The sequence below is a fragment of the Athalia rosae genome, chromosome 8, assembly GCF_917208135.1.
Source record: "Athalia rosae chromosome 8, iyAthRosa1.1, whole genome shotgun sequence".
Taxonomy (NCBI): Eukaryota; Metazoa; Arthropoda; class Insecta; order Hymenoptera; family Athaliidae; genus Athalia; species Athalia rosae.
The window spans coordinates 1529307-1649571 of NC_064033.1; the positions used below are offsets into that span (position 1 = coordinate 1529307).

The 120265-nt window shown below is 42.0% G+C and overlaps 5 protein-coding genes and 2 long non-coding RNA genes across 12 annotated transcripts; 3 read left to right on the plus strand and 4 right to left on the minus strand.

Moving 5' to 3' along the window:
* Positions 1-8429: 8429 nt before the first annotated feature.
* On the minus strand, positions 8430-41081 carry LOC105688017 (probable G-protein coupled receptor B0563.6). Its single transcript, XM_048659859.1, has 6 exons — positions 40342-41081; positions 31329-32097; positions 9919-10068; positions 9571-9821; positions 9206-9493; positions 8430-9081 (listed from the first exon to the last, which is right to left on the minus strand). Exons 2-6 carry the CDS (start codon positions 31546-31548, stop codon positions 8833-8835), a joined length of 1158 nt encoding a protein of 385 aa, XP_048515816.1. The 5' UTR covers positions 31549-32097; positions 40342-41081; the 3' UTR covers positions 8430-8832.
* An 8410-nt stretch (positions 41082-49491) lies between these two features.
* On the minus strand, positions 49492-51773 carry LOC105688159 (putative RNA polymerase II subunit B1 CTD phosphatase RPAP2). 2 transcript variants are annotated; one of them, XM_012404253.4, is made up of 6 exons: positions 51578-51773; positions 51405-51519; positions 50338-51309; positions 50100-50266; positions 49848-50024; positions 49492-49749 (listed from the first exon to the last, which is right to left on the minus strand). In XM_012404253.4, exons 1-6 carry the CDS (start codon positions 51631-51633, stop codon positions 49572-49574), a joined length of 1665 nt encoding a protein of 554 aa, XP_012259676.2. In that variant the 5' UTR covers positions 51634-51773; the 3' UTR covers positions 49492-49571. The 2 variants fall into 2 exon arrangements, with proteins under 2 accessions (XP_012259676.2, XP_048515739.1); XM_048659782.1 differs by lacking the exons at positions 49848-50024; positions 50100-50266.
* Positions 51706-54628, plus strand: LOC105688161. The gene is made up of 4 exons (XM_020853534.3): positions 51706-52218; positions 52311-52509; positions 52599-52748; positions 54303-54628. The coding sequence occupies exons 1-3, from the start codon at positions 51857-51859 to the stop codon at positions 52707-52709; spliced, it is 672 nt and encodes a 223-aa protein (XP_020709193.2). The 5' UTR covers positions 51706-51856; the 3' UTR covers positions 52710-52748; positions 54303-54628.
* On the minus strand, positions 52768-55570 carry LOC105688160 (ADP-ribosylation factor GTPase-activating protein 1). 3 transcript variants are annotated; one of them, XM_048659783.1, is made up of 9 exons: positions 55304-55569; positions 54945-55226; positions 54664-54878; positions 54453-54567; positions 54262-54351; positions 54018-54077; positions 53700-53875; positions 53353-53617; positions 52768-53261 (listed from the first exon to the last, which is right to left on the minus strand). In XM_048659783.1, the coding sequence occupies exons 1-8, from the start codon at positions 55361-55363 to the stop codon at positions 53371-53373; spliced, it is 1245 nt and encodes a 414-aa protein (XP_048515740.1). In that variant the 5' UTR covers positions 55364-55569; the 3' UTR covers positions 52768-53261; positions 53353-53370. The 3 variants fall into 3 exon arrangements, with proteins under 3 accessions (XP_048515740.1, XP_012259677.2, XP_012259679.2); XM_012404254.3 differs by having other exon boundaries at positions 52768-53617; positions 55304-55568; XM_012404256.3 differs by lacking the exon at positions 54018-54077 and having other exon boundaries at positions 52768-53617; positions 55304-55570.
* Positions 55571-56433: 863 nt separating this feature from the next.
* LOC125502092 lies at positions 56434-58087 on the plus strand. The gene is made up of 2 exons (XR_007279931.1): positions 56434-57155; positions 57233-58087. It is a non-coding gene; the product is annotated as an uncharacterized LOC125502092 (long non-coding RNA).
* LOC105687949 (titin) lies at positions 57403-118402 on the minus strand. Of its 3 annotated transcripts, XM_048659763.1 has the most exons (40): positions 112451-118402; positions 109369-110590; positions 108395-109167; positions 107863-108322; positions 107676-107776; positions 105201-105298; positions 104911-105131; positions 104567-104641; positions 103065-103169; positions 102793-102978; positions 102515-102722; positions 102369-102438; positions 101577-102308; positions 101431-101497; positions 100979-101038; positions 91181-99262; positions 75287-75312; positions 66109-75214; positions 65772-65819; positions 65593-65706; positions 65367-65519; positions 64944-65307; positions 64546-64861; positions 64182-64470; positions 63644-63776; positions 63127-63563; positions 62781-63050; positions 62313-62694; positions 62078-62232; positions 61709-62002; positions 61478-61619; positions 61126-61395; positions 60599-61044; positions 60232-60534; positions 59993-60147; positions 59752-59902; positions 59210-59314; positions 58923-59123; positions 58542-58847; positions 57403-58447 (listed from the first exon to the last, which is right to left on the minus strand). In XM_048659763.1, the coding sequence occupies exons 1-40, from the start codon at positions 118385-118387 to the stop codon at positions 58245-58247; spliced, it is 32766 nt and encodes a 10921-aa protein (XP_048515720.1). In that variant the 5' UTR covers positions 118388-118402; the 3' UTR covers positions 57403-58244. The 3 variants fall into 3 exon arrangements, with proteins under 3 accessions (XP_048515720.1, XP_048515719.1, XP_048515721.1); XM_048659762.1 differs by having other exon boundaries at positions 109369-118402; XM_048659764.1 differs by lacking the exon at positions 91181-99262 and having other exon boundaries at positions 109369-118402.
* On the plus strand, positions 77390-79756 carry LOC125502093. Its single transcript, XR_007279932.1, has 2 exons — positions 77390-77472; positions 79687-79756. It is a non-coding gene; the product is annotated as an uncharacterized LOC125502093 (long non-coding RNA).
* Positions 118403-120265: the final 1863 nt, after the last annotated feature.

Sequence of the window (120265 nt, forward strand, 5' to 3'; positions counted from 1 at the left end):
GAGCTATTCCCTCGGAGGTATGAAACTCTCTCCCATTATCGCGAATAAATCGGCGAGGGCGTTATTTATTCGGTGTTTTTTTTTTTATTTTTTCAGGAAAATTTTTCCAACGAAAAGCACGAAAAATTTTTCCCTCGCATCGACTCCGCTGCTCTGCTGGGTAATCAAAACTAGATTACCAATAATTGGCTACGAAACGGACCTCCTATACCCGGAGTGTCCGTTGAAATATTGGAGAACACGAAGCGATAAAAAAAAGCTCGACACAACGCGAGCTTTTTTTCTCCACGGAAAATTAGACGCGTGAAATTCCCTGTGGGAGACGACGTGTTTTATTCATTCGGTCGCAAATTCTCATTCTTAATTTTTATTTTTACGAATTTTACCGTCCAGCAGTTTCTGTTTTTTTTTTTTTTTTTTTTTAACGTGCGGTAGGAGCATTCCAGAGTAAGGGTTGTTGGGGTTGTAAATAAATGAACGGCAATTTTGTTGGGACCGGTTTCGCGACTTTGGGCGGATGACTTTCGAGACTCGGTAGTTTCCCGGTTTTCAGTTACCCCCCTATTTCGATTTTTCTCTTCCACTTTTCTCTCCCTCGTGAATTATGCTTCTCGAAAATGTCGGACGAGAATTCGGCTGGAGGAGGTTTGATATCGCGGCGGGCTTTTCTTCCCTGGTACACGTTATACGTTTACGTAAAGAACAAGGCGACGCTGTATAGCGCGAGGGCCAGCGATCGCGAAAACAAAATCAGCGTCGCGACGCCAATCCGGCCCATTTATTTTTAGACCTGTCTTTTATATCTTTGCGAACGTCTATCTGCAGAACTCCCCCCACATTCGACTCTCCCCCTTCGAATTTTCTTATTTCCCTTCATCTCCACGTGCCATTTTATCATATTAATCGACCCTCGTTTTTTTATCATTTTTCGTTAACCATATCCGAAAAAGTGTGTTCGAAGAGAGGGGCGAATAGTGTGTGAGTATGGATTCGAGACTTTGAGTGCTATGTGCGAGAATTTTTTTTATTTTGTTTACCCCAATCATTGAGGAATTTTTTTTCAACCGTGTGAATGAGAACGCAGAGAGGGATGAGAAAATTCAAAAAAGGGGTTCTCGAAGAGGTGAGAAAAGAAAATTGGGTGGGGTATAGAAGGAGAGCGATCGAACTTCTGTTTATTCTACTTGATAAACTTTTCTGGCGCTTTTCCAAACTTCCGTCTCGAAATTGGACCATCAAACGCTATCATATTTTCGCAGTAAAGAATTTTACCGGATTATTGCCGCCGTATATTTCTCGCCACCCATCTTGCGCATCCCCGTGGCCGATCTACCGCTCTCTCACGGATCCCACCGCGCTTCACTTCCCGCGGCAATTAATATGACAGCTATTTTATTATTCCACTCAGCCACATTTCGCAAGTTACTCAAACGATAACAACGCAAGGGCGTTTTATCATTTTGAAAAATCTGTGCTTGCAACGCGCTTACGTTTTCCTTCCCCTTATTGAAGTAACGAAAATATTTACAAGTCAGGGAAATGATGGGGGGGGTGAAATATGTATTTGTTTGTTCGTTTGGTTTTTCTTACTGGTTATTTTTTTTTTTCTCCCTTTCGTACGCGAGATATAAAAAAAGTTATGAAAAACGTGCGGTGCGGTGCAAGCGCGCCTTCCACACGGAATACAAATTCTAGTTGTATCTTTTTTTTTCGTCATACGGACCAGTTTCAACGTTTTTGCGAACCGTGTATCGATTTTGCGATTTTTTCTCCTCTCGATTTGAAAGAGAATAAAAATTACGTGGGACTTGGTATTTCAGTTAATCGGTAAACTGAATCACCGATTAGCGTGAAGGGGTTTTGACTTTTTCATGTGGTGTTTGACGTGACTCGCGATTCACGAGTGTGGAAACAGCTTTTAGGCTGTTGCCGCGCTCGATGAGGAGCGAATATCGTCCAGGAAAGGAGATTGCGGATCGTGAATGGAAAGAAAAGAGAGAAAAAAAAGGGATAGCGTGAATGGGAGAGAAGGGTTCTACGGAAACCTCTTTTGGCCACGTGAAGAACCGCAAGTGTTGAAACATAGCTTTGTGCACCCTCAATTTTAATTAAACCGGAAACAGTATGTTCGTAAAATTCACAACATCTCTTGCGGTCTTCTCAATATCCTGTGAAAATACGAAGCTTCTCCAAATTGAATTCTCAATTTTATTCCGTACATTCTTACCGAAAAAAGTCCTCGGTTAATAACCCTATCCCGATCCGTACCCCCTCAGGTTTCTTCCGGGGGGTGGTGGAACAATATCCGCGAAAGAACCACGTGCTGCGAGATCGTGAGACGCGCGGGGTTCGTCGCGTGGCATTTTTTTCCTCTTCGCAAAAAATATTTAGCCTCTCTTTGACCTTTCCGATAACCTTTTCTTCCTCTGTTCCATCCTTGTGGGGGGAAAAAAAAAGGGACCGTTTCTTTCTTTTCACCCTCTTTATCCGGGGACGACAATCTAGAGGGATTCGCGCAGCTACCGTATGCTGATTACCATCGAAAGCAGCCCACCCTCTGACACATACGGCGTTTCTTTAATTCACAGTACACAAAGGATGTGGAAAATTTCTTCGGGAACGTGTAGAATGGGGAGAGACACACGCGTCTCGTTATAATCCATGCATGAAGAAACTATTATACGAAAGCAACCCCCATCTCATCGATCTGTTTGTTGCACTCGACCGCCGCCTTGCGCTTTAATGTAATTGGGAAAAGTCCCCGAGAAGCCGCTGTCCTCTTCCGAAGCTTTGAACGTGAACGTGAACGTGAACGGCAACGCGACCCGCTTCTATCGACCCACCCTCACCCCGAATACTTCTCCACCTCCTCTCCGCCCTCCTCTTTCTCCCTTGCGGTACTCCCGCTGGTGCTTCTCGAGAGAGAGAGAGAGAGAGAGAGAGGGAGAGTAAACCGAGTGACTGACTAGTTGCGGGGGTGGAAAATAAGGCTCAACCGCAAACTTAATTTTGCTCGAACGGTATCATCGCCTCGATTGCGTGATAATAACGGCGTAGTTAGTTGCGGATCGTGAGAATTATTCGTCGATCGATTCGCAAATTTTTTTTTCCCCGTCGATTTTTTAATTTCACAAATTTTTTTTCACTCGCCAAGCTCTCGTTGCGATATCGAGCACCACAATTCATATCCCATCAGCACCCCTATTCGAGCGGCTACACCAGCTTCGTATCCTCCCCCAGCTGTTGCGCCTTTAATGATTCAGCGTTTCAACTCCCTACCCGGCTGAGTATAAAGTGGCCGCAAGTCGAATTATTATATCTTACCCAACCCCGTTTTACACCTCCTCTGTACAATGGGCAACGTACCACCGCCACTTCTTCGACGAAAATCCCTCCGGTTTTACTTTACTACGTGCTCTCTCTTTTTTTTTTTTCTTTTCTTTCAATCTGTAACAACGTACGTAATTTAATTAACGTGTAACAATCACGTGTGGGAATCGACGCAATGCGGAGAATTTAAATAATTAATTAATTATAATTATAGTATTACCGCAGGGATGAAAAATAGCAACGCGGATTGAATCGTATCGGATGTACATACCAAATCCATAGATATACCCCCCCCCCCCCCCGGTGAATCGAAGTGGAAGAATCCACGGGTAACAAAACCACATCAGGGGGTGATGGGGGATGGGGGTAGTTCGGCGGTTGACTGTAGAATATTTTTAAATAGGTTAATCGATACTCTCCGCAATCCTGCAGGAGTTTCTGTTGTATTATTACTTGCATATTACGTGCATGGGTAGTTTGTATATATTAAAATGGGTATTCCCATTTCGGGGGTTGATAATATATGTATACCGTACAAATGTACGGTATACGTACCGCGTACCTACGACTCGCCAAAGATTAAATGGTATTTATTGTTACGGTGGGAGCAAACTGGAAGCTGCAACGTCCCCCATGAGTCGTACGGAGTACGTACCAGTTGTTGTTGTTCGTTGTTCGTTGTTCGTTGTTCGTTGTTGTTGTTGCAGAGTCTGACGGTATTCGTATATTTCAACCACGACTCCGAGCCCTAAATTAAAGCCGTGTGCGACGGCGAACCGCTAACCCTCTCCGCTGCGTGGTTCACAAATTCAAAGTTTGACGGCAAACGTGATTTCACGTTACTACCTATTTTCATAAGTCCTGAAAAAATAATTTCACAAAAAATAATCAGACGTTAATAAAATAATATCATCAAAAAAATATTGCTCGAGTGTACAATTTTCATTTTTTTTTCTTTGTAATCGTAGAACTTCGATCCGCTTTAAGGGTTGATTTTCCCGGTGTTAGTCATTAACTTCGAGTGGGCATAATTACACCATGTATTCATTCATAATTCATCGACTCTGTCACACCTACGCTTTATCTAGATCAGCCACATGCTGAAGTGGTCACGAATCTGATATAAAATTTATAATTTTCAAAGTAAGTTTTACTTCTCCCTCTTCCCTTATTCCTGTCAAAAAAACAATTGGATTCGGTTCAGAGCTTCGGAACGAAGAACAAAATGGCTATCCACGTCGAACGATGTTTAAAAAAATATTTTTTCAACGCGTTCGATGGTTAAATTGTTTTTTTTCACTTCGAGACAAATTTCCATTATCGAATGAAAATCGATCTCATATTTTCTTGTTTGCTTGATTTTTTTTTTCAGGGGTTGTTTTTCTTTTCTCTCTCCGCAAGGGATACATATCGCGATCTGCAGTAATAACTTTTATACCGAAATATATATACATATATATAATCAATCTTCAAACAATGATTAAATAAAGCTCGCTGCCAAGGATCGAAGGCCCATGAATAATTTATTAAATGGGTTTTACTCAAAGAGTAATAGTAGATATACATATATATATACGTGTATATATGTATAAGTATACGTACATAATGTATATAGTTATGTAGTCTTACGGTATGTCTATAGTAAATACATCGATAAATAAAAATATCGTTACTATAAATAATTATTCGTTCACGCACTGCGCTGCAGTATTTCCCTTGATTATATACTTTTCTATATTTGTGCATAGGCAAAACGATTTCTTATCCTTCTCAGCGATCAATTTAGTATCGATACAATACTGAAAATGACTGAAATAACATTTATAAAAATTATCCAATCGAGAATCAGTGTGTAATCAAGCAGCAACCATATAATTAATTACTCGTTAGACTTATTATATGAATATCAATAACTGTATCTCGTCTAATTGTATTCCTTTTTCTGTCTAATTTTTCGTAGCGCTATCGGTATTAAAATTTACAATCCATCAAACAACGCGTAATATACATATACATATATTCATTCAATGATTAATTTATTCATAATTTTCTGTATAATAAAACTGATCAGCTCGACGACGGAGAATATGTATATTAATGATTTTCTTATTCTTTGCTGTTTAACGATCGTTAGGGGTGTTGGTAATTTTTTATAATAACCATTACTTCTTGTGTATATATATGTATATCAGTACATAAGCCTTACATATAATTTTATATGTATTAGACACGTATATAATATATGTAATACATATTCATATGTAACATATTATATTCTAGTGCAGAATTGGCGTTCGCGCAGTTACTCTGCTCAGTTACACGAGAGCGTTTGATGAAATAATAATTAGAATTCATCGCACGTGTTATTACGGGACGCAAAATTTAGTAAGCTAATTTGCTGCCACTGACCATATAATTATTCATGAACGGGTGACTTTTTTTTTGTTTCTCCTATTTTTTCTTCGTTTCAATTTGTATTTTTTCAGTTCTTCTGCCGTACGTGGTTTTCGTAGCCGTGCAATATTCATACACGATTAAATTCACAAGCCGGTTTTTACTTAACGCTTTACATAATTTTGAATAAATTTGAAATCTGCGTACACATCGATGTGATCGATATACCGTCGCAATATACGATTCATGAAATAATAATTTACATCCTATTCACAATATAATGTAATTATCAATGTACGTTCATCTCAAAAAACTTGTTACCTATAACACTAACAATTTGAAAATCATTCGAAAACTATAAACGATCGTTTATTACGAACCATTTTTCATGAATCTTTGTTTTACTTTTCTTCTCGTCTATTTTCTCGTAAGCGCAGATTCCATTCATTCCGATGAATCCCGAGCATATGATTTTCACAAACTCTGAATATACGATTACGTATGTTCGTATAATTATTCCAAAATTTTTACGACTAACAATAAATACACGACAAAAATTCATACATATATATAGTATAATAATTGGCTTATAATTGTATGTATTCAATATTTATATGTATACATTTATGTATAATTTTCGTACATGTATAATAAAAGATGAAAAAATTGTTAGTTTTCTTATTTTCCCCTTGTTAATTGTTTCGGCATTTTTTTTTCTCACGTAGCATCAATTAGTAATATATAATGTAATTTTTTTCGCTTTTTTTCGTTTTCTAATAAAAAATTTACATCGTACATATGATCACAGATACTTTTAAAATTAATGATTTTCCCTAATTTGTCCAATTTTTTTTTATCAATATATCATGCATGTTTGTTGAAAGTGGTTTGCGATTCGCCAAGGCTTCGGAATATTCGAATTTTCCAATTCACCAGCGAACTCGAGCTTTGCTGGAGTCAGAGTAGCCAGCAGCGTAGCGCTTTGTTGTGAGAAGTCACCTTCAAGGCTGAGCAGAGGTGACGCCTCAAAACAACACCCCTCGCTCGTGGCTACCTGACTCCAGCTAAGCTCGGGTTTGCTCGTAGACCAAAAAATTCGAATATTTCGACCCATGCATGGATTGCAACGAATCAAAGTGGGTCTACGACTAAAACCAACCGATATTTGTTAATTTTTCTTCTCCCAATAGCGAATAATTGATGATTACTCGATCGATTCCACAAGTAGATGATTTTAGCTTTCAGATTTGGATTCCTGAGCTGATTATACGTGAGATTACCCTTGAAAAACCGAAAAAAAATTGATTTTTGAGCGAACAAAAAATCGATTTTTGGGCCAAAAGTAAAGTAGTTGAAAAATTGATTGTATTACACTTTTCTGACGTATTTTGACCTCAGAAATCAGAATCTGAAAGAAAAATTGAGGTATCTCTGAAATTGACCAAGTTATCGCTAATTTTCAGCTTTTTGGGGCCAAAAATAAAAAATTCATTTTTTAGTCTATAATAATGTAATTTGAGCTCAGGAATCTGAATCCGGAAGAAAAATTAGTCTATCTATAAAATTGATCGAGTTATCGCCATTTTTAGGCATTTTTTTGTATAAATTTGAGGATATCTCGAAGGGAAAAAATCGTAGCTCAATTTGGACGACGGATTCGTGTTCCTGAGGTCAAAATACATAAGAAAAGTGCCATACGATCAATTTTAAAAAATAAAAATTTTTGGTCAAAATTTGAAAAAATCGTAAGGGGTACCCCTTGGAAAAATCTCAAATTTTGACCGAAAATTTTTATTTTTTAAAATTGATTGTTCGGCACTTTTCTTATGTATTTTGACCTCAGGAACACGAATCCGTCGTCCAAATTGAGCTACGATTTTTTCCCTTCGAGATATCCTCAAATTTATACAAAAAAATGCCTAAAAACGGCGATAACTCGATAAATTTTATAGATAGATCAATTTTTTTTCCAGATTCGAATTCCTGGGCTCAAATTACATTAATATAGACTAAAAAATCAATTTTTTTTTTTCGACCCCAAAAAGCTGAAAATTGGCGATAACTCGTTTAATTTCAGAGATAGGTCAATTTTTCTTGCAGATTCGGATTCGTGAGGTCAAAATACGTCAGAAAAGTGCAATACAATCAATTTTTCAACTACTTTACTTTTTGCTCAAAAATCGATTTTTTGTTTGCTCAAAAATTGATGTTTTTTCGCCCAAAAATCAATTTTTTTTTGGTTGTTCAAGAGTAACCTGACGTATGATCAGCTCAGGAATCCAAATCCGAAAGCTCAAATCATCTACTCATGCAATCGATCAAGTAATCATTAATTATTCGCTGTTGGGAGCAGAAAAATTAAGACACATCGAGTGGTTTTAGTCGTAGACCCACTTTGCTTCGTCGCATCTATGCATGGAGCGAAATATTCGAATTTCTCAATTCTCCAGCGAACCCGAGCTGAGCTGGAGACCGAGTGGGGCGGACGTCGATTACCATCGACGAATTTGTGGCTGCAGAACTTTGCCGAACATTATGATATTTACACCGAAACGAGGGTTCGCCGTGAACTCCTATTGGTCGATACACCGTACTTATCCTCGCACACGGATAATATCCCGGCTCGAACGGATAATATCCCGAGCGGTTTGTTGTGAGACGTCACCTTGGGGGCTGAGCAGAGGTGACGCCTCAAAACAAGGCCTCTCGCTCGTGGCTACGCTAAATCCAGCAGAGCTCGGGTTTGCTGGTAAATTGAGAAATTCGAATATTCCGACGCTTGCGTGGATCGCAATAATTTTCAACAAACGCTCACGGTATACGAAAATGGTTACGTATGTATATATCGGTATGGGTATAGGTAAAATGCATTTTTGTTCAGCTCATCGGTTGTCGTTCTATTTAAAATTTTTCTTTCACTTTTTTATCTCCTCAGTCACAATTGAAAAATTGACAAACTCGTACGATTAATTTACATATTACGATCAGATGAACAAAGAAAATCAACTCATAGATCGTTGTAATTAAACGAGGCAGGTCTCACATCCGGTACTCTTTCCCTTCCGGCCGGTAATAAAATGTGAAAATTTATAGAATTTTTGGTTTACGCTAGACGCTGGCCCTCGCTACGTGACCAGGGGTTGCGACCGCTGTAGTTGGAGGGGTAGTTGTGGTCGTGGGCCTCGGTAATGGTGAGTGTTTCATGGGTACGCTCCGTCCGTTTCTTCCCGCAGGACCCCAAGGCCACTGCAGAGTGCGTATCAGGGTGTTGCGGAAGTCCTCCGAGAAGAGGCAGTAGATGTAAAATGTTATAGAGTAATTTATAACTTCGAGAAGGTTCGCCAGAGCACGAAATACCTGTAAAATTCATGAGAAAGGGATGAGAGTGAAAAAAAAGTTGGTCGAGTTATCAAATAAACGAAATAAATGCGTCAACTCTCGATCACCGCGTTTTATTCGTAAATTAATTTCAATCACTCACCTGGTACGGGTAAAGGCTCAGATTCGTCTCGCTCAGGGTTACGTTCAGGATCACCATTGGACTGACGCATACGAGGAAAAGTATACTCGTACTCCCGAGGAGAAGAACGAGCCTTCTTTCTTCAGCAAATGTTCTCGGATCCTCGTCGTTGCTGACGGTTCTCGACAACGTCATTCTTCTGCGACGTTCGCACGATTTTCTGTAGACGATCATTATGCGGAGATTGAAACCGGCGAGTAAAATTGTTGGGGCAACTTTGAAGACGACCTCCAAAACGATTTTGTACACCTGGAACGCGAGCGGGGAAATTATTTCGGGAGATCGGAAAATTTATCACAAGAATTAGACGGAGGTGAAAATTTTACCTGGTAAAACAGAGAGTGTAAAAATAGGACGTTTTCTCGCTTCTGGTATATCAATGGACCCGCTGGCGGTACCTGACACTTGGTTATTTCCCCGCGAAAAACGCTCGGAAGATAGACGACGAAAGTAGCGAGGGGTATTAGGACGACTGTCAAATGTGGCGGTCCGCACAGAGGCCGGGTGTGCTGACCTGGATGACAAACGCTCACGTATCTTTCCACCGTCAGTGCCAGTAGCATCATAACTCCAACTCCTGTTCGAGTAAATGTCACGGACAGGGTCGTAAATAAGCGAGAGAAAAAAAAAACAACTCTTTCGAATGAAAATTAAATACCAAAATTCAAACTCACCCAAACACCCGTTTCCCAAAAAAAGCTCCAAATGAGCGTGATAGAATGCCTGTGCCCAGTTACTCCATCGTCCTGTCTCCTTGTGGATCAAGACTCGAAGAGCGAAGGGGATGCAGAATAAGATCGCCAGGAGGGCTGCAGCGGAGTATCCTGAAATAAGGATATAAAATCTTTGATTCGGTCAATCGTGGTTCGGCGGGAAAAAAAAATCGTTCGATAAATTCAGAGCTTTCAAGATAGGAAAAAGAAATCTATCGGCGGTAAAAGCTCGTGTGCCATCGGTGGGTGAAAAGGTCGGAGCAAGGTTTTCTGTTTTATCCTCTCGAGCTTTCGCCGACGTCGGTAACTCACTTTTTTTCGGAGGAAAAGCTCGCACCCCGATTTACCACACGAGAGGTAAAAAGTTTTTCGTTTTCCCCGAACTTTTCCGGTTCCGGTGAGTTTTTAATTTCGATTCGCGGGACGACGAAAAAGCTCAAAGGCGTCGAGAATCAACCGCGGGGGGAAGCAGGGATTAAGGACGACACGGTTTGAGGGATGAATAATGTCTCGGTACGTCGTCGACTAGACCGGCAACGAAGCTTAGGGGGTTTATTACGAACTGCCTGTATATTTTCTGCGTTACTGATCGCAAGTTTAATCTGCAGAGCCATTGATCACCGTATAAAAGCCCGGGGTTTACTCCCTGGTTGTAAAAACACAGGGATTTCATTTGTCTCTCTTTATAGAAATTCATGTTTCAATGCGACACTCGTTTTGACGTATCTCCCGAAGGGTCTCTAAGCCACTCGTAAAAATTTCAGATTCCGCTTCACCCGGCATTTCACGGTTTAAAAAACTAAAAAGAGAAAGACTCCATCGAAACAAAATCGTTAGTTCCTCGTCGAAGTTGGAGTTGCCGAATTTCGTGGGGGATGCGTATCCCGGTCCCCAAGTGGAAACGAAACCGGGGGGGGGAGATGCGTTACGGTTAATCTATTCCACGTTGGTCACACGTGTCCTCTATAACCAGCTCAATACGACGTATCATCGCATAACAGGCGGTCGGAAGCAAGGGACGAAATTTTTCGTCATATTTTCCAAGCCAGTGATCAATGAGCAGCTTGAGATTTATTAGTTTTTTGTTTTTCGCATCTTGTTCCTTTCTTTCAACGGCAGTTCTCTTTTTTTCTTCCCTGACTTTTTGTATATTTTCAGTTTCAGCAGCCGCCCATAAGAAAATTAGATTTTATTCAGAGAAATAACGAGGGCAAGCGATCTATAGATACTAGTGTGAGTAATTGCTAATTAGAAGTCTTGCTAACAAGGCTTGGATGTAATCACAATTTAAGTTGAACGGATTTTGCTTTTCATAAGTTCACGCTGGAAACTCCGTCGTCACATATACCATCGGCGTCGATATATATATTTTAGAAGATTAGTTGTTTCGGAACCAATTAAAACCAGACGACAACTCGACAGCTGTTCTAAAAGAGAACAAATAATTTAATCCATCACTCATCGATTCGTGAATATATATATACACATTCTCTTCTTCTAATTTTTTCATACCTTCCCGTTCGACACCCTGTAAAATTCATCGCCTCGAATACGCTACATGCTACGTGCTGCAGGTGGGTTTTTTGTTTGTTCGATTAAAAGACAATTAAAATTATACGATCGTACGAAGATATATATACATATATAATTATTCCTGTTTATTCAATCGCGTGTACGAAAAACCCCAATCAATGAAAGCCTGGGGTCCGAGCAAAAGAAAAAAAAAAAACAGAGAAAAATCAGTCGATTGCGAACGAACACATCTATAAATAGATCTGCGTAACAGCGAGAGTGAAATCTACACCGCCAAATTTACCAGAACGAAACGCGAACACCCATCGACCGACCGATACTGACCGATGGAAACCACCGGGAGACCTTGAAAATCGCCCCTTTTTTTTTTTACAACCCTTCGGTATCCGCCTCGCGACACGGTCCTATCGCCCTCCAGGTGACGATTGTTTCCTGGTGAAGTTCAAGCGCGCGATCCCATTTCACCACCCACGGAATGAGATGTAGCCGGGTAATTTACTTGTAAATCTCCCTTACATACAACGGAGGGGTGAAAAAACGAATCCTTTTTTCCGAATGAAATTTTCCCACTCCTTTCTCCCTCCGTTTCCCGCCCACCCTTGTCCTCCGCGAGATTGTGTGATTCGTGTGGTTTTCTTTTTCTCACCTCGTAAGTCATCACCCCTCGGTACGGTGATATTTTTCGGTACACTAGATTTGATACCTTAACACGTTATTCGTGGCGACTTTCAGTCATAGTCGTAAAGTAAGTAGTGCGTCCAGATATAGGGAGGACGAAAGCTTGTAGGTAAAGTGTCGTTATCGGATAGGGTGTGGTGGCGTCGGCGTTGGTGGCGAAACTGGTTTCAGGAGGGTCGTAAAAATATCGTGCAAAATTTTCTACCTTCCATCCATAGTACGTATATTGTATCCGTATACCCATGTGGCCGAGATACATTCGCGTTTAAGTGAACATCTCGGCGCCTTCCTCTTTTGTCCTTCGTGGAAAGAGCAAAAGCGGTGAGAGTTTTCTCTCGTTTTTTTTTTTATCTTTATTTTTACTTTTACTCTTCTTTGTATATATATATTTTTTCTTTTTTCTTCTTCACTCTTTGAACTACGGATAGTGCGGCAAATTCTGTAGACCAGAAACGTGACCGTGTCTCGTTCTTGACTCTGTAGGTTCTAAGCCCAAGAGTATCGTCTGTAAATTTGATAAAGTGAAGATTTATTTCTCAACACGTTTTCATTTTACCTTGAAGACGTTCGGTCGTGTACAGGGTGCGCGTGTGTGTGTACAGGTTATTACCTCCGAGTATCTCCCGATCGAGGAGTGGGACTGATCTTGCGGTGCAAAAAAAAAAAAATTTACAAAATAGGTACACCATCAATACAGGAACGATAATTTCGCGCGGCGGGAGGGTCGTCGCGAGTTCTTCGTAGATAATTTTTGGCAGTGATTCCGGAGCGGCTTTATACAAATACACCTGTGTAATATCAACAAATCCCGGTCTAATCCCGAAGCCGACGAGCACACATGGCATATAGTTAACATACACTCCGAATGCAACTGCAGTTGGAACGGTAACCGTATATCGTACGGTATCCCCATCCTATCGTATCGTATCTCCAGTTTGCTTTTGCATTTCCATTTGGATTTGCATTTTGAGAAAGGTGCAACCGAATGGCTTGCAAGTTATATAAATAATTCAAAAGCCTAGATCTCAAGATTTACCCAAGAGATTCCCGAGCAAAGTCCTTCGGAAATCTACAACCCCGTTTTCTACACACAAAGAAAGTACGACGGTGCTACGAGAATGTGTGTACACACACGATTTACATCGCTCGCGCTGCAATGCGTGCGGTCAATGCAAAGTCCTGCACGTCCCGATGGTAAAAATTGAAAAAAAAAATGAAAAAAAGCTCGTGGATTGTAAGAAAACAAATTGCATCGGACACATGGCCTTTGAATGGCTTGCAGTTGATATTTGTCGTATCGCTAGTTAAAGAGAAAAAAAAGGAGGAGGAAAAAAACGAATGGTCGAATTTATATACACGCGTATTCCACCCCTTTTTTTGCATTTCGGGAGATTCTCGCAGACTTCAAGGTCAGTCTGGACCGTAAAATATGAGGGGGGGTGGGTGGGTGGAACCGTTGCAGAATATAAGGGGTGAACGCGAAGTAGGAATGGTTAGCCGTACTTTATATGCAAACTCGGAGCTGATGGTTCTTAACTGGAATTACAGATCTGAGCTGCGATTAATCCCCCAAGATGTTAGTTCGCGAGGTGGTTTAGCTCAGTCCCGATCCCTTTTTTTCTGCCGTTGAAGAAGAGCGGTACTGTGGAAATTTATACGTGCAGATGTTTCGAATTGTCAGAAGTTTTTTTTTTTTGTTCAAGGAATTTTCCGAGGAATTTTCACGCCACGTTTGATGTCTTAACTCCGGAATGAATAAATATAACGTACCGACGTAAATCTCGCGATTCGATCGCGAGATGTGGAGCTAATTTTTGTTCTCTTCAGAGATCGCGAATGACGAGAGAGGAGGGGGGAATGCGGTGGGGGTTTGATCGAGAGGTAAAATAATTTTAAAACATGAGAAAAGTTCAATTCAACGATTTCTGGAATCAAAAAACATGAATTTCACCAGAAGCAGCGTTTCAACGGTGGAAACACACTTTCCTTTGATGTTTACAGCTACCTTAAAATGGAAATGAAATTTCTCTCACGGCAACATCTGGAGGCGTCACACTCCAGAGGTTTCTTGCACGGTTTATATTTTACCTGGTAATCGGCTCATTCTGTCCTATCCTCTCGATTCAAAGCTCCGAAATTATCGAATGGTTCTATGGACCGTCTGCGAGTGAAAAGATTTTTCTAAATTACATCCCGTATTTGCGAGCATTGATTATAACTGAGCGACGTAAATGCGGTCCAATTGACACGCCCGCTAATTTCGTAAATGAAAATATTAATATTCCCACGTTCCCGTATGCATAAATTCGACACAAATTAATATCATTGGTTTAACTACACACGGTCGTTCAAATATTAAACAAACCATACCGCGAACAGGTAGGTCAAAGTTCAAAGTTTATCACGTGACCTTTCGCATCCCATTCGAACGACCCGCATTCGCATCGCGCAGTTCGCGTATAATTTTCAATAAAAAATTGCTAATAATTTTTTCCTAAAAATCCGCGTAGACGAATAGACCACGGTCGCGTGTTACACCGATCTATGGACCGTCTCTGAGAAAAACCTCGGAGTTACACCTCTTTCGCAAAAAAATTCTGAGACCTTGCACCCACGCCGCGACCTCTGTTAAGATTTCATTTCGTGAGAAGATTACCACCGCGTGTTACCTGTCTCGTACGGCCCTCTTTCCACCCCCCGTAATAATATCGGAAATCTCTTCGCGTCTTTATTGCAGGTGTATAAAGACCTACCCCTAAATTCCGAGACGAAAGGTTTTCGAGCCGCACGAACGAGCGTGATTAAATTCACGAATCAATTGTAACGAGAAAATGCAGCAGTGCGATCTGGAAATTACAGATCCTCGATTTTCTGTGAACGAGAAGGATAAGAGTGGAGGACGGCGACAATTATCGCCGGTTAAATGAAGGTACAGCCGTACATTCTGTGGGCGTCGCGACGCTGCCGACAAAAGGATAGGGACATTAAGAATAAAAGTTAATAAACCGAGGATAGTAAGTGAGGGAGAGTGAAAAGAAAAAAAAAAAAACCCGCAGGATTTCCGAGAGCATTTTATTTATTTGTGCCGCTCCCGAGAAAAAAAAAAAAAAACCCCGGGCAACAACTACGCGAGCAGCGTGTAGTTTTTCTTTTTTCACCGCGATAGAAACGGGTAGTAAATTTTCATTTTCCGCAGATTCTTTTCTCACACTTCACGCGCGTGAACTATAAAAATTTCTTCTTTTCCCAGCCAGTGTATAAAAAATCGTGAGATTTTCTTCCCCGCGTCCCGCAAACCTTTCAATTTATAAGATCCGCGCGGCCGTCCTCCTGTTTTCGCGAGACGAACCAACGGGGCGTTCGAATTTATATACAATAAGATGATAATAAAATTGGAGAAGGAATAATAAAAATGTCGAGGGGGTGTACGGAAACTGTCTCCGCAGTATCACGGAAATTTCCTATTCAATTTGCATCGCCTGAATACTTTTTTATTTTTTTTCTCTTCGTTTTTTATCCACTTCCGTCCACGCGCACCGCGAAGCTATCCCGCTACGGAATTCTAGGTCACGAAATTGGTCAAGACCGCGTGTGATGGAAACGCGGTCATTTTGGTCCTTTCGTGACTGGCACATGCGAGGTATATAGCGTGACGTTACGGTTGATAATGAACCCGAACGGAAATGAGTCGAAAAATATAAAAACGAAAATTGTGGAAATATTCAAGATCGATTTCGCCGAGATACAATTGAACTTGATAAATTCCTGAACGGGCGAATTTTCACCATTATCGCGGATCGCGTGATACGAAATAATAATGTCCAGATAAATTGTGAATTACAGACGTCCGAGGGTTCGAAGTCTGCACCCTTTTCCTGCGGATTCACCGTACATACGTCATGCCGTTATCGCGTTGATTTGAATAACACACCTCGATGAACGTAAATTAATATCAAACCGGACAGTTTGGTTCAATTTAGTTCTTGTCTCCCTTGGCAACGCGACTTTACAAATTCTACAACTGCGCCTTCCGCTATCCGGGTTCACTATTCCGGAAGCAGCCTTTAGAAGCTCATCGAAAATGCTATAAAATAAAACGGGTGATAAAATACCCGAAATTATGATTCGGGGAGATTTATTTTTGCGACCTACGATCAGCGTACGAGCTGAGGGAGAGGAGAAAAAAATCCCACGGGAACTGAATTTATCCAGATGATAAGATCACCGCGGGGAATCTCCCGTGTACCTTCCGAATGTATCCGAATGTATTCCGTGTATCGGGTGTAATTTGAGAGAATTTTTTTGATAGCCCGCAGTCGACGGAGAATCTCGTAGAATGAAAATGTAGAAAGCAGAACAAAAAAAAAATATATATATCCGTGTGTTATCGACGGGGCGGATACGTGACGAGAATTTTTTAGCTACACATCGAAAACTGAAGAACACGTAGCGCGTGGAATTTATTTTATCCATTACGATATCGAATGATGAATTATTTTTTTTTTATTTCCGAATAAATTCCGCGTCCTGATCATCGACGAGAGAGAAGGACGGTGAGGATATGATACGAGGTTGAGAAAAAAATTTAAACACCGAAGGGTAACGGCGACGGTTAATTTCTTCGAGGGGTATGATGCGTCTGGTATAATTTACGATAATCACGTTATGGTACAGATAATATATATAAGCAGGTAATAAACGGAGGGCGAGACATTAGCATTTTTATTGGCCGGTATCACCGAAGGTCGGGGGTTCGGTCGTCGAACTTGCATATCCCTGGATCCCATCGAAGCGAACCAAGCGCGCCTACGAGGCGATCGTCTCGGGCCACTTACTGCACGTCATCCACCCAACCTGATCCCTTATTGCCCTACCACCCCGCCACCCTTCACCCGAACACCACCCTGCACGTGGCTCAATTATAACTTATGATTCGTCCACTAGCAGCAAATACCTGATAAAAAAAATGAAAAATAACGCAGGGGGTGGAAAACGTTGAATTTTCGCAAGAGTGATTTTACATTAGTTTTTTCCTTGGTCTTCTGGCACATCCGGAGTACGGTGTAATCCTTCGTAGGGTTGTAACGTTTCGATAAAATTTCATTACCGCGGAAACGTCAGACCATTAAGTTTCCAATCAGTGTGCTTTGCATCGTTTTATGTGCCCAGTTTATAGCGTCGCTGACGCGCAACTGCAGCATCTTCTTTTCCGGTTTCATCGGCCGAAGATGTAAACTACTCAGCGTAAGTACGGACTACGTAAATTTATATTGGGAATAATGCGACGTGATAAATTTTAATTTTATTTCAAATTTAATTCGATCGAAAAGCGTCGCGCTCCGGTGCTGGGCGGGACACGGAGAGCTCGAAATTCTTGAAGTCCTGGTGAAAAAATTTTCAATCGGAGAAAAAAGGAGAAGAAAATCGCCAGATTTATCCAGCTTTCAATTTATGCCAGCGGTGCGAAGAGACCGAAAGCTCATTTGGCTCGCATCTATTCCTTTTTCTCATCCATTTTTTTTTTTTCTTCTATCCGCTTTCGGGGGATAACCCGAGTATTTATACCTGAATCCGACGAATCTTAAGGTCGTTACAAAGTTAGAATTGGCTTTTAAGCAGTTGACCACAGTTACACGTATACACCTACTTAAATGGGTATATACACACATGAAAAAGACGTATATGGGTACACGGCTATCTCCAGGGGCGAGTTTGAACGCCACCCACTTCTTACTTGTAAAGAGGGTTGGAAAACTTTCCACACTGTTGCACCGTGGCGGTGAACTGGTAGAGAGTTAAAATAGCCAAGTTGGAAATGAAACAACCACCACAGCACAGTCTTCGTCGTAATGCGTCTTTTCCTCAAACACATCTATACAAGTACATATAATTTGCATCATAATATAAAACTTTGAATTGAACTAGCCGGTAAGAAACATGGATGAAATAAATTCTTCTTTTCAGTTTCTACGCGAACTCCGTTTCTTTGAGAATCTGTAGCAACGATAGGCCGTATTGTATAGACAGAGATCGCGGTCATCGACCTATTGAAACAAAACTTTTTTACAGTTATGTCAGCGAATTTCCTTCTAACAGATATATGGAACAGTACGTCAGAGAAAGTGTGGGGAAAAAAGTTTCGTAGGGAAAAAAACAAACTGGAAGGGTGGAGAATGGAAGACAAATAGTCGAAACGAATCGAAAGCTCGTTTTTCTACCTGGAGTTCTTTCGACTGCCGCACGTGCTGCACCAGATCTCTATAAAATCTTTAATTTATAGAAAAATCTCTGCCTCGCATTTTTCATTCGACTATTATTGTGTCCTACTTCTATTTTGACACCCTCCCGGACGGGTTTCTTATTCGCCAGAAGCGCCGATGAAACTGGTGAGATATGAAACTGGCACTAAATCAGTTGTAAAAATCCGAAGCAAAAAATGCGAACGAAAAAATTCAATACTCGTTTTTCTTTTATCTATTTCTATTTTCGGTAAATTTTTTTCTACCACGAATTCAAAAACTGAACCAGCGTTCGAATCGATCGTAAAGTTCAGCACACGGTGAATTGTAATTTATTTCAAACTCTCAACGTCTCTTTATTACAGGGTTTTTTTTTTTTTTTCTAAAAGCACCGCGACTCGTTGAAAGAATCAGCTTTTACTTTTATTTGAGAAAAAAAAAAAAAAAACGAAGGATAATAAGAGAAAATAAAAAGGTGCAAAGAAACTGAAATGGGCTAACAAAAGCAACTAAATGGAGTACCGAAACTTTCAATTCGCATCCCCCTCGAGAACGAAGAAAAATTCTCACCCTGCAACGAACATTTTTTATCTTTTCTTATTCTGGTCTTCGTGCGCGGCGGTTGAAGAAGCGAAAGAAATCCGATGTTGCGAAGGGAGGTTTATAATTCAAAAGCCGAACGGCTCTAGCGGTGCTAAAAATTAGCGAAATTGTACAACGTAAACGTCAGACTAAAAACAATACCCGAAGGAATTGTTTTCGTAATCAGCGACTGGGTATGTGGGTTTATGGTCCATGCGATGCAGGGTAATATTTGCAGTGGGGAAATAATATTCAGCCAACGATAAGCGCGTTTATATTTCTCCAGGGAACGATACCTTGCGGTTCGTTCGCGTACACCTAGCCTTCTGCTATTCAACTACCAGTACCGCTACGTACGTACTACGCTTCCACTATCTTCAGTTCTATTTCTCGTTTTTCTTATGAAATTTCTCTTCCATTTTTACATACATTCTCTCGCGAATGTCGGTCAACTTCTTTCCATCGCACGATATCGCCGGACGTATTATCTGCTCGGGTACCTAAGTACCGAGCAATTTTTTCCTCCAGGACATCTCGAAATAACGACGCCGAAGAAAAAATAGGAAAATCTTTTATCAGTCGACCACGAGTATAGGAATAAATTTATTCTATTTTCACACCGACTTCCAACGCGAAGAATTAAAGGGTTGAAAAATTTTTGTGCGCGCACAGGAGGAAGGAAGAGAGAAGTGAGCCAAGGGGATGAGATGATGATGAAAATAATAAAAAAAAAAAAAAAGAGAATTGAACGAGGAAGTATTGCACGGGGAACATCTGGAGTTCAGAAAATCTTGAAAACTTTTCGTTGAAGAATAGTTGAAACGCTAAGGTTATTCTTACATGTGTACGAGAATATTATGTAAAGTAATTTCGGAGGACCGAGAAAAGAGAGGTAGAAGCAGAAGCGGCGTCGGTTGGTGTTCGTGAGCGTTGCAGCGTACAACGATTCTCATACGAAGCTACCGTACGACAAGACGATAAAAAGCGATCGTCTTGGTTTATGGGCAATTTAAGAGAAAGGGTTGAGGGGGTGAAATAGACTCGAGCAGGGGATGAGAGCAGAGGGTTTATAAAGTGAAGGAATGACTGGAAGCTGCAACACAAGTAGTAGCAGCAGCTATGTACATAAAAGGAAGCGAACTTTGATTTTTACCGCTTAACGGGGATACACCCGGGTATTATCGTCGCCCCGCAGGACGTTTGCAGCGAAAATAGGGGGAGAAAAAAAAAAATAGAAAAGAGTACGAAGATGCGAAGATTAAAGCGCACGAGGATCCGTGTAGGCGAACCTAATCCCGTCGTCCAGAGGCAAGAGAAACGATACGAAAAAAGAAATGACATCGGGGATAAAAAAACGAGGGCAAATGAACGTAAGAAATAAAGAAAAGCTGAAGTCATCTCGCTTCCGTAGTCCCGTGGGATAACGACGAGGAACCGAACCGGTCCGAGGAATCGAACGTGTGCATGGGATCCTAAAAAAGCCCTAGTTTATACCACGAGATGTAGGGAAATTCGACTCAATTATCTCGAGCTCTACGTCTCGGTGTTCCCTGAATTTTTAGAGCAAAAAATCATCGTTTGAGATTTTTCGGTAGCCCTGTACCTGCATCGGGGGTCACGTATATCACGTGTCCTATCCAGAAAATCTCACGTGTCAATTTGCATATTTGGCCAAGTCTCGCCTAGCTTATCTAACGAGAAGAAAATTTAACGAAGCCCACCGTTGATGTTCAATTTTGTTCGCGGTTGAATCAACCGCAGATATATGTAAAATATACACAGGTATGGATATGTGCTAAATACCGCGTCGGTAACTCAATTAACTAATTTATAACAAGTGCCCCAATTTCTACGCTCTTGTTACTCCCGCTCACGTATATGCGAAATCCTAATACATATATACATGGGTACGTACCTAAGTAATTCTTGTATAGAATTTACACACGATGTATTACATACACCTAGTCCGCGTCTATGGCGAATCAAAATTCAGCGGACAGAGGGTGAAAAAATTTTTCTCCCATACGTTTCGCGCTCGGTTATGAGATGAAAAACTGGGAATATTATTATCTCGCGTACAGGTATGCGCACGTACACACGTCGAATGAAAAAATATAATCACAACAATAACAATATAGCCGTTGAATAAGAAAAATCTTTGCCAATTTCGAACACCTTGCGCTCGTGTACTGCACTCTACAGTTTTCGCAAATATTGAAAACTTGTTTGTCATACAGAGAGAACAACAAATATGTACTTCGCGAATTTTCTTACGTACTGTGTGCGTGTGTACAGGTACACATGTGCATAAATATTTTCTCCTTTTTCGCCGCGAAGAAAACCATATTTACAACCCTCCGATGCTACGGGGGTAGGTATGCGGCTGTACGTAGAAAATCGATCCGAGTTGTAGCTGTGTGAAATCACTTCGAATATATACGATGAAAATATCGGTATTTTATAACTTCCTACTGGTGATTTTCATACGAAAACAGGCGCAAGAAATATAAATCTACAACGTCGGTCATCGCTCGACGGGGTGTGCGCGTCGTACGATTTTCCTAAAATACCAATTGACGTGGACGATTTGAAATAAAGTAGAGCGATGCAGTCGGAGGCGTTTTCGTTGTCTCACTTTTTTCCAACGTCTATTCGTATTATGCAAATATATATACGCCATGTAAAGTATAACGCTGGTGCGCCCCTCCTTCTCAAGTTTCTCCTTGGTTAGAGAATGATTTTACAACTTTGACCCCCGGGCGACTTGCGAGGGGTCATCGGCCACGGGGTATCCTCCTCTTCGGCTACGTGATATAAAAATGAATGAAAAACTGGATAAATAAAATGAAATAAGAGAAGCGATACAGGAGAAACCGCGATGAACCACCAACGACACACGTTGTACGTGTATAGGATAAGTATAGCTATTTTATTGCCCGTTCATATACACGCGTATTATACTTTCCGAGTGTTATAGGCTTGCGATGTGGCTATACGGAGAGGACATATCCCTGCGGAGCTTATTCAGCGGAATCGGGCAAACAACAAAATTTTATATACATCACGGACGGCCGATTGATTCGGTCAGAGGTCGCGACGAATCTATCCTTCGAATAATGCCTCCGCCGGCTTCTGCCGTTGGAAAAAAACGAAGCGGCGTGAAAACTGACGAAGATGTATCTGAGAGAAACGTTAATGCGTCGAGCTATCAAATTTCAAAGTATACGTCCATTACACGTATACCGTATACCTTCTCCGTTAATTACACACAAGTTCTAAGAGACCCCGCGATATTATACACGTACGTAGTTACGAATAAGTGCTTCGTAACACACGCGAATATTCACCGATCACACCCCTTCGACCAACCCCCGCAAAATCCCGAGCCAACATCTGTTACCCCTTCGACTTTTTCCCAAAGCTATCCTACGGAGCCACCGGCACCAGCGGCTCCAGCATCAGCAGACTTTCGCTAAACTAACTTTTACCGCTAATTCTTTTCCATTTAGACACGTACACATCTGTGCACATAGATGTGTACACTTTGTTGTCTGGATAATAATATATCACGTGTGGGTTTGATGTATAGTCATACAGTTAATTTTTTTTTCGTATCGGGATGGAGCGCAATTTTTTTTTTTGCACTTTATTACTGGGGATTGTTTTTTTTTCTGTACATTGAAAAAGTTGCACAACGTTATACGGTGTTTAATTGATATAGTTTTTTATTTCACTTTTTTGTTGGACGAAACCACGTTGATAAATTGTAATGTATATATGGAATAATTAATTGAGCTTTTTTTCTGTTTTTCTAAAATTTTTATCTTCGGACCCGATTTTTTTTTTTTTTTCAAAGTTTCATTCAATCTACCGTCGGTTCAACACGGTGGAAGAGTGATTAGCGTCAACCTAGTCATCGCTTGTGTACAGACCAATGTGAGATAAAATGGGAGAGTTGGAAAATTCTAGACCCGTAGAGAAATATTTTTGCGATCCATTGATCATGTGTATTCAACGGTCTAGACTCCGACACGTACGGCTCATAATTGATGACGAGGAATTTTTCATCCGTACGTTTCTGCTTTGATTTTTGTCTCTTTAATTTTTCTCATCGAATGTTGGGAAAAATATCGCGACGCAACTTCCGAGGTTTTTTGATCAACCGCTTGTCGATACTCGCGCAGAACTTGTGCCCGAGTTTTCTCCAATTTCCGCCTTTTCGTCATATCCGCTATTAGCGATGGTCAATTTCTGTGTTTTTCTCTCAATCTCTGTACCGTGCACACAATACACCTATTATATTTCCGGCTTGTATAAAAATGGGGGAAACACTCAGGATCGTGTTGGCTTTGACTTTATGACCAGAACGTGGGGGTCTTAGGTATTAAAAGAAAATTAGATCGTAGGTATAACCACGGCGTAGTTGAGGCTCACGCAATTGCAATTTTCTGCACTCTCAATTCCTTTATCCGATTTTTCTTTTTCTCGTCTCGGTCACTACTCCGTTTTTTTATTTTTTTTCTCATTTTTTTTCTATCTCCCTCCGTTTTCACAGCGTCGTTACGAAGGATAAAGAAAAAGGAAAGCTCGCTACGGGTCGGAAGAAAGGTGCAACGAATTTTTGGCGCAAGCTCTGCACCGAGGAGATAAAGAGAAATGGAACGGACTAAAATATAAAGCTAGACGTGTTACCAGTTGCGCGAAATATCCCATTGATCATGCGACTCCGCTGATCCCGTGGACCTTCACGCGGACGGATCCGAGCGAGCTTTATTCGGGGTAATAACTTTCTGTTGTAAAAATTTTTTCTTCACTTCTGACGAGTATAACGAAATTAGCCAGACGATCGTATAACTACGTGTAAAAAGGCTCTTACATTAACAACGACAAAAAAAACGTGCATTTCTTGGACGAAAAGAGTTCGTTGAAAAAGTTTCACGTCGTAGAAATATTGGGGGGTATATTTGACGAATAAAAAGTCCATTATATGTTCGATACGCGACGTTACGTACGGGTATACCCGTGGCGGAAGTAACGAAAAAGATATCGTTCGATGAAAACGAAGATACACGGAGCTTTTGCATTGTATATTTTTAAAGTTCTCTCTCTCTCTACTTGCAACGATAAAGAAACATTAATTAAGGAGTCTACTAGACTCACACTTGATGCTTTTTATCCTCGAACTAACAAAGGACAATAAATAATGTCTCGGTCCTCCGCATCGGGGGATGAAAAATAAAAATAAGATAAAATAAAACTGCAACCCTCTGCGTCGGGTTTAAGTCTCGGGGTGGGAGGTGTAAGATACACATAGAAGGTATAGGATATTAAGTATCCGACGCAAACACTTGAGATGCAATAAAGCTCTTGGGGATGATTTTCTCGAGTTTTTTTTTCTCTGATACTTTTTTTTTTTCATCTCACCTCCCGACTTTTTTTTCTTAAATTTTCTCACCCTCTCAACGACTTTTTCTACCGTACTGGTTGTACACGTGTACCCGCGTATTTATACACGTCGCCCGGTATCAAGTTTCGAATCTTCGATCGATTACACATCTAAGGATTGTTTTTTCATTTTCTTTTAATCGCTCTTTTTCTTTATTTTTATCACTTGTCATCGATCGATCTTTGGTAGATTTCTTGTTTCTCCGTTGCCTTATAACGGTGACGCGATGGCGAACAAGTTTTTCCTACGGGGTGAAAGTAAAAATCACTCCGTCAAATATATTATATGTGTATATTTTTTCTTCGCAACTTCTTTTTATTTATTTTTTTTTTTTCTTCTCTCCGCTATTTCGTACTTTTTTACTTCCAAAGTTAGAATTTCTTCTTCTTTCTCGAGAATCTATTGTCAGCGAAGACAATATCTTGCACTCCGTATCGAGGAATGAATCAGGTTGTAAGAATTGTATCGTCGATTGCTCTTTAATTACAGATATTCAGGTGTAATGAATTAATTCAAAGAGACAATTCGTCCCTCCAGAAACGATTCGTCTCATCCGTGAGAAAATCATACGTTACAACACCTTTTACACGTTCCACGTATACGCCGACAACTAGCTTGTATAACTTCGAAATCCGTTTCTCGTTCTACGGATTGCTCGTTAATTAATTCCCTGATAGTTAATAGTTCAAATTGTTATCTCAAACAAGAGGGAAACGCTTTCGTTGAGATCCGCAGCAAATGAGCGACATGTGTTCGTGAAATCCGATACATATATCTGACGGGTTGAACGTCGAACGAAATTTCTCTGTCTGAGAAACACCGGAAGGAGCATCAAGTTTTTCACATATCCGTTGAAAATATATTTTCAAGGGAGAAAAAAAAAATAGGTGATTATGAAATTCGTGTGGATATTCCTAAGCCAGCCTGTGCAAGGGGGTTGAAACACATCTGTGCATGAATTAGGTATACATGCAACTTCATTCGTGCAAACAGCATGCCGAGTATCTTTAACAACCTTCGAGCTTATTTGGTTCACAATTAGTTCACCTTGAGGAGTGTAACGCGAAACCCTTACAAGGTTCGCTAAGTGGTAATGCTACTGCAATATCTATATACCCATTCTCCCGATCCCAACAGACTCCGTGAGGTAAAGGACGAGCAGAATTGAGAAACGAGGAAACCGTGTGAAGTATCTGTAATTACTTGGAACGTCGAAACACTCGCGTATAATTATCACATGGGTTAGACAACCCCCCGTTCGGGAATATGTGTGCCGTTAAGTTTTGTGGGAGAAATTTTACTCCAGCGTAAAATTACGTCGTGTAAATGAAGGGGGTGGGGATGAATTCGTGATTTGAATCACCCAAAAAAGAAACGGAAACATCCGAATCTTCACAAACTTATCCACTAGGGGTTGAATATCGAAGGGAATCGACCGGTTCTTTATATTCATACTTGCTCGTTGTAAGAACGCGCTGATTCCAGAGTTGCAACGAATTAATGAGATTATGTATGGACGTGTCTACCATGCGCGTATGCAGTCAACGAGTTAAATCGGTAATTACTGTTTAATTACTGTGATTACCGATCGGCGATCGCGGTCGTTTAATGTTTATCATCCCCTCTCGCGGTGGGGTGAGATGAAAGCTGAGGGAAGGTATATCTGTGTAGACATTGTAGGTAGCCCGGATATGCGACCGTTTCCAATTCCTCCCGGAAACGCCCGAGGCTTCGGAAATCTGAACTTTCCTCGCTCCTTTACATTTTCACCCCTTTACGCGTCCCGATGAGAGGTCCGTTCTTCCGTTTGGTGTGTGGCGGCGTAGTTTAACCTCACCTAACATCAAATAAACCCCCAAAGTAAAGGGAATACTGTAGCCATATAATACCTATACCCTGTACCGTACGGGACGAAGCCGTGGCTGGAAAATTTAGCAGTAAATTGCACCCTGTATTTTGCGTCCAATTAAATCCCAGACCCGTTCGGCCCAACCATTCCGAATTCAACGGAACTCATTCGATGAACGCAATCGCATAGTCGGAAACAATTCTTCCGACAACATAATCTCTTGCATTTATTTTTATCTTGGTCATACTTTCGGGAAGAGTTATTCAGCCTACAGGTAATCGAATTTCAGACGAACGAGAGGTGTGAATGATGATGCAGGTGACTTTGAAGTTCGGTCTACTCATATGATGAGTTTTTGATTTTAAATTGATTGAGAATTAATTGCTATCTGTGCAATTTTTGGTCGAGACTGAAGTACTTAGAAAATTGATTGTATTACACTTTTCTGACGTATTTTGACCTCGGAAATCCGAATCTGGAAGGAAAATTGACCTATCTTCGAAATTGACCAAGTTATCGCCAATTTTCAGCTTTTCGGGATCGAGAATAAAAAATTCATTTTATCGTCTATTTTAATGTAATTCGTACCCAGGAATTTGAATCTGAGAGAATAAGAATTGATCGTATGGCACTTTTCTAATGTATTTTGACCTCAGCAACACGAATCCGTCGTCCAAATTGAGCTACGATTTTTTCCCTCTGAGATATCCTCAAATTTATGCCAAAAAATGCGAAAAAATGGGGATAACTCGGTCAATTTTAGAGATGGATCAATTTGGCTTGCAGATTCGAATTCCTGAGATCGAAATACATAGAAATAGCATGCGAAACCCGAGAAAAAAAAATGTTGATTTTTGACCCAAAATTTAATAAATTTGCACGGGTTCAAATCCCGTTGGGTTTTTGGGCCAATTTTTTTTTTTCTTGCGAATTGATCGTACGACACTATTCTGATGTATTTTGACCCCAGGATTTCGATTCTGGAAGAAAAATCGATCTATCTCTGAAATTGACCGAGTGATCGCCAATTTTCAGCTTTTCGGGATCAAAAATAAAAAATTCATTTCATCGTCTTATTTGTTGTAATTTGAGCTCAGGAATCTGATTCCGGAAGAAAAATTAATCTATCTATAAAATTGATCGAGTTATCGTCATTTTTAGGCATTTTTTTGCATAAATTTGAGGATATCTCGAAGGGAAAAAATCGTAGCTCAATTTGGACGACGGATTCGTGTTCCTGAGGTCAAAATACATAAGAAAAGGGCCATACGATCAATTTTTGAAAATAAAAATTTTCGGACAAAATTTGAGATTTTTCCAAGGGGTACCCCTTACGATTTTTTCAAATTTTGACCAAAAATTTTTATTCCCAAAAATTGATTGTATGGCCCTTTTCTTATGTATTCTGACCTCAGGAACACGAATCCGTTGTCTAATATGAGCTACGATTTTTTCCCTTCGAGATATCCCCATTTTTATGCAAAAAAATGCGATAATTCGGCGATAACTCGAAAAATTTTAGAGATAGATCAATTTTTCTTCCGGATTCAGATTTCTGAGCTCGAATTACATTAATATGGACTAAAAAATGAATTTTTTATTTTTGACCCCAAAAAGCTGAAAATTGGCGATAACTCTGTCAATTTTGGAGGTAGGTTTATTTTTCTTCCAGATTCGGATTCCTGAGGTCAAAATACGTCAGAAAAGTGTAATACAATCAATTTTTAAACTACATTACTTTTGGCCCAAAAATCGATTCTTTGTTTACTAAAAAATCGATTTTTTTTTTGTTTTTCAAGGGTAATCTCACGTATAATCAGCTCAGGAATCTAAATCTGAAAGCCAAAATCATCTACTCGTGCAATCGATCGAGTAATCATCAATTATTCGCTGTTGGGATCAGGTAAATTAAGAGCATACCGATTGGTTTTAGTCGTAGACTCACTTTTATTTATCGCAATCCATGTACGGGTCGAAATATTCGAATTTCTCAATTCACCAGCGAACCCGAGTTTAGCTGGAGTCAGGTAGCTATGAGCGAGAGGCCTTGTTTTCAGGCGTCACCTCTATTCAGCCCTCAAGGTGACGTCTCACAACAAAGCGCTAGGCTGCTGGCTGCGCTGACTCCAGCAAAGCTCGGGTTTGCTCGTAGACCGATAAATTCGAATATTTCGACGCAGAAATATCCTCAAATTCATGGTAAAAAATGTAAGATAGAATAATTTTTTTTCTAGATACGGATTCCTGGGGCCAAAATACGTAAGAAAAGTGCCATACGATCAATTTTTCAGAATCTCTCTAATTTCGAGCCCAGGTACCCAAATTAAGATAATTCAAAGCTACATTCTCTTTGGATTTAACGGCTTCGGATTCCACATTTCGCATTCGCATCGTGTCATTAGCAAAAAAGAGAAAATAAGACAAGAATACTTTGGGCCACGTCGAGTGGTATATTATATTAGGCAAGTAAAAACAGAATTGAGTCAACGTTAGTAATTTCCTTCTAATGCAGAACTCGGTTTGCTGTCATCAACCCCCCGGAAGTTTCGTGCGGGGTTCCAAAGCAAGCAAAAAATTATTACAACGGAGGGGGTAGGAAGTCGAGGAATTGTTATTGACAAAACAGCGCAGGAAGTACAAAAAAGGCTGGGGGGGATCATCGCGCATATCCATGGGAACCTACGTCACCCTCATTCATTATGACAGAATTTTATTTGTTCATAGAGTTGTAATCTGCAAATGGCAATGAACCGTCGACGCACGCGTTCCATATCGCTTACTTCTCACGTTGAGATTTACGGTCCGTCGACCAAGTTACGGTCTTAATCTGTTTATTCCCAGCGAGTTTGTTTGCAATCCACTTGCTTTCGAAACCCTTGGGGAAAACTATCGAAGGACCACGGTGCGTGACCTTGAACATTCGCAAACTACAACGAACCCCCAGTCCGTGTACGAACGGCGGCCACGACCTACCCTTCCATTCGCTACCCTTGAACCCAACGGGACTGACCATCGCCCTTCCATTTATTTCGCCGCCTCTTCGCCCCTCGATCGCCGGGCAAAATCGATAGAAAAACTAAAATTAATCCACGAACGCGGTCCAGAAACAAATTAATCGAAAGCCTCTCGACATCAGAATTTAGTTGCCAGTCCTGTAAACTATAAGAACCTCATTGTGTAACGGTATTAAACATCTGGTGCTCTCTGGTCGGCGTCGGCCCATAGGAGACGCTGTGTCGGTAGGGGTGAAGAAACGGGGAAGGGTAAAGATAAATGTTATTAACCTCGGTTTACGGTAAGTCGCCCACGCCGAGAAAGCTATTTCGTTTTCGTTCCCTTTTTGCTTCTCCTTTTCGTTTTTTTTTTTCATCTCTCGCTCCGAATCGATGTTACACACTCGAACTCCCTCAGGTACACAGACGCAAAGTATTTGCATCTTGTACATCTCCGATCTACGTGCCACTCTACGTACCTACCTACATATGCATCTCTCCTTATGCACGGAGATGAAAAAGCGAGTGACATTTTTGTCGTAGCTTATATTCGATCACGTTGCTAAGTATTCGTCGATACCGATACAGCCGAAACGGTTCTCATTCGAATTTATTTCTTTCCTCCTATTGTTGAATTCCCACCGAATAATAGGGAAAGCTTTCGTCGCGGTACCCATTCGGTGTGCTTCTGGACATGAATTTTAAAGAGTGAAATTTATCGCAGAATTTACGAGTTATTTACCGCGCACACTTACGAGTTACCGCTATTCAAAACTCTCCGTCCACCTGTTGGCCGGAAATCTATACCACATTTTTATACCCTTGTGTGCGGACACTCGATGGGCCGACAATGAATCTCGGAGAAGCTCGACTCTTTCTCCTTATTCCTTCCCCGTCTCCGTTCTTGACCTACGAGAATCGGAGGGACGCCGAAAGATCTAAAAAAAATTTCCCACGTATCTCGCGGTGATTCGATCGCCAAGTGGTGCGAATAGAGTAATTTAACGCAGTGTAAGTTCATTATTCTACGCGACTCTCGTTACGCAAACGACTACCAATTAGATAGGATTTCCAATCGTATACATTTCCCAGTGGATTTGACCACGTTCGCGACTATTACGAAATCTCGTTACTCTTTCCCTTTCCTACCACGCCGGCGAATCCCTACTCCTCTCACCCTCCCGCGGTCCCCATTTTCGTTAACGCCCACCATATTTTATCAAGGGTGAAAAAAAAAAAGAGGGAATCAAACGAAAAAATAAAACTTGGAAATTAGGAGCTTCTTCTATATCGTATCTCTTCTCTCGGGAAAACTTACGTAATTTTGGCCAAAAAATATCGTTTCCGAATACTTGTAAATCAGAATTCCAACACCCACGTAACAGAGTTATACTCAGAAGGACCTCTATCTCATCCGGATCCGTATCCTCATTTTGTTTCGTCACATTCGGAGTAGGATGAGAATATAATTAAAAGAAAACTGTTTTTAGGGAAGTGCTCTTTCATCCGCAGGAGCAGGAAACTAGCTGAACTCGTCATAATCCTCGAGCTTTTCAACTCCGGTTACGAACCTAAGGTGCAGAGATAGTGAGGGAGGATCAGACGGGCACGAGACGACAGTTCGCTCGTCGACTTTTTTACGAGAGGACAGACAGAGACTATCCTTTACCACGTTACGTTGGCGTCGCCGATGACGATTCTGGTTCGGGGGTTTTAGTTCGAAGGGTTCTTGCCCGTATCGTATACGTGTAGGCGAGTCCGTTGTGTCGGGTGAAAACTTGTGCACCGAATGAGAGGCATTCAACCCCGAGACGAAGAAGATTTATCTCGACCGTAAGACGAAGAAGATTGATCGCGACGTTAACCGCGCGAGAGCTGAGTGTCGATGCTAAAAGGTATACAAGTTGCAGAATAAAAACTGAAGCGGGGCAATAAATATGAAATGAATCGGAGCGATGTATCGCCCTCGCACATCTGGATATCCGTACGATGGATTGAAAAAAGTAAAGTTCGCGTCAAATATTAGGCATTCGAATCGGAATGGTACTCACCGCGCATGTAGATGTAGGCAGTTCCTCTCATGTTTCTCCTCGTGAGTACGACGAGGTTCAGGATATTTCCGATAATCCCTAGGCAACAAATTGACGGTAAAATGATACCATAACTGATCCGCGTAAGGGTTGCTATCCTCGGATCTTCTAGCATAGATTCATTGTTCGGCAGCAAACAGAGTCGAATATCCGATTCAGTCGCATTAACGACATCGGTCATTTTGTTGACAAAAATTATTTATCACTTGTTCACCATTTTTTTTTTGTCTTTATTTTATTTTTGTTTTTTTTTTATATCAGTTTTTTAATTAATAAAAATCTCCGGAAGATTCACCCACGAACTGTTTCCGTCTCTCCTTCAATTCAACACTCGCCCTTCTTCACCGGGGATGATAAAAATTCCGAAAGTAAAGCGGTGTCCGGTGGAAAATGTTTAATTTGAAAAATGAATAAATAAATAAATAAAAACAAGGCCCAGACTAATTTGTTAATTAATTTTAACTCTTCGCTCTTGATGCGCGCACGTCGGTCTCCCAAGAAACTTCTCACACGACAAAAACACAACGGGTATATTATTGAGCAGGTATATAGTTATACCTACTCGTCCTAACTTTGTCCGAACCTCTTAACAGCTGGGCGTCTTGAGCTTGAGTGTCAATTTGTACGAAGATCTGAATTTCAATTGAGAGAGGGGCTACCGCTTTATTCGTGACGAAGTTTACACCTCGAAGTGTTACCACTTGAAGTTCCACGGCACCGTCTCGACCTCCTGAAGCAAAAATAAACACCTATTATCGTCAGCATCCGACAGGAATTATCACCCATACCTGTGCCCACAAATCGAGGGATGAGAACCAGATGAAAGTTTTTCAGATCTCCAATCTATTTTGTGGCGTAATAAGGACGCGTCCGAAAAAATTTGCGATAAAAATTTTCTGTAAAAAATGTTTGATTTCGGTAGAATTGAAAAATAAAATTGCCGGGCGACGAGGTTTTGGGAATAATGAATTGATAAAGTGTTCTCCAAAAAATGACGTAACTATGAGATGCAGTAATTAGATACCGTTACGGGGAAATTTTAATTATACCGTGAAAATTTATGAAAAGTAAATTTATGATTGACGGGAATATAATCGGCTGACAAAAATTGGTGCAGCTAGGAAAAATGAGGGAAAATAAAAACTAGAAAGAATCGGAATGAAGTGAAAAAAAAGAGATGACCGCCTGACGTTTTCCATCAAGATTTTTCGCTGCACGCGGCGATAAATCAAATCCTCCGAAACCCGAAAGCGAGACCCGATGCCCCAAACATCTGTTAGAATTTTTCAGCGAATTTGATTAATTCAGTACACCGCATAACGGCCGGCCACTGTACGACGATGACAAATTGAATTTTGAAAAATATTCCAGACCAATCGAGTAGCAGGTTCAACGCGCCTACGATGGAACTTGAACGCCGAAAGTTTGGATATGAGATTGATGCGTGTATCAAGAATAAAAGGAAAACGTTTTTCCGAAGATACCTGTAAACGGAAGGCAGGTTTTAGGATTTTTTATTTCCTCTTTGTCATTTTTTTTTTTTTTTTCTCTCCTCGAGAAAGTGAGTGGAGTGCTTTTTGATGGGTCCGTACACACGCCACCCTATAAACGCGTCATTCTTTGGCTCGATCTCCGGTATAACGACAACTTTTCAAAATATGTATGTGATTTGGTGTACACTTGTATTCGTTATTCGGGAAAAAACTTCGGAGGTGCGAAGGAAACGTCGAAATAAATATGGATGGATGACGAATTCGTGAAGCCTGGAGGGCGAGTGTGATAAAATGCGAGGATTTCCCCCCGTGTATTCCGCGTACATTTCAGAAAAAAAAAAAGCTCGGAGTGTAGGTCGAAGTAACTTCCTTAAAACTATCCCTCGTTCCCGACCTGTTCCTATAAAGCAAATAGCAAATAAGAATCGAATATTTTACTCGAGTAAAAATTCAAGTGTCATTCACTCGTGTAATCGAAAGAGGATTACAACACTTCCTGCTGCATTATATATTCAGCTGAATCACCATTTCGTTGGTCAAATACAACGAGGCAACTCGCTCATTCATTACATGAAACGAGTGTTCTTCACCCACGACAAACATTGAAATGAAGATTGGGGAAATTGAATTATTGACGGTAAAATAACCGACCGAAGGAAGAACCGGCTTGTTACCAACAATAAAATTCGCCCGGAATTCCGAAGACCTTCAGTTCCCACGAGGGTGAAATCAGGCCTCGAACGAGAGCGTTGAATAATTGAATCATATTTCAGTTATTTGATTAATCTTTTTTTTTTCTCGTTTTACAGACTATTTCAACTGGGTGTTTAATTTTGACGCTGGGCTACGCGGGGTTCTAATCTATAGCGAAGGGGAAAATTTGCTTTGCATCTCGTGCCTTTGATTTTATCCCTTAATTCGGAATTTTCGAGTACGTACACTGCGACCTTACGAGGTGAAAGTGTCCTTTGTCGAGGCGACAATATTCCAATTATTTGAATATAATATATTCCAAAAACGGCAGGTGAACTACCTATTCGATCGGGAGAATATGTACACGGTAGAAATATCGGAATATAAGTACAACGACGAGGGAAACCCGAGGAAGTCCTGAAGGAACTTCCGGGATTTCGCCATTGTCATGCGCTTCTGGAATTTTATATTTCAAATTTTACCTCCCTTGTTGTTTAGATTCCTTTACCGACACTTTCGCCCCTTTGAATATTAAAATCGCCGAGTGCGATACTTTTTTTGCAAAGAATAACTCTACCGAAAAAGGGGAGAGAGAATCCCGGCAACTTTTCAAACAGAGAGAAGAAGAAGAAATTGTAACTTTATCTGCTCTGATAGTTTTCTGGGTCGAGTATACCGATCAACTTAGTGATTATGTGTTGACGGAGTAGAAGTTTCTTCCGCAGGTTTTGACTTAAGGGATTTATTCGTTCGAGCCCAAATTTCGCCCGTCGTTCGTTCCATCATTTTGTTTGCCTGCTCGTTTCTGTTTTCCCGCTTCTCCGATGATTTCCTTCCCCTATTCCGGACCCTCCCGTATATTCGCGCGTTCCCTCCCTTCGTTCCATTTCTTTTATTTGTATTCGGAGTCTGAGGTTCGAACCGACCCCAACGGCACCATGACCTATTTAACAAATATTTATTCCTCGTATAGTTCGATCCCGCGATTCCCGCGCGCAACGTCGCGACGCACCAGCTCGACTTCCGCTGACCCGGAGGCTGGAATAAGCTGGAGGCACCGGGCAACGTATCCAGGTCGAATCTATGCCGCCGTTCCCCTTGATCCTTTTTCTTTTCCACCCCCTTTCGTTTACAGGTACACGGCGTAATATGTGTACGTGTATTCCAAGTACATACCGGCGATATGATAAACGTATTTGCACGAAAAGCTCTGCACAAATCCAAAAAAATAAAAAGAGAAAAAAAAAAACTACTTTACGAGTTCGACTGCGAGCTTTTTTCCCTTCGGTATTTCATTCTTCTGTGCCATTCGGATGAAATTTTGCACACAAATTTCTCTATACACAGGGGTACAAATTTCCACCCCCTGGATTATATTGTACGTATGCTCGTATTGTGTATATCACGCAACTTGGTGACATGACGTTCGGCGTTCCTTACAGGATATACGTACGTACACATGGGTATACGTACACGTATATCTTCGTATACGTTATCTACATACATATAGCTATGTAATATACGATGTATACCTGCTCTCCTATTATTCTATAGCCTTCGTACTTCCACATTGGTAGAGTAATTCATCCCGCTCACGTCTGTCGTACGTGCATTTGTCATCTACTGATATTACTCAGCCGCTGTATGATGTCGTCGGAACTTGGGGGAGAGGTGCATACCGGGCAATTTTCCGTTCGAATATTATCCAGCTCCCTCCTACCCACTTCCTGGAGGTTCGTCTATCCGTCTTTATCTATTTTCTACTATCTTACAGGCATGCTTTTCCGCATAGGTTCATTACCGCAGGTGCGCGCGGTAGTATCCCACCCGACTACCTCCAGCAGACATACTCGAACCCTGAAGGAAATCATAGCGCACGATCGGCGTCTTCCTCGCTTCCACTTCTTCCTCCTCCTCCTTTACCAGAGATCCTGCGGGACTCGATTCTACGTTTCTTATTAATATTTTAAACTTTCTTACCACCGTATAATACAGTCATGGATTTTCTACTTTGTCTATTTCAAACTATACGTGCAGTACCTATACGGGTCTACCTCTTTAGTTGTAAGAAATGAATTTTCACCGTGGGACCGGCGAATAGGATTCAAACTCTGATTATATCCTATCCCAGCGTATCTGATTTCTTTTCCTTTCGGCGTTTTTTTGTTTTTTTTTTCTTTCTTTTTCTCTATCTTTTTTATCTACTTTGTGAGTCTGTGACCACCGAGTAAAGTGGATTATGGGGATTATCTGTCCATCGATATTTTACTTATAACGCCTACGATCCGTTTCGCAAGCTCAAGTTCGCGACGGGTCACACGCCTTTATGATTATTATGAAGGAAAAAAAAAAAAAAAGAATTGGAAGGATACGAGAAAATTTTCCCGGACCCTTTCGCTGCGGGAGGATCTACGATTGACGGTTTTTCCTTTTTTATCCTGTCCGTTTTTTTTTTTTTATTCACCGCGAAAAACCACGTCAACAAAAAATTCTACCGAACAATCAGGGATTCGCGAATAATATGGGATGACCTGCGTTAACGTAAATAAAAAGTAGAGGGATGAAAAATAAGGGAATATATACAGGAAAAAAACAAACAAAAAAAAGAAAAAAAAAACGGGAAGGAAGGAATAGCCCGGAAAATATGAGAAGAGCTTCCGCCACCGTATATGACCTAAAAATGATTGATGGATCTTTCATAATAAAAGCAGGCACGCATTTTGCCTTACGTCACTATGGGTTAGAATTCACATGGAATCTCATCCCTTTGTCACGTACGGTACGTACGCTTCTATTCATGCACGCATACATTATTTACCCCACAGACGGCGAGAAAATATCGTAATTAATATGGGAAGTAAAAAATTTTTTTGCATATTAACCGCGATGGTATACGTTTAATAATTTGCCCCGTACCTGCGTAACGCGTTTATTTATTCGGAGGCGTAGCATAAAGGCACGCTGTGCGAAAGCTTCCTTTACGTTTTACCGTAACTCAATTAATTAACGACCTCGCACGGCGATTCGTGATTTCCGAAAGTACGTGGAGAAAAGAAAATAATAATGAAAAAAAAAAAAATAAAGCGAACCCTGGAACGGTGACGGTTACAGAAAACGAACGTATCCGCTGCTCGGTATCGCCTTGTCCCCGTTCGGCGGCAGGTTTTCTTTCATTTCGTGTTTCTTGTAATTCCCACGGAAAGAAATTTATTCTCTCCAACCGATTGAATGCAAAAAACACGAAAGGATATCACCCATGGCGAATATTCATTCGACCGAGGGCGGCCTCGTACGACTGACCTTTTCAGTGATGAAGAAAAAAAAAACAGAAGAAAATACCAATAAATAATCGCGTTAAGCATCAGATTCTTATCGAGGATGCCTCGAATGTGGGTCGTAGCATTTGAGAACAATAAACAAGTAAGTTTACTTTCAACGAAACGACGCCGAATGACCGTTTGCGGTGAACTAAAAATGAAGGAGACAGCTTGCGAGTTTATTAGAGAAGTGCTCGACCCACTTTTAACTTAGAATCCAAGCTGTACGTGGAAAAATATTACCAGTGAAAAATGAGTCACTTCAGGGTCCGAATCCCGAAGGATATCGTATCGCGACCGCTCTCGTTACGTCAGATGTGAGATTATCGCGTTTCCGAGAACGATACCGACCGGAATTTCGAAGCGTTGTTCTCCTCCTCCCGCGAATAGAGCTGCAAAAAAATCCAAAGAAACGGCGAAAAAAATGAGCGAGGGGACGGAATTCTCGTTGATTGGGGAATTGGAACAACAAGTGGTACAACAAGTGCTCCAATCAGCCGCGCACCCCTATCGTACAACGTTATATTCGGTCCGGCGAAAATATAAGAGAGGATTTCCATTGACCGGTGATCAGAACCCGCGGCACATTCCATCCATCCCATGATTAGATGGCGAACATTTGTCTTTCCATCGTACTCAATTATCGGTAATTTATCGTCAAACTTTACGAGAACAAAAATTGTTAACGTGGAAATATAAAGATACGTACGTTACGAGCAACATTTCATACGCCGGAGCTTTGCACTTATTCTTAGCTCTGTATTTTCGCTTTTCACTCGGCCGCCTCGCGCCGTACCGATACTCCGGGCTGAGGTGATTCCGTGTCTGACTCAACGCTGGCAGCTACCACTAGCTCTTTGGCGGGCTACGGGCAGCGGATAATACTCGGCTTTTCCGGCTAATGCGGCGTGTAAAAGTGGATCCACTTTTTACCCTCCGACCGTATGCGTAGAGGCGTGTATCTTAAGATGTAAAATATACGCATTCGCCGTTTGTATTATCATATATATTATCGTGTATGAAGCGTGCGATTTTCAGGTGATAAATATGAGGTAACCCTGGGGTGAATACTCGAGGATACGTACAGGTGTACGAGGGTATTTTTTCTATTCCTGGGACATAGAAACCGCAGGTGTCATGTTTCAATATTTCCGGTATACCGCACGTTGGAAGGTTGTAGGATTTCCTACTCTTCGCCTGGAGTTCGCCCGGGATTTCTAGACAATTTATTGGTGCAGGAGTGGCTGGTGCTCGGTGCCCGGTTCGATGCAGGGGTGTCGTAGTGACGTCACTAGCGATTTTCCAGGTTCTAGATTGAAGCATAAATCAACATAAAGATGGAGTAAAAATAGACGTGGTACACCCTCTACTACTCGCGAAGCGTAGGGGTATAGGTATAACGTGTATGTACGCCAATATCGAAAGTTGCGGAAAAGAAAATAGAAGGTAATACACCGTAGCTATAAGGAAGAGGAAATAGAACTATCTGTATCTTTTTCATAAATATTTTTCGCAGGAAGCGATAATACCGGGCTCAATTCCCTTCCTTCCAATTTCGAGAGGGGCGTTCAACCCCTTTCAATATTAATACACAATTCCGAAGCTTTTTTCAATCCGATTAATAGCTTATACACCCCACCTGCAATTGCCTGATTAGAAATACGATTAATTTCAGGAGAGTAATAATCGAAGAAACATTCGGAAATTACAATAAAACAGAATAAACGTTCAGCCCATAGAATATACGACAGCCGGAACCTGACGTGTTTGATGTTGAAGAAACGGGGCTCACGAAGGGGTAGGTACTTTTTGTATCGAAAACTTTTTTTTGGGGGTCTTCTTCCTTTTTGTTTTTTTTTTTTTCATGTATTCGTTCAACCTTTCGGTCCATCCGTCAACGGGCGTGACGACTTGAACTTTCATCCCGCCCGTGTGTGTACCTTTCTCCGAGAATGACAAAAGTTCACTTTGTTGTTTGAATTTTTTTATTTCTCTCACTTTCTTCCCAAGCTATTGATTTTTTCGAAAATTGAACTCTTGGGATGACGATAAAAAAGAAGTTTCGAACGGTTCGGTGAGAAAACACCCCGATCTCACCTCGATCGGGACTCTTCCTCGGTTAATTCGTGATACCAAGGGTGAAAAAGCTCACTACGTGTAAAGTTTTGAATTTTCGTCGGTTATGTGGGTATAAAAAAAACTACGTATACACGTGTACCTGTTTATATATACACCCCGTTAAATTTACACTTAATAATAACTTTCGGGAAGCCTGTATAAAAGTTGTAAAGTTTATCGAGTTCATTTTACACCGACAAGACCGATGCGAATACATCCCTTATTGGGCTATCGATCGGTATCGAGGACAAAAAAATAGAATCCTCGGTTGTTTCGGACAATTTATGCCAAAAAATGGATACCTGCGTAGCCGCGGCGTTAAATTTGAAATTTTCACGTTGTCGCGTAAATTGACTTTTTAATGAATATCGTTATCACAGAGGACTCAACGAGATATGGTAGCCGATATTAACATCACACACGTAAATATGTAGTCCTGGAATCGCGTGTATATAGTTGGGAGTGACACATAACGCAATCAACGTTTATTACGTAATAACTATTAATTATTCCATGGTGTTATAAACTGTCTCGTGACCCACGTTATAGTTGTCTCCGATTCTATAAACCCATGGTGTATCACATAAACCGATATAAACTTCCCTTGCACCGTGCGCGATCTGACGACTGAATAAATATCGTATTCTAGATATATTTTTCATCTACGTAAAATTATATTCGTATCGTTTATCAATGCGTTAACGTTGAATAAAACTTTTTATCGCGATTAAATGAAACTTAAAACTTTATTTCTCTCCTACGTAACTCGTTATACCTCCGTCATCAATTATACAACTGATTATGGAGTTGGAAACTTTCGCATCGCGTGGCTACCATTGTCGCACGTGAATTCCTCAGTTTTCCCACACCTGCGGCGCAGCTCCACGATAGGTGGAATTTTTTTTCTTCCTACGGGTGCCATTTTTTTGTTCGGAAAATTTTCGGATAACGTGCATACTTTATCGTTGCATCCGACGACAAAAATTGCGATCACGAGATTCTCATTGTTCTCGCGATCGCGCGATGTGCGCAATTTTATTCTTTCTCGTGTTTTAATTATTTTGCGAAATCACGGGGGATTTTTTATTCGGTACGTCGAAAGTTGAAGTTAACAACTCGTGCGAAAATTTCTGGAATATTTTAGTGACGTTAAAAATGCACCGGCACATGTTTAATAACCGACGCTTCGAATTTTAACGAGCTACGAAATATGCGTTGAATTCAAAAGACGAGTACACCGCAGTTCGTTCATGGGAAGATTGGTTTTTTTATTTTGTTTTTTTTTAATTGAAGTTGCATAGACACTGTTACGGTGGTAATAATTATGAAAAAAGACAAATTCAGTTTCCTTACCTTTTACGTTCGAGCTTCCCAAATTTGATTCCGTAAAGGTTGATGTCAGTTAATGGGTCTGAATAAATTCGATAATACGATTCACACTTTCTTCGGTTATGAATTAATTAATAATAATCGTTCGCTCGTCACCCCTAATAAATCTCCCCTCCGAGTCTTTTCTCTACGGTGGACGTGATAGATTTTTTCAAATATAATATTTTATGATTCTCCTTCTCTTTTATCAAATAATAAAACGTTAAGTAATAATCAAGGCTCGTTGGATGTAATTGAAATTCCGAGAAGCAAATGGCGAGTCTTTTCAATTTTAATGACTAATTTAGGTGTACCACTTTTTTCCTTTCTTCCCCCTGTACAATATATGTAGGGATTTTTTTTTTATTTTACTTTTATAAGACGAATAAAGCGACGCGATCAGATTTCGTAATTGAGAGAAGAAACGAAGGAACAAACGATCCCAGAGTCGGATGAAATTCTTTAGGTTTTCGATTCCCTCTTGTGAGTCGAATTACGAAAGATGATAATTCCAGAAATCTAACAGCAGCGACGCCAGTATCACCCTCAGTTAACTTAAAGGATTTTTCCTTTGTAAAAAATTCGCGCGAGATGCTTCGGTATAAAGATCTTAGAATTGAACGAGTAGGATTACGATCATCTCCGCTTTTCCTCCATCTACGTCATTTTCTCTCTTAATATTTCTTTCGACAAAATTTTTCACGGATTTTCGAATGCCACCGGAAATTTTCTCTCCTTTATTACATCGGACAAAAAAAAGTAAAAGGAAAAAGTCCTTTATAATCCCAAGAAGGTATGCGAGATACTATGGGATCTCGAAGTTACACGATATTTGTGCCGGAGAAGAAAATTCCCCCAAAAATACGATCTCTCACAATTGTCATCGTTTGATGTTAATGAACGTTCATAGGAAACTTTGGTAAATCTTTTTTCTCTATTATAATATCGTCGGAACAGCGATAATTATTTCGTTGCACGTGGTAGGAGCAGTAGCTGTTGCAGTGGTAGCTGGAATTAGAAATAATCGCAACGTGGACGTCGCGAGATCCTCGAAGGCGTCGCATCGCAGGGCATCGCGTCGCGGCGCTAACTGAATCCTTTTTCGGGTCCAGCCGCAACTCGACGTTCAACTCAACGTGGACGCATGCGTTTCCATGGAACGACGCGCGACACCCCCAACGTTTTGAATCCGAGAAGTTATCAACCCCCTCTCTTCGAGTCTGGATGTTGAATGCGATCTCCCGACGTTGATGCCGCGACGTATGCAGCGCGACAAAATATTGAAACCCCTGGAAATCGCCTACCGTAAAAGAGATATTGAGAAAAATCATCCCGACAGTTGACGAAACAGCTGTTAATGTGCAGGGGGTAGAGAGGGATTGGAAACCGGAATTCCTCTTTCTTTCCACCCACTTATTTCGTCCCCGTCTTCTTTTACGTACATTTCACCCTTGGACGGCTTCCTCCGTCTCACAACCCCCCGCGTTTCGGCTGTACACAATATTCGATCAATTCCTTCACGAGCTTTTTTCTCTTTCACAATAAGTTCTACTTTGTCTGGAGGACGCGACGCAGCTAATGATCGACAAATAATATTGCCGAGCCATAAACTGATTGCGAGTATAATATGAACAAAATTGATGAGGGTGAAATACGATCTTCGATCACTTCGTCATTTTTCCTTCTTCTTCTTCGATCCCCTGCCTCTTTTTATATTATTTTATTCGCTTTACCGCACGTATACCCGAAACTTGAATCGCTTGTCTATTTCTCCTCCGTTTCAGGAAGCTGCCACGTTTCTTATCGGTGAAATTATAAATCAAAAAGTTGTTCAGATCCTTTACGGGCAAGAGAATTCATCACTTTTTGTTTACGGAATTATTGACTCTGATTATTTTTTTACCTCAAGGAAAAATTCACAAAATCACATTGCAATGCTCTCTGAATAATTACCGACCCTTTTCCGTTACGAAGAAGCCCAATGCAAATAGCGGAGCTTGAAAACAGGTAATTCCAAAAGCTTGACTAACATCAAACCCCGTGTTCTCCCCCTCTCGATTTACATGCGGGTATAATATTTCCGGTTTCAAGGATACGAGCAATTAAGACCATATCAAAATCACTTTAAGGGTAGGTTTATGGCTAAATTGTTACGTAGTCAAATTTTGACAAACTTTCCTACCTCCGAAAAATATGAAATCGCACATACGGGGTAGCAGTAGATACAGACAAAAGTAAGCTTCGTACAGCCGAGGGATAAGTAAGAGGCTTATAGTGTTATTAAGGGAGAAAAAATATCTTGAAATTCGCAAAAATAAAAAATGTGGAAAAACTGTTTACCTCGACGTCGAATAAATAACATGTATATCGTACCTTACATCCATGCATTTGTGAAAGATACAGGAGGTTTGGCTACGTTTCGCCAGATATACTTTCGCACCTCCCCAAACCGTAGCAGCGGCTGCAGAATTCTGAACATCGCGTGCGTGTATGGAGTCTAGAAAATTTTTACCCTTATTATTTTCCTAAAGGATCGGGCAAGAAAGTTTCGCGTCGCGTCGCTTTCATTTTTATTTCTATCGGGTTGTTTCGGCCGAGATATATATATCATACATCTGTAGCATAAAATTTTGCGCACAAATATCGGTGGATCATTAAAAAATATAGGTTTGCAATCTTCCTTTTGTTCGTCTACATTGCTCGGAATATACGTATATTTTTTTTCTGTTTTCTCAATTCATTTTATTCTATAGGAATACACGAAGTTTCGCTCAAGGGTTTTAATTCTTAACGTTAATTGAATAATTTTTGTTTGTCCAAGGTAACGAAATATAAGCGGTTCGCAAAGTTTTCACGAAAGAAAATTATATAAATTAGAAACAAACAACTTTCGTTTATCAGCTTTGCATTCCAATCCCATAATACTATATACGCCCGCGGATCCCGAGAGAAGAATATAGAATATTAAAAATCTCACCTCGACGCACACGCACTTGAGAAAAAGAGGATTGAGTACGGTCGAGACAGAATTTTTGCATAACTTGAAACGACAATATTTATACGCGGCTGAAATTTTTTCTACTCTTTTGTTTAGCCAAAATCCAAATTCTGAAGCATGACGATCTGCCCCACGTGAAATTTGTCAGAGTGTTTCTGGTTCGGGCAGCTTTTGATCGAGGCGGTGATAAATGAAGCCACGGAAGAGCTCGTTAGGGTCTTGACAACCAAGGGCGAATGTTATCCCTTCTGAATTAACATGAAACTCTCCGCCACATTTTCACGATACACACAATCACTGTATCTTCCGGCTTCGGATAATGATCTATTTTTGGTCTACGATACGCGGACGTCCTTGATAAGGTTGCGGATTCAGATCTTCTCGATAGTGAGACCTGCCAGCGATGACAGGAATATTCCCACGTCTTTCAACCGTCGACGAGAGAAAATCAAGGAAGATATATATCCTGGAAAAACAATCAGTTTTTCGAACTGTCGAGATCGAACTCATCACACATTATTACTGAAATTCTATGCGAATGCTTTTCGTTCGGGTGAATGAGATCGACGGCGGTGAGATTTTAATTGTTTTCAACCTCCTTTATCTCCCTATTACATGTATGGTTCGTTTACTTTTTTACTTCACCTCACTCCGTGGGATGCAAGTAGACGAGTCCAATTAACTCTGGCGCAGCAACGACTTGGCTGCACGTCAAAGCCTTTGAGCTTTGCATCCTCCCATGTATACATAAGTATATGTATATATATTATATTATATACCGACCATGCGTTACGTGAACACATACTTTGCTGGGTGTGGAGAAATTCTAGAAGTTCCCTTTCAAAACTACCGTGAAAACTTATATCTAATTTTATAGAGTCTGGAGGGAAAAAAAGGAAGCAATATTCTGCTATAATTTTAATGCGAGCTCTGATAATGCCGGTGTGGTTTTCATAATGATTTTACTTCGAGGTAAAAGATATACATTTTCTAAATCATCGAAAATTCACTTTTTATCGGAATGTATCGAGAATTCATCAGTTTAATTTACTTCTACATGACCGATCAACGCAATTTCTCATCCAGCAACTGGCAGACCGATCGTTCAAAGGAAAACTTTTTAAGAGAAAATAAAATTACTGAACGAAAAGTAAACGATCCCTTTTTTGCGAACCCCGAAATATACCGAGGAAAAAAATAACGAACTAGAATGATAATTCAGTCACTTCTAATCAATCGTTATCTACAAAGAATACGCAAGTGACGTGCAAACAGAACTACGAATTGATCCGATCGAGATATCTCCATTTTTTTGCTTAATCAAATTTATTTCGTGCTGAACAATAGTCGATTTTTGGGCCAAAAGTAAAGTGGTTTGAAAATTGATTGTATTACACTTTTCCAACGTATTTTGACCTCAGGAATCCGAATCTGAAAGAAAAATTGACCTATCTCCAAAATTGACCAAGTAATCGCTTATTTTCAGCTTTTTGGGGTCAAAAATAAAAAATTCATTTTTTAGTCTTTATTAATGTAATTTGAGCTCAGGAATCCGAATCCGGAAGGAAAATTGATCCATCTCAAAAAATGACCGAGTTATCGCCGAATTATCGCATTTTTTGGCATAAATTTGAGGATATCTCGAAGGGAAAAAATCGTAGCTCATTTTGGACAACGGATTCGTGTTTCTGAGGTCAAAATACATAAGAAAAGTGCCATACGATCAATTTTTAAAAATAAAAATTTTTGGTCAAAATTTGAAAAAATCGTAAGGGGTACCCCTTGGAAAAATCTCAAATTTTGACCAAAAATTTTTATTTTTTAAAATTGATCGTATGGCACTTTTCTTATGTATTTTGACCTCAGAAACACGAATCCGTTGTCCAAAATGAGCTACGATTTTTTCCCTTCGAGATATCCTCAAATTTATGCAAAAAAATGCCTAAAAATGGCGATAACTTGATCAATGTTATAGATAGATTAATTTTTCTTCCGGATTCAGATTCCTGAGCTCAAATTACATTAATATAGACTGAAAAATGAATTTTTTATTTTTGACCCCAAAAAGCTGAAAATAGGCGATATCTCTGTCACTTTTGGAGATAGGTCGATTTTTCTTTCAGATTCGGATTCTTGAGGTCAAAATACGTCAGAAAAGTGTATAACAATCAATTTTCAAACTACTTTACTTTTGGCCCAAAAATCGATTTTTTGTTTGCTCAAAAATCGATTTTTTTCTTGGTTTTTCAAGGGTAATCTCACGTATAATCAGCTCAGAAATCGAAATCTGAAAGCCAAAATCATTTACTCATGCAATCGATCAAGTAATCATCAATTATTCGCTATTGGAAGAAGAAAAATTTAGAAATATCGATTGGTTTTAGTCGTAGACCCACTTTGACTCGTCGCAATCCATGCACGGGTCGAAATATTCGAATTTCTCAATTCACCAGCGAACTAGAGTTTAGCTGGAGTCAGGTAGCCACGAGCGAGGGGGTTTGTTGTGAGTCGTCACCTCTGCTCAGCCCTCAAGGTGACGACTCACAACATAGCGCTAGGCTGCTGGCTGCGCTGACTCCAGCAAAGCTCGGGTTTGCTCGTAGACCAAAAAATTCGAATATTTTGACGCAGATATATCCTCAAATTCATGGTAAAAAAATTGAGATGGATCAATTTTTTTTTAGATTCGGATTCCTGAGGTCAAAATACGTAAGAAAATTTTAGTACAATCAATTTTTAAACTACTCGATAAATTAGTCGATAAATTATTTGAAAAAATCAATTCCATCTGCAGATTCAGATTTCAGAGCACAAAAAACCGAACGACATACCAATTATTGAGAAAAAGAGTCTTCAGCCTATGGAAAATCTCAGCCTTCTTTCGTTGAATCCAATCCACACCTTCCAAGTGGCACAGTGAATTACAACACTGCATAATAACTTCAAGAATGAATGTGCTAATATCTATCAGGTATATAAAAGCCAATATATTACTCAATAGGAAATTATACTGAACGCTCTGTCTAGTGTTGCTCTGCTTGTATTCGAAGTGTATGACTGATAGGTAATCCATCTGTAAGCACGTTGCAGTACAACGGCTATACAGACTAATGCCTCTACGTGAAATGTGAACAATATGCTGCGCATAACCAGGATCCGTTACAATTATATTTACTGCGAATTTTACCACTCTAACGATTTCGCACAAACTATAATATTCAAAAGACACGTAATATAAAAATCTTCATTCGGAATCACGTAGAATTTATGAGAAAAAAAATGGAATAAAAAGATCTCGAAATTACTTCCATCGCAAGGATACACATATTACGCTATGTGACAAGAAAAATTCTAAACTGTGGTCAGAATCGTGGCGTGTACAAATTACCTTAATATTTTACAAGTTCTAGGCAAGGAGATAGTGGTTTCGTGCGAATAATTCATCTTACCCCGACGGCTCTCGATCTCCGAAAGGACCTCGGGGCGATCAATCGGGGACTGTTCAGAGAAATGTCAAGTTTACTTCGGTACAAGGAAGCTAGTCTGTTGTATATCCAAAGCGAAACTATTGCGAAATTTTTTCTTCTCTCCCTGTTCTTCTTATGAATAAGTTGCAACAAACGCTTTTCCGTGACCACGCGAGCGTTTGTGAATCTGCACGGAGGGGGTGGATCATTAAATCCATGAATGTCGAACCCGTCTATCTCCACCCCCACCGGCTTTTCCGGCTCGACGAACAAGTATCGCCAGTTGGTTTCAGGTAGCCATACATGTTCAAAACGGACGATGATAATTACTGGCATTTGTGGTGGGATGTGCTTGTCAGCCGGTTACCAGTTTCCAGCTTCGTCAGTTTCCATTCGAACGGTAGCAGCTAGCTGCTAGCTGCTACCGTTCCCGTTGGCGTGGTCCATCACGCCCCACTGACCACTGACCGACTACTACTTCCACTATACTACTACTTCACGTCCTTTTCTCTTCAGCGAATCTCCATTGACTAGAATGAATGGAAAATGTACCATACGTATCACGCCTATTAAATGTACACGTACACATGAATTGATCATCTGAAATAGTGGAGTTGGAAAAATAAAGAGAAGGGATCTATCGCATGAAATCAATCTCATACCTTTCTGCATTCTTATACCGTATCACAATTTTTTCGCTCTGAATTAAAGTACGTCTCGCAATATTCTCCCTTTTTTTTCCCTGTCCCATACATTTCTTTTTCAATTTTTTTTTCATTCAATTTTAAGAACTCGCGACTCGCAAGCTCGCGAAAAACGGTAGAGTCAAATAAATTTTTATGCGGCTTCGGAGTACCCGCAATCGCAGAAATAAACGGTGGCGTACTTTGACACAGCGGTACGTTGAAGGAGTACGAAGAGAGAAAAAATATACCTACATATACCTGTATGTAAATATATAATGTAATGTACAGAATGTTGTTAAGGTATGTAGGTATGTTGTATTATATTATATACCTGGCGAATTCTATCCGAGTGATAAAAGACGGGCTTCTGGCTGCTGCACGATTCAATTAGACCCTTGATTTTCAGAAGCACCTATTTGTATACGTACACACATGGCCAATTTTGTGTATAATATATTAAATAATTCAGCCTGTGACTGTCATTCGACTTATTTATGCACGGTACGGCACACCGTTAATTGTGAATATTATTATATGATATTCTCAAATGAAAGGTCTCAAAGCTTTCGAACGGATTGGTACACTTTCAGATTTTGTGCCTGCGTAGGACATAATTTTTGCTGAGCGTAAGGGTTGTTAGGTACGTGTATAATTTACTTTAGACGACTTGTTTTCTAGCTCTGTATATATACGTATAACAGCATCCGCATTAGGTAGCTTTAGAAGTTATCGCCATATCTAGCTCAGGAGCTAGAAGAGGTCGAGATTTTATCTCAATGAGTTGCCTGGAATCGTTGGAATAATTCCTTAATCTTTGCTGTATACTGCAATTTGGTTTACTTCTTCTTTACTTCTCTGTGTTCCAGCTATTGATAATCGGGGGGTGATTTTCCAGCTGCACCTGAGTTAAAACTACAAGTATAATGTACCGTACAGCGGTAGTAATAGCTACGGGATTGTAAAACTAGATATTCTCGATTCAAAATCCACTTCACGTGGTAGTTCTGAAACTGGATATCTCGGATCTATCCGACCCATTACTGGACATTAGAAACGATTCAAGAAATTTCCAACTATTAGCCGCGAGTTGAGCTGCAATAAAAATCTATGCGGTCGTTTCGGTCGCTCAAATCGCAAAATCTTCAATCCCCGGAATACCCACAGTGTCCTGATCCCGAAATTGAACTATTACAGAAAATTTTTCCGTGAATTGAATGTAAAAAAATTAATATCGAGCTGGGTTTTGTTGTGGGCAAACTCGATTCAAACATTACAATGGAACAATAATAAAATTATTGCAATACGTGAAAATCTATCGCATTTATTCGCGATCTATTAATTTCATTACTATTTGCCGAGTTAATCTTACAGTTTGTCTGGACTAGCCGCATACAAAAACCAACATGGTATGGGTCTCAATATCCAAAGAGATCTCCTGCTACTGTATAGTTGAGCAGATGATAGACCGCATTTACTGCAATTTGTTATAAGTCAATTATCGGCGCCGCAAAAAATTTCGAAAAGTTTGTTTCGTGCTTTTTGTAAGCGATACAATGGAGAATTGCTTATCCACGTTGGATTAAAGAGGTTGCGGTATTGCGGTGGAAAAGGTGCGCGGATGCAGCTGCGGAGGAGCGGAGATCTCAAGTTTTCTCAAACTACAAACTTTGAAGAGTTTCCCTGTGCCCCGCTGCAACTTGTCGTAGCAAATTGCACCCTTGGTGCAGGTACCCATACACAGATATATACGTATAACTGTGCCAGTTGTCACTTGGAGAAAACTTGGGATTTATTAACTTTTCCTGCTTGAAGAATCGCAAGACTTCTTGCACTTTTCTCGTAGTCTTGTTTTGCCGTATTGCCCTGAACAACATTATTGAAAACGTAAAGCTCTGTATTATTCGTACCCCATTCCCTTGCCCCGATATTCAGTCATCAGGTCGGTTGGGGATCTTGTATCTCAAGAAATATAGAAACGAAAAAATTTATGTATGCACAAACACAATTTATTTGATTGTCATAATAAGTTACAAACATTGTCGTTATTAAATTTTACTGTTCTTTTTAATTGTCGTTTTCCTTTTCTTTTTTGATATGATGAGAATCTGGATTGGTCACCGTGGCTACAAGTGTCTCCAGGTAGTTCGACTCCAAGTTGTACGACATGAGAATCATAGTCACGTATTTTGAAGCGCGTTCGGTGTTTAGTAGGAACCTGATTCGAGGCTCGGAGATGCTCAATCTGTAATCATAAAATCGGAAAAAAAAAACCACAACTGAAAAAATCTCAATTTTTGGAAAGGGTTTTTGGGTATATGCGAAATGTGGAATAATGTTTACAATTTTATAAAAACAAGGCTCAAGAGGTTCCACTCTGCAGGCTTTGGATTTACGTTGCTAGCCGACAGTGAAAATGTATTTACGAGAGCTTTCACAGCTTTACCGCATCCGTTGCTGCTGATACATTCGTGAACCACGAAATCCCCGCCAGCTAAGGTCCGCATCATTTCAGGCAAACTAGAAAGTTTCATGAGTTCATAGGTAATGTTCGTATTTTCCGAAATAAGTACACACATAAATATGATGCATTACACTTTGTTGAGCTTTTCTAAAATTATACGGCGTCTCAGAGATTTGGGATCTCGTTCACCAAGAGTAGGTAAATAGGTAGCAGAATCGTCCGCTTGCTGGGCAGCAGCTTCGTTCGTTCCCGATGCTACCGTTTCTATTGAGGTGCGTCCTTCAAAGAATGCCTTTACCTTTGATGAAAAGAACTAATTGCTCAGCTCTGGGGTCGGTTGAAAAATTAATTGAAATTCCATAAAGGTACCTTGATTTCCAGTTTTTTCCCTTCTTCTTTGAGAATCTCGTAATTCGGAAGCGGCTTGAGATCTGACTCACTCTTCTCCTCATCCTCTTCACTGTCAGGATCTATTTGCAGCGAATTTATTTTTTGGCCTAGCTGGATATATTTTTTCTGCAATTCGTCGCCAGCAAATTCCCTGGACATTTCGTCAATTTTTTGTTTTTTAATAGCCGTATCTCCTAATAACAGAACTAAAGAGTCCAGGGTGATCCATTCTCGCAGATAATATTCAATTCGTTCCACCAACCAATTCGGGTCAAAGTTCTTCTTGATTTCGTGTTTTTTTCCTAGTTGATTTCGCGGTTTATTTTGATATGGAACGGTTTCAGGAATATTTTTTAGCAATTTCATATCACGTTCAATAACTAAGCCATCATTTTTATCCTTTTCATCTGTAGATTCTGGCTTAACTACTGTTGAAATTAATTCGTCAGAGTCTATGGCTGGTGTAATTGTACTTTCTTTATATTTTCCGAGCTCCGTTTCAGGAATACTGTTGTCTAAGTCTTCTTGCTTTGCATCCTTGGTTATATCATTATTTGATGCAAGTGTGTGGTCTTTAGAGTTCTTGGATAATCTATTAGGATCAAGGATGATATTTTCTCTGCCCAGATCTATTTCATCACCGGGTATAGAATTCTGAGCTAATCTGGAAACAGAAAGTAGCTGGAAGACAGGCTTGTCCTTGGGATCTCTGAGCCACAGGGGGCTGGTGAGAAGTTGTTCGGAAATATAATTTCCAGCTCCATAACAGTTGTTACTGCAGAAATTCTTTCTTCTGCTGACATCGTATACTTTGTTGCTCTTGGTGGATATGTGATATCGCTGAGTTATATTTGCCTTTAATTGATTGTCACAGAGAGGATAGCCACATCGCTTTACTATCGCTCTTTCTTCAACAACATCATCCATATGATCTCGATTAATGTGCGCCAGCTATTAAAAAAACACATTGGACAAAATTATCGAGCTGTGACCAGAAGCTATTGGGTGAAGGTATTGATTATAGTATAACAACTTGAGTTAATTACGTTCTCTAACAGCCAAGCCTGGTCAACTTCGGGTTCAATTAGACGTTCCACAATCACCAAAGCTCTAGCATTGCACTGCCTCTTTTTTGCCAAGGCTAACTGCAGCTGTTCCTTGCTAGAATTTTAATATTTTTAGTATAAGTGCCAATCAAACCTAATTTATAAATATTTACCTCATTTTTTTCTTCATTTTACTAGCGTCTTGACGCTGCTTCGGTATAGACGTCATCTTTGAACTGGCAGATTAACAATTTTTTGGGAGGTGTATATCTTGTGCATCTGTCAAAACAAAGAGGTTTCTTCTAAGGTTAGGTGCATACGTTCGTGCACAGATTTCGTTTCACTTCAGCTTCAGTCAACGACTGAACAGAAGAGGTTAAAGGTCGGGTGTATTGAATTAAGTTGGATCTCTCTCGTGATCTGAAACCGATTCGTAGAAATTCAGTCAAAGAATGAGTGAAACATCAAGGCGTCGAACCAGAACCTATTGTAAAGGGTTTCATCCCAGTACCTCGTGGACTGAAGATGAAAAGCTGGTGTTGTTGGATAGCCTAAAGAAGTATGGTCATACAAACATTGCCTCTATCGCCAGCACCTTACCAACAAAATCTCTCGCCGCGGTCAGATCAATGATAAATGTTACTATGCAAAGTGTACGGCGTGATATGCAGCAAATTAATAAATCACCCATAGATCAGTGGCTGGACAAAACTTGCATGGATGACACAAACCAGGTCATTTCCAAGGCTTTACTTTATATATCAATGTTTGGAAACCATCCATGTCCCAAAGATGCAGATGGCTTCAATTTCAGGTAGAACAAAACTATTCTAATAGGGTAACATAGTTCATCCTGTTCAAATATGCCAGGGTTTTATTTCATTACTGTTTGCTTCGTATTCTCAGAGATGCCTACAATTTTTTATATCGCATGACGTGTGGTGATGCCGTTGTTACCCTTCCTCCAGCTACGCGGAAAAGAATCTATGCTATCATATCTAAAGTCGTTAGTAAATTGAGATTGAGACCTACCCGAAAACTATTGCAATCTATTAATCATCGGCAGCAGCATTTTAACAGCCATAAAGTCTCTGGTCGCACAAATGTAAGTTGATAATAATACTAATAGTGTGTTCAGAATATCAATTTTTGTTTTGCTTTATTAGAAGTTTCAAACCAATTCTATTTATCCAGAGCACTAAAACAAGAGTGGGCCCCTGCAAATTACTCGATGACTTAAATGTATTTATGGTACCGCATGAACAACTTTTCATGGAGCCTCTGGATTCGACGAATCAAGAGTGATGTCTATCTCCTCCAGGAACAAATTCTATGCACATATAGGTAATAATTATAATGGCAATTGCTTGGTCAACTTAGATATTTTTATTTTGCATTGGTCAAATAATTGGATTATAGAGTGTAATACCTCACATGCGATACTCATCATTCTAGATACCCTAATTAACTGTAAATAATTACGCTCGTACCACATAGTTTCTATGTGGCAATAATTGTTTGAATATAAAATATCGTACCGTTGTTTGTAATAATTCCGGTATTGTTTTAATATACCATCATGTGTCAAGTAATAAACGAAATACAAGGGATACATAATATAAAGAAAAATGAAATCAATAGAAATGTATAATTCTTACGTAGCCTGCCAAATACGTGTATACTAGGCCTAGTGTATACATATATTTATAGTATATCGATCAATCGATTACACACGATTACCACTTACCAGTTACAATTAATCAGATTTGGAAGTTTGATTCATCACCTCCACATCACAATAGACTAACAGCCGTTAGCGGTATGACAACGAGAGTGTGGCCATAAATATATTCGGGCCTGATAACATCACGAATTTTATTTTTGGCTTCACAAACTCACTTGTAATGTTCCAATATCGCGTTAGAATTTCAGCTAAGGAAAGTCATACCTAAATAACGTTCAATGGTTAATCTTTTAATATATCCCATGCATCTTCTTCTAGTTTCGAATTCCAATCTGCCGGCTTGTTGCTACTTCCTTCTTCAAAGTCAATTAAAGATGCTTCCTTATTCTGTGTCTTCTTGTTCGTTCGGGTAGGAATAGATTTTGATTGACTACTTTCATGAGAATCATTTGATAATTTCGGGCTCGAACTATTTCCCCAGGATTCCCAATCCTTCCCGCTAAAATTTTTTCCTCCAGATGAACTGCTCCTATAATAGCGATCAGTTATTACTACCTAATATATGCTTGACTTTGACTGAGCTGAAGTGTAGATAATCCGAATAGACCTACTTCGTCATTTGCCCAGATACCAGTGACGATTTTTCATTGGAAGACATGCCACTAGAATGATGACTCTGTGAAGTATTAGTCGTCTGGTACTGATCATTAAAATCGAATTGCTGTTGCTGCTCTGATGAATTCGTTCCACTAATATCCCCCCAACCTCGTCTTCCTAGATCGCTAACCTGAACAAATGCAAAGTAATTATTATGATGCAGGAGCGTATTTTATGACCATAGTTGGAATAAGCAATACTGTTCAAAAGAAAATATAACTTGGAGTTAAAACGGAAAGTTGCCTCGCAAATTGAACAATCTATAATTCTACCTTGGCAGCTAAATTATTAACTTGTGCGCCTACATCCTCCAGTATGGTGCCATCGCGAACCTGATGTCAACAAAAAATAAATCAAACTAAAGTGGGAATTAGAAATAAATTGGGTCGGTTTGCTAGAATCATTAGAAATCAAACAAATCATAAATAAAAAATCAAACAGACATTCGAGATCAGGCACATCATTCATATTTTCTGAGGTATCTTCTTTCCTGTGGGATAAAATAACATTAGATACCTTTTGACTGGCTAATCCTCCTATCTTGATTGCATTTTCAGTTGCTTTGTTTGCTATTTTCACTGCTGATGATGACATTATGGACCAACCCTGTGAAGAAGATGAAGATATTCCATATGGAAGTCAATTGTTGGATTATCAAAGACATCACACATATATTAGAAAAGTGCAGGCATGCTAATATTTCTTACACTAGCAAGAGATGAGACTGCTGTATCAAAAAATTCTTGTGATGAGCTTCTGGGTGGTGCATCCATTTGATAACCAAAACCCCCATACTTTCCCCCTTGGTTGGGTGGTATGTTTCTGAATGCAACAATCTGATTAATATATACCATGGGAGCAAATAAACATTGAAATAATTTTACTTGCTGACTTCATGAAATTTTAGGTGATACCTACTCTGGTCTAGATGCATTTTCATCCTGCTTTCGGGCAAAAAAAGACTCTGTTTGACTTTTGAACCCAGCAGAATTAATATTCTGGTAAGACATGGAGTCTTGAGTATTATGAGACGTTGGTTCGTACTTGTTACTATCTTGGTAAGATGAATTTGACAATCTGTTAGCAGGAGATGAACTGGGTGACCATGCTTGCCCGCGTGCCAGAGTTGCTATCTGAATATAATAAGCTAGGAGGTATTACCATGATCAGTAATTGTCATTGAGCCATTGCTGAAGTACCTTATCTCTGTACAAAGCTGCAGCGGTAGTATTGTATCGTTGTTGAATGCTCATGGAATCATCCCAATCTGCACAAGAGTCAAAAAACTCGCGTGCCTTTCTGTTACCACCAACTTTCATCTTCTCTAGTTCTGAATCTTTCCATTTATCCATCGAGACCGAACGAACAAATGACAAGTGAACGCCAAGACCCCTATGTTTTCCTGAACACTCGAGGCAGATCCATATACCATATGTGACGGACACCCACTGGGGGTTGTGTGTACCGCACTCAAAACATTTCTGTAATTTATTTGAGAAGAGTATCACACCGGAGTCACATTAACATAACGTTGGTTCTGCAGTAAAAATTTACTAACGTTATTCTCATCACGAGGTTTTAATTCACCAAGTAATCTTCTGGTACGAGGACTCGCCATATCCCTTAAAACCTGTGACTATCTCTACGACGTTTGATTCTCCACGAATCGTTTCTTCTTCGTTTTTTTCAACAAGTACTGAATTTCTTCGAATCCTAGTTTTACAATTAACGATTCGATAAACGATATTTTACTGAAGGGTTAGCTTCCAACACGTCAATTTCCACTTGCCACCATGGCACACTACTACAATATCACTGAATCTCTGAACACTGCTTTACAATGCATACTACTACTATCGAGACCACTGGGAATTCTGTACTATGCTACCATCTAGTGAGCAAAGTAACTTTGATCGTAATTTAATTCGTCCAAAATGAAACGATAGTAGGTACAACGAATTCAACTATGACTACCGCGATATTATGAAAATTTTAATTTATTATCTACAGCGAATATCCATACTTGCATACATCTAAATTTTCTGATTCACATACTCACAGGATATTTTTTTCTTCCTACGTCGATTTTGTCAAAAATACACCATATATACCTGGGTTGTACATAGCTATGTAGATATTACCTTTACATACATCCCTACTCGTCATATACCTATAAATTTGATAACGTACCTACCCCCAGAATTTTTCCTTTTTTCTGACGTCGATTTTGTCAAAAATACACCATATATACCTGGGTTGTACATAGCTATGTAGATATTACCTTTACATACATCCCTGCTCATCATATACCTATAGATTTAATAACGTACCTACTCCCAGAATTTTTCCTTTTTTCTGACGTCGATTTTGTCAAAAATACACCATATATACCTCAGTTATACATAGCTATGTAGATATTACCTTTACATACATCCCTGCTCATCATATACCTATAGATTTAATAACGTACCTACTCCCAGAATTTTTCCTTTTTTCTGACGTCGATTTTGTCAAAAATACACCATATATACCTCAGTTGTACATGGCTATGTAGATATTACCTTTACATACATCCTTCTCATCATATACCTATAGATTCAGTAACGTCCATACTCCCAAAATTTTTTCGTTTTTTTTACGTCAAAATTACACCCTATGTAAATGAGTTTTACATAGTTATTTACATATATACTCGACATACATAGACATACTCATCATCTAATCATAGATTAAAAAATGTACATACCCCTAGAATTTTTTTCGAATTTTTTACGTCAATTTTGGCAAAACTTCACCCTATGTAGAGTTTTACATAGTTATTTACATATATACTTGGCATACATAGACATACTCATCATGTACTCATAGATTAAAAAATGTACATACTCCCAGAATTTTTTTCGGATTTTTTACGTCAATTTTGACAAAGATACACCCCATATATGGATTAATTCGAATAAACCGTGAGGTGATTGAACTTCCTGACCTACCTCAATACACCGACTGTTGACCCACTACTAAGGAATGTCTGGTCCCCCTTTCTTCGCCCTCTTACTACGGATTTTCGTAGTAAGCGCTGATTGGCTGCTGATTCCTATTCATAAATGAACTTGGATGCAGGGTATTTTATGATGGAAAGAAATAGAGCAAGTATACGAATTCGGGCGAAAATGGTCAACTTCAAACGCTTGTAACTTCCTGAAAAATGCACTTAGCCAAACGAAATTGGAACCAAATTAAAGCTTAAATCTTCTACTTTCAGATGCATTCAATTAAAAAAATCTATCTCTTTTTTCCTCACCAGTGCAACGCTTTGAAGCAGGTGATGCGCGTACTCATTTTTTGCGAAAGAAATTCAACGCAACTCATTTTTGTTTGGCGAAGCCGGGCCCGTTTTATCCGCATAGAACGTAATGCAATAAATTCACTGACTTACCAATATTGGAATGAAACGAATACACATATAACCTCTTTTCTCAACCGTCAGGAAATTCACAAATGCCCCAACTGATAGATTGATGCGCACGTCCACGACAGCCGACAAGATATCGTGAAATATCTGTGACAATTAATGTATTTCGATGAATTGCATCGGTAGTATTTCATCAAAAAATGGAAGGTATAACAAGTAGCAGGAGGTGAAGAAGACCAGCTCAGTAATTTCACGATTGTAGTTTATTTTCGCAGTACTTTATAACATATCATTGATTACGGGCATGTGACATAAGGTTGGTGAATGCTTATTGATGTTAAAGCACCTATATTTTACGTCTCAGTTACCAACCTTACGTGACATATCACCGTTTATTTTTGATTTTTTTTTCTCGTTACCTTACGATTAAGTCAACTTATTCATATATGTATCGCGTTATTTCAACTTAATATACACAAACAACACAATAAATATATATTCATGTTTAAATTCATATGTATATATAATATAATTCTTATAATTATCATCGCAAGCTTATGAATAATTAGGAAGTTTTTCAATTGTATATTAAATTATACACTAATACACCTATTGCCTAGAAATAGATAAATTAGGGTTCATCGCTCACCGCGACACTGATATTTTCGAATGACAATTTCGCGCGATTGTTCATTTGTGCTTCATTTTTCTTCGGTAATAAATATATCTCGTTAATATATTCAACAAATTCATCTATTCAGTCACGAAGATATATAAATGTCCCGCATTTATCGTTGCCGCTGATCATCCGATTATTTACACATATATAATTACATAACAGAACATCGTAATGATCTGAATCATTACTTAAAAACTTCGTATGCGGCAATAAATAAATTGCGAAAATCATAATCTGTATCAATTATTCAATTCATTCCTTTCCTAAATTTTCAGGTAGGTATGGTCCGTTTAAAAAAAAAAATATACAATATATTTACATTCTTATGCCACGTGCAGTATTGTCGTCGAAGTTAAAAATTTTCGACGCTCGCTTAGCTTAATTAACGTTGGAATAGACAAAGTGTCGTTACTTGAATAATTGATTGGCGTAATGCCATATGCGGAAGAAATACTCATCCTTTCTAAGCAGACGTCCTCTGGCGTAAGAATGTATATCGGCGTCCATATTGTTATCTCTTAACCAGGAGCTCGTATTGTCCGTACTGTAACTGAGCGATGCTGTTTCACCTCTTTCAGTTGCTTCCGCAACCGGTTCGATGAAGGATAATTCTGTTGTCGATGAAAAAGGAGGTGAATGAAAATTGTTAATTATGAACCGTGTTTTTCCAACGCGTATAAATGATATCCATGATAAAATAATTACCCGACGCCGGAAGAACTTTGAACGGTTCTTCAAATTCCAAAGGTTCGCTTAGGCCAACTTCGTTCCTTGCAAATATCCTCATTAGGTATTCGTGGTTTTCCTGAAGATCTTTTATCGTAAGTTTTTGGATATCCGCGTTGACCCTTCCTACCTCCATCCACATCGTCTTCTTGATATCCCTGATCGCAATTTTGTATCCTTCCAAAGGCGCACCTCCGTCGGATTCGGGTCTACCCCATTCAACGACGATCGTATTTCCAGCCACTTGCCTGATCTCGAGGGGCGCGGTTGGCGGCGATGGTACAGCTAAAATTTCAAAACGAATTTAATAAACCGTCGTTGATCAACGGATAATATACCCTGTAGTTACACTACACTTACTCGCGTGGGTCTTCAACGTAACGGCTTCAGAAGTGGCCGGTGTGCTCAGCCCTATGCTATTTTCAGCAAAAACTCTGAACATGAACTCGCTCTCCTTCAAATTTTCGATGCAATGTTGATGCGTCGTTGCGTCGAGGGTAACAATTTTGCTCCATTTTCCTGCACCTTTGCCGCTCGACGCTCGTTTCTCAACGACGTATCCTATGTGCGGATAATAAAAGCAGAATATTACATTGCTTCCATAATGCATAAATATTCTTTGTACGATAATATTATAGATATTTTACCCGTGAGTTCGGTTCCTCCGGTGCTAGCTGGTGGTGACCAAGTCAACGTAGCGCTCCTGCTAGTTATTCCCGTGACTTGTAAATTCAGAGGACATGACGGCGGTGCTAAAAAATTATTAGATATTTATTCACTGCACTGCCAACTCTCATATTCATGTGACATAGTATTTTTTATACTTCTGGCTGAAATTCAACTTCAAATTATTTATTTGCAAATAAAACGCATGCATCGGCTATGGTTTATTTTTTTTGATTTTTTCTTCGATTTATGCGAATATAAAACTTACTTCTACTCATGGAAACCTTGCTCATTGGAAATAGGCCGAGCAAAGCGTACAGTGTACTTTCAGTGAACCTAGTCACATCTGCGTGTGCATAGGAATCAGAAAAGCGGAGCATTAATAAGCAAAAGCATTAATTATAGTATAAAATAATTGCGTATGTTTTAGAAAGCGATTAGCGGTTTTTTGGCTCATTGTCAGTCAAATGAGTTTTTAAAATTCTATAAAAAAATGAATATCTAATATCCATGGTGTACTCACTTATGCGTTTACCAGCTGTGATGGGTTCTTCCGATAGATAAGCCGGTCCATTTCCCATGCTATTTCTCGCGGTTATTCTAAAGTTATACGATACGTCGGTCTTCAAGTCGGAAATGATAGCATTCGTCGTGTCTCCCTTCGTACTGCAGATCTGTGGAAAATAAATCATCGGTCGACAAAGATTTTTATTTATTATAAAACAGGCGTTACAAATAGTTTTCTTGGTTTTCTTTCCACCCACCTTTTGCCACGCTTTTTTCGATACTTCCTTCATCTCTACGATGTACTCGAGTATCGGTGAACCTCCATCGTTCTCCGGTGTTTGCCATTTTATGGTGAACGAAGTCTTCGTCATGCCTGAAACATCGAGTGGTCCTCGCGGTGGGCCTGGTTTCTCTGCGTGGATGTGATCAATCGTCATTTTGTTTGTAGAAAATTAAGAGATTGAAAAATTTGGAATTTCAAAATCGACAAACTCACCGAACGATGGTCTGATCTTTATCGGCGCCGATTCCAATGGTTCCGACGAACCAACGGGATTCTTAGCAACGACTCTGAACATATACTCCGAATCTTGTTGCAATTTTTGTATGCAATAACTCTCCGCGTCTTTGTCCACGTCGGCTACTTTCATCCACACCATTTTTTCGGGCTCACATTTTTCGATCGTGTATTTACTGAGCTCCAGACCTCCGTCGTCAACGGGAGGCTTCCACTCTATCGTAATTTGATCTTGTCTGATGTCTCGCATGACCATTGGTCCTTGTGGCTTGCACGGTTTGTCTGAATTCCATTGAAAATCGTGTTATTGGGAAGGAAAGTTTGATGGGATCAACGATATATTTACCTATCACTCTCAGGTACATCTCGACCGACGTACTGCCGGCCTCATTAATCGCGGTGACGGTGTAGGTTCCGGTATCTTCTCGCACGACCGAATATATCGTGATCGAGGATTCCGCATCTTCGTTGTAAATTGATACTTGTTGTTCGGTAATAGTTTTACCATTTTTGGTCCACGTTAACTGCGGTTGCGGCAGTCCCGTGGCCTTGACATTTATCTTCCACTGACTCGTTACCCTGAGTTGCTGTGTGGCCAAGGTTTCGTCGAAACTGATCTTCGGTGGCTCCTGGATCTTGAGATCGCATGATGTTTCCGCTGTTCCCGCGTCATTTTTAGCTTTCACTGTAAATGTTGCGCCGGAAGTTTCCGTTGTCTCAACGATGGTATATTTTGCCACCCGATTTTCGTAGGTGATTTTGTTGTTTTTGAATGGTCTTTGATTTTTCAACCTGGAAAGGGAAATTGTCGATTATTGTTCTGCCTTTTAAAGAATGGAGAAAAAACGCGTTCGTTCAAGAATTTCAAAATACCATGTGATCTCAGGTGCTGGAATTCCTCCTATGACACAGGATAAGGATACCGTTTGTCCAAGTCCAGTGGTGATATCGTTCAGCGGTTCTAAAATTACCGGAGGCTCGGCAGCGATCGGTTTAGCGATTTTCAGGTACCTTGTGTTGTGGGAAGGTGGGCTAGGGCCGACAGAATTTACAGCTGTAACACGGAACATGTAATCCGTATTCTTAGTGAGCTTGGTGATCTTGTGCGTGGTCTCCGTGATCTTCTCCGTAGGTCGGATCCACCTGTAAAAAAAAGATGTCGGTGTGAGGCTGCGTTTCGTCCTGCGATTCATTAATTTTGTCGAATCGATATCAATTCACTCACGAGAAATCATCCCGGTCATGGTATTCGATGATGTATTCCGTGATTGGAGTGTTTCCATCGAACTCGGGTGCTTTCCAGTGAAGAGTAATGCTGTCGTCGGTCACTTCCAACAGTTCTGGAATTCCTGGAGTGCTTGGTACCTCTGAAAATACGCGAATATATTTTTTATCGTCGCATCGGTTCTATACAACGCATAATTATTTTGCAAATTCAAACGAAACTCAAACTCACGCATGATAATGAGGCGAATGTCGGTGCTCGCCTCTCCGCAGTTGTTCGTCAATTTCAATGTGTAATCACCCGCAGCGTCGTCTTCTTGTACTTTCTTTATAGTGAGCGTCGCCGATTCTTCGTCGATTGATGGAACGGTTCGTTTTGTCTTTGGAACAACTTTGCCATTCACGGACCATTCCATAGTCGGCTTTGGTATTGCTGTGAATTTCACCGTGATGTCGACATCGTCGTCTTTCTTCACTCGATATTCCTTCGGGGAGTCGACGCTGATCTTTGGCGGGGTTTCTACGACTGAAATCCACATTTCAGTCAATACAATTCCAGACAGAAATAGCTTTTCCATTTTTTTCAATAAACGACACTCACCTTCCACCTTCATTTTCGATGATGTCTTCATGTTCATAGCAACGGCACTGTATTCCATGGTGTCATCTACGGTGCATTTCTTTACGATCAATTTCTTCAAGTTTCCATCGTCGATAATTGTGTACTTGGGCGATTCCTCGATTTCCTTTCCCTTTCTATAGGTCAAAGATAATTTTAGCCACCTCAAAATCAGTAATCATCAATGATAATTAATTAAAAATTAACGATATATTACCTGAACCATTTCACCGGTACATCTGGTCGCGATAATTCGATAACGAATACTGCATCGGTGTTCAACGGTACCAGAGTGACTTCTGGTAATCTGGTGATGAAATCGACGCCCGGTTCCTCGACCGTTAATCTGGCCTTTGATGTCTGCTCACCGACTTGACAAGAATATTCTCCCGCGTCGGTTAGCTCTGATTTGTAAATCTTCAATTTTTGCCTCTTGCCGTCGATGGAGAGCTGGACGTGTTCTGAGAATTGTAGTTCTTGATCGTCTTTGAACCAACGAACCAAAGCGTCTCCTTTAGTTAGTTCAATTTCGAACATCGCCTTCTCTCCCTTAGCTATCGTTACGTCTTGCATTTTGGTGATGATTTCCGGTGGTAATTCTGAAAATTATCAATCGATTATAATTATTGAAAATTGAATTTTATGCAAGAGGGAGAGTTTCAGATTTTCAAATTCCGTGTCTTACCGACGACGGTAACTTCAGCTGTGCATTCTTGATCCAGCAACGAACAGGTGTATTCCCCTTCATCGTGGACCGATGCACTTCTGATGAGTAATTTTCTCACAGTCCCGTCTTTGACAAACTCCAATTTTTCTTTTTTCGGTTTAAGAGGTTCTCCGTCCTTATGCCAACTAACGTCAGCAGTCTGAGATGTTATTTCGACTTCCAGAATCGCAACGTCACGTTCCTTTACTTCGAAATCTTGCAGTTTTCTTACAAACTCTGGCTTTGTGGCTAATAAAATTGAAAAAAAGCCACTTATTATATCTGCGATCGCAAAATTTGTACAATCGTGTTTCAAATATCATACCTCTTATCTCAACCGTGCTGGATGTGCTCTGTTTTTTCACGGTGCATTTATAAACTCCATCGTCGTAGGTACTGGTCTTTTTGATAACCAGCCTGTGAGTACGTCCTTCCTGAATTACTTCCCTATGATCCATTCCGCTGATTTCCTTCTCGTCGTGCCACCAAGTTGTCGAAACGGTATGAGAAGTTTCACAAGTCAATTCAAGGGGCTTGTACTCATCGACTCGAACAAATTCTTCAAGATTTTTAGTAAAGACGACTTTGTCAACGTCAACCGTAATTTTAGCTCCATGCGATGCTTTGCCAACTGGATTGCTGGCGATGCACTTGTAATCTCCAGAGTCAACTTCTGAATCTGCATTCCTTATTTCAAGGGTGATGTTCATACCGTCGTAGGTTTCCTTGACGTTTGATGACGGTTCCAAGGGTTTGTTATTGCTGAACCATAAGAAGTGACCATTATTTCGGATATCAGTTGAAGATATTGTTCAAATTTCAGGATTGTTATGTACACTTACCGCAACCATGTGATTTCCGGTACCGGGTTTCCGGTGACCTTGGCTGTTAATTTTACCGAGCCCTTTTCAGGTACGGTTTGTTCTTGGAACCGTTCCGTGAACAATGGTGGTTCCGGAGCACCGCTTGGAGTTTCTGTAATTAATTGCCCCGAAATAAGATTCAGTTATTTCCAAACCCGTGCTGCAGCAGCTCAAAAAACACAATCAAACGACAGTAGCGAGTGAAAGCATATCATACCCTTGTACGATAAATGTTGCTCTTTCTCATTTTGTTGTTGCGGGATCATTTCTGGGACAGGCGTGGGTTTCAGATCTGCAGAGCTTAGAGTTGCTGTAATGTTAGCTAAGCATTTTATGCGCAAACAGATTTTTATTTCTGCATTTTCTTTTTTATTTTTTAATGCGTGAGAAGGTTCTTTTTCTTTTTTTTTTTCATTAGGAATAAAGCGGGTGTGTAAAAAGCCACGGTCAGACGATTCTACTAATCACATGCAACGGCGTGACGTCATTGCCTTTAACAAAATCTATTTTATTTTACCTTCGACTATGAGAGTCGCTCGGGTTTCGGCTTTGCCTTTTTCGTTAGTGGCAACGACCGAATATTCTCCAGTGTCAGATACAACTGGCTGAATCAATGTAAGGGTGTTGTTATCACCGTCCCGTTTCGGGGACGCTCCCTTCAACGGCTTTCCATCCTTAAACCAGGTGATTTCTGGCATCGGAGTACCGATGATTTGTGTTGACAATACCACCGTCTCACCCTCACGAATTACGTAGGGTTTCAATGGTTCCAGAATTTCTGGTGGTTCTTTTCCGCCCGTTCGTACCTGTACCGAAATTTTTTTTCGTAACAAATTTGAGGATTAGGTAAAAATTGTAGACATTTGATGGATATGCCCTACCTTCAGAGGTATTTCGATGGTAGCTTCACCCTCTCTGTTTTTAGCGACGATCTTATAACGTCCTTCTTGAGTTTTCTTCACCTTGGTGATCTTCATGACACTGCAGTACATATGCATGTCGCTTTCCGTTACGACGATTACATTTTCTCTGGACGTTATCTGCGTTCCTTCGTAATACCAAGTGATATCTGGTTCTGGAACGGCTACGAGGCGGCATTCAAGAATTACATCCTCGTCGACGTTGACGCATTTCGCTTTCGGTTTTCGAGAGAAGGTCGGCGGGATTCCTTCCAAAATGTCCGCAAGCGATGATTCCCTAAAAATAATCGATCGCAATGAGCCAAACGAAATTCAATAATAATTCTTACGAATCAAAGAAAAATAAATTCTATCGATACCTTGAGAGACTCTTTCTCGAAAGTCCCGTCATGTCTGAGCCGTGATCAGACAGAGGTGCTTCGACCGTTAGTTCGGTAGTACTCGATGCGAATCCTGCTGCATTTTTGGCGACGCAAGTAAAGGTTCCTGCATCTTCGGGGAAAACTTCACGAATTATCAGGGTCGCGACATTGTCGTCGTCGTAATAAATCTGGAAGTCTGGTGATGGTTTTATTATCGCTGTTTGACGGAACCATGTGATTTGTGGTCGAGGTTTACCCTCCACTTGACATTCGAATTGAACGGTGTAACCATCTGGTGTATGTTTTGGTTGCAATTTTTCTACGAACCGTGGAGCCGATGCTTTCTCTCCGGGACCAGGTTCTGGAATAATATCATTTCTATTATGCGAATTCTATTCGAAAAGAATTTCTTCAACTCACTTTCAAACACGGGTAACTTGTCGATTTTCTCGTGTAGCTTTTTCTGAAGATAAATCGTATAGTGCGGTCTGTCCAAGAGATATTGAGCTGGTACCCAGCCCTTTTCTTCGGTCAAATGTTTCTTGACAAACCACCAGTCAGAATTCGTATGCTCTGAGGATCAACGATTAATTATTATCGGATGTTCTACTAACAAGAAAATGAGGGTGTATGTAAATAATTTTACCAATAATGTAAACTTTTTCTCCTTCGACCAAATTGATGGCTTCGTCGGTCTCCGCAACGTATGAGCATATCGAGAACATCATGTCACCATCGCGAACAACGTATTCTGATTCATCTAAAGGGTCAATAAAATATGATTCAAAACGAATGTTCAATGTGTTGAATTATTTTACAACTCACCTTCTTCCGATATGTCCCCTTCTTTGGTAATGCTGAGCGTTGCTTCTTCTGTGAACAATTAATGCACCATAACGTATTCATAATAGACTGATTCGAGGCAAAAAAATTCCAGAATAACTCAAAGCTTTGAAAATATTTTTGCAATGTTATCGTATAACTTATACCGGTATGCTTTTCGATCAAGGTTCCATTATTTTTGTTGAATCTATAGATAAGTAGCTACTCACGCGTGGATGTAATACCGCTGGCTATGTTATTAGCATAGGGTTATTCATTCTTTGTAGCTGTAAGCATTTCCATAAGCAGATAATACACTACATAATACATTTTTTCAAACCTTCGTCATAGGTGGACATGCGTCTCTTCGGTTTCAACTTCATCGCCAATGACTCGTCTGTTTCTTCATAAGAATACTTTCGGTCTCGCTGTAATTTTATGTTCACATCATCCTCTTCAATTTCTTCAACCGAATAAGGTCGGGGCTTCTTCTTTGTCTTTCGTCTTAGTGGTAAATTGAACTCGTCTACTTCGAGTTCCTCTACGCTGTACTCATCCTTCACGTCTTCATCGCTATCGTCGATAATCTCTTCGATGATCGGCCCGCCTTCATCCTCGACTTCTTGCATAATTCTGATAGTTTCCTCGCCTGTTTCTTCGGAATATGTCAATGGGCGTTGCTTTGGTTTCAGTCGAACTTTACCCGACATCGTGATGTCTTCTTCCTCGTAGGTATTCAAAGAGATCTTGAACTCTTGTTCAACATCTTCTTTAGTCTTCGTTGATCTAGGTCGGAAAGTAACATTCTCCACTTCAGTGACCTCTCTTACGTCTGGTCTTGGCTTTCGCTTCGGTCGAAGTTTACGAAGAGTGACGTCTTCGTAGATTTCTTCAATTGGTTTTGGCATCTTTTTAGGTGGTTTTCTTTTGATCGTGAATTCTTCAACGATTTCTTCATCAGCTTGGACGTCCTCAGGTTCTTCATGTTTTTCTATCGTTAGTGTGTCAGCCGCTTCGTCGGATGTTTTTTTCGTAGTTTTTCTTTTGATAATTATGTCACCAGAGACCTCTTCTTCGTCAGGTTGAGAAGATTTCGGGGATCTTTTTATTGTGACTTGAGTATCTTCTACTTCTACCACAGCTGAGCCCTTTCTATGAGATTTCTTCTTAATTGTGAACTCTTCGGATATGTCTTCAATGACAGGCTTTTTGATAGTTATTTCGTCACTAGCTTCTTCTTCGACAGGCTTCTTCTTTGGTTTCTTTTTCAGAACAACTTCCTGCGAGACTTCTTCCGGTTCTTCTGTCTTTTCTTCTGCAGGGACAGGCTTCTTGATCGTCACCTCATCGCTGGCCTCTTCTTCGACAGGCTTCTTCTTTGGTTTCTTTTTCAGAACAACTTCCTGCGAGACTTCTTCCGGTTCTTCTTTCTTTTCTTCTGCAGGGACAGGCTTCTTGATCGTCACCTCATCGCTGGCCTCTTCTTCGACAGGCTTCTTCTTTGGTTTCTTTTTCAGAACAACTTCCTGCGAGACTTCTTCCGGTTCTTCTGTCTTTTCTTCTGCAGGGACAGGCTTCTTGATCGTCACCTCATCGCTGGCCTCTTCTTCGACAGGCTTCTTCTTTGGTTTCTTTTTCAGAACAACTTCCTGCGAGACTTCTTCCGGTTCTTCTTTCTTTTCTTCTGCAGGGACAGGCTTCTTGATCGTCACCTCATCGCTGGCCTCTTCTTCGACAGGCTTCTTCTTTGGTTTCTTCTTCAGAACAACTTCCTGCGAGACTTCTTCCGGTTCTTCTTTCTTTTCTTCTGCAGGGACAGGCTTCTTGATCGTCACCTCATCGCTGGCCTCTTCTTCGACAGGCTTCTTCTTTGGTTTCTTTTTCAGAACAACTTCCTGCGAGACTTCTTCCGGTTCTTCTGTCTTTTCTTCTGCAGGGACAGGCTTCTTGATCGTCACCTCATCGCTGGCCTCTTCTTCGACAGGCTTCTTCTTTGGTTTCTTTTTCAGAACAACTTCCTGCGAGACTTCTTCCGGTTCTTCTTTCTTTTCTTCTGCAGGGACAGGCTTCTTGATCGTCACCTCATCGCTGGCCTCTTCTTCGACAGGCTTCTTCTTTGGTTTCTTTTTCAGAACAACTTCCTGCGAGACTTCTTCCGGTTCTTCTGTCTTTTCTTCTGCAGGGACAGGCTTCTTGATCGTCACCTCATTGCTGGCCTCTTCTTCGACAGGCTTCTTCTTTGGTTTCTTTTTCAGAACAACTTCCTGCGAGACTTCTTCCGGTTCTTCTATCTTTTCTTCTGCAGGGACAGGCTTCTTGATCGTCACCTCATCGCTGGCCTCTTCTTCGACAGGCTTCTTCTTTGGTTTCTTTTTCAGAACAACTTCCTGCGAGACTTCTTCCGGTTCTTCTGTCTTTTCTTCTGCAGGGACAGGCTTCTTGATCGTCACCTCATCGCTGGCCTCTTCTTCGACAGGCTTCTTCTTTGGTTTCTTTTTCAGAACAACTTCCTGCGAGACTTCTTCCGGTTCTTCTGTCTTTTCTTCTGCAGGGACAGGCTTCTTGATCGTCACCTCATCGCTGGCCTCTTCTTCGACAGGCTTCTTCTTTGGTTTCTTTTTCAGAACAACTTCCTGCGAGACTTCTTCCGGTTCTTCTGTCTTTTCTTCTGCAGGGACAGGCTTCTTGATCGTCACCTCATCGCTGGCCTCTTCTTCGACAGGCTTCTTCTTTGGTTTCTTTTTCAGAACAACTTCCTGCGAGACTTCTTCCGGTTCTTCTGTCTTTTCTTCTGCAGGGACAGGCTTCTTGATCGTCACCTCATCGCTGGCCTCTTCTTCGACAGGCTTCTTCTTTGGTTTCTTTTTCAGAACAACTTCCTGCGAGACTTCTTCCGGTTCTTCTTTCTTTTCTTCTGCAGGGACAGGCTTCTTGATCGTCACCTCATCGCTGGCCTCTTCTTCGACAGGCTTCTTCTTTGGTTTCTTTTTCAGAACAACTTCCTGCGAGACTTCTTCCGGTTCTTCTTTCTTTTCTTCTGCAGGGACAGGCTTCTTGATCGTCACCTCATCGCTGGCCTCTTCTTCGACAGGCTTCTTCTTTGGTTTCTTTTTCAGAACAACTTCCTGCGAGACTTCTTCCGGTTCTTCTTTCTTTTCTTCTGCAGGGACAGGCTTCTTGATCGTCACCTCATCGCTGGCCTCTTCTTCGACAGGCTTCTTCTTTGGTTTCTTTTTCAGAACAACTTCCTGCGAGACTTCTTCCGGTTCTTCTGTCTTTTCTTCTGCAGAGACAGGCTTCTTGATCGTCACCTTATCGCTGGCCTCTTCTTCGACAGGCTTCTTCTTTGGTTTCTTTTTCGGAACAACTTCCTGCGAGACTTCTTCCGGTTCTTCTGTCTTTTCTTCTGCAGGGACAGGCTTCTTGATCGTCACCTCATCGCTGGCCTCTTCTTCGACAGGCTTCTTCTTTGGTTTCTTTTTCAGAACAACTTCCTGCGAGACTTCTTCCGGTTCTTCTGTCTTTTCTTCTGCAGGGACAGGCTTCTTGATCGTCACCTCATCGCTGGCCTCTTCTTCGACAGGCTTCTTCTTTGGTTTCTTTTTCAGAACAACTTCCTGCGAGACTTCTTCCGGTTCTTCTTTCTTTTCTTCTGCAGGGACAGGCTTCTTGATCGTCACCTCATCGCTGGCCTCTTCTTCGACAGGCTTCTTCTTTGGTTTCTTTTTCAGAACAACTTCCTGCGAGACTTCTTCCGGTTCTTTTGTCGCTTCTTCTGCAGGAACGGGCTTCTTGATCGTCACCTCTTCTTCGACAGGCTTCTTTTTTGATTTCTTCTTCACAACTATTTTCTCAGGAACTTCTTCCGGCTGTTTCTGCGAAGGCATTTCTCCTAGGCTCAACTCAGCCGGATGCTCTTTCTCGCCCTCATCCGTAGGCTTGTCCTTTTTCCATCCTTTCAATGTAATAGTTTCTGGTTCTTCTTCAGGCTTTTCAGAAGATGGTATTCTAAATTTAACTTCAGGCTGTTCTTCCGGTTCATCCTCTTTTGGTTTTCCCTTCACCGGTATAATTTGTTCTATATCTTGTTCTGGTTTCTTTTTCTTCGGCTTTTCCGGCCGTTTTTGTTCGAGTTCAGGTGTAGGCTTTTCAGGATGTTCAAGTTTTTCGGGGACGTATTTTTCGATTTCCGGCTGTTCAAAGTCAAGCGGTTGGAATGGTTCAGTCTTCAACGCTGGTAATGGCTCAGTTTTCTTCTTGCCAGGAACATCTTCGGTTTCTTCTTTTTTAGTCGGCTTTTTCTGCAGTTCTTCAACATCTTCAGTTTTCTTCTCTGGTATTTTCTTCAATTTAATTTCTTCAGGTGTTTCGTCCTCTGGTTGTAAAACCTTACCTTTACCAACTTTGAGTGGTTGAGGTTCTTTTGGTAGTTCCTTTGGCTTCTTTGGTTGCCTTTCGTAGATGGATTTATCCTCAATCTCCTCCAACGGTACCTTTTTCAGTTCTTCAAATTCTTTATCTAACTTTTCCAGATCCACTTCTTCCTTGTCTGCGAATCTAAGCTTTTTATGTTTGGTCTTCAAGACCTTGAGTGCTTCTTTTGTATTCCTGGATAAGATTCCACACTGGACGGGATTGATTTCAAATTCTTCGATCTTCGGTTTTTGTAATTCAGGTGGATAATCACCTACAAAGAGAATGCGACTACGAAGTAGTACCTTTGGAAGTTCAACGCTTTTTACTTCCTTCTTCTGGACAACCGTTGCCTTTTTCAATTTAATAGTAGCGAATTGAGGCTGCTCTTCATTAGGTTGTGAAAATCTCAGTTTGGTCGGTTGTTTTGCTTCTGTTCGTTCAATTTTCTGTGGCACCAATTTTTGTAACTTTGATGGCAACCCCTTTTTCTCTTTTTTCTTAGTAGGTTGCCATTCAATTTTCTCCGGCATCGGTTCGAGGATGGGTCTTTCATATGGCTCCGGTTCCACCCATTCAATTTCTTCTTTTTTAGGGATTGTTTTCTTTACTTTCTTTTTAACTACTTTCTTTGTGGGTATTTTTCCAGTCTGCTCAACAGTGACTGTTTCCTCAGGTTTTTGTTCTTGTTCAGTGTTCGGAACCAGTTCTTGTTTAGTCTCATCACTTTCACTGTGTGAGACTTTCTTTTTGGGTACTTTTTTCACAGTAACTTCACTAACAACGACTTCGTTCAACTGTTCTTCCAATGGTATAGCAACTTCTTCATTAGGTTTCTTATCCTCAGGTGTTTTTTCTACCGTTGAATCAAGAATGATCTCAGATACCTCGATACTTTGTTTGGGTGAAATATCCATAGTGGCGTTCTCTGATTTTGGTTTTTCAGGCACCATATCTTTAGTATCTTCGAGTGGCTCGGTCAACTCGACAGATTTAGGTTTTTTCTTCTTTTGAGGTGCTTTCTTAACGCTCGGTTCGGTAATCTGAATTGTTTCTGGTTTTTCTTCCAACGTTTCAGCAATCTCCATACCAGGTTTCTCATCTTTAGGTAATTCTTCTGTAGAAGCTCCGATGACAACTTCAGTCGCATCGATACTTTCTTGATAAAGAACTTCTTCCGTTGCTTTCGCCTGATCGGGCACGTCAGGGATTAATTTTTCTAGAACTTCGTCGGTCTGTTTCTCTTCAGAAGTGATAGCCTTCTTCTTCTTCTGAGGTGCTCTTTTTATCTTCACGTCGGTGGTCTCTACATGCTCCAGTACGTCTTCCACCGGAACAGCTTCCTCCTGATTAGGTTTCTTATCATCAGACAATTCTTCCGTAAATGATACAGGGATGACCTCAGTTGTTTCCATACTCTCATGTGGAAGAATGCTCTCAGTTGCCTGTATTTCTTCAGGTTGTTCAGTTGTTATCACTTGGACAATTTCATCGGGCTGTTCATCTTCGACAGTTTTCGATTTGTTTTTCTTCTTTGGCGCCTTCTTGGTTTTCACTTCACTGACGTCGACCTTTTCTGGCTGATCTTTCACAAGGATGGCTGTTTCTTCGTCTGGTTGTTTGTCGACAGGTAATTCCTGGGTAGATGTTCCAAGAATGACCTCAGTTGTTTCGACACTTTCTTGTGGAATGACATTTGCAATGGCTTTATCCGCCGCAGATGTTTCGTCGGGTATCTCGCTTACAACTTCATCAGGCTGTACTTTTTCGGAAGTTGGCTTCTTTTTGGATTTGGACGGCTTCTTAACGTCCACTTCAGTGATCTTAATTTCATCTGGCTTCTCTTCTACGCGAACCGCTTCTCCTGAATCGGGCTTTTTATCTTCGGGCAAGTCTTGAGTTGACGATCCAAGTATCACCTCGGATGTTTCGACGCTTTCTTTCGGCAAAATATTTTCGATAACTTTCTCCTCCCTCGGTTTATCAGAAGTTATATCCTCCGCGACCTCTTCAAGTGGCAAATCTTCGGTAACTCTTGATGCGTTGGTCGTTTGGCGAGTCTTTTTCGGAATTTTCGCAGTATCTCGTTCCTGTACCGTCATTTTAGCTTGCTGGTCAGGTATTTTATCCGCGGGTAACTCAGCAGTAGATGTTTCCAGCACTACTTCCGTTGATTCGACGCTTTCATGGGGAAGGATGTCTGTAACAGCTTCCTCTGTTTTTGATTCTGCGATTGTTATTTCTTCCACAGTCTCAGTGGGTTGCATCTCTTCTGTGATCGTATGCTTCTTCTTCTTCTTCGGTGCCTTTTTGGTAGTTACTTCATTGATCTCCACTTTACTCGGCCGTTCTTCTACCGAGACTGCTGTTTCTTGATCTGGTTTTTCGTTTTGGGGTAATTCCTCGGTAGACGCACCAACGATCACCTCTGTTGTCTCAATACTTTCCTTAGGAATAACATCTTCAGTTGCCTGGGCTTCTTGAGGTTTCTCCGGGGTTATTGCTTCGGTTACTTCTTCGGGCTGCACATCGTCGACAGTCTTTGATTTCTTCTTCTTCTTGGGAGCTTTCTTTACAGTCACTTCAGTAGTATCAACTTTATCTAGTTGGTCTTTCACCGGTACAGCTATTCCGAGATCTGGTTTTTCGTCTTCCGGTAACACCTCGGTAGATGATCCAAGAATCACTTCTGTTGTCCCGATGCTCTCTTCAACGACCACATCTTCCGTTGCCTGTTGTCCTTCAGGCTTATCAGATGTTATTGTTTCGACAATTTCATCAGGATGTACCTCGTCGACAGTTTTCGATTTTTTCTTCTTCTGCGGTGCCTTTTTCACGGTTACCTCCGTTATCTTGATGTTTTGTGTTTCTTCATCTACTGGCGTAGCGGCTTCCACGTCGAATGTCTTTTCTTCGGGTAATTCCTGCGCAGATATTGCAAGAATTACTTCAGTAGCTTCGATGCTTTCTTGGGTAAGTATATCCTTGGTAGCTTTTTCTGTATTTGATTCTTCGGTAACCAATTCTTCCACAACCTCGGTGGGTTGTACGTCTTCTGTTGTCGTGTGTTTCTTCTTTTTCTTGGGAGCTTTCTTTGCAGTGACTTCAGTGACAGTAGCTTTATCTAGCTCGTCTTTCACCGGAATAGCAGTTTGTTGGTCTGGTTGTTTGTCCTCTGGTAATCCCTCGGCAGATCTACCAAGAACTATTTCAGTAGTTTCGATACTTTCTTGGGAGATGATTTCTTCGAGAGCCTTATCTGTCTTCGATACTTCCGAGGGCATTTCATCGACAACCTCGTCAGGCTGGACTGCTTCAGAGATTATCGGTTTCTTCTTCTTCTTTGATGGCTTTTTGACAGCTACTTGAGTGACTTCAACTTCGTTTGGCTTATCTTCGACTGTAACAGCTGTTTCCTGATCGGGTTCTCTGTCTTCAGGCAAATCTTGTGTAGATGACTCAGGGACTACCTCAGTTATTACGATACTTTCCTCCGACAGAATATCTCCGGATGCTTTTTCTTCCTTCGGTCTATCCGGTGTTATATCCTCGACAACTTCGTCAGGTTGTAAATCTTCGGCGACTTTGGATTTCTTCTTTTTGGGAAGGGCCTTCTTCAGAGGTACTTCGGTAATTTTGGCGATGTCTCGATCGTCCTCCATAGTAACGTCCACTTTCTTTCCATCAGGTCTTTTTTCTTCTGGTAATTCGGCGGTAGTCGTTCCAAGGATAATTTCAGTTGTCTCGATGCTTTCCTGAGCACAGATATCGGTGACAGCTTCTTCAATCTTCGATTCTTCGACGGTGATGTCCTCGACAACTTCTGTAGGCTGGATCTCTTCTGTGGTGGTATGCTTTTTCTTCTTCTTCGGTGCCTTTTTAGTAGTTACTTCACTGATCTCAGCTTTAACTGGCTGTTCTTCTACCGAGACTGCTGTTTCTCGATCTGGTTTTTCATCTAGGGGTAATTCCTCGGTAGACGTTTCAACGATCACTTCTGTCGTCTCAATACTATCCTTGGGAATAACATCTACAGTGGCCTGTGCTTCTTCAGGCTTCTCAGGAGTCATCGCTTGGGCAACTTCATCGGTCTGCACATTGTCGACAGACTTTGGCTTCTTCTTCTTCTTTGGTGCTTTTGCTACAGCCACTTCAGTTATTTTTACGCTGTCTAGTTCGTCTAGCACCGTTTTTGGTACTTCTTCGACAGGTTTTTCCACGTTAGGTAAGTGATGTTCAGATATTCCGAGGACGACCTCTGTGACTTCGATCCCTTCCCGAGTTTCAGTTATAGTTTGAGCTTTTCTTTCTTCAAGTTTATCAATTACAATTTCTTCAACGACCTCTTGAAGTATCCCATCTTCACCAGTAATAGCTTTCTTCTTCTTAATCACTTTTCTCGTAGGTGTTTCCACGATTTCGACTATCTGCTGTTCTTCCATGATACTCACCTCTTCCATAGGTTTTTCGATGATTTCTTCGATAACATCTTCAGAAACAGGTTTATCAGTAGGCTTCTTCTTTCGTCTGATTATTTTTTTTGTCGGCGTTTCTACGATTTCGATAATTTCTTCTTCCGTGGTAACCGATTGTTCAACAGGCTCTTCTTTCGGTCCCTTGAACACATCTATTTTTGTTATTTGAATAGTTTCCAATTCTTCGACAATTGGTTTCGCTTTCTTCTTCGAAGGTTTCTCAACTACGATATCGTCAATGATTTCTTCCGGTATATCATCACCCTCCACGAAAACCATCTCCTTTTTATTTATTTTTTTCGTTGGCTCATCCACGAGTTCGACCAATTTTTCAGGACCTACATCTTTGCTCGGCTTCTTTTTCTTCTTTTTTGTTATTTTCTTCGTTTCAGTTTCCACAGTTTCAGTTTCTTCTTCTTCATCCGTATGTTTTTTGACCGGCGATGACTCTGGTGCTTCTTCAACAGCGACTTCCGTGATTTCGATGATATCTACCTTTTGTAGATCAGATTTTGGTAGTTTCTCGTCCTCGATGTCTCGTGGTTTTTCATGGATTTCCTATTAAAAAAAAATCGATTCAGGTATATGATCTAGAAAACCTTCATTTGATACCTAAAGCATTGAACTCACCTCAATAAGAATTTGTTCAGTTTCACCTGCGAAATAATAGGAAGATGTGATTATTTAGCACGAGATAGTTACGGTATCGTCGTGAATTTAGATAAAATACTGTCTAGTTGATTAAAGCATCAAATATTTGATATACTTGATGAAACGTCTTCATGACATAAAAAGTCGTTCGTGAGCTAATAATTAATGGTGACTGATTTGTAGAGTTAAGTCTCAGCAATGATCTTGTTCCATCAACGTGGAACGATGTATTGAAGTATAAATTGCAATGGTCAAAATAACATGCAACTGACATTTACGGAATTGTATCATGTAACTTGTTACTGTTGTATCTAATGTATGCAAGCGATGGGAATTTTATGATTCAATCTTGTAAACAGCCATAGGTCGAGGTGTCAAGATGTAACGTCGTATCCAGAGATTCGGGGAAGTGAATTCACAATAATTCACTAATTGTGAAAGCATCCTATGCACGAAATAGAAGTCGAAAATTTCCAAGGAGGGGCGTATTTTGCATGAGCTGACCGAAAAAGTATTTTTAGGAGAACGCTTACCTTCGGTCTTCTGTTCGGCATCTTTGAGTGGTTTCGGTTTTGTGTGTTTCGGTTTTTTTTGTGTAAGTGGTATTGTGTCATCGGAGACCGTAGTTATCGAAGTAGACGCCTCTTTACCTTCTTCCTCAATAGTAACTTCCTCTGTAATTTTCCGCTGACCCCCCTGTGTTTTGTCGATACGTTTTCGCGTGACCTTTTTCGGTCGTCCTTCTTCAGTGATCGTTTGAGTCACCTTAATTTCTTCATTAACTTCTTCAATTATTGCTGGCTGATGTTGGGTATCAGGTTCATCGAATACTGTTGTCGTTTCATCAACTGGTAGGTCTTGTACAGTAACGGTGGTGACCGGCACATTGTCCCCTTCTTCAACGGTGATTACTTCAGTCACGGTTGGCTTCTCTTTTTTATGCTGCTTGATAATTTTCTTCTTGATTATCTTCTTTGGTACCTTATCGGGAGACTCTTCTAGGTGTACTGATGTAACGGTATGAACAACTTCCGTAACATCATCATCCGTAGGTGTAAAACCGATGGGTTTGTCGTCGGGCGTATTTTCATCTTTGGGTTGGTCCGACTTCCTCCAGGGCTTGAGTTTTATGATCTCTGGTTCAACTTCGGGCTTGGGACCTGTAGCAATTTTGAATTTAACGTCGGGTAATTTTTCGGCATCTCCTTCCTTTGAAACACCAGGAATAATTGGTATGGACTCGTTATCTTGCTCTTTTTTCGGCAGCTTGCGCTTCGGCTTCTTCTTGTCACCTGCTTTTGATGCGATCTCATCCAATTCTAGATTCGGCACGGACTCTCTATCTTCAAGATCAGGTTTGTCGAAGCCAATGTCATAAGGTTGAAAAGGTGAAAGTGCTGGACCCTCGCGAACGTCTTTGTCGGTAGAGCTTTTTTCAGGCTTCTTTTTTTGTCTCGAAACCGGTTTTGATTCTTCAGGAGTTTTTTCTTCCGATCTTTCGACCTTTTTGAGTGTCACCTTCTCGTCTTCCGCAGTCGCATTATCCGGAACGACACCTTTACCGATCTTTAATTTTTGCGGCTTTGAAGCTTCTGGTTTTTCAGGCTTTGGTTGACGTTCGTAGATGGATTTGTCTTCTAGTTTCTCCAGTGGAACTTTTTTCAATTCATCGAATTCCAAGTCCAACTTTTCCAATTCGGTGATAGTCTTGTCCAATGGTTTTCTCTTTTTACCCTTGATCATCTTGGGTTTCAGAGCGTCTTCGATGTTACGAGACAAAATACCATTTTGGATATAGTTGAATTCGATAGTGGTAATAACAGGGTATTTCATACTTGGAGGCCACTCATAAGCAACGATACGACTACGCAACATGATTTTAGGAATTTTGACCTTTGATATTTTATCTTTTGGCTTTTGAGATGGTTGAGCCTTTCTCAGCTTGACTTGAGCGAACAAGGGTATTTCGGGCGTCGTGATCTTGAGTTTGAGCGGTTTCTGTGCCGTGACTTTAATACTTGAGGGCTGAGGCTTGAGTTTCGATTTTGGTTGCTTTCCGAATAGCTTGTGTTCCTCAACATCAGGTTCCTGTGAATCTCTCGCATTAGCTAATTGAGATGCTGGAAGAGTTTCTGTCGTTTCTTCAGACTGTATTTCTTCGACAGGTTTTTCAGTCACAGTCGTAACTGGAGCCTTGCCCTCTTCTTCAACCGTCTCTTCCTCGGTGACCTGTTGCTTCTTGCCCTTCCTGCGAACGATGCGCTTCTTCACGATCTTTTTGGGCTTGCCTTCGTGCGTTATCTCCTCAGTCACCGTGACTTGTTCTCGTACCTCCTCAGTTTCGGTAGGTTGTTCGGGTTTCGGCTCAGGAATCAGATCGGTGATTTCTTCGAACTGTATTTTCTCGACAGGTTTTTCAGTCACAGTCGTAACTGGAGCCTTGCCCTCTTCTTCAACCGTCTCTTCCTCGGTGACCTGTTGCTTCTTGCCCTTCCTGCGAACGATGCGCTTCTTCACGATCTTTTTGGGCTTGCCTTCGTGCGTTATCTCCTCAGTCACCGTGACTTGTTCTCGTACCTCCTCAGTTTCGGTAGGTCGTTCGGGTTTCGGCTCAGGAATCAGATCGGTGATTTCTTCGAACTGTATTTCCTCGACAGGTTTTTCAGTCACAGTCGTAACTGGAGCCTTGCCCTCTTCTTCAACCGTCTCTTCCTCGGTGACCTGTTGCTTCTTGCCCTTCCTGCGAACGATGCGCTTCTTCACGATCTTTTTGGGCTTGCCTTCGTGCGTTATCTCCTCAGTCACCGTGACTTGTTCTCGTACCTCCTCAGTTTCGGTAGGTCGTTCGGGTTTCGGCTCAGGAATCAGATCGGTGATTTCTTCGAACTGTATTTCCTCGACAGGTTTTTCAGTCACAGTCGTAACTGGAGCCTTGCCCTCTTCTTCAACCGTCTCTTCCTCGGTGACCTGTTGCTTCTTGCCCTTTCTGCGAACGATGCGCTTCTTCACGATCTTTTTGGGCTTGCCTTCGTGCGTTATCTCCTCAGTCACCGTGACTTGTTCTCGTACCTCCTCAGTTTCGGTAGGTCGTTCGGGTTTCGGCTCAGGAATCAGATCGGTGATTTCTTCGAACTGTATTTCCTCGACAGGTTTTTCAGTCACAGTCGTAACTGGAGCCTTGCCCTCTTCTTCAACCGTCTCTTCCTCGGTGACCTGTTGCTTTTTGCCCTTCCTGCGAACGATGCGCTTCTTCACGATCTTTTTGGGCTTGCCTTCGTGCGTTATCTCCTCAGTCACCGTGACTTGTTCTCGTACCTCCTCAGTTTCGGTAGGTCGTTCGGGTTGCGGCTCAGGAATCAGATCGGTGATTTCTTCGAACTGTATTTCCTCGACAGGTTTTTCAGTCACAGTCGTAACTGGAGCCTTGCCCTCTTCTTCAACCGTCTCTTCCTCGGTGACCTGTTGCTTCTTGCCCTTCCTGCGAACGATGCGCTTCTTCACGATCTTTTTGGGCTTGCCTTCGTGCGTTATCTCCTCAGTCACCGTGACTTGTTCTCGTACCTCCTCAGTTTCGGTAGGTCGTTCGGGTCTCGGCTCAGGAATCAGATCGGTAATTTCTTCGAACTGTATTTCCTCGACAGGTTTCTCAGTCACAGTCGTAACTGGAGCCTTGCCCTCTTCTTCAACCGTCTCTTCCTCGGTGACCTGTTGCTTCTTGCCCTTCCTGCGAACGATGCGCTTCTTCACGATCTTTTTGGGCTTGCCTTCGTGCGTTATCTCCTCAGTCACCGTGACTTGTTCTCGTACCTCCTCAGTTTCGGTAGGTCGTTCGGGTTTCGGCTCAGGAATCAGATCGGTGATTTCTTCGAACTGTATTTCCTCGACAGGTTTTTCAGTCACAGTCGTAACTGGAGCCTTGCCCTCTTCTTCAACCGTCTCTTCCTCGGTGACCTGTTGCTTCTTGCCCTTCCTGCGAACGATGCGCTTCTTCACGATCTTTTTGGGCTTGCCTTCGTGCGTTATCTCCTCAGTCACCGTGACTTGTTCTCGTACCTCCTCAGTTTCGGTAGGTCGTTCGGGTCTCGGCTCAGGAATCAGATCGGTAATTTCTTCGAACTGTATTTCCTCGACAGGTTTCTCAGTCACAGTCGTAACTGGAGCCTTGCCCTCTTCTTCAACCGTCTCTTCCTCGGTGACCTGTTGCTTCTTGCCCTTCCTGCGAACGATGCGCTTCTTCACGATCTTTTTGGGCTTGCCTTCGTGCGTTATCTCCTCAGTCACCGTGACTTGTTCTCGTACCTCCTCAGTTTCGGTAGGTCGTTCGGGTTTCGGCTCGGGAATCAGATCGGTGATTTCTTCGAACTGTATTTCCTCGACAGGTTTTTCAGTCACAGTCGTAACTGGAGCCTTGCCCTCTTCTTCAACCGTCTCTTCCTCGGTGACCTGTTGCTTCTTGCCCTTTCTGCGAACGATGCGCTTCTTCACGATCTTTTTGGGCTTGCCTTCGTGCGTTATCTCCTCAGTCACCGTGACTTGTTCTCGTACCTCCTCAGTTTCGGTAGGTCGTTCGGGTTTCGGCTCAGGAATCAGATCGGTGATTTCTTCGAACTGTATTTCCTCGACAGGTTTTTCAGTCACAGTCGTAACTGGAGCCTTGCCCTCTTCTTCAACCGTCTCTTCCTCGGTGACCTGTTGCTTTTTGCCCTTCCTGCGAACGATGCGCTTCTTCACGATCTTTTTGGGCTTGCCTTCGTGCGTTATCTCCTCAGTCACCGTGACTTGTTCTCGTACCTCCTCAGTTTCGGTAGGTCGTTCGGGTTGCGGCTCAGGAATCAGATCGGTGATTTCTTCGAACTGTATTTCCTCGACAGGTTTTTCAGTCACAGTCGTAACTGGAGCCTTGCCCTCTTCTTCAACCGTCTCTTCCTCGGTGACCTGTTGCTTCTTGCCCTTCCTGCGAACGATGCGCTTCTTCACGATCTTTTTGGGCTTGCCTTCGTGCGTTATCTCCTCAGTCACCGTGACTTGTTCTCGTACCTCCGCAGTTTCGGTAGGTCGTTCGGGTTGCGGCTCAGGAATCAGATCGGTGATTTCTTCGAACTGTATTTCCTCGACAGGTTTTTCAGTCACAGTCGTAACTGGAGCCTTGCCCTCTTCTTCAACCGTCTCTTCCTCGGTGACCTGTTGCTTCTTGCCCTTCCTGCGAACGATGCGCTTCTTCACGATCTTTTTGGGCTTGCCTTCGTGCGTTATCTCCTCAGTCACCGTGACTTGTTCTCGTACCTCCTCAGTTTCGGTAGGTCGTTCGGGTCTCGGCTCAGGAATCAGATCGGTAATTTCTTCGAACTGTATTTCCTCGACAGGTTTCTCAGTCACAGTCGTAACTGGAGCCTTGCCCTCTTCTTCAACCGTCTCTTCCTCGGTGACCTGTTGCTTCTTGCCCTTCCTGCGAACGATGCGCTTCTTCACGATCTTTTTGGGCTTGCCTTCGTGCGTTATCTCCTCAGTCACCGTGACTTGTTCTCGTACCTCCTCAGTTTCGGTAGGTCGTTCGGGTTTCGGCTCAGAAATCAGATCGGTAATTTCTTCGAACTGTATTTCCTCGACAGGTTTTTCAGTCACAGTCGTAACTGGAGCCTTGCCCTCTTCTTCAACCGTCTCTTCCTCCGTGACCTGTTGCTTCTTGCCCTTCCTGCGAACGATGCGCTTCTTCACGATCTTTTTGGGCTTGCCTTCGTGCGTTATCTCCTCAGTCACCGTGACTTGTTCTCGTACCTCCTCAGTTTCGGTAGGTCGTTCGGGTTTCGGCTCAGGAATCAGATCGGTGATTTCTTCGAACTGTATTTCCTCGACAGGTTTTTCAGTCACAGTCGTAACTGGAGCCTTGCCCTCTTCTTCAACCGTCTCTTCCTCGGTGACCTGTTGCTTCTTGCCCTTTCTGCGAACGATGCGCTTCTTCACGATCTTTTTGGGCTTGCCTTCGTGCGTTATCTCCTCAGTCACCGTGACTTGTTCTCGTACCTCCTCAGTTTCGGTAGGTCGTTCGGGTTGCGGCTCAGGAATCAAATCGGTAATTTTTTCGAACTGTATTTCCTCGACAGGTTTTTCAGTCACAGTCGTAACTGAAGCCTTGCCCTCTTCTTCAACCGTCTCTTCCTCGGTGACCTGTTGCTTCTTGCCCTTCCTGCGAACGATGCGCTTCTTCACGATCTTTTTGGGCTTGCCTTCGTGCGTTATCTCCTCAGTCACCGTGACTTGTTCTCGTACCTCCTCAGTTTCGGTAGGTCGTTCGGGTTTCGGCTCAGGAATCAGATCGGTGATTTCTTCGAACTGTATTTCCTCGACAGGTTTTTCAGTCACAGTCGTAACTGGAGCCTTGCCCTCTTCTTCAACCGTCTCTTCCTCGGTGACCTGTTGCTTCTTGCCCTTTCTGCGAACGATGCGCTTCTTCACGATCTTTTTGGGCTTGCCTTCGTGCGTTATCTCCTCAGTCACCGTGACTTGTTCTCGTACCTCCTCAGTTTCGGTAGGTCGTTCGGGTTGCGGCTCAGGAATCAAATCGGTAATTTTTTCGAACTGTATTTCCTCGACAGGTTTTTCAGTCACAGTCGTAACTGAAGCCGTGCCCTCTTCTTCAACCGTCTCTTCCTCGGTGACCTGTTGCTTCTTGCCCTTCCTGCGAACGATGCGCTTCTTCACGATCTTTTTGGGCTTGCCTTCGTGCGTTATCTCCTCAGTCACCGTGACTTGTTCTCGTACCTCCTCAGTTTCGGTAGGTCGTTCGGGTTTCGGCTCAGGAATCAGATCGGTGATTTCTTCGAACTGTATTTCCTCGACAGGTTTTTCAGTCACAGTCGTAACTGGAGCCTTGCCCTCTTCTTCAACCGTCTCTTCCTCGGTGACCTGTTGCTTCTTGCCCTTCCTGCGAACGATGCGCTTCTTCACGATTTTTTTGGGCTTGCCTTCGTGCGTTATCTCCTCAGTCACCGTGACTTGTTCTCGTACCTCCTCAGTTTCGGTAGGTCGTTCGGGTTTCGGCTCAGGAATCAGATCGGTGATTTCTTCGAACTGTATTTCCTCGACAGGTTTTTCAGTCACAGTCGTAACTGGAGCCTTGCCCTCTTCTTCAACCGTCTCTTCCTCGGTGACCTGTTGCTTCTTGCCCTTCCTGCGAACGATGCGCTTCTTCACGATCTTTTTGGGCTTGCCTTCGTGCGTTATCTCCTCAGTCACCGTGACTTGTTCTCGTACCTCCTCAGTTTCGGTAGGTCGTTCGGGTTTCGGCTCAGGAATCAGATCGGTGATTTCTTCGAACTGTATTTCCTCGACAGGTTTTTCAGTCACAGTCGTAACTGGAGCCTTGCCCTCTTCTTCAACCGTCTCTTCCTCGGTGACCTGTTGCTTCTTGCCCTTCCTGCGAACGATGCGCTTCTTCACGATCTTTTTGGGCTTGCCTTCGTGCGTTATCTCCTCAGTCACCGTGACTTCTTCTCGTACCTCCTCAGTTTCGGTAGGTCGTTCGGGTTTCGGCTCAGGAATCAGATCGGTGATTTCTTCGAACTGTATTTCCTCGACAGGTTTTTCAGTCACAGTCGTAACTGGAGCCTTGCCCTCTTCTTCAACCGTCTCTTCCTCGGTGACCTGTTGCTTCTTGCCCTTCCTGCGAACGATGCGCTTCTTCACGATCTTTTTGGGCTTGCCTTCGTGCGTTATCTCCTCAGTCACCGTGACTTGTTCTCGTACCTCCTCAGTTTCGGTAGGTCGTTCGGGTTGCGGCTCAGGAATCAAATCGGTAATTTTTTCGAACTGTATTTCCTCGACAGGTTTTTCAGTCACAGTCGTAACTGGAGCCTTGCCCTCTTCTTCAACCGTCTCTTCCTCGGTGACCTGTTGCTTCTTGCCCTTTCTGCGAACGATGCGCTTCTTCACGATCTTTTTGGGCTTGCCTTCGTGCGTTATCTTCTCAGTCACCGTGACTTGTTTTCGTACCTCCTCAGTTTCGGTAGGTCGTTCGGGTTTCGGCTCAGGAATCAGATCGGTAATTTCTTCGAACTGTATTTCCTCGACAGGTTTTTCAGTCACAGTCGTAACCGGTTTTTCTTTCTCTTCCTCCATAGTGACCTCTTTCGTCACACTTGTTTTTTCTTTTTCAAGATTCTTGATCTTTTTCTTCCTAACGACCCTTCCAGGATGTTCATTAAGGGATTCGTCAATGTCAACTGCCGTTATAGTGTCATTTGATTCTACAACATCATCCTCTCTCGGCATGAACGCAATTGGTTGCTGATCTGGTGATTTAGTATCTCGAGGCTGACCAGGCTTTCTCCAGGGTTTTAGCTTAATCACTTCAGGTTCTTCTGCAGGCTTCACTCCTCGCGACTTTCTTAACTTTATTTCAGGTTGTTCTTCTGGTTCAACATTCGTTGGAACGCCAGGAATGATCGGTATCGTCTCTGTATCCTGATGCGGTTCTCCTGAAGTTCCCTTCGGCTTCTTCATATCAGTCGACTGCATTTCATGTGCGGGCTCGTCGGAAAGTGGTGATGGCTTTCGCTCATCCAGATTGACTCCGTCAAAACCGATGTCATAAGGTTGAAAAGGTGAAAGTGCTGGACCCTCGCGAACGTCTTTGTCGGTAGAGCTTTCTTCAGGCTTCTTTTTTTGTCTCGAAACCGGTTTTGATTCTTCAGGAGTTTTTTCTTCCGATCTTTCGACCTTTTTGAGTGTCACCTTCTCGTCTTCCGCAGTCGCATTATCCGGAACGACACCTTTACCGATCTTTAATTTTTGCGGCTTTGAAGCTTCTGGTTTTTCAGGCTTTGGTTGACGTTCGTAGATGGATTTGTCTTCTAGTTTCTCCAGTGGAACTTTTTTCAATTCATCGAATTCCAAGTCCAACTTTTCCAATTCAGTGATAGTCTTGTCCAATGGTTTTCTCTTTTTACCCTTGATCATCTTGGGTTTCAGAGCGTCTTCGATGTTACGAGACAAAATACCATTTTGGATATAGTTGAATTCGATAGTGGTAATAACAGGGTATTTCATACTTGGAGGCCACTCATAAGCAACGATACGACTACGCAACATGATTTTAGGAATTTTGACCTTTGATATTTTATCTTTTGGCTTTTGAGATGGTTGAGCCTTTCTCAGCTTGACTTGAGCGAACAAGGGTATTTCGGGCGTCGTGATCTTGAGTTTGAGCGGTTTCTGTGCCGTGACTTTAATACTTGAGGGCTGAGGCTTGAGTTTCGATTTTGGTTGCTTTCCGAATAGCTTGTGTTCCTCAACATCAGGTTCCTGTGAATCTCTCGCATTAGCTAATTGAGATGCTGGAAGAATTTCTGTCGTTTCTCCAGACTGTATTTCTTCGACAGGTTTTTCAGTCACAGTCGTAACTGGAGCCTTGCCCTCTTCTTCAACCGTCTCTTCCTCGGTGACCTGTTGCTTCTTGCCCTTCCTGCGAACGATGCGCTTCTTCACGATCTTTTTGGGCTTGCCTTCGTGCGTTATCTCCTCAGTCACCGTGACTTGTTCTCGTACCTCCTCAGTTTCGGTAGGTTGTTCGGGTTTCGGCTCAGGAATCAGATCGGTGATTTCTTCGAACTGTATTTCCTCGACAGGTTTTTCAGTCACAGTCGTAACTGGAGCCTTGCCCTCTTCTTCAACCGTCTCTTCCTCGGTGACCTGTTGCTTCTTGCCCTTCCTGCGAACGATGCGCTTCTTCACGATCTTTTTGGGCTTGCCTTCGTGCGTTATCTCCTCAGTCACCGTGACTTGTTCTCGTACCTCCTCAGTTTCGGTAGGTCGTTCGGGTTTCGGCTCAGGTATCAGATCGGTGATTTCTTCGAACTGTATTTCCTCGACAGGTTTTTCAGTCACAGTCGTAACTGGAGCCTTGCCCTCTTCTTCAACCGTCTCTTCCTCGGTGACCTGTTGCTTCTTGCCCTTCCTGCGAACGATGCGCTTCTTCACGATCTTTTTGGGCTTGCCTTCGTGCGTTATCTCCTCAGTCACCGTGACTTGTTCTCGTACCTCCTCAGTTTCGGTAGGTCGTTCGGGTTTCGGCTCAGGAATCAGATCGGTGATTTCTTCGAACTGTATTTCCTCGACAGGTTTTTCAGTCACAGTCGTAACTGGAGCCTTGCCCTCTTCTTCAACCGTCTCTTCCTCGGTGACCTGTTGCTTTTTGCCCTTCCTGCGAACGATGCGCTTCTTCACGATCTTTTTGGGCTTGCCTTCGTGCGTTATCTCCTCAGTCACCGTGACTTGTTCTCGTACCTCCTCAGTTTCGGTAGGTCGTTCGGGTTGCGGCTCAGGAATCAGATCGGTGATTTCTTTGAACTGTATTTCCTCGACAGGTTTTTTAGTCACAGTCGTAACTGGAGCCTTGCCCTCTTCTTCAACCGTCTCTTCCTCGGTGACCTGTTGCTTCTTGCCCTTCCTGCGAACGATGCGCTTCTTCACGATCTTTTTCGGCTTGCCTTCGTGCGTTATCTCCTCAGTCACCGTGAGTTGTTCTCGTACCTCCTCAGTTTCGGTAGGTCGTTCGGGTTGCGGCTCAGGAATCAGATCGGTGATTTCCTCGAACTGTATTTCCTCGACAGGTTTTTTAGTCACAGTCGTAACTGGAGCCTTGCCCTCTTCTTTAACCGTCTCTTCCTCGGTGACCTGTTGCTTCTTGCCCTTCCTGCGAACGATGCGCTTCTTCACGATCTTTTTGGGCTTGCCTTCGTGCGTTATCTCCTCAGTCACCGTGACTTGTTCTCGTACCTCCTCAGTTTCGGTAGGTCGTTCGGGTTGCGGCTCAGGAATCAGATCGGTGATTTCCTCGAACTGTATTTCCTCGACAGGTTTTTTAGTCACAGTCGTAACTGGAGCCTTGCCCTCTTCTTCAACCGTCTCTTCCTCGGTGACCTGTTGCTTCTTGCCCTTCCTACGAACGATGCGCTTCTTCACGATCTTTTTGGGCTTGCCTTCGTGCGTTATCTCCTCAGTCACCGTGACTTGTTCTCGTACCTCCTCAGTTTCGGTAGGTCGTTCGGGTTTCGGCTCAGGAATCAGATCGGTGATTTCTTCGAACTGTATTTCCTCGACAGGTTTTTCAGTCACAGTCGTAACTGGAGCCTTGCCCTCTTCTTCAACCGTCTCTTCCTCGGTGACCTGTTGCTTCTTGCCCTTCCTGCGAACGATGCGCTTCTTCACGATCTTTTTGGGCTTGCCTTCGTGCGTTATCTCCTCAGTCACCGTGACTTGTTCTCGTACCTCCTCAGTTTCGGTAGGTCGTTCGGGTTTCGGCTCAGGAATCAGATCGGTAATTTCTTCGAACTGTATTTCCTCGACAGGTTTTTCAGTCACAGTCGTAACTGGAGCCTTGCCCTCTTCTTCAACCGTCTCTTCCTCGGTGACCTGTTGCTTCTTGCCCTTCCTGCGAACGATGCGCTTCTTCACGATCTTTTTGGGCTTGCCTTCGTGCGTTATCTCCTCAGTCACCGTGACTTGTTCTCGTACCTCCTCAGTTTCGGTAGGTCGTTCGGGTTTCGGCTCAGGAATCAGATCGGTAATTTCTTCGAACTGTATTTCCTCGACAGGTTTTTCAGTCACAGTCGTAACTGGAGCCTTGCCCTCTTCTTCAACCGTCTCTTCCTCGGTGACCTGTTGCTTCTTGCCCTTCCTGCGAACGATGCGCTTCTTCACGATCATTTTGGGCTTGCCTTCGTGCGTTATCTCCTCAGTCACCGTGACTTGTTCTCGTACCTCCTCAGTTTCGGTAGGTCGTTCGGGTTGCGGCTCAGGAATCAGATCGGTTATTTCTTCGAACTGTATTTCCTCGACAGGTTTTTCAGTCACAGTCGTAACTGGAGCCTTGCCCTCTTCTTCAACCGTCTCTTCCTCGGTGACCTGTTGCTTCTTGCCCTTCCTGCGAACGATGCGCTTCTTCACGATCTTTTTGGGCTTGCCTTCGTGCGTTATCTCCTCAGTCACCGTGACTTGTTCTCGTACCTCCTCAGTTTCGGTAGGTCGTTCGGGTTTCGGCTCAGGAATCAGATCGGTAATTTCTTCGAACTGTATTTCCTCGACAGGTTTTTCAGTCACAGTCGTAACTGGAGCCTTGCCCTCTTCTTCAACCGTCTCTTCCTCGGTGACCTGTTGCTTCTTGCCCTTCCTGCGAACGATGCGCTTCTTCACGATCTTTTTGGGCTTGCCTTCGTGCGTTATCTCCTCAGTCACCGTGACTTGTTCTCGTACCTCCTCAGTTTCGGTAGGTCGTTCGGGTTTCGGCTCAGGAATCAGATCGGTAATTTCTTCGAACTGTATTTCCTCGACAGGTTTTTCAGTCACAGTCGTAACTGGAGCCTTGCCCTCTTCTTCAACCGTCTCTTCCTCGGTGACCTGTTGCTTCTTGCCCTTCCTGCGAACGATGCGCTTCTTCACGATCTTTTTGGGCTTGCCTTCGTGCGTTATCTCCTCAGTCACCGTGACTTGTTCTCGTACCTCCTCAGTTTCGGTAGGTCGTTCGGGTTTCGGCTCAGGAATCAGATCGGTGATTTCTTCGAACTGTATTTCCTCGACAGGTTTTTCAGTCACAGTCGTAACTGGAGCCTTGCCCTCTTCTTCAACCGTCTCTTCCTCGGTGACCTGTTGCTTCTTGCCCTTCCTGCGAACGATGCGCTTCTTCACGATCTTTTTGGGCTTGCCTTCGTGCGTTATCTCCTCAGTCACCGTGACTTGTTCTCGTACCTCCTCAGTTTCGGTAGGTCGTTCGGGTTGCGGCTCAGGAATCAGATCGGTTATTTCTTCGAACTGTATTTCCTCGACAGGTTTTTCAGTCACAGTCGTAACTGGAGCCTTGCCCTCTTCTTCAACCGTCTCTTCCTCGGTGACCTGTTGCTTCTTGCCCTTCCTGCGAACGATGCGCTTCTTCACGATCTTTTTGGGCTTGCCTTCGTGCGTTATCTCCTCAGTCACCGTGACTTGTTCTCGTACCTCCTCAGTTTCGGTAGGTCGTTCGGGTTTCGGCTCAGGAATCAGATCGGTGATTTCTTCGAACTGTATTTCCTCGACAGGTTTTTCAGTCACAGTCGTAACTGGAGCCTTGCCCTCTTCTTCAACCGTCTCTTCCTCGGTGACCTGTTGCTTCTTGCCCTTCCTGCGAACGATGCGCTTCTTCACGATCTTTTTGGGCTTGCCTTCGTGCGTTATCTCCTCAGTCACCGTGACTTGTTCTCGTACCTCCTCAGTTTCGGTAGGTCGTTCGGGTTTCGGCTCAGGAATCAGATCGGTAATTTCTTCGAACTGTATTTCCTCGACAGGTTTTTCAGTTACAGTCGTAACTGGAGCCTTGCCCTCTTCTTCAACCGTCTCTTCCTCGGTGACCTGTTGCTTCTTGCCCTTCCTGCGAACGATGCGCTTCTTCACGATCTTTTTGGGCTTGCCTTCGTGCGTTATCTCCTCAGTCACCGTGACTTGTTCTCGTACCTCCTCAGTTTCGGTAGGTCGTTCGGGTTTCGGCTCAGGAATCAGATCGGTGATTTTTTCGAACTGTATTTCCTCGACAGGTTTTTCAGTCACAGTCGTAACTGGAGCCTTGCCCTCTTCTTCAACCGTCTCTTCCTCGGTGACCTGTTGCTTCTTGCCCTTCCTGCGAACGATGCGCTTCTTCACGATCTTTTTGGGCTTGCCTTCGTGCGTTATCTCCTCAGTCACCGTGACTTGTTCTCGTACCTCCTCAGTTTCGGTAGGTCGTTCGGGTTTCGGCTCAGGAATCAGATCGGTGATTTCTTCGAACTGTATTTCCTCGACAGGTTTTTCAGTCACAGTCGTAACTGGAGCCTTGCCCTCTTCTTCAACCGTCTCTTCCTCGGTGACCTGTTGCTTCTTGCCCTTCCTGCGAACGATGCGCTTCTTCACGATCTTTTTGGGCTTGCCTTCGTGCGTTATCTCCTCAGTCACCGTGACTTGTTCTCGTACCTCCTCAGTTTCGGTAGGTCGTTCGGGTTTCGGCTCAGGAACCAGATCGGTGATTTCTTCGAACTGTATTTCCTCGACAGGTTTTTCAGTCACAGTCGTAACTGGAGCCTTGCCCTCTTCTTCAACCGTCTCTTCCTCGGTGACCTGTTGCTTCTTGCCCTTCCTGCGAACGATGCGCTTCTTCACGATCTTTTTGGGCTTGCCTTCGTGCGTTATCTCCTCAGTCACCGTGACTTGTTCTCGTACCTCCTCAGTTTCGGTAGGTCGTTCGGGTTTCGGCTCAGGAATCAGATCGGTGATTTCTTCGAACTGTATTTCCTCGACAGGTTTTTCAGTCACAGTCGTAACTGGAGCCTTGCCCTCTTCTTCAACCGTCTTTTCCTCGGTGACCTGTTGCTTCTTGCCCTTCCTGCGAACGATGCGCTTCTCCACGATCTTTTTGGGCTTGCCTTCGTGCGTTATCTCCTCAGTCACCGTGACTTGTTCTCGTACCTCCTCAGTTTCGGTAGGTCGTTCGGGTTTCGGCTCAGGAATCAGATCGGTGATTTCTTCGAACTGTATTTCCTCGACAGGTTTTTCAGTCACAGTCGTAACTGGAGCCTTGCCCTCTTCTTCAACCGTCTCTTCTTCGGTGACCTGTTGCTTCTTGCCCTTCCTGCGAACGATGCGCTTCTTCACGATCTTCTTGGGCTTGCCTTCGTGCGTTATCTCCTCAGTCACCGTGACTTGTTCTCGTACCTCCTCAGTTTCGGTAGGTCGTTCGGGTTTCGGCTCAGGAATCATTTCCGTCGTTTCTTCGAACTTTACAGGTTCGACACGTCTATCTTCGGTTTCCTCAGCTTCCTCAACGCTGCTCGGCTTTATTTCTTCAATATTTTCAGTATTTGTCACTTCTTCGATTGACATAAACTGCTTCTTCGGAATAGTTGGTAAAGAGGACGTTATGTTGTCTATCACTTCTTCGATTACAACTGCCTTGTCTTCTTCATTAGCAGCTGGTTTTTTCTTGCGTATGGTCGTCTTTTTCGTCTTTACTGCAGCTGTTTCGTCTTCTCCGCTCTCTCGCGTGAATCTTGTGGTATATTCTTCGGTTACCTCTGTTTCAGATTCGACGTTAGTTTCTGAGGCTGTTTCGGGTTGTTCGTGTTTGAATGTGTGTTGTGTGAATTTTGTTCTGTGTTGTTTCGCTCGTGCTTCTGTTGTTTCTGAAAAGGTATAGAATAGTGTTGCTTGAGTTTTGTATCGTGTGTGTCAACGTTTTTTCTGTGGTTTGACTTCTACTCGGTATTTGCGTGCAGTTTTGTTACAAGTTCAAAGGCATTTCAACAGCTCTACGGCCAATATCAACAACAGACTCCGATCAGATTCAATCTTACATTTTCGACCTTCTCACCATTGATTCAGACATAATGATAAATACTTATTGCGATTCTAGCATTTGGAAGTTCTATTATCACAGATCATAATCGTTTCTACGTTTCAGGATAACTACAAGATCTTGTCACTCATATACATAGTTTTGAATTTATTTTGCGAGTTGATCTTGTACTTCAACTTTCACGCTTACACCTCGTGTTTGTATTGTGTAGTATTGTGTGTTGGTGTGTGTGTGATTGTGTGTGATTTTTACGCAGCCCCAGTCCGCTCATACGGCTTGCATGCTAACCCAACCTGTTGGTATACTTACCTTGAATGATTCATTGCTCATCCTACTCTTCGCATTTTTTTGTTATTTGTTATTCTTAATTACTATGGCAAAGGGAGTTCGACTACAAATTGATCAATATGATCATGTTTCGCGTTCAGAATTTCGTCATCGGTCAATTTGTTTCTGTCACCTGGCAATGCGTATCGTCTCGTCATCGATATAGGGATTCCATTCACCGTTACGTTTACACTCACCTATTACTTTTTCCAGATGATCGGCTTCAAACGAAACAACAACTGTTTTTGCCGAAGGTTTTACGGATTTTAGAAGTTCGGATTCAATTTCGCCAGTTGATTGTAGCTCGGTTACTACGATTCCATAATTTTCATCCTCTACTGTTTTCGCATTTTTCGGCGAAGGTTTTTCCGAAGTAAATTCTGATACTATAGTTTCCGGTAAAATTTCAGATTTCACTGCAACCTCTCGTCGAATAATATCAGGCGTAGCATTCACTTCTTTGGCAACCCCTTTTATAACTTCTCCGGATTCGGTCTCATCCGCTGTTACCTGAGTTACTATTATACTCTCTTCAGTTTTAAAGCTCACATTTGCTTTGGTGAACGGCTTTTGTTCATCGACGATTAGTCTGCTCTCACTGTCACCTAAGATCGGCTGAATTTGTTGCAAACTCTCAAACGGAATCCGTTCGGGAACGATGCTTCTGCTTTCTGGTCTTTGTGTTTCAATTAAATTTTCGGTTTCCGCCGATGTTAAAATAACAGTCGTTTGCGTAGCTTCGCGACTTGGTAAAAGTGTGACAGCCTTCTGTTCTTCGGTTCTTACTACCGTTTCGAAGATAGTCTCACTTTCGTTGTGTACAATTTCCGAAATCGACAATGATGAAAATTCTTCTAATTTCGGCTGCCCTCTTTGTTGGCTGGGTGTTTTTTCTTCAATAAATTCTTCAGTATTCGCCATTGTAAGGACTTGGCTTGTTTCGGCCACTTCTCTCCCGCACAAATTAGGCAATGCTTTCCTCCCGATAGGTGTTTCTGAGGATGAGAAAACATTCTCATTTTCATTGGAGAACACTTCCGAAATCGTTACTGCCACTAGCTCATCCAGTTGTGGCTCTCCCTTCTCATTTTTAACTGGTGTCGGTCTTATGAAATCTTCTGTGCTATCGATAGTTCCGACTTGTATTATCTCCGCTATTTCTCTACCTAAAACATTGGGTGATGCTTTTCGCATATCCGGAATCTCGGACACATCAAGTGTCTCTTCTGTTTCATTCGTTACGATGTTCAGAACCGTCACTGATGTCAGTTCTTCCATTTTCGGTGTACCTTTTTCAGTTTTCAGTGATTCGGGCGCGATTAGGTCCTCTGCGTTCGTGGATGTTGAAATCTGAGTGGTCTCGGCAACTTCTCTACCAGTTAAATTGGGAGTTGCCGTCTGACTTTTGACAGTTGAAGAACTTTGTAAAATTTCTTCGGTCTCATTTGAAACAGTTTCACTGACGTTTACAGATGTTAATTCTTCTATCACCGGGTGGCCCTTCTGTTGGTCTATTTTTTCCGGACTAACAAACTCGTTTGTTTGAATTGATGTTAAAACTTCGGATGTCAGAGCTACATCTCTACCGGACAGGTTGGGCTTGGCTGTCTTTGCTTGAGGAATTTCGGGCTGAGACAATTCGGATTCCATTTCATTCGTGAGTACATGACTGACGTTAACCGAACTCAAACTTTCCAACTCGGGTTTCCCCCGATGATGTTCAGGTCTGGGCTGATCGCGGAAGATTTCCTCACTTTCAATCACAGTTGTTTCTGTGTTTATCATCGATTCAAATGTATTCTGGATTAGTGTTGCTTGTGACGATCTGCGTTTCGTCGTATCAACCTCTCCGACATTCTGTATTGTCTCAATTTCGGAACTTTGAACGCTTTCAAAAGTAGTGAACTGTGGATGTGCTTTACCTTCTGGATAATTCACAATTTCATCCAGATTACGTTCTTTATCTTCAGTTACGATTTCTGAAATCTGCAAAGATTTCACTGACTGAACATCTATCGTGACTTTTTGAGTATCTGGCACGAATGCACCATGGAATGGTTTCTCGCTTTCCTCGACCAAGTTCTCAGTTACTGATATACTTTCGAATGGTTCCTGTCCAAGAGCCGCTGTTTGAGTTTTCATTTCAGGACTAGTTACTTGTTTTTCAACTTCGAGCTGGGATTCAATTACCGTCGTCTGTACGGAGCCATGTTCCGTCGTGATGGTCGTTGTTGCATGTTTGGAGTCGATCGTTTCCGCGTCCTTAAGAACAGCTTCCCTTTCACTGAACGTGGTTTCGGTCACAGTAACACTGTGACCTTCTTCAAATGAAGGTGATATCGTTTTAGCGTCACCCTTTATCGTAACGTCAAGTAATTTTTCACCTTCTCCTACAGGGATTTCTTCAATAACAATCGGTTCGAATACATCTTGAGTGAATTTAGCAGCAGCTTTGTCGGCGTCGAACTCTTTCATGAATCCTATATTTTGATCGATAAATATTTCGGTCTTTTGAGCAACATCCTTACCGAATTGGTTGATATTAACACCAGCAACATTGCTCTTGTATTCGCTAGTTTCAACTTTTCCCTCTTTATCATCAGCAATGATTTGTGTTACAGATATGCTATGACCTTCAACGAATGTGACATTGCCACGCGCCTCGATGTCAGGAACCACCTTGCCCTGGAAATCTTTGCTGATTTCCTCAGGCACTGCCTCTGACACATTCAAACTGTCCAGTGTCGTTTGAACTTGCTTGGCGTTGACTGTCACCGATTTCAGAGGTAAGATATTTTCAATACCTTCTCGCGGAATGATCTCTGACTGTTCTGCAACTTTTTTACCCTTGTACGAATATTTTGCCACCTCTTCTCGAGGCTTAACAGAAGTTGTTAGTTCGGATTCGATATCTTGAGTTTCAGTTTCTGTAACGATAAGAGACTGTTCTTCGTTCAGTGCCACATGAGCCTGACCAGTATGCGGTTTCAACTCAATTCTTTCAATTTCTCGTTCACCGAGTACTTCTTCGGTTAATATCGGTGCCTCGAATGGTTTTTGACCAACTTGAGCTTTAACTGACGTTGCTTTATGGTCTGGAATTTCACCTACGCTAACATTCGTTATCACTTCGGTATTCTCAGCAACCTCATGACCTGTGACTATTTCGCGTCTTGCCGACTGATCACTGGGTCTTTGGACGTTTAATAAATTGGTCTCTTTCTCATCGACCAAAGTCTCAGTAACGGTAGAGACACGCTTACCCTCTGTTATAGTGACATTGACGTCCCTTGTTTCCGGTACAAATTTACCCGTGAATGGCTTTTCCTGATCTTGTGCGATACCTTCGGTCACGACCACTCCTTCGTACACTTCCTGGGTGGACGAGGCAACTTTTGTTTCTGGTTTCTGGGTCTCAACGCTTTCAATGGAATCTTCAACCTCCACAATACTAGTTTCAGCGATTTCGTGGGTTTCATTGATGTTGTATAGAGCGACGTGATCGAACGGTTGCGGTTCGGATACGTAATTCGTTTCCTTATCACCCAACGTCACCTCAGACACTCCGAATGTCTTGGTGACCTCATAGTTAACATTCGCGATCCTGTTCTCAGGTTTTGCGTCTGGCAATAGTTCACTTTCTTTGTCCTGAACTATTGGTTGTGACTGAAGTACCGTGTTGAATGGTATCTGATGTGGTACAGCAGCTGAAGTTACGGGTTGATCTTCGGATAATACCTCTACGCTAGAATCAACGACATGCTCCGTTGTTTGTGCTACTTTGTGAGCATCGACTAGAATCTTCTCTGCTGTTTTGGTTTCGGGAAGATCTTTCGGAGAATACTGAACCTCCTTGTCATCCGAAATGACAGACGTCACTACAATACTCTGTTCTTCCACTAGATTAACGTCAGCAGTAGCTTGGAACGGTTTCTTATCTGTATCCAAGGGTGCTTCCAATTCATTTGGTAGTATTTCTGACTGCAATACACCTTCCAGTTCTATTTGGCTGCGGATTGCCGAAGCTGTAATTGTTTGCAGATGTTCTAGCTCACCGGTATTATCATCGGCAATGATTTGAGATTTTTCGGCGATCATATGTCCGGACATATTAGCAATGGAAGCGACTCGTTCATCAGGCTTCGCGGAAGTGTTCAGAATGCTCTCCCTGTCTTCAGCGACAACTTCTGTAACGGTGACATTATTAATCTCATTGATAGAAATGCTTGCAGAACTTGACACAGTTATTGGTTTATCAAAGAATTCTGTTTCTTTTTCGGATGCCACCGCAACAGTTTGGACCACGCTTTCAAACGGAAGGTGTTGCTCACTCGCTGACGCCAGTTGTGGTTTTTTGTCTACCAAATCACCATAGTGTGTATCGGGTATGATTTCAATTGACTCTGCAATTTTATGTGCGTCATACTTAGGCTGAGCTTGTTGGCCTTCAATTTTGATTTGTCCCACATACTCCTGCTCCTTGTCTTCGGCGAGTGTTTCCACCACCGTAACGCTAATGCCTTCTTCAAATTCGATGGTAGGTATTTTTTCATCCGGTTTGACAAACTCCGCTAGTGCTTGTTCCAACTCACTCGTCGATGTTTCAGAAGTAATCAGACTGTGCAACTTGATGTGATCCAAGCTAGCAGTTGCCTTCTCCGCCACTTCTTTCACAAACTTATCCGTGTGGTCTTCCACGATTGTCTCTGCCACCTGAGCGACCGTGTGTCCCGTGATGTCAAAGGCAGCCAATTGATCTTTTGGCTTCTCTTGATGCACAAGAGTGTTCGTATTGTCATCACTGATCACCGATGTTACGACCAATCCTTCCCCATATTCAAATTCAAGATTAGCCGTTCTGTCAGCCGGAAGGATCTCGGAGAAGGGTGCTTCCGTTTCACGCGTGTCTACTTGCTCCGCGATTATAGTTTCGTACGGTAACACCGTTCTGGTTGCCTTAGCATCTTTCGGCAGTTCACTGAGCATATCAACGAGTCCGGTATCAGATACGATCTCGGATTTTGACGCCACTCCTTGAACTTCGAAGCCAACTGTTGCTTCTGCCGAACGAGGTTGAGTGTCTTCTGGAAGCGTACCTTCTTTATCCTCAGGATGAGTCAAGGTGACATTGACCCCTTCGCCTTCTTGGAAAGTGACATCAGCTTGCCTAGAATGTGGTCTACTGTCAACGGACAATGGTCCCTCTTTTTCAGAGAGTGCTACTTCGGTGTGTTGAACAATTTCCAATCCGTCTTGTTTTTGTGTAGCGCTTTCGAGCTTGGTCGCAGTTTTCTTAAACTCATCGATGCTACTAGAAATAATTGTCTCTTCGGTCTGAGCGACTTCGTGCCCAGAAACGAGATTGACGTTAACTTTACGTTCGGCGGGATGTTCGTCCGCTTGTAAAACAGTTTCATTGAGTTGAGAGAGCACTTCCGTAGTCGTAGCATTTTCCCTCGTTGTTACGTTAACGTCAGCTGTTTGCGCGATTGGTCTAACGTCTTCATCCCTTGGCTTTTCTCCTTCTCCAATATTGGTTTCGGTGACAATCAGTTCATCGAAGACTTCCTGGTTTTTGTTCGCTATTTTCGCCACGGGTTGTTCACTCGATATTTTTTCTGTGCTCTGCTCAACCGTTACCTCCATTTTTGTGGCAATCGTGTACCCAAGCACAGAGGGTTGAGCGGTGAAACCTTGGGGCTTAGAATCGGGAGCGTACAAATTTTCCGCATCCTGAGGTATCACCTCGGTCACGCTAGCGCCGGACATTGCTTCGGAGAGTTCTACATTCGCGGTCTTCTGATCCGGTTTAACGTCTTTGTTGTAAACACCCTCACTCTCGGCAAGTTGTTGAAGTTCAACAGTCGCGCTTTCCCAAGGGAGTTGAGATAATATCGCGTTCCCTTTCGCGGGAGATGTAATAGTAATTTCACCCGTGGGTGACTCTGTTCTTACTTCCTCTTGCGTGGCAGCAATTTGTGTCGAGAATTCCGTACTCGCGAATGCTCCCTTACCTTCCAAGGGCTTGGAGCCTTCCACTTCATTCTCAATAGTTACAACTTCTGAAGTTTCCACGCTAACTATTTCGTCGAATGTTACTCCGGCGATTTTTTTGTCTGGTGTCTTGTGTTCGGCAATAGGTGCTACTCCCTCACCTGCGATAGTTTCATCAGTGATTACGGTCTCCTTCAAATTCGTCTGATTAACTTTAGCTGTTCCGGTTTCGTGGATATGTATCGGAATCTCCCCTAAATTATCCTCGGATTGTGTTTCCTCTACGAGGAGGGATTGCACCGTATGATCAGTCACGGTCTTACCTTTGTGGGACTCGGGCAATTCGTGAACTCTCAATTCACCCTCTTTTTCAACAGACGTGTTCTCGAATACCTCGACGCTCTTCACAGGATTGTACGATGATTCTACAATGAATTCAGCCGGTTTTACTATCGCTTTCATATCGCTCTCCTGTTCATGAATCATAGTCTCTTCGTCCATTCTAGCTTCGGAGAAATGTACCATGGTCACGGTGTTCTCGGTGACATATTTCAAAGTATCGGTAAAATCGGAGGGGAAGTCAGCCGCCTGTACCTCTGATACTTCGACATGCTCTTTTTCGCGTATCGAAGTCTCAGCCAATGCAGTTGTTGGTCGTTTTTCTGGACTATACTCCCCCTCTGACTCTTGTATCATCAGCGTCGATACCGAACTTATTTCCAAAGGAAGGAACGTTGCTTCCGCTGATTTTGCCACCGGCTTCTCGTCAGACATCAACTCGTGCTCTCTTTCGGAAGTTATCGTTTCCGATGTAACGACTGACGCCTGCTCAACTAGATTCACTTCAGCGGTGACGTTCTTCTCTTCCTCGATAGTCAGAGTGGTCTCTTGATCTTGAGAATCGGTGGTTGAAACGGTGATACTTTCGAGCAGACTCACATTCGGTTTAGCGTTGTAAGAATCTGCAGGTCGATCCGGCGAATAAATACCCTCACTTTCCTGAACCGGTTGCTCTTCTGTCACAGCGGTTTCGCCGGTAGAAACTGCAATCCGAGCTTGTTGACTCGGTGGTAATCTCCCCGGGGTGTAAGTACCCTCTTTTTCCGGTGCGTGCATTTCTTCGGTGACTCTTTGCTGCTGGGATATCACGGTTTCCGTTGCCACTTCCGTTGGAACGAATAATTCGGGGTAATATTTTCCAGGCTTATCCTCGGCGTGGACTTCCTCGATCATCAGAGATTCCGAAGAGGATATATTGACCCTCGGTTTAACGGGCATGGTCTTCAATGGTTCAAGTTTGTCTTCAGCCAACCCTTCGTTGACTTCGTAAACGGACAAACCTTGCTGCGAGAGGAACGTATCCTCGGCCTTGGCCGACTGGGGTAGGACAAAGTCAGTCGTCGGTACTTCACTTTGGTTCACAGTCGTCTCGCGAATTTCCGTTGCCTCGAGCATCGTCAATGTACTTTCCGCAGTTCGCCCACTATCAGGTTTTACAGAGAAATCTTTGGTAGTCGTATCCACTACGGTTTCACTTACGATCAAACCTTCCGAATGAACGAAAGCCGGTTTCGCTTCGTACGATAACGGTTTCGCGGCATCCGCGAGTTCACCCGTTGCCGTTTGAACGTTGGTTTCATAAACGGAATACGGTTCCAATTCGAAAATCGAAACCGAAGCCTTTCGCGTGGACGGCACAATTTTAGCGACCTCATCGATCTCTTGTTCTTGCGTCGGAACATATTGTTCCGTGATCGCGTTCACGGTATCTAAGGTGATCACCGCCGTTTCAGAATTTGGTTTACCACCCGCCTGTTCGGTGGTTCTGTTCAGACCTACTATCTCGTGTTGTTGACTGGGAACGTTGAGTACGAGACTTGGCAGTGCCTTGTCCGTAACAACGACCAGTTCGTCGATTTCCTCGAACTCTACTTGATCCTCACCGATGTTCGGACGTCGCGGTTTCAACGCTTTTACAATTTTTTCGGACGTTTCAACGGTGATGATTTCATCAGCGTCATCTTTTTCCGCACGTTTATTTTTCTGTACCCTACGCGTCTGCTTGCTTCGAGTATCTTTTTCCGTTCGGTGAGTTTCTTCCGGTTTTTCTTCATGTACTTTCTGTAAATTCTGCTCCTGTTCGTCCGTGTACAATTCTACAATCTCAACCCCCTCCTCCCTATCCTTCGACGTTGTGTCTTCGATTTGTAATTGATCCCGTTCCTTCGGTTTCTTATCTTTACGCTTGTGCAGTGTTGTGTGTGCCTGCTGAGTGTCCTCGTATTCTGTGGAAAGTATGTGAGAATTCTCGTGTCAGATATATTTGTTGTTTCGTGTATCATATGGTATGATCGCTTGTATATCTGTCACTTCATTTCACCTCAGCTCATGCGACGAATAACAGTGTGCCAATGTATGCATTTGATAACATGAACTCTCTACTAAAATATCGTGCTACAAAAACGAACACCTAGAAATTTTTAAAATAGGAACAAATAAAAAAGAAACAAACGTCACGAACATAGGTAGACACGGGTGGACGGTGTCAGTGTACAGTGATGGTGTTATCCATTTTCTGAGATTACCATGCTTTTCACCAACGAACCACAATGTCCGAAACTCAATGTAATTTCAACCGAGAATCCCGCAAGGAGAAAATTCGATCGCTTCGCGATGGTCGAGTCAGGTACGGCATTTTTCATTTTATTTTTGTTTTTTTCGATTTTTACTTGGGTTTTTTTTTTCACTTACATGGTAACCTTACGAGTAGAATCTGGTTTTTGTGTGGAACAAGTGGCATGCATTCAAGCATCCGATGTGAGTGTAGGAGTGTAGGTATAAGTGTGACTTGCACAATGAATGAGTACAAGAAGTCAAACCAGTTGCATGTGCATAGACAAATTTCACATAAAATATCAGATATTCATCATTTCTTTTGCTGCTACATTGATAATCCACGCCACAAGGATTATTAATGGATGATACACTTTTGGACGAGGAATCGTTTCAATTTTAATTCAACATTCATACAAATGAACATGTAAAGCCTGCGTGAGGACATAAATTTTTCAAATTCTGTTTTATTTCAACACGGAAAATCATCAAAAACGCTTCGGGATACGAAAAATTTGAACGAGTAAATTTTTTTCACCATTGATTTGGAAAAATATATTCTGTTATTACGAAAAATAAAAGATTCAAAATATTATTCACATTGAAAAAAATCATATAAAGCGATAATCGTCGTACTTACACTGTAAAAAACATCTGCAGCGTTGCGAAGCGATGTAAGCACACGTATATCGACGTTTGCATTGACGCTATATGTATATTGTATATATGTAAAAGGACGAAGATACTCTGACAATTTTAGAAAATAAAATTGAAAAAAAAAATTATAATATTAATTAAGAAAGACAACAACTTTTTTCTCTCAAGATATATATAATTGCGTAATGGAAGCATAGCGGCATAAGCTGAAAACCAGCCAAAACAATTCGTACAAAGCTTCATGCATCTGAAAGTATATATAAAAACAACTATAATTGAAGTATAATAGTACGGTGCATGCGATAAATTATCACAGTTTTTTTTTTTTTTTTTCTACTTTTCTCCCCCTTTTGATTTTGGATTCGTATCTGTGACTTTTACAGACTTTCAACGATCTTTGAAAAACTCCAAGACTGGTTTCATCGATTTAAAAAATAGCTACTCTACCACGTAGCTGTTAATTCTAAATATTTGAATGTCAAAATACTTTTCATCCACAACTGATCACAGAATAATTAATGAACGGAAATAAAAACTCGGAAAAGCAGATTGCTTTTTGGCGGTACAGGTTTCATCGCCATTTTTCCGAGGGGATAGAATCTATTAGGTATAAATACGTGGAATGATACTAGTTTGTAAACCCGTAGTAAGATGGTTCTTCATATATAATTAGTATAATAAGAATATATAAACTATCGCATGCGATAAATTAGTAAAATTGATCCCCAAACCTTTAATCTCCTGGACGTCATGAATTTTTACCACCTTCTTCTCTTCCGTACGTCTGCTTTCTGGAAATAATTAGAAGAAAATATTTGGGGAGACCGTATTGAATCAATACATGTCAATTGACGAGTTTAATTTATTTCATTAAACAAACAATCAGCTTGCACTATATAATATTACAACAACACGAGAAAAAAAAAAATCAAGCTTAAACACTAGGAGTTAAGTTAGGAATTATAATATTTACAAAACTTATATAATTAAGATGAAAAATGTATTTATAATATGTACAAAACACCAGCCACGCAAGCTCGATTTAAAGCGTATCGTGTTAAGCTCACACTGAGTAATGATCATTCAAAAATTTAAGCATTCTTTAATTTCGACCGAAGTCGAAACACGTTATCATTTATTTTTTTATTTTATTTTTGCGGCACACCACACAGTTCTAACTCACCCCTTTGATACACGTTCTGTGTTTCCACGACGTCTACCGTGTGCGTGAAATGCTGCTCCGAGATAACCTGGTTGTAAAATTTCAGATGAAAAAAATTGAACGATTAATTTTATTTCGTAATTTTCCCGAGACTATCGTCACTTTACCTCGGAGGCCTCCGTTACCTCCCAAGCGTGCGTGCGGAAGTCTTCGGGGGCGAAGTGAGTGATGACCTCTTCGACCGTGGCATGTTGCAATTCAACCATTCGCATGAATGCGCGGAAACCAACCGTCGCAGCGACGATGCTCTCGTCGGTTGTGGTTTCCTCCGTGAGTACCTGAGTGATCAGAGGCCCGTGTCCTTCACGTTCTACCAGCTGAACCAGCGCACTTTGTGCGTCGGGTGTTCTCAACGCCGGGAATTTGTCCGTCTGATACAAACTCTCGTTTATTTCATTGACCGAAACTCCTTGGCGAACCAAATAGCCGATGGTCGCCAGTTCTCTGAGGGGTGATTCGCCGGGGCCGAATTCCGTCGCGTGTAAAACGTCCATTAATTCCTCAACTTCTCTCGCTATCTCTTCCATTTGTTCCTCGATAACTTGTTCGACCCTTACTTCGCTCACGTCGTACCTTTCGACGGTAGTCTGTTTTTTGTCGGGCTTCGATTTCTTTCTTCTGGGTCGCTCCTCCGTCGGTTTCGAAACGAATTCCTGGACCGTTTCCGTGGTCGTCACTTCTGAGATCACCACACCCTCTCGGTCTTCGATTATCTCGCGCGCCCGATCACCCGGTCTCGTTGGAATCTTCTTTTGCTTCTCGTCAATCTTTCTCAGAGACGCGGTAGCTTCGGTCAACACCGGCTCTTGGATAGGAATTATCCTCGTCGCCTGGGATACCTGAGTAAAATAATTATCATCCACATTCCTGAAGAATTTTGAAAATATGTACAACATTACCTGTCGCATGTCCTCTTCGATTATTTCAGTACTCTCGAGTATTTGCGTCTCCTGAATATCGACGATCGTTCTGCAAGGTGGATAAAATTATTAGAGCGTATGAAATTTCAAACGATTCTCGACTCTGATGAATCAATTCTACTTACTTGTCTTCCGGCTGTGATTTTGGTACACCAGTTTCTTCGACGACGGTTGTCGAATCGATTTTAACGCGCTCTGTTTTATTTCTTTCTCTCGTCGAATGGGCCTTTTTGATGTCGTGCTTCTTCTTCTTTTCAGGTTTCTTCTTCTTTTCCTCCGGTTTCTCTTCGGGCACCTCCTCTTCATCGAACTCCATCGGAGCTCCATCGCCATCTGTAAGGGTAAGTGTTCGAAAATTTTCAGCAATCAATGTATCGCCTTTCAATTCAATTTCCAATCTTACCGCTGACACGTAGCATGGCTTTGGTGATGGCGAGACCGATATCGCTGGTAGCTTTACAGACGTAAGTTCCATCGTCTTCGCGCGTTACCCTCTTGATGGTCAACGAGGTTTTCAGATTATCCTTCAGACGGATCTTCACGTTATCGGTGTTGCTGATAAGCTTGTCGTTCTTGTACCAGACAACGTCTTCAACGAAGTAAAATTTTATTTTTTTACGTTCAAAATTAACAGTTAATGTTTCGGGCAAGCGATCGTCGGATATTACTACTGACCTGGTACAGGATTTCCCGAATACGTGCACTCGAATTCTGCGGGATGTCCTTCCTTGGCGTAAATGGTTGTGATTTCTTGAATGAATCGTGGTATAGATTGTGAAGCTGTAACAGAATTTTTTTTGCCACATTGCAAATCATCCGGATATCGTATCACAGAAAAATAAAATCCACCACAATTATTACCTTGATTCGAACTTGGTCGTGGCTTGGCTGATGTAACACCGTTGTCAGTAATCTAATCATAGCAAAACACACACACACGTTCATGCGATATTAAGAACATAGCGATTGGAAAAACAATTAGTTCACATCGGAAATACCTGACATGGTCCCTCTTTCCTCCTCGCTGTGCGTATCCTCGTAAAAAATTGCATTAGCCGACGAATCTCCTGCTAACCCGAGATTCCCGCTGCACTCACTCTCGAGTAACAGAAATTCCTGCAGCTCTTCTTGGCTATCGACCGTATGGAGTTGCTGAAATGCCTCGAAATCAACCTCTCTCGGTTCCAGGGGATACATCCTCGGATCCATAAGCCTTTCGTAGCGATCGTTCGATTTTTTCAACACCGGTATTCTCGATCTTGGGTAAGTGTGATACTTTCGACTCGCATCGTAAGAATAGTTTTCTCTTATATCTGAGTATTCGTGTTTTCTGTTTCTTAATTTATATTTGGTAGCTTGGTATTGTTTCAAATCCGATTTTCCCTGACTGCCGCTGCTCGTCGAAGCCTCGCTGTTTTCCTCGATCGGTGACAAGTAAAAACTCATCGTTGGACTCTCGGAATATCCCAAATTGTTATCCTCGTTTAATTCCGATTCAATGACGCAGGGTTCGGTTAATTGAAGTTTCTTTTTAGACTTGGGTGGTGGTATTTCATTGAAATCTAAAACGATCTTTCGTTTCAATGGCTGTTCGATCACCTGCTCTGCGGACTCTTCCTTCGAAATCGTGTGATGAATTTTCGAGGAAGTATCCGCAACTTTATCGTCGCTACGAAGTGACGGCGATCTCTTGGGTGGAATTATCGGCGATTTTTGCTTAACGATTCTCGTCAACGAACCGACGGATTTTGCTGACGATTTAATCGCGTCACGATTATCCGGGGATTTGTTTCCCTCTGCTCTGTGCCTTGTCGAAATCTCAACCTTTCTCGATTTTTCCGTAATCTTCCTAACTGTGACGCGTTTATCTTCGAGAGACTTATCTTTCGAGCGCATTTTTCCCTTATCAGCGATCGCTCTGCCGGACGCGCATCCGGGCAGATTTTTACGGTCATCGCCTCCGGTTACACTACCTTCGATTTTCGATTTCACTACCCCACGATCGGCCGGTTTGCCGGTTGATTTCTTAGGTTTTTTTTCATCCGACATCGATCTAGTTGTCGGAGAATTCTTCCCGTCATCCGTTGCAAAGGTATTTTCGACCGACTTGTCAGCAGAAAAATCGGATGCTCGCACACTAAGCATGCTTAATTCGGTATTTTGAATGCCACTCTTACCTCGTAATGCCTCTTGCATTTCTTCCATGTGAGTGACCCATTCCGGTTTCCTGTAATCTTTGGTACCAAGGATACCTGTTGTACAAAATAAAATCGTTAATTTGTGCAAGGGGTTTCAAAAATTTGCTAAAACGTATATCAGAGCGAATTCGTGTGTCACATGATACGGTATGATGTATTAAATAAAAATGTTGTGTATCATGTGGGTAAAAAAAAACAGAAGGAGGGGGTAGGGCAGCTGAAATACCAGTCGGATGTTCCGTTTGGTGAACGCTGAAAACAACTACACAAAAAATGAATCGAACAGTTACGTAGATTGAACGATTTAAATCGGAGCGCAATACCTTCTACTGAAAGGTAAGCGGTCGTCGTTGTAACGCCGAGAGGATTGTGTGCCTCGAAAACTATTTCTCCGGTGTCATCGGGATAAGCTTCGGCTATAGTTAACACGGATGTTCCATCGTCGAATTCTTCAATTTGGAATTCCTCAGACGGAACTATTTCCACACCTTGTTTGTACCACTTTCCTTGAGGCTTGGGCTTTCCTTTCACTCGAACCTCCAATCTGTAGATATAGATAATTGCTTATTCGTACTCCAATGGATTTTTTTTTCCTCGATATAGCGAAACTCACCGCGTCAATTCACCGTCTTTGGTTGGAATTAACTGAGGAAGTTTTTTCACGATTTCTGGTGCGGAATCTTCTGTGTCTGTATCAGAAAGCGGCGTTTCCTGGTGGGAAGCAAAAAGGTTTTACTTCATACACTTTGGTGGGACAATGTAAGCCAAATTTGGCTTTCAAATTGGAATTTCTGGGATCAAGAGACATGAAAGTACCATGACAACCCGATGGAAGAGAATATTTCAACTTTTAATCATCGAGTAGTGAAAATCCTAATGAATATCCCTTGCGTTTTTTTCGATTTTGGGGTGAGAAATTATAAAAAATTTTCGATAGATTTGGGAAAATATTCTGAAGTATTTTGATCTCAGGAATCCGAATCTAGAAGAAAAATTGATCTATCTATAAAATTCACCATGTTTTCGCCGTTATATCGCTTTTGCACCATAAATTTAAGAATATCTCTGCGTCAAAATATTCGAATTTATCAGTCTACGAGCAAATCCGAGCTTTGCTGGAGTTAACGCAGCGAGCAGCGTAGCGCGTTGTTGTGAGACGTCACCTTCAGGGCTGAGCAGAGGTGACGTCTCACAACAAACCGCTCGGGATATTATCCGTTCGAGCCGGGATATTATCCGTGTGCGAGGATAAGTACGGTGTATCGACCAATAGGAGTTCACGGCGAACCCTCGTCTCGGTGTAAATATCATAATGTTCGGCAAAGTTCTGGAGCCACAACTTCGTCGATGGTAATCAACGTCCGCCCCACTCGGTCTCCAGCTCAGCTCGGGTTTGCTGGAGAATTGAGAAATTCGGATATTTCGCTCCATGCATAGATGCGACGAAGCAAAGTGGGTCTACGACTAAAACCACTCGATGTGTCTTAATTTTTCTGCTCCCAACAGCGAATAATTAATGATTACTTGATCGATTGCATGAGTAGATGATTTTAGCTTTCAGATTTCGATTCCTGAGCTGATTATACGTGAGATTACCCTTGAAAAACCAAAAAAAAAACGATTTTTCAGCAAACAAAAAATCGATTTTTGGGCCAAAGGTAAAGTAGTTCAAAAATGGATTGTATAACACTTTTCTGACGTATTTTGACCTCAAGAATCCGAATGTGGAAGAAAAATTGACCTATCTCTAAAATTGACCAAGTTATCGCTTATTTTCAGCTTTTTGGGGTCGAAAATAAAAAATTTATTTTTTAGTCTATGTTAACGTAATTTGAGCTCAAAAATCCGAATCTGAAGGAAAAATTGATCTATCTATAAAATTGATCGAGTTATCGGCATTTTTAGGCATTTTTTTGCATAAAAATGGGGATATCTCGAAGGGAAAAAATCGTAGCTCATTTTGGACAACGGATTCGTGTTCCTGAGCTCAAAATACATAAGAAAAGTGCCATACGATCAATTTTAAAAAATAAAAATTTTTGGTCAAAATTTGAAAAAATCGTAAGGGGTACCCCTTGGAAAAATCTCAAATTTTGACCAAAAATTTTTATTTTTTAAAATTGATCGTATAGCACTATTCTTATGTATTTTGACCTCAGGAACACGAATCCATCGTCCAAAATGAGCTACGATTTTTTCCCTTCGAGATATCCTCAAATTTGTGCCAAAAAATGTGATATTTCGGCGATAACTCGGTCATTTTTGTAGATAGATCAATTTTTCTACCGGATTCGGATTTCTGAGCTCAAATTACATCAATATAGACTATAAAATAAATTTTTTTTTCTCGACCCCAAAAAGCTGAAAATTGGCGATAACTCTGTCAATTTTGGAGATAGGTCAATTTTTCTTTCAGATTCGGATTCTTGAGGTCGAAATACGTCAGAAAAGTGTTATACAATCAATTTTTCAACTACTTCACTTTTGGCCCAAAAATCGATTTTTTGTTTGCTCAAAAATCGATTTTTTTTCGGTTTTTCAAGGGTAATCTCACGTATCATCAGCTCAGGAATCGAAATCTGAAAGCTCAAATCATCCACTCATGCAGTCGATTGAGTAATCATCAATTATTCGCTTTTGGGAGAAGAAAAATTAAGAAACATCGATTGGTTTTAGTCGTAGACCCACTTTGGTTTGTCACAATCCATGCATGGGTCGAAATATTCGAATTTCTCAATTCACCAGCGAACCCGAACTTAGCTGGAGTCAGGTAGCCACGGGCGAGGGGGTTTGTTGTGGGGCGTCACCTCTGCTCAGCCCTGGAGGTGACGTCTCACAACAAAACGCTACGCTGCTCGCTGCATTGACTCCAGCAAAGCTCGGATTTGCTCGTAGACCAAAAAATTCGAATATTTTGACGCAGAGATATTCTCAAATTTATGGTGAATAAGTGATAAAATATTGACAATCCGGTGAATCCAGAATATCTTCCCAAATCTATCAAAAAAAATGTTGAATTTTTGATCTAAAATTCCATCGAGATGTCTTAAATTTTCTGCACTGAAGTGTGGAGAGAAGGGTCACTCACCTTCGGAGACAACAGATCCTCTTCGGAGCCACTCTGCCCAGTGATCAGGGAAGTCGCTACGATTGATGAAGCTATTTCGGAATCAGCTACGTATTCGTATGCTTAAAAATCAAAGAAACCTCGTGAATATCAATCGCACGCCCGTGTAGAAAAAAAAACCTTTTTCATTTCAGCGAAGTCTCCTTACCTTCCACGACTAGCGAAGTTGTGCAAACCGCTTCACCGACGGGATTGAGTGCCTGGCAAGTATATTCTCCAGCATCTTCAGGAAATACTTCGGAAATCGCTAGACTACAAACCCCCTCGGTGTCCTGGAGAATCGTTATCTCTTTTCCTTCTTTAATGGGCTTGTTATCGTGGAACCATTCTACTCTGGGCGTTGGTTTGCCTTGTACGACACATGTGAGATTCACACTGTCGCCGTCCATCACCCTGACAGGTGACATTTTGCGCACAAATGTCGGTGACACCAACTCAACCGCCTCTTCCCACGTTTCTTCCGTGATATTCACACTTGCCGTGCACGTTACCGAACCCGCAACATTTTCTGCGCGACATGTGTACGAGCCAGCGAATTCCGGCACGATCTCCTTGACCAACAAAATCGAACGGTTGTCTTGCGTTACGATTCGTAATTCAGGAGACGACTGCGGAAAAAATTTCTGGATCAGATTGCTGAAATGAAAAAGAATCATAGGACGTGAGATCAAATTCCTCACCATGATAGCGTGGTCATTGTGGAACCACTGGAAGGATGCAGTAGGATACGAGTCGACTCTCGTTTCCATTATAACGACTTCTCCCGGAGTGACGATTCTCGGATAGAGGGGTTCAATGAATCTCGGTGCTTGTACGGCATCCGGTGATTCTTGTCGTTTGGTAACAGTCACGGATCCGGAACTACGAGCTTCACCCGCTTGATTCTGAACCCGTATTTCATACTTTCCGCTGTCCTTTTTCGTAACGTCGTTTATCGTCAGTTCAGTCGTATTCTCGAATACCTCGATTTTCTGTCTAGGCGACGGGGCTATTTCCGTACCATTTTTGTACCATTTCACTTCACCCTTTGGCGTGCTTTCGAAATCGGCAGCTAACACCAACGGTTCGCCCTTTTCGGCGATCAGAGCTGGCAAGGGTTTCGTTATTTTCGGAGCGTGCATCACTTCGGGTTTCGTTACCAATACGGAATCGGTAATGAGCAGATTTGCCCTGCATTCCGCTCGGCCGAATTTGTTCACCGCTCGGACCCTGTAGACCTTGGCGTCCTCGGGAGTTGGCGAAGCGATGGTGAGTTTGGCCACCCCAGTTTCCGGTACAAGGGTAATTTCGGTTCCCTTTTTCGGTTTGATCTCCTTTTCACCACGGTACCATTTCACTTCCGGTGCTGGTGTTCCGGTTACCACGCATTCCAGAGTCGCTGGCTTGTGCTTTTCTACCATCAGTGGTTTGATGGGTGTCGTAAAGTGTGGTGCGACACCTTCATCCTCTTTTTCTGTTGAGACAATAGCATGTATCAGTAACGAGTAGTAATTATATGGTAAAACAAAACACACAAAACAAGGATAAAATTAATGGAATAGAAAACCGCTGGGAATTGAATGAAAAATTTGTTTTGGGAGGGGTGAACAACGTCCATGCGACACACATTGCACTCGCTAACAACACGCTATCACGATATCGAATTTAATCCTACCGAATATGACTAGATTCACTGTCGAAGTGGCAACACCAGCAGGATTCGAAGCTCTGCAAGAATACATCGCGACGTCTTCTTCTTTGACCTCTGTTATCTCCAAGGTTGCTGTTGTTTCGACAACCGTCATGAGATACTTTTCACTAGCGTGAAGTTCTTGTTCGTTTCTGTACCAAGTTACTTCCGGGAACGGATTTCCTACTACAGTGCAAGTAAATTTGGCTGGCTTATCCGGCTCAGCGATAACTGGTTGTAGCTTCTGTATGAATCGTGGAGCGACTTTTTTAGTTTTATCAGAAACGGAAATATCGACTTGCGTCCGTTGCCTTCGTTTACGTTTTGGTTCTTCCGGCTGGACTGTTTCTTCTACCGGTTCTTCTTTTTCAGGTCGTTTCTTCGATATCGAACTGATATCAAGTTCAACGATATCTTCGGTATCTTCATCCACCTTGTCATCGATAATCTCGATTGCTCTGGTATTTATTTTAACCGATTTCTGTTTTTTAGCTATCTTGATCTGCTCTGCAGAAGTTACAGTCTCCTCAACGATGTTCTGAGTAACCGTATCACTGATTAGTACAGGCTTAATTGTTTCAGCTGTGACCTCGGACTCTTCTTGTTCTACATCCTCTGGCATGATTACTTTTTCCGCTGGTTTCGGTACGATTGCTTCCAGCTCCTCGAACTTCTCGGTGTCTTCACTCTCTACTGGCTTCTGAATGGGTTTCTTAGATTTCTTGCTGCGACGCCAAGGCAACTCCGCTCTATCGGTAGGCTGCTCTTCCACGGGCTTTTCTTCAAGTTGTTCTGGTTGAGCCTTCGATGGTTTTTGTGGAATTTCTTCAGTTTCGTCTATTACTTTCTCTTGTGGTGCAGCCTCTAAGGGTTCTGTTTTCTCCTGTTCGGGATGAGGTTTTCTATGCTTCTTCACAGGTTTCAGTTTGACTTCCTCTACTTTCTGCTCTGGTTCTTCTTTGCGAGTGGGTTTCAGCTCAATTTTTTCTGGCATTTGTTCTTCAGGTTCTTTTCGTGGAATTGGTTTGAGATGCACTTCTTCTTTTTGCTCTGCGGGTGCTTTTGATTTCCTTTTACCCTTTCTCCAAGTGACTTCGGTTTCTTCCTCGATTTTCTGTTCCACTTTTTCAACAGGTTTTAATTTGACTTCGTCAAGCTGTTGCTCCGGTTCTTCTTTCGGTGTAGGAACGTCTGGTACTTTTTGTGGGATTGGTTTGAGATGAACTTCTTCTTTTTGCTCTTCAGGTGCCTTTGGTTTCCGTTTGCCTCTTCTCCAAGTGACCTCGGTTTCTTCTTCAATTTCCTGCTCAACCTTTTTCACGGTTTTGGGATGAACTTCATCAATTTGTTGTTCAAGCCGCTCTTCAGGGGTAACCTCCGGTTTTAATTCATCAGGAATTACTTCTTCCGGTAATTTCTCTTCTTCTTCTGGTGTAATCTTCTGAATGGGCTTTTTGAGTTTTTTGCCACGTTTCCAAGGTAATTCTGTATTTTCAACTGGTTGTTCTTCCACCGGGGCTTCTTCAACTTTCTCGGGAAGAAGCTCAACTGGTTTTTGTGGAGCTTCAGGTGTAATTTCCGTAGATTCTTTAATGGGTTTTTTAGGCACAGGTTTCAAAGTTACTTTTTCCACTTCCTCAACCGACGTTTTTCGTTCTTTCCTCACGGGTTTCAGTTTCACCTCTTCTACTATTTCCTCTGGTTTCTCTTTGCGCGTTGGTTTCAGCTCAATTTTCTCTGGAATATCTTCTTCCAGTACTTTTTGTGGAATCGGTTTGAGATGAACTTCTTCTTTTTGCTCTTCGGGTGCTTTTGGTTTCCTTTTACCCTTTCGCCAAGTAACTTCTGTCTCTTCCTCGATTTTCTGTTCCACTTTCTCAATAGGTTTCAGTTTGATTTCGTCAAGCTGTTGCTCTGGTTCTTCTTTCGGCTGAGGTACATCTGGTAATTTTTGTGGAATTGGTTTGAGATGAACTTCTTCTTTTTGCTCTTCAGGTGCCTTTGGTTTCCGTTTGCCTTTTCTCCAAGTGACCTCGGTTTCTTCTTCAATTTTTTGCTCAACCTTTTTCACGGTTTTGGGATGAACTTCATCAATTTGTTGTTCAGGCTGCTCTTCAGGGGTAACTTCCGGTTTTAATTCATCAGGAATTACTTCTTCCGGTAATTTCTCTTCTTCTTCTGGTGTAATCTTCTGAACGGGCTTTTTAGGTTTTTTGCCACGTTTCCAAGGTAATTCTGTATTCCCAGCTGGTTGTTCTTCCACCGGGGCTTCCTCAACTTTTTCTGGAAGGAGCTCAACTGGTTTTTGTGAAGTTTCAGTCGTTTCTTTGATGGGTTTCTTAGGCACAGGTTTCAAAGTTACTTTTTCCACTTCCTCAACCGACGTTTTTCGTTCTTTCCTCACGGGTTTCAGTTTCACCTCTTCTACTTTTTCCTCTGGTTTTTCTTTGCGCGTAGGTTTCAGCTCAATTTTTTCTGGAATTTTCTCTTCTGGTTCTTTTTGTGGAATTGGTTTGAGATGAACTTCTTCTTTCTGTTCTTCGGGTGCTTTTGGTTTCCTTTTACCCTTTCTCCAAGTGACCTCGGTTTCTCCTTCAACTTCCTGCTCAACCTTTTCCACAATCTTAGGATGAACTTCATCAATATGTTTTTCAGGCCGCTCTTCAGGGGTAACCTCCGGTTTCAATTCATCAGGAATTACTTTTTCCGGTAATTTCTCTTCTTCTTCTGGTGCAATCTTCTGAACAGGTTTTTTGGGTTTTTTGCCACGTTTCCAAGGTAATTCTGTATTTTCAGCTGGTTGTTCTTCCACCGGGGCTTCTTCAACTTTCTCTGGAAGAAGCTCAACTGGTTTTTGTGGAGCTTCGGGTGTCATTTCCGTAGATTCTTTGATGGGTTTTTTAGGCACAGGTTTTAAAGTTACTTTTTCCACTTCCTCAACCGACGTTTTTCGTTCTCTCCTTACGGGTTTCAGTTTCACCTCTTCTACTTTTTCCTCTGGTTTTTCTTCGCGCGTAGGTTTCAGCTCAATTTTTTCTGGAATTTTTTCTTCTGGTTCTTTTTGTGGAATTGGTTTGAGATGAACTTCTTCTTTCGCCTCTTCAGGTGCTTTCGGCCTCCTTTTGCCTCTTCGCCAAGTGACCTCGGTTTCTTCTTCGATTTCTTGCTCAACCTTTCTCACAGTCTTGGGATGAACTTCATTAATTTGTTGTTCAGGCTGCTCTTCAGGGGTAATCTCCGGTTCTAATTCATCAGGAATTACTTTTTCCGGTAATGTCTCTTTTTCTTCTGATGCAATCTTCTGAACAGGCTTTTTGGGTTTTTTGCCACGTTTCCAAGGTAATTCTGTTTTTTCAACTGGTTGTTCTTCCACCGGGGCTTCTTCAACTTTCTCGGGAAGAAGCTCAACTGGTTTTTGTGGAGCTTCAGTCAATTCTTTGATGGGTTTTTTAGGCACAGGTTTCAAAGTTACTTTTTCCACTTCCTCAACCGACATTTTTCGTTCTCTCTTTACGGGTTTCAGTTTCACCTCTTCCACTTTTTCCTCTGGTTTTTCTTCGCGCGTAGGTTTTAGCTCAATTTTTTCTGGAATTTTCTCTTCTGGTTTTTTCTGTGGAATTGGTTTGAGATGAACTTCTTCTTTTTGCTCTTCGGGTGCTTTTGGTTTCCTTTTACCCTTTCGCCAAGTAACTTCTGTCTCTTCCTCGATTTTCTGTTCTACTTTTTCAACAGGTTTCAGTTTGATTTCGTCAAGCTGTTGCTCTGGTTCTTCTTTCGGCTTAGGTACATCTGGTAATTTTCGTGGAATTGGTTTGAGATGAACTTCTTCTTTCTGCTCTTCAGGTGCCTTTGGTTTCCGTTTGCCTTTTCTCCAAGTAACCTCGGTTTCTTCTTCAATTTTTTGCTCAACCTTTTTCACGGTTTTGGGATGAACTTCATCAATTTGTTGTTCAGGCTGCTCTTCAGGGGTAACCTCCGGTTTTAATTCATCAGGAATTACTTCTTCCGGTAATTTCTCTTCTTCTTCTGGTGTAATCTTCTGAACGGGCTTTTTGGGTTTTTTGCCACGTTTCCAAGGTAATTCTGTATTTTCAACTGGTTGTTCTTCCACCGGGGCTTCCTCAACTTTCTCTGGAAGAAGCTCAACTGGTTTTTGTGGAGCTTCAGGTGTGATTTCCGCAGATTCTTTGATGGGTTTTTTAGGCACAGGTTTCAAAGTTACTTTTTCCACTCCCTCAACCGACGTTTTTCGTTCTCTCTTTACGGGTTTCAGTTTCACCTCTTCCACTTTTTTCTCTGGTTTTTCTTCGCGCGTAGGTTTTAGCTCAATTTTTTCTGGAATTTTCTCTTCTGGTTTTTTCTGTGGAATTGGTTTGAGATGAACTTCTTCCTTTTGCTCTTCAGGTGCCTTCGGTTTCCTTTTACCCTTTCTCCAAGTAACTTCTGTTTCTTCCTCGATTTTCTGTTCCACTTTTTCAATAGGTTTCAATTTCACTTCGTCGACCTGGTGCTCTGGTTCTTCTTTCGGCGTAGGTTCATCTTGTACTTTTTGTGGAATTGGTTTGAGATGAACTTCTTCCTTCTGCTCTTCAGGTGCCTTTGGCTTTCTCTTGCCCTTCCATAGAGTCACTTCGGCTTCCTCGATTTCCTTTTCTACAGTGGATGTTTCTTGCGTTGTTTCTTTTTCGGTAAGCGGCTTCTTTTTGCCCCGGCGCCAGGGTAGGTCAGTCTGCTCTTGTGGTATTTCTTCTGGTTTCTCTTCTTTCACATCATCGATCTTTTTTTCCACAACTGGTTTCAACTTTGATTCGCTGGGCGCTGTTTCGGTCCCAGCAGTTTTCTTCGGAATCGGCTTGAGATCAACTTTTTCAACTTCATCTGGTTTTTGATCAGGAATTTGCTTTTGTCTGGACGGCTTCCGTTTTTTCTCCTCTAGCCTCGACTCTTCGACAACAACTGTCTCTTCAGTTTTAATTACCTCAATATGTTCTTCCTCGCGTTGTGGCACTGATGATGTATCTTCTTGGGATTCAACCTTCTTTGTCACTACTTTAGTGGTTTTGGTCTTTTTACCTCGTGGTAGAATATCAATTGTTATAATTTCTTGGTGTGCCTCTTCCACATCTGGCTGATCTTTATCCACCTCATCGTGCTTCGGTTGAGGACGTTCTTCGGGTTTTTCGTGAAGACTTTGCTCAATTACCTTCTTAGGTTTCTGACTACGGCGCCAAGGAGCAGTACTCTGTTCCACTTGCTCTTCCGGTAGAGATTCTTCGCGCAGTCTTTCAGGGACGGGTCTTTCTTCGACATCTTTTTCAATATCTTTGCTATCAGCTGGTTTCAGCTCATTTTCATCCTTTTTGATCCCTTCTGGTCTCTTTTCCCGCTTGACAGGTTTGAGAATATCTTTTTGGTCGCTTTTCTCCACAGGAAGTTTTTGTTCAGTGGGCTTCAGCATAACATTTTCAGGTTTGTCTTCCTCAGTTTCAAGGACTTCAACGGGTTTCAATTTGATTGCTTCGCTAGTCTCCTCATCTTTAGGTATCCTCTTCACCGGTCGCAGCACTACCTCTTCTCTGTCTTCTTTTACTTCCGGTTTTCTCTCACGCCTAACTTTCTTCAAACTCACACTTCGTATGTCTTCGATTTGGTCTTCTCTTTTAACTTCAATCTTTTCGACATTCTCTATTTCACGAGTGGAAGTCTCCTTAGTCACAAGGTCCCGCTCTGAGATTATCACTTCATCCACTGACTCCACTGTCGTTTCTTTCTTTTCCGACGGTTTTTCCGGCTGATCCTCCCGTGGTATTTTTCTTTTTTGCCAAGGCAAAAGTTTTTCAGTTACCTCTGTACTAACTTTTTCAGCTATCTTGGTTTCCGGTTTCTCCTCTCTTTGATCCAGATGTTTAACCGGCTTTTTGCTCATTTCAACTTCGGGTTCCAGTTTTTCAACAGGTTTCAATTTTATTTCGTCAGTCGTATCTTCTTCCGTTTTTTCATGTTTGACTGGCTTCAACTGAACGACTTCTGTGTCGTCACGCTCTTCGGGTTTTTTCGTTCGCTTTACCGGCTTCAAAGAGATCGATTTTATATCTTCAATTTGTTCTTCTTTCCTTTCAATCACCTTACGCTGTGTGTCCTTCTTTCTCAACCATGGTAACTTTGATGTCTGTTCGTCTGGCTGCTGTTCTTGAGGTTGCTCGTCGACCTGTTCTGGCTGAGGTTCACCGGATGATTTTTCCAACTCAGGCTGCGCTTTGTCTTCGATTATTTTTCCAGGTCTTTTTGTACGTCTCCAAGGCAAATCAGCTACTTCTTTAGATTCTTCTTCGTCAGGTTTGACGGTATCGGTGATCTGTTTTGCCTGAGGCTTATCGTCCTCCGGTTGATCTTCGGGCTGCAATTTATCTTTCTTCTGTATAACTTTTCCAGGTTTCTTTCCGCGGCGCCAAGGTAACTCAGATTTTTCAACAGGTTCATCTTTCTCAGGTATGACCTCCTCAGGAACTTGCTCTTCCGACGGCTTCTGAGTTCTTTTATTCTTACGCCAGGCTACGCTTATTTCTTCAGTTACGCGTTCTTCCGGCACCACATCCTCATTAGTTTTTTCTACAACAGAATCAGGTACTTTTTGTTCTGGCTTTTTCTTTCCTCTGCGCCAAATGGCAGTGGATTCTTCTTGTTTTTCTTCGATAAGCTCTTCGTCGACATCTATTTTCAAGGTAGTCGTGTCACTTTCGGTTCGGTATTCGTCCTTCCCTGACTTTGACTTCGTTTTTGTGACCTCGCTGTCTGTTGGTTTTTTACCAGCTGCGAGCGGTCGAAGTTGAACTTCTTCCTGCTCGGGCTTCTGAATTTCTTTCGTTACTTTCGGAGTTCTTTTCAATGTCACCACCTCGTCCGTCCAAGGTTTCACCTTTTCCGGTGCTGATTTCAGTTCTTCTTTGGTCCTTTTATCGAGACTCAATAATGACGTGTCTTCCGTTTCAACAAATACTCCCTGTTTCTCTTTGGGTTTCAAAGTAATCTGTTCGCTGGTCTCGATCTGAGGTTCAACCTTGGGTCGACTGGAAGGCTTCAGTTTAACAACCTCTTCCGTCCATGGAATGGGTTTTGTAATGGAATCCTTTTTCCAATCGATGCGCAGAGAAGATCTGCTCTCCTCCTCTTCACTTTCTTGCTCTTCAACTACGCTCTGTTCGAAGGTCTCAGTTTTCAAAGACTCGCGTCTTGTAACAGACACCTCGGTCTTCTTTGGTTTTTTCAGAGGCTGTAGATCCACTCGTTCGACCTGCGGTTTTTCAACAGGTTGCTTTTGAGGCCTACTAGGCTTCAGTTGAACCTCCTGCAGAATCGATTCTTTCGTAACTTCCGTTTTTTCAACCTTAGACTTCCGCAAGGTAATATTTTCCTCCGTCCACGGTTTGGGAGTTTCTACTTTCTTGTGTTCGACGTCTTCCACTGTCGATTTCTTAACTTGTAAGAGACTTGTGTCATCTGATTCCAGATATTCCATCGTCGACGTATCCTGTGATTGGAAATCACGAGTGATTTTCATCTGCTTGGTAGGTTTTGGTTCCAATTTATCAGTTTCCTGTTTCTCAGGCTTCGTTGGTCTCAATTCAACGTCTTCTATTTTTTCTTTAGGAACCTCTTTCTTTTCTACCTCTACCTTTTTCAGCGAAATTTTCTCCTCTGTCCATGGCTTGGGCTTATCAACTTTTTTACGTTCGACGTCTTCCACAGTCGATTTCTTAACTTGTAAGAGACTTGTGTCATCTGACTCCAGATATTCCATCGTCGACGTATCTTGTGATTGAAAATCACGAGTGGTTTTCATCTGCTTGGTAGGCTTTGGTTCCAATTTATCAGTTTCCTGTTTCTCAGGCTTCGTCGGTCTCAATTCGACGTCTTCTATCGTTTCTTTGGGAACCTCTTTCTTTTCTACCTGTACCTTCTTCAGCGAAATTTTCTCCTCCGTCCATGGCTTGGGCTTATCAACTTTTTTACGTTCGATCTCTTCCACAGTCGATTTTCTGACATGCAAGCGACTCGTATCATCCGATTCAAGATATTCCACGGTAGACTCTTCTTGCAATCGAGAATCACGCTCGACTACATTCTGTTTACCAGGTATTAATTTCAATTCACTTATTTCCTGCTTCTCAGGTTTCACCGGTCTCAATTCAACGTCCTCTATTGTCTCCTTGGGTATTTCTTTCTTCTCGACTTGCACCTTTTTCAAAGAGATTTTTTCTTCGGTCCACGGCTTAGGTTTATCAGATGTCTTCTGTTGGACATCCGTTCTACTGACCCTGCGTATTTTCAAGAGCTTAGTCTCGTCCGTTTCTACGTAATCGGTAGCGGAATCGATCATTTCCTCTTCAACTTGCTCACTTTTCGGTTTGCTTTTCTTCAGCTGAATCTTTTCTTCCGTCCAGGGAATCGGTCCCTGCGTAGAAGGAGCTGTTCGAACTTCATGTTCGTCAACGTCGGTGCTAATGACATCCTTGGATATGTGCTTGAGATCCACGTGTTCAACGCTAGATTTTCGAATCTCTTTCTTTTCAGTCTTGACGCGTTTCAGTTCAACCTCTTCCAGTTTTTCTTTTGGAATTTCCTTGATCGTGTGCGGTGCTTTTTTCAGCACAACGTCTTCTTCCGTCCAAGGTTTTACCTGATGTTCGAGTCTGGCCTGTTGTAATTTGTCGAGAGAAGTGTCCCTCGACTTCGGCTTAGCCTTTCTCCACGGTGTTACGTTAGCTACCCGAGGTCTGTGTTTCACGCGTCCTTGACGCCACGGTAGCGTTTCGTCACCCGCTTGAAGAACTTCACCTATCGGATGACCTTCTTGGTCAAGCTCAATCAAGCCATCGCTAGGTCCCTGAATTATTCCGCCCTTACCGGCGGAACCTTTCAATGGTCCCTGTCCGGATTTCGCACCGGGGCCACTCTCATCGATCAAAGATGTCTCATAAAAAACACCTTGTCGTTCTGCAATCATTCATTTATACGGAATACATTCGTATAGATTTCGGTTCTATTTTCCTGATTGGAAAAAAAAAAAAAACAACTCCACACAAAAAAACATGTTCTGGCGCGTGAACGGGGTAAGTTTTGCGGTAGCATTGACAAATCATTGCCGTTGCGTCATTCGATCTGTATAATCCGAAACGATTTTATTCAGAAAACAAGGAACGCTTGTTCCCTTATCATAAATCAGCGGACGCGAGGTCTTCCAAATGGATGTGAGCCAATTGAATTGCCAGCGCATGAAAATACCAGACTACAATGCGCCAACTGTTAATTATCTTTCGAATCAGATACCAATTTATTTTATTTCAACCTATCGACTAACGAGAAATTCCGAACAGCGGAATCGCGAGTGTATCGAGTTTATTCTTATTCAAAGTACCTCATCTGACAACGGTTAATATTGCGTGCAAGTTGCACAGATGACAGAATTGGCCTTTGGCACGAAACATTAGAGAAGAACCGACGATTAACGCGTTCGTCTCACATATCGTGGTTCCTGAGGAGGAGATACATCAGTTCAACATGTTTGAAATAGCTGCAAGTTTTGGCACTAAGGGGTCAGCAAGGTACTTGCCACAAAGATAGATAACCGTAAGGTCTTCGGAGTGTGGAAGCTGCGGGTCTGGGGGGGGGGGGGGGAGGAGAATGGAAAACGGGCAGAGAGATGAAGTAGGATCTCCCGCGAGGTGCGGGGGCATAAAGTCGTACGAAGGGTAGGGGGCATTACTGTGACGTCACAACGCACGTCTCCACTTATTTTAGTCTAGCTTCAAGCTTAATAGTGATCCACTGGAAGTCGGCGGAACAAGAACCAAAATCGGCTACGGTTTACCCTGCGGTATTCGCGGGTCGTTTCGTACCTGAAGATACACCTCAGAGCCCGGAAGGAACGAAGACCGTCGCGGATCTGAGTGTTTTTTTTTTTTGGAAGAATTTTGGATCATTTTCACATGGAGATCGTTAAAGTTTCAAGATATTGCAGTTAAATTGAAGAAAGCAGTGTGTTAGTATCCTGTGAATAAGTGTCGTTACTTTTCGCGCCAAAAACATTTGGTGACAATCCGCTGTTTGACAGATCGAACACTCGGTATATTCGTAGGCCGCCTTCGATCGAGCTTTCGAGTATATTTGAATCATTTTCATTCGATATTCTCGATTTTGTCAATAGGGCAGATTTGCTCGATCGAAGTGCGGCAAGAATTGAACTGGATAATCGCGAATACGACTTGGTACCAATCGTTGTGAAGGTGGTGTGCATATTTTTTTAATATCGGTGGCTTTCGAGTGTACATTTCTGGGAGCCTCGAGTAATTGGAATTCGGAATTCATCCACAATTCATTAATTCTTCTTCAAGATATCATCTTCAACTCTCCTCTTCAACTCTCCTCTTATATTCTTCATTTTTATCACAGCATAAAATCCAGCAGTCGTGGATTTCATCTTTATTCAAGGCTCTCCGATGAACTACACTCGAAATCATCGTCGACTAATTAGTTCCTGAACTGCTGATTAATTTTTTATCTCATCATTGAAAACTCGACGTGGTGCTATTTCATTTTGATTTCGTTTATTAAACTATCGTAGGATATCGTATGAATTTATTACAACAATTCATGTACTAATGATAAAGTTTCCTCAGGTGTAAATGTGATGATCAGTATTCTTATTAATTAAAGAGGTATAATTGTGATGAAATTACATAGTAAGATATAAGTAAGGAGCAGACGATGAGCGGAGTGAATAATGAACTGTATGTTTTGTACATCGAGATACTGCCCATAAGTAGAAATAAAAATAAAAGTTGACGTAAAAATTGGTCTGCCACATCGTCTGGTGCGTAAAGGA

Bases quoted from the DNA above. Each gene is read 5' to 3' on its own strand.
- LOC105688017 (XM_048659859.1), bottom strand. From the start codon at position 31,548: ATGACCGATGTCGTTAATGCGACTGAATCGGATATTCGACTCTGTTTG. The intron at 9,822-9,918 runs GTGAGTTTGAAT...TTACTCGAACAG, and splicing joins TTTGGGAAACGGGTGTTTGG to GAGTTGGAGTTATGATGCTA. The intron at 9,082-9,205 runs GTGAGTGATTGA...TGAATTTTACAG, and splicing joins TGAGCCTTTACCCGTACCAG to GTATTTCGTGCTCTGGCGAA.
- LOC105688159 (XM_012404253.4), bottom strand. From the start codon at position 51,633: ATGACGTCTATACCGAAGCAGCGTCAAGACGCTAGTAAAATGAAGAAA. The intron at 51,520-51,577 runs GTAAATATTTAT...TTAAAATTCTAG, and splicing joins AAAATGAAGAAAAAAATGAG to CAAGGAACAGCTGCAGTTAG. The intron at 49,750-49,847 runs GTAAACATTATT...TTATGATTACAG, and splicing joins AGCCTTGTTTTTATAAAATT to ATTGAGCATCTCCGAGCCTC.
- LOC105688161 (XM_020853534.3), top strand. From the start codon at position 51,857: ATGAGTGAAACATCAAGGCGTCGAACCAGAACCTATTGTAAAGGGTTT. The intron at 52,219-52,310 runs GTAGAACAAAAC...TCGTATTCTCAG, and splicing joins GCAGATGGCTTCAATTTCAG to AGATGCCTACAATTTTTTAT. The intron at 52,510-52,598 runs GTAAGTTGATAA...CTATTTATCCAG, and splicing joins AAGTCTCTGGTCGCACAAAT to AGCACTAAAACAAGAGTGGG.
- LOC105688160 (XM_048659783.1), bottom strand. From the start codon at position 55,363: ATGGCGAGTCCTCGTACCAGAAGATTACTTGGTGAATTAAAACCTCGT. The intron at 54,879-54,944 runs GTACTTCAGCAA...TATTATATTCAG, and splicing joins CAGCTTTGTACAGAGATAAG to ATAGCAACTCTGGCACGCGG. The intron at 53,876-54,017 runs GTAGAATTATAG...GCATTTGTTCAG, and splicing joins TTAATAATTTAGCTGCCAAG to GTTAGCGATCTAGGAAGACG.
- LOC105687949 (XM_048659762.1), bottom strand. From the start codon at position 118,387: ATGATTGCAGAACGACAAGGTGTTTTTTATGAGACATCTTTGATCGAT. The intron at 104,642-104,910 runs GTATTGCGCTCC...TTTGTACAACAG, and splicing joins CGCTTACCTTTCAGTAGAAG to GTATCCTTGGTACCAAAGAT. The intron at 65,820-66,108 runs GTTTGAAAAAAT...AATTGTTCACAG, and splicing joins CATGTCCACCTATGACGAAG to AAGAAGCAACGCTCAGCATT.